This window comes from Bombus terrestris, chromosome 14 (assembly GCF_910591885.1).
Source record: "Bombus terrestris chromosome 14, iyBomTerr1.2, whole genome shotgun sequence".
Classification (NCBI taxonomy): Eukaryota; Metazoa; Arthropoda; class Insecta; order Hymenoptera; family Apidae; genus Bombus; species Bombus terrestris.
This window is the reverse complement of record NC_063282.1, coordinates 5,175,638-5,297,533: the sequence shown is the minus strand read 5'-3', so window position 1 is coordinate 5,297,533 and position 121,896 is coordinate 5,175,638. Positions and strand designations below refer to the sequence as shown.

The 121,896-nt window shown below is 37.2% G+C and overlaps 4 protein-coding genes and 3 long non-coding RNA genes across 15 annotated transcripts in view; 4 read left to right on the top strand and 3 right to left on the bottom strand.

Annotated features, from left to right (window-relative positions):
• Nucleotides 1-851: 851 nt before the first annotated feature.
• On the bottom strand, nt 852-28,733 carry LOC100644619. 4 transcript variants are annotated; one of them, XM_012316151.3, is made up of 9 exons: nt 27,945-28,731; nt 18,258-18,482; nt 16,913-17,490; nt 8,888-9,068; nt 7,592-7,726; nt 5,557-5,565; nt 5,082-5,475; nt 4,330-4,585; nt 852-2,872 (listed from the first exon to the last, which is right to left on the bottom strand). In XM_012316151.3, the coding sequence occupies exons 2-9, from the start codon at nt 18,478-18,480 to the stop codon at nt 2,522-2,524; spliced, it is 2,127 nt and encodes a 708-aa protein (XP_012171541.1). In that variant the 5' UTR covers nt 18,481-18,482; nt 27,945-28,731; the 3' UTR covers nt 852-2,521. The 4 variants fall into 4 exon arrangements, with proteins under 4 accessions (XP_012171541.1, XP_012171540.1, XP_003400600.1 ...); XM_012316150.3 differs by having other exon boundaries at nt 4,344-4,585; nt 5,082-5,565; nt 27,945-28,733; XM_003400552.4 differs by having other exon boundaries at nt 5,082-5,565.
• LOC125386302 lies at nt 25,390-30,252 on the top strand. The gene is made up of 2 exons (XR_007226323.1): nt 25,390-25,536; nt 29,702-30,252. It is a non-coding gene; the product is annotated as an uncharacterized LOC125386302 (long non-coding RNA).
• On the bottom strand, nt 29,198-33,288 carry LOC100644498 (C-mannosyltransferase dpy-19). The gene is made up of 9 exons (XM_003400551.4): nt 33,127-33,288; nt 32,927-33,039; nt 32,708-32,845; nt 32,236-32,304; nt 31,753-32,088; nt 30,851-31,673; nt 29,901-30,063; nt 29,700-29,828; nt 29,198-29,619 (listed from the first exon to the last, which is right to left on the bottom strand). Exons 1-9 carry the CDS (start codon nt 33,215-33,217, stop codon nt 29,406-29,408), a joined length of 2,076 nt encoding a protein of 691 aa, XP_003400599.1. The 5' UTR covers nt 33,218-33,288; the 3' UTR covers nt 29,198-29,405.
• Nucleotides 33,289-33,652: 364 nt separating this feature from the next.
• Nucleotides 33,653-54,755, top strand: LOC100644378 (brefeldin A-inhibited guanine nucleotide-exchange protein 3). Of its 3 annotated transcripts, none has more exons than XM_012316148.3 (22): nt 33,653-33,792; nt 34,045-34,178; nt 34,670-34,804; nt 35,257-35,422; nt 35,978-36,107; nt 36,170-36,439; nt 36,850-37,083; nt 37,157-37,384; nt 37,773-38,149; nt 38,854-39,038; nt 39,121-39,283; nt 39,634-39,942; nt 40,100-40,322; nt 40,452-40,625; nt 40,703-41,111; nt 41,358-41,570; nt 42,326-43,196; nt 43,519-43,651; nt 45,441-45,669; nt 48,977-49,203; nt 49,735-51,304; nt 52,019-54,755. In XM_012316148.3, exons 1-22 carry the CDS (start codon nt 33,708-33,710, stop codon nt 52,160-52,162), a joined length of 6,609 nt encoding a protein of 2,202 aa, XP_012171538.2. In that variant the 5' UTR covers nt 33,653-33,707; the 3' UTR covers nt 52,163-54,755. The 3 variants fall into 3 exon arrangements, with proteins under 3 accessions (XP_012171538.2, XP_012171537.2, XP_003400598.2); XM_012316147.3 differs by having other exon boundaries at nt 36,155-36,439; nt 38,866-39,038; XM_003400550.4 differs by having other exon boundaries at nt 36,155-36,439.
• A 2,164-nt stretch (nt 54,756-56,919) lies between these two features.
• LOC100644268 (protein lozenge) lies at nt 56,920-96,145 on the bottom strand. 2 transcript variants are annotated; one of them, XM_048411952.1, is made up of 7 exons: nt 95,110-96,145; nt 94,036-94,266; nt 88,401-88,514; nt 83,574-83,684; nt 80,970-81,269; nt 59,058-59,228; nt 56,920-57,841 (listed from the first exon to the last, which is right to left on the bottom strand). In XM_048411952.1, the coding sequence occupies exons 1-7, from the start codon at nt 95,363-95,365 to the stop codon at nt 57,372-57,374; spliced, it is 1,653 nt and encodes a 550-aa protein (XP_048267909.1). In that variant the 5' UTR covers nt 95,366-96,145; the 3' UTR covers nt 56,920-57,371. The 2 variants fall into 2 exon arrangements, with proteins under 2 accessions (XP_048267909.1, XP_003400597.1); XM_003400549.4 differs by lacking the exon at nt 83,574-83,684 and having other exon boundaries at nt 95,110-96,142.
• Nucleotides 96,146-96,274: 129 nt separating this feature from the next.
• Nucleotides 96,275-99,647, top strand: LOC110119862. Of its 3 annotated transcripts, none has more exons than XR_007226321.1 (4): nt 96,275-96,539; nt 97,755-97,892; nt 97,993-98,308; nt 98,896-99,647. It is a non-coding gene; the product is annotated as an uncharacterized LOC110119862 (long non-coding RNA). The 3 variants fall into 3 exon arrangements; XR_007226322.1 differs by lacking the exon at nt 96,275-96,539 and adding an exon at nt 96,574-97,197; XR_002308381.2 differs by lacking the exon at nt 96,275-96,539 and adding an exon at nt 97,467-97,593.
• A 5,828-nt stretch (nt 99,648-105,475) lies between these two features.
• The window catches only part of LOC125386272, a 336,686-nt gene continuing 320,265 nt past the window's right edge, over nt 105,476-121,896 (top strand). The window contains exon 1 of the long non-coding RNA XR_007226269.1: nt 105,476-106,177. This is a non-coding gene — a long non-coding RNA (uncharacterized LOC125386272). The remainder of the gene's footprint in view (nt 106,178-121,896) is intronic.

Genomic DNA, 121,896 nt, shown 5'->3' with positions numbered 1-121,896 from the left:
CAGGGAAAAACAACTATACTGGGTACACACGTGCCGCGTAATTGCAGTCAGATTGCTGTGAGAAGATTTCACGATCGCCTACGATTCTAATCACTAGTTAAAGCTGAGGAAGATATTTCTCTACTCGAAGATTGAGACTCTATCGTGATTTTGTAAACTTTCGTAATTTTTTTTTCATTTTTCTGTATTTTTTATAAGAATTCTATCATAGAAATAAATTCTTTCCTTTATAAAGAATTATAAGGGTAAATTATGAAATCTTCCATTTATTATGTTCTATACTACACATGGTTTTTCTTTCATCTTTTGTTATTTCTTATACGACAAGTTTTACGAACTTCAAAGTTATTTCAATGCTGCGTTTTTTTGGATTATTTAAATCCAATTGTGTTTTTTTATTGTTATTAACGAACATCCTAACTTTGAAGAAGTTTATTGGAGCATAAAGTTTCAAGAGTTGTCAACAAAACTAGGTCGAAATACTTTAATATTTTCTTATAAAGAATAAAATAAATGTATCGATTGGTTTATGACAAAACATCTAGTCCCTTCCAAGAAGACATCTAGAATATTGAAAACTTGAAGCCAATGACTTCATGGTAAAAGATCATGAATTACACTATTCTTCATTTTCATTCAACTTTGAAAGATTTTCTTTATATCGATAAAGGTAACCAAGATATATAGTGATCCAAGATAAACGAGATTCTCTCTCTCCATTCTAGTTATTTTTTTTTATCAATTTATTATTATTCTTTATTCTCTGTTATGCCTGTTATGATCGTTAATTATTCTTTGTATCGGCCAGAGCTGGGAATTAAACAGGACAAACACACCTGCGAACACACGTGTTGCCACGTACACATATATGTATATTTAATGAATTAAATAATACCGTACAAAATGTACAAGATATATACAAAACGATCTTTATACAATAATCGAAGGCGTTGAACATGTTGTTTTCAAAAACATCTCGCGTTACGTAAATGGCCGATACGGGATTGTGGGAACAACGGGAGCACATATTTTACACATATTTTATACCATTCCTGTTTAGACATCGTTTCGTATCTATACGGATCGTAACTCAGCCTCGTTGCAATTTCGATTCCAGACCCATAAGTTATTACGTCGGTCGGTCGTGATTTATGGACAGATGACGCACCGCAATGTATCGTTCTATTAAAACGCAGAATCACCGTTTCAAATCAGTTTTTTCGAATTTTCCTTTCCATTTGTTTCCTCGTATCGCGTACACGCTTTCATACGATTTTTTAATCGAGTTTTAATCTATCGTCGTTGAAATATTATTCAGGCAATTACACGAAAACCTGCAAAGGTTTAGAGGAATCTTCCTGCACTCTGTTTATATTGAGCTTTGGAAAATCGATAGTTATCGAGCAGAAAATAGTAAACTCACAATTGAATTAATTTTTCTTTCCATTTGTATCTCTATATAGCGCACACACTCTCATACGATTTTTAAATCGAACTTCGATCTATCCTCGTTCAAATATCGGTAATTAGCTGTTGGAAACATTTAAATGCGTCCTGATCGTATTTATTCGAACCTTGAAAAGCCAATAATTATCGAACGAGAAAACAAGAACCTGACAATTGGATTAATTATCTTCTTTAACCGGGCTGGCTACATTCTTGTAAACTTTCCAATCCGGCTACTTCCGTGTGGTTGTTATATAATTTTCTAGATCTTAGGCGTAGAGGAACTGCGGGAGATTACCTCGCGATTTCTACTTAGGCACGACCCTCGCTTTCGTAAAAGAGCAAATTTTTCTACAGCCTTAACGATCTTCTTGTATAAAGAAAAATTCTGTACATTTTACAAAATCGATTCTATATATAAGATTTCTAATGCAAGATCAGTCCTAATTTTTCTAAAAAAAGAACACGTCTCTTTGTGAAAGAATACTTTGTACAGTCTTTCCATTCCTCTCGTGCCAAAGTCTTACGTTTTTCTTCAGAAATGACTCGCCATTGTTTTGTACAAGATATACCTTAGCTTCTTAAAAGAAATTAATTATAATATTGGCTTATATTACAATGAACACTTTGTACAATCCTCCTTATCCTCCTCTTTCACTCTATTGTTACTTCATCCAAGATCTTCTCCAACCTACTTTACTAAGATCATTGGCTATCATGCTATCATTGCTTTTAATCATTGACTTCACCTCAGAGCACTGTAAATTTTCCATTAACTCCTGTATGCTTTGATAGCGTATTTGTATAGTAGACCTGAAGAAGTTAGTTTCAAGCGTAACAATTAGACTATCCTGATTATGATGTAATCAGTGCTAAATTTAGGCTAAAGATGTCACCCTAAATTTAAAATTGGTATCCTTTTTAATTCTACTGATCAAATTCTATCAAGAAAAAAAAAAAAAAAAAAACAAACAGAAAAGAAAAAAGACGAAAAATGGATCAGAAAATTAGAGTGCACTAAAACGCAGATCGTTCTCTCCAAAGAAATTTCCACAAATTCCGTCCTCCAGAATTTTCATATAAATTCAGTAACGAAGATTTTCTTGAAATCAGGTGCAGATCCGCCAATGTCGTGCCTGCAGATGTCCCCATTGTCCAGGTAGCTGACGTCCGAGTTTTTTAGGGTGCTCTTCAAGCTCTCGATCGAAAGATTCGGCATCTTCCGATCGACTGTGAGCTTGTCGAGATCGTTCATCGAGTAGCCGGGACCTATTCTCGTTTTCTTCAAATGATACGACTGTATGCTCGGCTTCGTGTCTATCAGATTGTTCCTCCTCTCTTCCGTCCCGTTCTCGATGATCCTCGGCGTGAAAGATCGCATGTTGACCTTTACCTCGCTGGCTCTCTTCGAGGGCAGCAGCTCCACCTGCAAAACAGCACGTTCTCACGATCCTCCATTATGCAATCGATGAAAGGCCAATCATGTTCTCGATGAAGTAATTCCAATGGTCCTCGCACTTTTCGTCGACAATGTGCATGGGTAAAATGGAGATCGTTTTGTTGGTTTGTTCGCGATGGATTTTTCAACGATGTTTCGTGTAGACTTTTAGGTGATAATTGGAAACCTGGTGGTAATGTGCGATGTAGCAGATTATGTCAGTTTGGTGTAAGTCTAATGCGTTCGTTGCTAAGTTGCTCCGCTTTTGGAATTGTATATTTTTTAATGTAAAAAATGTCTGTATCTTAGGTCTGGATGATAATGTTGGTGTCGGCAAATTTTCATTGCCAAGTATGTTTAAGCGTGATTTGCTTGGAATTCCAGATGATAAACGGAAAGTTGGTGATTATGTGCGATGAAGAAGACTGTGACAATTTGATTGTAAATTTAACGCGTTCATTGCGCTATTAAAGTGTTAGGAACTCTACTTTTTGGAGTATACATTTTTTTGTCATATATCAAAAATATATCATCATGGGGTTTATTTTAAGCTAGTGTTTGTTTCGGCACGTTTTCGCTGTGAGGTATGATTCAACGTGGTTTGCGTGGAATTTCAGGTGATAAATGGAAAGCTGGTGGTGATGTGCAATGGAGAAGACTATAGCAATCTGGTGTATGTTTAACGAATTCATTGCGCGCTGCTAGAATGCAGCTACTTTGCTTTTGGAATTGCATATTTTTTCCATTAGAAATGGCTTTATTTCAAGCGATGGTATTGTATTTGTTTCAGCACATTTTCGTTGCCGACTTTGGCGTGATAAATGGAAAGCCGTGGCGGTGGTGTGAGATGGAAAAAATCATGGGAATTCGGTACAAGTTTCACATTTACGGCTACTAAAATATAATATACGAGCATAGTTTTCACTTCAGGAATTGCACCTTTTCTTCCATTAGAAGTGTTGAATTGAGTTTGAGTTTAACCGATGATGTTCCTTTTAACACATTGTTCGTTACTTTTGCTATGAAATTTTGTTAAAGCAGATGTACTAATTAAATTAACAGTTCAAATGACGTATGTGTAAATTGCAGCGAAAACGTTACATGCACTTTGGCAACTACGACTTCGAATTCAACCCTTTGCACTTCAACAAAATATACAACAAAACTCTTTGAAACTAAAAGTTACGTTTTGAAAAGAAGAGAGCTATTGTACCAGTATAAATACTAAATCTAAATTGTAAAGATTGTTATACGTTTCTTTTATTCAATTTCCTAACTTATATCAATGAAAATAAAACGAGGTAAAAATTAAAAAGAGAAAAAGGAATAATGTTTCCAAAAAAAATGTAAAAATAGAGTATAAGCTTGTAAATTTCTCAAATTTTCCTTTATGAAAATTGTAAAACGCTTTAGGAAGTATGAAACGGTGCTGTTGGAAATGTTACCTTAGTTCCCTTACGTTGAAAGTATTCGAAATCGTCGTTGGCCACGGTGGTAACGGAGCAACAGCTTCTGCTTCGACTCCTGCAAGAGCTCATGGTATCGAAATCTCCATTCTCCAGATCGCAACTCTCATCATCGGAAGTCTCATAACCATCACCTTCTTCCTGAGTCTCCTCTCTCTGAATATTCTGCTGTTCTTTCTTCTGATCTTGCTTCTTTAAGTCGTACGTCCTCGAGTCCAACGCCGGTCGATGGTACCTGAAACATTTTCCATAAAAAGTATTTATGCTATTCTTATACAGATCCTCTTGCACGATAATTTAGAAAATGATAATATTAGCGAATTAATAATTTGCAAGTTGTTGCACGATTTTACAATATTTGAATGTAGATAACAAGTGATTTTATAAAATTTATTTATAGAAATTTACTCGCGTTATTATCAAATAAAATTCATTATTAGTACTGATGATAGCTCGTAGCTAGATGACTTGTAAACTTTTACTAACAATGCTAGGCCAATTAAATTATAGGAAGCTTTTCAAACTTTTAACATTTATACCAAACAATCTTTAAAATAATTTGTAAATAGTCTTATGAAATTTCGATTATTCCATTACTAAACTTGTCATTAGAGCTTAAGAATTGTTTAATATTGGTAACTTGTAAGTTGTAAACTTTCGCTAATAATATTACTTGAACGGTGCAAGAGAGTCTCGATAATACAATTTCCAAAGAAATCAATAATGTTTACGATTGGCATCTAGCATGATCGAAGCTCTGATTTCTCCTCAGAGCGATTCTAGGGCAACGTGGCTCTTCCTGCAGATTGTTATCTAAGCCAATGATCAAATTTTCCAAGCCAAGCGCGCTCCTTGCGTGCCTTCTCGGAGGTTCTTCTCGAATCTCATCTAGACTCTTCGTAAACTTCCTTTTGCTACAAGGATCATCCAGCTGGACTAGGTTTTCCATATTCTGACCAAAGACGTCGGTACTACCAATTTTTCGACGACTGCCGGGTAGCTCCTGGAAAATCTCATTTGGTCTTGGACGTTTGTTCTGCTGGTCCACGGTGCTCTTTCTCGTTGTTTCCACGACGTTTGCTTCTTGGCGTGGCTCGAAGGTCGAGCTGGCGTAGGAAGAGAGTTCTGCGGGGAGAGAAGCGTAATTATTGTCCTCGTTGAGAGATTGTATTCTTGGGTAGTGCTGTATCCCCATCGTTATCGTACCAGTTTTGCCTGCAACATCATTTCCATTGTCTTTTTTTACCCTTCCAGGGCATTCGTCGGCGAATTTTGTTATTTAGGAATTCTTTGCGGGCTACACGAAAAGTTTTATTTTATCAATTATTAGTCTCTTGGCTAGAAAATAAATTTCTCTCTCTTTGAAATAAAATTTTGTCGCTCTTTGAAAAAAATTTCTATAATAATAAAATTGAAAATTATTGAAAACACGACAATTTCAGATAGATTGACTTTGATTCTTCCGATATAACTGTGTTACGTATTATCTTATAGTCTGGCCTTCGGTGGTTCTTCAATTAAGATCATTATACAGTCAGGATGGAAGGATTAAAAAATTGGGAAAGTGTGAAAGACTTGACGCATTATCTCACTAATTGGTCTTTACTGACTCTTAAGTTAAAGTCAGTATAGAGTTAGGATAAAAGAATTCAACGACTGGCTCGCTCACTGACCCTATTAATCAACTCCATAAATTGAAAATTACAGAAAAATAATGATTCTTTACCATTTAGTTTACCATTATTTATGTCATCTGCTTACGAGTTCGTTTCATCGAATAAATCGTTCTTAAGAACTGGATATTCGTGTGCTTATGCAATGAAAAATATATTAATAATAATAATAATTATAAAACTAGTAGAAAAGATGGAGTTAATTAGTTTGTTTTCAGAAAGACTCGGTTGAAAAAGTGCGAGAGAATTGATTCTCAAGGGCAGGAGAAAAGTGTACCGTCAGAAATTCTAGAAAACGTGACCGAGAATATCGATTTCCTACTTGCACAGTGGCCCATAATTCAAGGTATTTGTGCTATCGTTCGCGAGGAAACGGCACTTTCTATCGGCGATGGATTATCGTCCTACGAAATTCCTAACGCGTGTTAACCGGGTCGTGCGATGGTTCCCGATCAAAAATTCAGAGCATGTTCCGAGAGATAGTTGCCTATCGGCAGCTATTTGTCCCTGGTATCCAATAAAATGGCCCCTTCGGAGAATTCGTGATTCTTTAAAGATTTTCCGAAGTACAGATAATGCGCAAGAAACCATTGTCGGAGGATTCAGGAATTTTTAATAAATATTCAGCGTTGCAACAGCACCGGCATTGTTCGCCAGATCAATATGGCTGTGAAACCTTCGCACATTTCTATAAATAGGAGTGGAATCCTTTGGTGGAAGTTGCTTCGAAATAATGAATATTCATCGGAATGAATGAATTTTTTAAATCGTTTCGGAAAATGATTTTGGAAATGTATGTAAATAAGGAGACTACATAAGTGGAGTACTCTGGCAGAATATTAGAATTTGGACTTACGCGGAATACATCCACGTAAAGATAATTTTTTAAAAATTAACCAACAATTATCGTTGTTATCATTTGTAAAAGAAATGATTAATTTCGTAATAATAATACGATATTTTAAAAATTATTCGAATAAATAATAATGAAACGCTCGAATAAATAGAAAGCAGAATTTTAACGAATAACGAACGACTTTTATCCGGAAAAGATTATTCTGCCCGGAAAGAATTTGATAATTATTTCGACTAAATATTTATTCCAAAAGGATCGAAATAATGTTCTAATTAAAAGTTGTACTCTTAACGCTTCGTAAATTAATTTAATCGTGATTAGTTTGATACACAAACCGTATCCTCGTTTCAACAATAATTAAAAAATATATTCTTTGCTTTTGAAATTATACTACGAACCATATAAAGTGCATTGTGGTCACGAAAGTATTCGAACACTTGTACCCACTTTTTATAAACATATGTGTGTCATACTTCCATATTTCGTATTAACTGTAGTTTTTATAACATATAATAAATCGCGATAGCCGGACATAGAGCGTGTCAATGGGCAACAAGCGTAAATGTCAGCACTAAAGAAATCCTACATAAGCTAGCTACCGCTAAAAACAACGAGAGGGAGAGAGAGAAAGAGAAAGAGAGAGAGAGAGAGAGAGAAGAGGCAATAACAGAAGGAGCAAAGGAAGCGTGTCGAAAAATTAGTGTACACTCGCCTCTGTTCTGATGATTGTGCAACCGGCCGTAGAGGCTTCCGTTAGTCAAGGGGAACTTGAGTCCGTGGTTCAGGTTCAACTGCAGCTTATACTCGGCGTCCTGCTCGAAGTGACGAAACTTCCCATCAATGCCGCCTGGAAGCGTAACAGAAATTTTTTCGTGAAATCGTCTAGAAACGGGCCGTCAATTTCTCTTCTGTTGTGGCTGTTGCGCAAAATTCGCTCACCTCGCGATCTATATTAGCGGAGCCGCAAAAATGAAACACATAGTGAAATAAAGCGTCGTGGCTCGACGTTGGCCGGCTATAAATCATTTTGCAGACAGAAATATCGGGACGATCGAGAAACGTTCGTATCGAGCATTATTTTATAGGAAACGAGAGGCAAAAAAAAAAAAAAAAGGAGGAAGAACGAATAAATGGCGCGAGTAAAAGAGAAATTAACCGCGCGATACGCGGTTACCAGGATTGCGAGATGACGGGCTGTCGCGTAACTGATATTTCTCCTTGACGATTACGCGTTCGATGCAGCTCGTTCCCACGCGTGTACTCTGGGTCAACACGTTGCATTTTTCATCCTGCAATCGATACCATCCTCGCAAGAAAATATCGTAAAATCGAGCTATTGTGTCTTGATGCAAGATTTCTTGTAAGCATCAGATGTACCATAAGTCGGATATTCTATTCTATTCGAACACTCGCTGATCTCGTACAAAATATGATAATTGGAATGCCGATATTTACGTAGATTTATATATTCTTATTTATATAATTAAGGATTAGAAAGATAATTGCTTTACTTACTAAACATTATAACGCTATATTATCAGTCACGCTATAAGCATTAGGATATCCACGTACTTGTTATATTTATTCAATTCCAAATTTCACTTTATTTAGTATTCTATTATGAGATGCATACGATAATAGAATAGAATTATAGCAATAATATAATAATAATTAATAATAATAATTAACAACAATAATAATTATTAGCAATAATAGAATTATAATAAAATAATTAGAAACTAATGACAATGAAAAGCATTCAATTTATATCTGCTAGACGTCAATAATATTTGTGATCGAAGATGTACCATCGCATATTCTGTGCATTTTAGCACATTCAAGTCCCCATAAACGCATAAAAGTGCACAGTCTAACAATTAAATTAATTTAATTTATCAAAGAAACGACTAGTCGATTAAAATGTTACATCCGTGCATGATCGTGATCCAATAAGCTTGCAGAAAATCTCACCTTTATTCAATTTATATTAGAACAGAGAATCACGTACCGTGAGATAATCTCCTCGCGTGATCCTGTTTCGTGTAGACCTTCGCCACGTAGCGACAGAACATTTTGTCGAACAGTGCCAGAAATACCGGCAGCAGGGTGTCCTTTACCAGAGGCAACCAAGTCGCCAGATTCTGGGTTGTGCAGAAATCCCTTAGCAGACCTGGCTTGATAGATATCACCTGGTAGGAGAAAGAAGATTGTTCTATGTTATTACCACGGTCCATTGTCTCCAGTGTCTCCTACATTCCTTTTTCTTCCAATCTCCCTCTCTCTTCAACACGCGATCTTTTATTTCTGACTTTTGCTCAAACCTAGAATTTTCTTACTCGTATCCTTCACTGGTTATCCCAGCAAACGAATAAGCGTAAATATTCAAACCTTTGAAAGTGTTCATATCGTGCTCTCATCGTAATCATCGTACATCGAGATCGTGCTCATGTACTGTTATCATAAATCGACTCGAGTGTCTTACGTTATATTTTTATTCTTAAATAAAGCTTCAAAGCTTCAATTCTTCTCACGTATAACCATAATACATACCAGTATCGTTTGGAAAAATAGGAAAAACACTCCACACACGTATTTCACCCTGTCGCATTTTCCTCCACTACGAATCTCATCTAAGAAACTTAAATTCTTCTTTGAAACTTCCATTTCGTCGTGCGATCGCGAGAAATATATTTCCAGGATTTCTCCAGGATTTTCCTAAGCCATGAAGGGATAGTTTATTCTCTCGATCGATGAGATTTCGCCAAGAAATCGTGTCAGGAACGCTACATCGTGGCTTTCGCCGAGCGAAATATGCAGTGGAATGCAATTGGAATCGCGCGCGGCTAATTACTCGGCTCGTCTGCCCTCGACGCGTCGATAAACAAGCGACGCGCACGCTTCTGTAATTTCGCGGCCATGCTAATGCAGCCGCGGAAAGAGCGAGGAACCGAGAAAAGGGTGCGATGGAAAAAGAGGGAACGAGGGAAACGTCGAAACGCGTCCTTATATGGCCGGTGTGTTACTTTCGATTTTAGCCAGCCGCGTGCGGGAAATCTCGCAGTGAAAATTGCGTTCGGTCGCGCTTTCAGAAGCGCGTTTTTTTTCTTCATTGCGTGGCTGGCGCGCAAATAAGTATACCTTGTATACCTTTGATACCTTCTCCGCGTAATAGCGCGTGAAGGAGAGACAGGGTTGCGTTGCAGTGGAACTCTTTGTTGAAACAAGATTCTAAACCTACTGCGATCCTTGAATTTTTATATTTCAATTTCGCTCTCGTTTCAGCAAACAGACAGTATTTGTAACGTTCGAAGAATATTCCATACAAGACTGAAGCGAGAAATCATGCACACTGACAAGAGTTTACAAGGTCTTCACGTTTTATTCAAGCCGCGTGGAAATATTTTTCGACATTAGGAAAATACAATTGGATTAAAAATAAGCGGAAATGTGATATATTATTCTAAACGATCAGACTAACGTTCCTATTTTTCTGGATCGCGTGACTAGGTTGTATAATTATCAAATAATCTGAGAATCAACCCGTATCGTGTATAATGATAAACATTTTTAATGCGGCAAAGGAAATACATAAAAAATAGGCATTTCAAAAGATAATTCTAGCTTAACGTTTTAACATCTTTAACACGCTTAATATAATCTCGGTAATTTTCCAGAAAATATTTTACGATTTCCTTGCATCGTTTCTCGTTTCGCATTTTGACTTTTATATCCACTTCCTATTTTCCTATCGGACAAATAAAATTCTGTTGTATCTATTATTTATCTTGACACGCAACTGCAGAGAATACAGAGCTTCTGCAAAGATGCCGAGATCTCCTGGAAGACTGATGTCCGCTATTTTCCAACCTTACAGTAGCGACCTTACATTTCCACCAAACGGTTCCAATACGTAGCTCGCGTTAACAAACGCAGCACTCGTTGCAAAAATGAGAATGGTCGAGCGACTCATGAATATTCACCGAGCTTCGTTCCGCGTTAACATTCGAGTCGAATAGTTCGCGACTGGATAAAACAAGATATACGAGTGCGACCCTTCGTACGTTCGACAAGAATATAACCGCGAACAGCTGTGGAAAAAGCGGCAAGAAATCGTGGCCGATTACGCAACAATGAAAGTTCATAGTCGTATTTCGTATCTCTCGGCCAGTGCAGAAGTTAATGACAGGATCGACGTAAGAAAAGGTTTCTAGTCGCTTGGGAAATCGCGCCGCGATTCTAGACTGGATTTACATGGAATTATATGTGCGATATGAATTGCACGTGGCCACTCGTGCATACTGGCTAATTTCATGAAATTACACGGATAAAATAAAAATAACAGAAATATCGAAAACGTTCCAAAAATGATTCCGAATTAGTAAAATTCTTCCAAGACACATTTCAATGCTCAAGGGCTTCACCAGATCATTAAAAATGCCCGGTTTCAAAATTTAATTTAACACTCACTCATTGTTATTTCTTTCGTTCGTTTAACTCTATGCAAATTCTCGTATTATCTGGTTAATCAATTTCTCAATTTTCGTTAATCTAAATTTATTATTATATTAAATCATTTTTGTTACTATATACGGACATATTTGTATCGTCGTTTCCTTGTAAATATACAAGGGAAATAAAATAATTTTGAACGATCTATCGAAAATATCGGTCGATAAATTTGCTCACTTAGATTATTGAATTTGGCGACGCGGCGAGAGAGTGGCTCTAGCGATTTGAATTCTGCGCGTCTATTACGCGCGCGATAGCTGATATGAAATCGAAACTAGTATACCTTAATTAGATAGAGGGGAAACGTGCGTAGCGTTGGGCGCACCGAAAGCGACTCTCCCGTGGAAAGGGAAACCTCGAAATATCGTTCTATTAACACAGTGAAACCGTTTCATGGACGATATAATTGAATTTCGAATTTCACCCGGGAAACTAAGATTTCCTTCGCGTGATTCTGTCAAGAGGAAAGAAAATAAAGAAAATAAATCGCGTTGCTTTTTATGATACTTTCAGGGTTACGAACATCCTTATTTGGTTTATTGTTCTTACGTTCAGACTTTCTATCGGACCATTTATGAATCTAGTTATTCCTGTACGATAATTCGATAATTAATGATTATCATATGTATATTTCCATTGGCTGGAAAAACCAATAACTCAAAACCAATAAATCAAAAACTCATCGTTTCAACGAATTTATCTTCTAGTTTTAGCGCTGAAGCTAATATGTAAAATTTATCATATTTTTTTAGGAAATATTCTAAATCTCTTCTAGAGTTTCTCTTTATCAGAAGATAAAAGCAAAGCTCCAACAGAAAGACGATCGAAAACTGGTTTCCCATTAGCAGGATTAATCCCAAGTTAATATTGCTATCTAATAATTATCATCTGCATGTTCCCAGTAACTGAAGAAACAAAAAAATCAAAAACTCGTCGTTCCAACTTTAGTCGTTTTAATGTTAAAGCTATCAAGAATAGAACAGGTTATGTCTAGATTCAGAAAGGCCACACGAAGATCATCGACTTGTACATATTATCAAAAAATCCATCTCCAACGACTGTGACCAGACAATTACAGTGGAATATCCTCTCCTATACTGTTCGACATACAGAAACCATCGTACCTCAAAATCAACAATACTTTAGCAAGCTATAATATAACAATAACAAAGATAAATTGTCTGATAAACTGACAAACTGGATAACTGAGTAGTTATTATAGTCGCTAATGACCAACGTAGTTGATGCGACTATAAGCAACCCAATTAACCAGTTAACTGCATTTGACGAGTATATTCGTCGTCGCTTGCATTTATTAACGCACCCCATGACCTAACCCAATGAGAGATTTTTAAAACTAAATTCCATAGTTGACTAGTTAAGAGAAAGAAATTGAAATTTGCGTATTATTTCCGGAATATTAGTGGTATTGTATAGGATGCTTTTCACTATGCCAATAACGATCATTTGATCTAGAATATTTGCTGTTCTTGTGAAATAGAATCCTGTTTTCTAAAATTATGATAAAATTATAATAAAATAACCTTATAAACCTTTTTCCCTCTTTCGCCGCAATATCCAACATTTACCATATTTCTTGTAAAGTATTCTAAACCGTTTCTCTACAATTTCTCTCTGTCGCAAAATAAAAAAGAAAGCTTCGGTAGAAAGACGATCGAAAGCTCGTTGCCCATAATTCGATCACGCCCCTGCTCTTCAACCTTCATTACCCGACAATTACAATACCCACGCAATCTCGAGCAACAGATTTTCTGCTCCGAATCTTTCGAAGAATACTCGTTGGCGTACTTTCGGCTTGTGGCGTATATTTAACACGTAACTAGCGTCGTTGCACGCGTGCTGCACAAGCGAATCGCCCCGGTTCGCGCGATTCCACAATGAGGGGCGCGTCGTATACTTCTCTCTCTCTTCTTCCTTTTATCTCGCAACCATTATCTTGTCTCTGTACATGAGCAACGCGAGTTTCTCCAATCAATTTCAACGGCGATTCGCGTTGAATCCTGAACGAGCCTTCCAAGCATTTTACGCTATCGCTCAAGAGTCTAGATGCCTGCTTGCTTTTGACAAGACACACTTTAATTATAAAATCACGAACGAATCATATTACAACGATTTATCCTTTATAATCAGCATAGCTACAGTAACGCACAAAAATATTCCGACACTTGTAGAAATCTTTTATGAATACGTGTATTCATTAGTATGTTCATTAATATATTCATTAATATGTTCATGTATATATCATACGGAGCATTCTGTAGTATCATTAACACCGTAACAAGACTACAGTTTGGATAATAAGTTCATTCACGTTTTCTTAAAAGAGTACATGGACATGTTATTACATTCATACAAATAATCTAACTATATAATCTATCGATATAATCAAGGAGTAATTCATTTATGCCATTCCTCTACAGATATGTGTTTCATAATATATTTCACAGAAATCTCGTATCTTTAAATCTTTTTAGATAATTTTTATAACATCCTTGGAAATGATGAACTGTTCCAGTGTTCAAATACACTTTCGCGAATCGCTATATGTATGTAGTAGTAGATATACATACATACCAGTATATAGTAAATAATAAAACATATTGTTGCTATCTTTCTAACAGGTAATTTAGATTTAAAGCCATAATAAATACCATAAAACATAATAAGTATTAATTCATCGTTAATTTGTACACTCTGATAAAATTCATATATTATTACTACGAATCGACCAAAGTGGCTGGATATTTATGAGTAATAGTGTAGCTTGCCTTTTAATTGTTCGACGAATAACGCGGGAGAGTCACGGTGCTCGACTCGCGTAGAATTCGAGCGAATATATCTCTGGCTTTCTCGTTGATCGAGGTCGGTTCGGTTGACAGCGATTTGCTTCGCGCGGGGTGTTTGAAAGGAAAGTGCAACGCGAGTAAAAAGACCGAAGGTCTGAAAGTCGAGTTTATTCTGTGCCAGTGTCGCCTGGTAATCGCTTATGCTTCCTAGTCATCGTGAAACCGAATATTTCCTGATCGATGCGCTTAGAATTCTTTTCACGTTCGTTTTGGAGAGCGTGTTGAATTCTGACATGGAAATAATATACTTGTAACACTTATTTTATAACAGATTACAGTGACGAGTACATTAATAGATCATGGTAAATTTAATGTAATTTAGTTTATGACTATTAATTAATAATTCCTCACAATAATCCAGTAATTATTATTGAAAATATTGGTTTAGAAGCTGATCTATATTAAATATAGATTTTATCAAATATTGTAATATAATTCTATTGTAAAGGTTTGTAATAATATCTTATTGTATTGTAAATATAAAGATTAATGAACTTTAAAACATAACGTGAAATTTATTATATAAAGCAAAAAGAAAATAATAGTGCTTCAAAAGTATGAGAAATGTATTTTTAATACGCTGTTACAGAGAAAGAAATAGAAGTAAAACTTACAATATAATTAGTTGAATAATTAGTATACGTGTAAGCGTTTCCTATTTATGTACTGGCCACTAAATATCGTGGATGCGTTTATGTAACGCACTACATTGAAACGTTCAAGTATTTATATAAAATCATTCGGAGAGATACGATCGTAAAAGTTAATGAGAAAAGTAAAATCGGAACAACATAAATATTCGTCGACAGCAATAAATTGTTACGAATTAACATATTAACGTTATTAGTAGCAGTCAGACTTCGAAAATGAAATTATGGAAGATTTTTAACGAGAAATTAATATAACAAATTTTTTTATACCTCATAAATATATTTTAAAAATCTTATCGGTTTTTATGAAAAATAGAATGAAACGATTTTTTTCTGGACGAAAGAGACAGAGAGGCATGGAGGAGATTTTAATGCGTGGATCGAAGCAACCTATTTCACTGTTGGTCGCTGCCATAATCAACGAGATACGTCACACGAGCGATTATAAATATTAATGAGTAAGGTCAGGAGAAGTTTCTCTAGCGACAAGCTTGCCATCCAACGAATCATAATCGAGTCTGATATCGAGGTCGTAATCCATATTAAGCTCGCACTTTCGAATATACTTGTACATTATCGGTCGTGTGTAATGATACTAGTTTTTTCCGTTGCTCCTCCTCGCGTTCCTGTACCGCTTTTTTAACGCTGGAATTTCCTTATTGATATGATTTTACACGGTTTCTTTTATGTCTAGTGAAACTACTTCTTTAATATCCTTAACATCATTCTTTTTACTGTCTCTTTTTCTTGGTGACCTTGTTCTGCTTAAAATTTTTTTATCGTTATGAAATATTCCTCCTTAGTCTTCCTGCACTATTCTCTTTTTTACTGCTGAAATTCTTCTCCTTGCACCATTAACGCTGATTTTTATTATTACTATCTCCTTTTCCCTCTCTTTGCATTGCTTTTCCACTACCAGAATTTATAGTTTTGAAGTCTCCAATGTTCTTCCTCTCATTGTCGCTTTTTATGTTTCGATACTTCTGTATGGTGCACTTTTATTGCTGGAATTTCCTTTTCAAAAAAACTAAATATTCCGCCTTTTTCCTATTTCTTTCGAGTGCCGTGAAATATAATTTTGTATCTAATTTAATAAAAACTCATACATGCATTCGATACGAAAGGAAAGTCTCGGTCATTTGTCTCCCTTTCTGAAGTGCTAACTTTCTCAATGATGAACGGAATTCCGGTGTGAGAGGAAGAGAATAATACCGGAGACTCGTTCACTTCCGGAGGAAGGGAATTCGAGCTAAGTTCCGGTTTTCAAGGGTACCCTTTCCTTTTTATAATCCATTTGAATATAAAGAAAACATATTTTTTGAAGTATTTAAAATAATCTAATAATTTTAATGCTCCTGGCTCAATCATGTTAATAAATTCAATAATAACTAGAAATTAAAGATATGTTTAAATGTCATCGAACAAGTAGATCATTATAAAACGACCTCTATAATCGAATACCAATTTACCAGGCTGATTTAATGAGCGAATTAAACCAACGATCTGCTCGTGTAATCGCAAGTAGTTTTTTTAATAACGCGTGACAAATAACATAATCTGAAATAAGTCAAATCATGCCCATTACGAAATCATGCCCGTTACAGTCAATAATTCAACTCACGCTACTAATCGGTCGATAAAAAGATAAATTGAAAAATATCATTTATCAAATCAGACAGAACTTTCTATAATTTTTAATTTCCTAATTCTACTGCAATTCTTGAATTTCTATATTTCAATCTTACTCTTATTTTAGAAAATTGCTTTCCTTGTCAGTAATAATAAACGTTCAATAAATAATATTTTTGCAAGCTTCCAAATAGTTTCTCGCCTTCTCTGAAAACCATTTTTGAGTTGCGTCACTTTTGAAATACGTGTGCCATATTTTCTAACGTTAAAAAAGTTACAATTAGGTTTAAAATAACTAAAGGTACGCAGCGAAGTTAACCCGAGTCTACACAAATGAAAAAAAGAAGAAGATAAAATGTAAAGTAAAAGAATATTTACCAAAATTGGAAGATATTGGAAGACGTAGCAAACGAAGAGAATGCTGTAAATCGTTGATCTTCCGCTAGCTTCGTCTATCTGGACTCTCTTCTTTCGTAAACAGGCTCTGCTGTTAGTGGATCCACTGGTGCACGATCCACTCGAGGGATCCCAATGTTGAGGATGGCATTCGAAGGCTCCTGAAGAATTCTTCGAACTCGTTTCCGATAGGTCTGACACTGATTTTAGCAACTCGGCTTTCGGTGTACGACAGATGTTCCTGACCAAAGCCATCAACAGGCTGATCACAGTTGTCATTGCCAACAGACACCGTAGTGAATTCATGAAAATTCCATATTTCAGAGAGATCTCCTGCGCTAGAAAAACGCAGAGATCTGGTTCGAAGTTGAGGACCCCAGTGACACCAACGCAAGCGCTGATCACGCTTAAACTGACCAGATGATACTTAAGATGATTTTTCGTAAGATTTAATGCTTCGTCGCCCATGCTTATCGCGGTGAAAATTGCGATTGAGGTCAGTGTCAGTTCTTGAAGGATACTAGACGAGTTTAGCATCCAGACTAGGGTCGAGCAGAATTCTGTGAAATAAAATAATAATTATGTACTTTATTAATATCTCAGCTTTAAGAGCCAAGGAATGAAAACTCTGTTTACATTAAATTTTATCTATTTTCACTTATGCTTCCACTTTTACCACGCGTACATACTTACACGTGTTATATTTAAATCCTCTCTCATTTTTGCTTCATCCTATTTACACCTTCTCCTCAATCCCTTACTTTATTTAATTTGCTTTCTACTGCCCGTAGCCAATTAACTACCAACTCATTCTCGCTTCATCCTAACGCCTTTCCTAGTGTTCAAGTGACACTGGTAATTATGAAACCTTACGAAATTGTTTTATCGTGTAGAAAGCACAGGCAACGTTTAAAAAATCATACAAATTGTACTTTCTCGTTGTGCATTTTTACATAAATCGTGTATTTAATCTATTTTGTGTAAGTATTTACAGTTCAATTAATCGTACAATGTATAAGTAAAGTTTCCTAATGTAATAATTTCAATAAAAAGTTTCCTTTGCCCCACGCTTCTAAATAAAAGATTCCTGCACAAAAGAATACTAAGAGATTAGAACGAGTTTTGGAATTATTTTGCCGAGTTTCCAACGCATCAATTACCTGTTTCCAAAGCTTTTATTATATTTAGAAAGAATGCATTTAAGGGATAAGATTGCCCCTGTCTATTCTCAAGCCTCTTTCAATCGCTTTCTCTTCAGACACTCCTATCATTTTCTCTTCCTACAATAATGATAGAGCAACAGATGCGTAACTTCTTGTTTCATTACCTCCAAAGTGATTAGTTGGCCGAATGAGAGTAAGAATGGCGTACAGCAGCAATCCAAGCTGGTGAACCAAACTCTGCGAGAGAATGGCTACCGTGAACACGTCGATCTTCCGTTTCGCCGAGGATGGCTGGTTCTGATAAATCAGAAGCGACCAAGATAACAGCAGGATGCATATCGGAGAACCTACACAGGTGGGCAGCCATTCTCCTACCTCGCTTCGCATCTCTGAAATCAAAACACAACCTCTCTTTTAATACCTATGCGAAAAGGAAAGAGAAAAATTAGCGTGCCTTTTTAACAGAAGATATAAATAATTCACATTTTAATAAGATGAAAGGAAAGTGAGGTGGAACGCCTATTCTCTCTGTCAAGGTTCTTTTCATTGACCCACGGGGAAAGTATAGAATTTATTGCCAGACTTAAAAGAGGCTTTTGAATCCTTTCAGGTTTGAATTTCTTGTAGTTTCTAAGAAAAATTATTTCTTTTTATTAGCTGTTAGTAGAATGCGGATATTTGATTATATGAATTATAAATATACAGTGGCGAATAAAAGAAAGCTGAATTGATACTGACACTATAAATTTTAGTAACCTTTTGTATCAACAATCTTTTATCATATTGATGATAATCACCTATTGCGTAGTACCATTATATTTATTCGCTCTTTAATTAAATGTAGATCTGCTTTGTAAAATGATAGATACCATCTCTACATGTATTATACTTTTCATACTTTTTATTTTATAAACTTTCTCTTGTCTGCCATTTTAATTAAAGACATGGGATCCAAGTGGACGAATTGCGTTACTTATATTTTTGTGCTTACGTATCTTATGTACGCTCTCTACATTTTTGCACTTTCAAATTTTTCAGAAATCGATAATAACTGGTGATTTCTCAATTTACTAATATTATCGATAAATTAGTAGACAAGATATACACATGCGTAAACGGATATTTAACCAAAGATACGTGTACATATATAGAATCTACATTCGAATAAGATGAAAGGAAAGTGAGATGGAACGTCTATTCTCTGTTAAGATACTTTTCATTAATCCACGGGGAAAGTATAGAATTTTCTATACGAGGCTTCTGCCAGGCGAAAGAAGATCGAACGAGCCGAAAAAAGAATCACTTCAATTCATCCAATTAAGTCTTTCACGCGAGGTAATTTCGCGCTAATCGTCCGTCTCGATCTCTACTCCCAGGAGAAGGCTCGAAACGGAACGAACTTTACAACCGGTAAAATGAAACGAGCAAACTATTCATTAAAATGCACTGGATCTGTCCCAGTTTACCAGAGGTGGAGAGATGATCTCGGATATTCGTGTGATTTTAAATTCGAAAATAGTGCCATAAAAGGCACAGGAAACATAAATTTAACAATCGAGGAAGATTAAAGATCGCATCATCTACTTTTCTCAATTCTCTCACTTTTCAATAATTTGGAAACCAAATTTATCGATGAAGAACCAACTATCTAGGTCGTCTAATAATTTTCTATTATTTCGATGCTTTCCAATCCAACAAGTATCCTGCATGAAACCAATAAAATCATCATAACTAATTTTACGACGCTCAGTATTTTCCAAATATTCAGGAATACGTATTTAATCCTGAAATCAGATAAAACAAAATTTACTTAACGATGTATTGAATTTTAAAATCGCTTCTCTGCGCAAGACTTATCATGTTTCTTTTTTTATTTTTCATTTATTTATTTGATTCTTGCTTCTCGACTTTGAATGGTACGCTATACACCAATAATATTTTTCTTTCATGCTATGACATATATCTCTCTAGTTTTTAATACTAGCTTAGAACCTGTTAATTATCCTATTATATCATGTTTCATCTTCCCTGCAAACGAAGCTAGAACAGTTAGCTCCCAAGAATTTGGCTGAGAGATGACGACGGAATAATTGGAAAATGCCACAAGAATCGACGGATAGATAGAGACAGAGAGAGGAAATAAAAAAAAAAGGAAAAAAAGGAAAACGCAATGGAAATTACAGGTAGAAGAAAAGGCTGGTTTCCTCGGCTCGTTTCAGAGGCAAGGTTCTCGTCAGTGAGAGTGGCAATGCCTTAATCTCGATGAAAGCTCTCGCAATTAGCGTCGTACGCGTCGAATTATTACATCCTCGTGCTCGAGGAAGAATGGCGGGAATGATCGTTAATCAACGAAGTTATTATCGCGAGAAGAAGGAAGTTCTTGATTGGTTTCACGTAAAATGTCAACGATGGTAAGAGAGAAGGATGACGTGAAGAGACACCGAGCAGATCATGATTTTTCTTCCTTGTTTCAAGTTCCAAGTATTCAGCCACGGACTCTGCTTCTTCTTTCGTCTCAACTCGGCTCCGCTTTGCAACTTTCTATTCCGCGTGTGGCTGTGGTCTAATTTATTATTGGAAACGAGTCGAATTTTAAAGGATTCGTCCAACATTTCCACCGAAATCGTTCACATCGCTGAACATTTTCCAGTCCGTGAAATTTATCTTATTTCGATCAATTCTAAACAATTCAGTAACGTAAATCATCGATGATCATCGTGTTGAAAATCATGTTCACTAATTAACTAGTCAACGTGTTAAGGGAGTGTACGAACAATTTGAAGATACGAGCCAGTAAAAAATAACTTTAAAAATATTTTAAACAGCGTGGAGAGCAATATTCCCAAGTTGAGTAACTGTCTCTTTAAAAACGATGAAGTGTTCAACGATTAGTTGCATAAATTCCCAAGTTTTGCGCAAGTCGTACTATTATCTTTTTTATCGTCGATATCACGTAAACTTCATAATTTTACCGGGTTTTCACCAAGTCAGAGATTTTCAACGATTGTTACGCGACGAGGAAATTTCACTTTGGAGCTGTCAGTCAAGCTGAGGCCTCTTCGAGGTAATTTCTTGACGGAAAGACTTTACCGGGATCGCGCAGGTTTCCAAGAAAAGAAAGAAAAGAAAGAATCCCAGCGAGAATCAAGTCGAAACACGCGAATATGAAGCGAATGGCTCGTGAAATCTTTCCACACCCTCGGTTACTTTCTCGTGGCCCTTATCTCGTTGATCAAAAATTGTAAATATGTATCTTCCATCTCCTGTACCTCCGAGTGACCGGCTAAATACCTTTTCCTCCACATTAGTAGATTGGTACACTGAAAATGGCAGGAAGGAAATAGCTGGAGTAAGGAAACATGAATGTTTCCCCCGACTGACGACCACTACCACCCCTTCCACTGCTCAAGCCTTCCATCACTTGTCTTGCTAGCTATCACCCTTTCTGCTTCTCCTCCTAACCCCAATCTTTTCTGCCAAAGATTTGTATAAATTTTTATTCGTTTACCCTTCAAGATACCCGCTCCTCCCTCTTGTCTTTTGTAGGTTGCACAGAGAAGAATTTTGAATAGTATATGAGAATAGTTAGTAAAATTGGTACACTAAAAAATGCAGCAAGGGAATAGCGGGAGTAAGGGAGTAAGAAATTTGGAAGAAAAGAATGCGTTCAAAATTCTTATGTATTCAAAATAGCGCGAGTCAGATTAGAGAGGTTCTTGTAAGCTTATGAGTCTCAAATGTTCGTAGAGTAGGTCTTACGTTTTCATACTGAAAATTTACGAGACCGTTAACATCATATTAATGCAACGTGCGATATTATAAGGCGGAAAATTTCGGTTATCCTTGCAAGAAATCGCTAAGGAGAACCGATGCAATAATCTTAATGCGTTAGTTGCGTAAGTAAACGAAGAAAATAATTAGCGAGGTGAAAATTTCAAGGAAATCTGGCTACTGGGCAGTTTAGAAAAATATTTGTATCAAGCTTGATACAGAATATTTAATAATTCTTTCAAAGTATTTAAATGTTGTAATATTTTAATATCGCAACACTTAATGATCGTCTTTGATACGTATGCCTAAATATCTTGTATATAATTAATTTATAATTAAAGTTATATAACGATGATAAGTATCTCTATGTAACCATGCCTTTCTATTAATGAAAATAAATATCAATATTAACAAAAACACTCGTTTAGAATCAAACCAGTTAACGTTATGCAAAAAAATTTATTATTATTGTTAGTTGTAAAATTATTGTTACTTGTAAAATTTCGTCAGTAATAATGTAGTACGATTATGCAAGAAAAAAAATTACGTCTCTTTTATAAGGCCACTTTAAAAAATGCGTTTCTATTACTAATAACTTGCAAAGAAGTAACTTTTAATAATAAAAACAAAAAGAATCCGATACCAGCAATTTTAATTACTTTTATGGTTGTAACGTTTTAAGTGGCGCTTGGACGAAGTGAAATTAGATTCAAAGTAGAAAAAGTCACGGAAACCAGGTTAATTTTCCTTCTACTGATAACAATGTCGTTCGAAGGAACCAGTCTGAAGATCTTGTCTCCATTATACTCGGTTCTTTAGCTCGATGTGAACGTCATTCTTCCTGCTGTTTCTGCCGGAAGTAGGTTACGCCGAAGAAAGTCCGCAGAATCGCGCGCGTCTGTATGGTAATGCCATAAAAAGGATTTACTTTCGCAGGAATTTGGATAGATATCTCGAGATTTTCGTTTAGTTTTTTTTAGAGAAGAAACAGGTATTTCTTATTCTATTTTCTCCGTCCTTTCACAACTGAGTCCTTTTTAGTCTGCAATAAAGACCGTTCTTTTATTATTCGTTAATAGCATAGTTCCTTATAAAAAGAAGACATCGTGTGTATTAAAATTTGAAAATTTGATTGTGTTATAGAATTATATTAATATTATGGCAGAAATCTTACAAATCGTAAATTTCCAGTTACTAACAGTAATAACAAAAACATTTGGCATTTATGCATTTATAATGTTATGGAATTCAACATCATGAAAATACATATAATATACAAAAACATATAAAATATCCAAAGTATATTTTTGTTATAATATTACTTATGTTCCATTTCTTTGACTATATTCGCAAAATACATCACATATATACAAATTTGAATAAATATCTGTAGTATCATAATAAAACTTTCTCGTATAATAGTAACAGGTTTAGTACTAAAACTGGTGAAATTCTACAAATTTATGAATCATAAATCACTTGATTATTGTATTTCACTGATTAAAATTCTGAACGAGAAGTCTATACGCTATACATTACAACTAACAACTAATGGTTACTCTATTCACTTTTATTATTATCAACAAATTATTCGTTAATAAATTACTGTTCAAGAGAGTCAATTTTACCGAAAAGAAATAGATCTATAGTTTAGCTAATAAATGACTTACTAAAGTGCAGTGTTGCATGTACGCAAGTACAATGAAGCGTGATAGGATTAAAATTCTATTTTCAGGGAAGCGAAACTTTTAAAGAACTTTAAACTTTTAAAGGAAACCTTAGAATTCTATTTTCGTAGAAAATTAAGTTTTCCATAGATTATCTAAAGAAAATGTAAAAAATTCCATTTCCGTAGAAGAAAGTTAAATTTTCAAAGGATTTAAAAAATAGACAAAAAAAGAAAAGAACGAAAGTCCAAAGCACTCAGGATTCGAATTCTTTCGTTAAAACGATAAAGCACCTAAAAAAAATACCTCGAGATTCATCAAGACCAGTTTATAGCCTAGGATTCCTCCTGAAGAGTTCAAATGTTCCTCTCGAAATGTTAAAAAAGAAAACATTCATCGAAGAAGCAGTACAAGTTTAAAAGCCACCGCTTCCTAATCACGTGGATCGCAGCACACACAGATAGAGGAACACGTTTATGACCGGCATGCCGGTCCATGGACTACGAGAAGCAGCGGCGAGAGGTGTGTCGTTCGATTAGACTGGAATGCTGGGAGGTGTGTAGCATCGAGCAAGGTCAGAAAAAACGCTCGTCGTCACGAAGCCACATGAGATCATCGAGGAAGACGTTAATATCTGCTAAGCTTGACCCTATTCTAACTGAGAGTCAACCGGTACTAACAAAATAAAATTCTATTCAGAGATCTATAACTATTCTAATAAAATATCAAAACGCGAAAGAGGAACATTCCAGAGAGTGGACATTTGTTAGGCTCTTTACTGTTATTTTAAAGCTTGGCTACGAAAGGTGCGATGAATCTGAATCACGCGATCTCTGTCAATTTCTCCTGGTCGCGAAAGGCATCATTGGATAGCTTAGAAGTACATAGCTAACACTCGAATGCCATAAACGCGTATTAAATTTTTAGCAGCAATATCCTCCAAGCTAAAGATATCTTTGGTATACGAGTTGGTGCAGCTTTTTATAGTAAATAGAAAGATGTGTCTGAATATTTAAATACTTTCTATAATTTCTATATGTAGAATAACGAGCGTTGAAAATAATTGTATAATCATAGTGTTCCAGAGTACAGGAAGTGTACTTTTAAATTTAAATTAAAGGATAGTACAAAAAGAATTTAATATAATAAAGTAATTGAATTTTCGCATATATTACAGGAAACGTATACGTACACTTCTTCTAAGAAAATAATTAGACTACCAACTAAAGACTTAATCGTAATTTAATCTATATCAAAACCACTCTGCATTTCCTGCTAATCCTGTTACTCATTCGAAACTACTATTACATCAATAGTAATTTCCCCTATTTTTATAGGTTTTACATAGATGAAAAATTTTTGTTAAAGTACTAAAATTCTAAACCTAATATTTTTTAAATTCCTGACACCCACGAAGCACGTAATAATTCTAAGCTCGTTTCACCTTCTCCGGAAAAGTATTAGCCTGAACTTCGCAATCAAAAATAATTTTCATTTCAATCCATCTTTATCTTCCCCCGCGTCGAATATCATCGAAGAACTTGGTCGACCAATTTAACTTCCTGAAACTCCAATAGACGTTCCTGAATAGCGCAATTTATCGGTAGCCGTTCGAGATTCAATTCGAAGTATCACACGCAGCATTCGCGAAGCCAAGGGAACGGCAATTCCCGCAATTACCTCTAGTAGGATGAAATTACGTTTCATGATTGTGACCTCTGGCCAATTAGGTCTTCTCTGTCGAGCAATCAACCAGCCTACGTGAAAACGATATTTAGTGTCACGAGTATCATGCCCCCGGCAAAACTGGATGCTCTAACTCGGTCATGTGAAACTCTGTCACCCACTCTTTCACGGTGTCTCCCGTTCCTCTATGCTTCTTTATCTCGCGTAAGGAATGCTCCCTGTCTCTTCTGGGGCTTGAAAAGGACTCTGGCCTCCACCTTGAAACCGTTTCTCACGATGGTTATGCGCGATCCACCCAACAGGAATTTTGTTTTGCCAGGTAAGACGAGAAGAGGTAAACGTATGGCTTGATCCATGTACGTACACGCATACGTTTCTGAATTTGGTGGTTCAGGTGGAAACTGGTTCCCAGAGAATTTCTCTGTCGATTGGATGAATTAATATATCGACAAAGAGTCGACTTGTTTTCAAAGGAATCTTGGTTTCGATGAACTCTTCGGACTTTCCGAAGAAAAATAAAAATACAGCTGAATCGGAGGATCGTGTACTAATTTCTAAAATCGCAAGCAGATAAAGTATGCAGCTGGCGCGATGCGTTCAAAGATAATTCCAGCGAATTAAACAATTAATTCTCAGAAAAATTTCTCCGCCGATTGGATGATTTGATGCATCGATGAAGAGCCGCCGTTGTTTTAAAGAAATCTTGATTTCGACGAACTCTTCGGAATTTGCAAAGAGAAATGAAAATGTACGGTATAATCGCCGACTGAAAGCTTGTCTCTTTGAAGAAGTTTTCATCTCGATAAATTCCTTTGGAAATTTGGAGGAAATGACTCTAGCGAATTGTGAACCTGGTTTCAAAAATATTTCTCTGCCTGTCGAATGCATTTATCGAGTCAACTTCTCATCAAAGGGTTTTTATCTCGATCAAGTTCTCTCTTCAAGATTACCTACCAGAAGGAACACAAAAATACAAACGAAGATCCGAGGATCACGTATCAACTTCCAAAATTATAAGCAGACTAAGCTGAATGCTTAGAGACTGCGACATCAGCTCCAAGATAATTCTAGCGAATTAGAACCCTTCTAATTCGAGTTGTTGGCACCGGCACATGGGGTGACTGCATCGTGGTCGAAAAGTAGGTTACGAATACCGGCGAGAAAGTAACCGAGAACCGATCTGTCGTATCGTCGAGAAAGATTAGGCGCGGCCGGTTTGCATCGGCGATCACATTATCGGTTGAACCTGGCTTTGGCCACTTCGTTGGCCGTCTCCGAAGATTCAGGACGGCCTCTGTACGGCTTCGAGTGCCTTGATGCATCGATACTTTTTGTAGCTCGAGCCACCGTCAAGTACGTGCGTGCCAAATTCCATTCGGCCAAACGCAACCGCACTGTCTATGTTCCGCGTTGTTTCGAGGTCAGGGAAAAACGGCTATTTCGCGAACTAGGAATCTTCTCCACACATTATCGAATTTCTTCGGATACTTCTTGTGCAATTCCGTTAATATTATTAGCGAAATTTTACAAGTCACAACCTACAAATTAGAAATAAAATGAGAAAACTATGATAATCAGTTTTTGTAGACCTTTCCAATTTGAAAAGGAGGACTTAATACAACGTGGTTGAAAAAGAAAATAATAGCTGAGCTGAATTGAAAATATAAAGAATTGAAAAATAGCGGATAACTCACGAGGGTGTGTAATCAAAGACCCTTAGGATTTTTAAAAAAATATATCATCTCACCTCCTATTTTTCTGTTTAAGCGTGCACATAAAATTATTTTACTACCTTAGAGTAGCTATTCTACGGTAGAAGTCGTAGACTATAGAATCTTCGTTTAGAAAACAAAATTAACATTTGCTGGAATAAGATTTTATTAGAATTGGATAATCAGGTGATTTACAGTTCTTGAAATTTAGATTTGTAAACTATAACGAGTAAATTATGTATATGTGTTATATGAGGAAATTTATTGACACAGGTAATTCAATTGTGTAAGACAGCTCTACTATACACGTTAATGCATGGATTGTCAAAATACTATGAAAAACGTAGCTAATATTAAAAAGCTAGAACTAAAATTTCCAAGACAATTTATTCAATTTGCCATTACAAATTCCTTTTACCAGAAAGCTCTTCAATTGACGGTTTCTAATTGTAAGTAATAGTAGAATAGTGGAAAAATTGTCCGTATGAATATTTTACGAGGTTGATTCGCTATTTACGTGGGACTGTACCGTAAGAAAAACTTGTTTCTGTCTCGTAATAGGAGCTAACAGGAATATCTGATTACTTCCTTGTTATACTCTTTGCGAACTACACGCGATTATTTTTAAAGTTTCGCAAATCTAAACTACAAACCCTACGAGCCAAGCAATTTAAAATCTGACCGAGATAAAAGGCTAAAGGAGTAATATCCTGCGAATCAGAATTCCGGAATACGACCGAATTAGAATTTCATCGCGGAACGAGCATAATTTCGAAATTATAGTACTAGGGTCGGCGTATCCGATTGAGGACTGCATTTACATTGTTATGCTCATTGAGCGAATTAATGCACCGTCCATAAGCTGACGCAAGGACGCGAGGCAGAGATGTCCTTGATATTTTACAAATCATTTCCGCCGTTAGCCAGAAATAATCGAAAACTAGGAAAGAAAAAAAATATCGGAAAAGAAAGGTATAGAATAAATAAAAATAAAAGAAAATAATTTGGTACTCACTGCAGAGTGTCAGTGATTATGCGGAACTATCGTTGCCGTGGAATGCAACCGCATCGCTATTCAGAGCCTGCGGATGCGCGCGATCTCGATCAATCGGATCCTCGTGGCCGGTGCGACGCGATTTCTACGTTTTTGTTTCCGCCTCAGGCATCCTCAGCCTCCTCTGTTCTGGTCCAAGTACCGCGTGTTACGACTATATCAAAGATCGTACAAAGTATCTACAGCTCGATGATCACTTCTAATCCAGGAAATGATACTTCTCTCTGTCACACTTTCTCTGATTAAACTTTACACTAGAACAAAAATACTCGAGTGCCCAATTTAAAGAATTGTAAAAAAGAGCAAGAGAGTAATAATTTTTTGAAAGAATAATTCCCGCCAAAACGCGAACAAATCGGTTTATGCACACCGATTGTCGGCTCTTGATGTCAACGCGGAGTACGAACACTGCGGAACATTTTTCCAAAAAACAAACTATCCAAAACAGTCACCGTATTTGTTTCGCGTATATCAATCGATTGGAAACTTTCACTGTTTGGGGTACCTTTAAAATTTCACTGGACCATCAGATTTTCGCTGCAATATGGGCACCGACCGTTAAATTAAATTTTCAATTAAATCGCCGATCTTTGTCTCGTGATCGACGACTGACCATTGACACGCATGAATGACAAGTGAAATTGTTTGAGCTGTCGTTAAACGTGGTATGTAAAGAACGGGCGCGTCTATACGATACCAGCTGTCGAGCGAGCAATATTGCCGCGAAGAAGCCCGGACCGGGACTGACTGGCCATAGGATTCATTTGGGTCAGCAGCACAACGTAGTATAGCGAAGGCAGGGCTCCGACTATACTATCTGTTACACGGCGAAGTGAAGGTGCAGTGCCGTGTGTTACTATAACGGAGCTATCCTCGCGGCGCGGTTCGATTCTTCTTGCGATCCCGCGATTCGACGCTCGCCCGTTTCTCGCGCTAATAACTATCACGTGAAATTCGACCAACTTTCATTAAAAGAAGAAGAAGAAAATAGAGAAACAAAGAAGAAGAAAGATTCTACTATATTTTAGACGATTTCGTCATGTTACGAGAACCGCAGCGTTTATTCACCACGGTTCTGTATTTGTTAAAATAAAGTTACATAAAACGAACAGTTTTTGTCTTACGTAAAGGTAGAACTTTGACTCAGACTCCTTTCAGATGTGCGAAGACGTAGGATGATACAGGAACGACGCAGGAAAACGAAGACATGGAGCTGACAGGAACGTAGTTAACATTTTATTTGTATTTTACTTCTAACTGTTTAACAAACTTGCTTTGGCTCACTTCAACGAGTCATTATTTTTTAAAAGAAAAATATATATGTATATCATATCATAACTGCCTCTCCCTTGGAAAAAATAATCTCTGCAGTCTCGCGAGGTATTTTCGATTTGTCACATTTGATCAGTCGATCGAACACATTTAGGATTGGTAGTTAAGGGAAGACTTCGGTTTCAGCTCGACGTAATAGGAATAATCGAGCTGCAAAACAACGTAACGATTATTTACAAAGGCTCTTTTAAAGGGGTAAGCGTTTCCTCGATATAGGATTGGACATAGGGGTTGTTTCCCAGCTGCCTTCGCGGTTCCATTGTCTACTAGATCCCATAGATCGATCATCTGACACTGTGCTTGCCTGAAACACAAAATTTTTATTTGTAACATCAAAAAGAACATGCTTATTAATTTCATCGAGTTTCAAAGTTATTTCATTACAGGTTTGCGAAACCGAAGCACAGCGATTCCTCCAACACGACGTATCCAACGTGAAGATTCCTCAGAGTGAAGTACACGGATGTGACATCTTTTCTGCTGAAGATCTCGTAAACTTTCATCGTCCGATCTCTAGAACATAAAACCGGTGATAATAAATACCAAGACAGATGTAACGATCCAGGGAATGGCAAGCTTATGCACCTCATCTCTTTGCTCTCGTAGTAAGGATTATTGACTATAGGTCTTCCCGTCGAGAGCATTAAGTTTGCCATCAAAGACATCTTGCCGGCGAACACTGCGTGTTCAGGCGTGTTCTTCTTGATCCACTCGAACAGTTCCTCTTGCTCGATATCGCTGTACTCGCCTTATTACATATATCATATTTTTATACGATGAAAGATTAGGTAATAAAGAGCTTGTTTATTAACTTTCGGAGGCTGGGCCAATTTTGACTCACGCGAATAATTCACATTTATTACTTTTCATAAAAATTATACTTATATATCGTTATTATTCTGTTAAATTATATGAAAATATACGTTTACATTATTTATTTCCTATATATTATTTTATATGTTTTCTCTTGTCATAACTTTTAATAGGTAAAATAAATCTCTATATAAGTTCTATTTAATTGTGCTCATAAAAATATAAATTTGTATTAAAAAACTGCAGTCTAGTTACCACATGCAGGCAAGAATCTTTTTTTAGTGGGTATTTCGTTTTTTTTCGTTAGGAAATAAAATATATATTTAAGTGGTGAAATAGTCTGTAAAAGTTGCGAAAGTCGACAACATTAACAATCACAGTTTAGTTGTAATTTCCTTCTAACCAGTTTACGTTATTAAATTCTATTGAGTTCACGTTGTAATTATGAAAAGGAATTTCAAAAAATCCTCTTTTATCTAGATCTTACAATATTATCCAATTTGAAGAAATTCAGGCATCACAGATAACCATGTTCTTTTCAATTAAAGGAATATTGTCCGTACCTAACGAGTTTCTACAATATATCTGTTATATCAATATATTTTTTGTAATTTGAAAAAATAGTCCTGTTTTATTTATATTTTTGAATAATGCTCTTATACATTTTTACACACTATTTCATTGCTTGATCGTTAATTGTTCCGTTCGAGCCTGATAATTACCTATGATACTTCGTTCTTCCTGCAGTCTCTCTAAACCATGATAAGACATCGCGGATATCAATAGAAGAGTAAGAGCAGTCTTAGTCATCTCGTTCTTCAAACCAAGCTTTTCCAAGTATCTATTCGCGCAAACAGTGCCGGCTATTATACAGAGATGGGGATTCATGAACAGCTTGAGTCTCATGATGAAAACTGCCATGATGATGAAAGCTCCGGTCTGCAGGCCGTTGTAAGCCATATCCGCCTCTATACATTTAGGGTATCCTTTGATTTTGTAATTCCTATACCAGAAATAGACTGCCAGCATTCCAGCCAATATAGCAGACGGCAGAAGCAACGTTTTTGTGATCGCTTCGAAGCTTCTGTATTGGAGGAAATCGAATTCGGGCGAGCACGTGTACAGCATCGTGTGGAAGTCTTTGTAACTCGTCAGTTTCGCTTTGAGTAAGTCGAACACGTGCGCGTTGTCCTGGGATAACGAGGCGGAAAACGATTCTAAGTACAACGTGCATATAATTGTGAGAACGATCTCGAGAATCGTTTGGAGCTTTATGCCCATGAAACGAGTCAGCTTCTCCGTTAAGCTTACAACGTTACTGATGAGTAAAAGATTGAAGTACAGAGAATACAGCAAGGGGAAACCATCTGTGATTCCGGTTGCTAATAAAATTGACCAACCATGAACTTTAAAAATACATCTGTAAAGGTCGTTTGGGATTATTTTCATCCATTTTAATATCAATAGAGCAACGACCTGCGTGGTGAGTACAAAATGTGAAAATTGCCAGCAACATAAGCTAATTACCGTCGCTATACCCATTTTCTGAAAGAAATAAATTGTTTGTTACTTCATACAGAATATTTCAGTCCTGTGAGTGTTTGATTAATATTTCTCAACACACCTGAAGTAAATCTTTGGGCACTTTCTGAGAATCTTGCAAAGTGCCCTCTCTAATAATCAGAGTCAACCTATACATTTGAGAGAGTAATACAGGGTATGCAAAACTTTCTCTCAGTGGTGGAGTCCATTGGACACGAGTACATTCATTATGATTATAAAAGAATAGAAGCACTGCTATGATTCCACTACTCAAACTATTACCAAGGAAGGCAGCATAGTAGAACAGTACAGCTGCCGTAAATATAGTAAAGATCCAAACGATTTGTAAGTAAAAATAAACTGGAACACCAAGACCCTCGCAACTAGTCACTGGTGGCAAACCTTCTCCTCTTTCTATCTGAAAGTGATTCTTTTCTAGTTCTTCCGTAGGAAGTAACACTCACATTGAATTTCTCAATGCATACAGAGTCTGTGTACCAAATATTCTTTATGTATTATTATAGTATTTGACTCTGTATACAGTTCTAACAAACATGAATCTCACTTGCCAACACTGCTCTATGGATATAATCCCCACATTCTTGGCACAATGATAAAGATATCCAGCTACCAACTGTAAATTATCAATTCTGTCTTATACAAGTTGATCTTTTTAACCCTGCTACGACCTTAAAATTTTTATTTTCCTATCTTACTTATATTTCAATAAACAACAAGATTTTTAATGTTTTGAAATAAACTTTAACATAAACATGGTATAAGACATTTTATATTTTTTAACCATAGAAAGACACAATTATGACCCTCTTGTACAATTAAACTAATATTATATGATTATAAAAATATGTTAGATTAATTAAACCAAGAGTGGATAACCAATTATATATTGGTACAATAAAATGATTCAAGAATTATTGTACAAGAGAGTCTAGATAAGAAAATAACTGGAAGGACGCAGCAAAGTTAATCTAACCAAAAAAATAATTCATCGTCGAATACCGAATAGAGAATAATACCTCTGGCAGCAAGCTATACTTTCTAGCTGCATTAATAATGTTTCCATATTCCGAGATATTATCATGGCTGATTTTTCTAAGTCCATCCATGAACGTTTTCGATTCCGCGATAGTTTTGTAATATGAGTAATACATCCCCTGAACAGAAACAAAAACAAAACATACCTGTTATCTTCATGAATAATTTGTAAGTTTCTCGAAATCGTTCGAATCTCGTACCATTTCCGTGCGGAAGGACATTTCTCTCTCGATTTCGGACAGATGCGAGAAATGCCGGTCATTTTCGAATAGCGTCGACACATGCCACCAATGGAAAAAGCCAAATGCCAAACCTGTCACGGCACACGAGATGATTTTATGATAACGCTGACCAGGAAACCACACCAATTAGCCTTTTTCCTTCGCAAGGAGGCCTGTACCTATCAAATCCACCGCTAACTCGTACAAATTCACTGGTTTACGACGTAATTTCTCGCCGCTTTTACGCTTCCTGTCACTTTCCGTCGCCATCTTTAAGATCCGACTAAATTCTGTCACGTGACTGCATGGAATTATCAACGCGCCATCGATCGGAAATTTTAAAATGCCTGTCGATCGGTCAAAAATTAGTTTGACTTTAATCGATTTTCTAATAAAGAAGGTTACAAGGAGGATGTCAACTTTAATTTCAATCTCTTAATAAAGTTATAAAATGACTATGGTAGGTGTTTATGTACGTGCGGCGTGTATATTAAATGTAGAATATTTCAATAATAGTGGTAGAAATTTATACGTAACTAGCTGTGGTTTGTTATTAAGAAAATTAATTTACTATATATTTATATTGTTAAATTAGTGTTGCATGGTGAGATATTGAGGATTTTGAGGGTTATTTAATTTTCTAAAACGAAAATGAATTTTCCTTGTGCGAGGCAGTTTCTACGGCCCTGGGTGCGCGCGTACAGCCAAGCGTGCATTGGCACTCCCGTTATCGATCAGTCGCGTGTTAGTCCACCGTGACATGGAGGATCTTCTGCTGCAGATCGTCCGAGAATCAAGCAATGCAAAATTACAAAATTTGCGGAAGTCTGCGCAAGAAGCGTATGGTGAGTAGATTTAAAAGATTCGTTTTATATATTACTTATGATAAGATGATCACCCTTGCTCCATAAATTTAAAGCTGATCGATACTTGTGATAATTATACTCGCCCTACAGTACCTTATCCACCATTGACTTGTCAATTATAATTCTTATATTGATAAAAAGCTCTTTTTTATCAATTTATGATAAGTAGGATTCTGAAACAAACGATATATTTTACTTTATTTGTTTAATTAATTTAACATGTTTGTGTAGACTTCTTGGACAAACAGCAGGGATTACTACGCGATCCACCCCACGAATTACGAGCAAAATGTCTACATACCTTTCAGCTAGCACTAGAAACGAAGAGGAGCAAATTCGTTGCATTTGGTCTGTCCGGATTACATGTGAGTATTTCATTGAATTTCTCTTTCTTCTTTTTGTCCATATTGTGCCAGTTTAGTATCGTATACATGTAAATGACGTATTCGCCCGCGGGAAGGAACTCTGCGATAAAGGGTACGATATCAGTGACCAGCTGTAACATGATATTTCTTTACTGTTCTTCGTTTTAATCCGAGACACACAACTGTGTGTTACTTCACGGTGCTGTTTTTTAATAGACGATGGATATAAGTCTAAAGTCAATTAGAATTTTTTATTCAAATCTCCTCATAATTGGACTGCGGATTTTTATGCATTTATACAAAATTTAGATTGAAATAAAATATACAAAAGTACATAAAACACTCCAAATATATTACTCGTAATATTTAGCGAGTGAAATAAATCTCCACTTAGATGTCTTCCTTTCATTCATAAAATACACATTTGCATAAACATCCGCAATCTACTCAAAGTCAATAATCTGTAATTAATATAAACGTTTTGAATTCAGAAAATGTTAAGGGATGATAGATTCCAATCACCGTACGAGCCAGAGGATGATTCTCTTTGGCTACCCGCGCAAATGTTGCACGCAATGAGTTCCATGTTATCCCAATCTGACGACACGCAGACGGACATGCTAAAAGTGAGCCTAAATTTAACCCTTTTTTAACCCTGCTGCGTTCTTTGCGTTATTTTTGACGCATTTTTCTATCGGTAATAAATTTCTTAAATCCGAGGAAAAAATAAAATCTTTGATTGATCTAATCTTTCACAATCTTTTAACCAAAGATTTTGTTGAAACATTAAATCTATTTTTGTTTATTAAAACGGGAGCGTGGCATTCAGACATAAAAATTCAAGGACTCCAGCAGGTCTAACACTCAACTGGTATCGTTACTGAATCGTTTAAGACATTTAATTTTATTTTTTATTTTACACTCTACGTGATAATGGCAATCAATGATCTTTGTCGACTAAAGTGCAAAATAGAAATTAAAATTAAGTAAGTTGCGATGGTCAGCCACGATTCTGGTCGAGGATTAAAATTCATCGAAACTAATTAAGAAATATTCCACGACATATTAATTTGTATAGGTTCTGTTACAAGTTGCCTGTTCCTCTTACTGGACAATGAACGGTCGTTTAATAATCGCCATTCTCACTACTTGCTGCGAGGCTTTTGAAAATGGGAATCAAGCGGTGAGGACCGCGGCTCAAGCTGCAACCAGTCAAACGTTACGGTCTTTTTGCCTATTCCTAGGTAATTTCATTCAATGCTATTATCCATAGTACGTTCTAGAATTTCGTGATTGTCCTTGTGATTATTTCTGGAATTTATCAGATACTCCATCGTGAAGTTCAACGAAAGTTTGATCAATAAATCTCTGCTCGCGTGACTAGTGAAACGTTCTTTGCGAATTCCGTGATTGATAAGCTGTTTCCTTTGAAACATTTTCGAGGATTTTTTCTTGAACGTTAGTAGAATTCATTAATAGGATGTTTGCTTATGTGAATTTGTATTTTTACGAATGTGGCTAAAATAAATCAAACTTGAGCAAAGCATTTGAATATTTTCGATATTTAGATATTTCAAATACTTTGAATATTTGTATATCTTATACTTGGATATTACTACACTATATCTACACATACTTTGGATATTTGCTTGTATTTATGTTGATATTGAACATTCTATATATTTTATATCATTTTTTATATTTATAATTTGAAAATTTTTAATTTAAACGTATAAAGATCTATTTAATACGCTATTAATCTTCGCTACTAATTAGTAAAAATATCTTACTTTTCACAGACGAGGAATGTCAAGAAATGGACGAGAATGCAAAGAAGAATAAGAATTTATGGGAAAGAGGTGTCTCCTGTTTCAACGAAGCTCTGCCAATTCTTCAATACATCTGTAGCAAATTGGACGAAGCTCAGAAGTAAGGGGAAAAAATATTAATTTTATACGAATACACATCAATTTTAGGAAACCTTATTACAGTAATGGAAGAAATGGAAACACCGTGGTGTTTCTTTTGGAATGTCTGCATACCTTGATATCCTCCTTGCCGCAGAAAATTCATACGAACGCACATTTTACCACCTTCCTTTGGCAGAAATTCTGTCCTGCACTGATAGCTTTCCTAGGTACCCCGAGGGTCGACAAGACGTTCACGTCTAGGGAAGGAAAAGAGAACGAAATTGGAAGAGGATCTGGATACTTGGCCACTTCTTTGAGCTTCGATAGTCACCAGGCTAAAACTGTTTATAGGTACATAATTTTAGATACAGTAGTTGTAAAATTTAATATTATTATTAGACGGATATTTATACAATGTTACACTTCTATTACAATGCTAGAATATTTATTATGTCATTAATATTGGAATACATTAGTTGGAAAATCTGTTTCACAAGAAATCATTGAATAATTTAAAGAATGTAAAAACGCATATATAATACTATATTAACGATTTTTGACAAAAGAACAAAAGCTTTAAAATAGTAAGATAAGTAAGTTATTTAATTCATTTGCAAAGGACAGTAGAATAAAAATGTACTCACTGTATATCTTTAAACTTCCTATAAATGTATAAATATTCGCAGTTTAATTATGATGCATAAAAAATTTGATGTTTAAAGTAATTTGAAAGTGAAATTTGACAATTTTTATACTTATAGCATTGGAACAGAATTAGTTCGATTAGTAGGCTGCGTGGGACCCCTTCGTCCAGTTTTAGAATCAGTATTTCACAGAATGTTACTGTATCCTCCACCTCAGCAACGCTTAGAATCTTTGAAAGCTTTGAAAGAGCTATTACGAAGTCCTAGTCGAATCGTTGATTTTGCTGGTCCATTATTGGTGGAAGAAGATAAATCTAGTCATATTCAGAGCGACATGGCCTTGATGAGATTGTGAGTCACTATACTAAAGTCCTTCATCTAAAATAAAAGGAGATTATTAATTTGATAATAATTAAAAATATAGAGCAATGGATTCCATCGAAGAATCAACAACTGGTGGTTTAAGTACATTGCACGCTAGTGTGTCGTGCGTGGTTGCAATGCTCTCCGCTCTTCAGGAATTATGCGAGGGGAAAGCTATTAATCACACCTACACGTGCACGATCAATAGCTTGTACGAAGACTTGGAATCCTGCGACTACAAAGGACCTTTGACTTATCAGTGCATGGCACGGTTGCCGAAAACATACAGGTGAATTTTAATACTGTAAAATATTGTAAGGAACACTGTGTGATTTAAAGGAACACTATCTTTTTCGTAAATTCTTTGTCGAATAATTACTCTGTGAAACGTTATAAAGTACAAATATTGATAAATAGATGCGTTCAGTGGTGATACCTAATGTTCTTCAATGATAACCAACAAGTAATCATAAATTTTTCTCTCATAAATTTCAATTACGCGATTAATTTTACAATTTTACATTTCTTCATAGAATTACTAGACAGACAGATGTTACTACATTTCGTAAGTGCAGAGGACTAAATTAACATTGAATAGGTTGATGAAGTGCTTCGTAGATGTATTGTTAAAAAATGTAATTAGAAAGCCCATAAAAAGCTCTTTGATTTGCTTTCAGAGAGCAATTGGAGCTCATGAAGAAGGGAATAGGCTCCGATTCTGACTCCTCGGGGCACGGTCCATCGGAAGATGGTGATTCCACGGACACAGAAGGTCCTCAGAACGAATCTGACGAGGTTCAAGAAGAAAATAGCTTGGAAGACAACGACTACGCGATAGAGAACGAAAGGGAGAGATTGAGATTAGAAAAATTACCAAAGTGTCTTCACGTGGGTCGTCAGGTGGCTGATGAATGCAACGTGGATATGGAAAGGCATAATGCTAGAAAGTTCGTCAGGACATTGAAAAGTGACTTGATCCCTATGGTTTTGAGTCTCAGAAGCAATATAGAAGTCGACGAAGCTCTGCAGAATTTTGCTTCGGAATATTGTCAAGGTATGATAATAGCATACACGAGAAATTGATTCTTGCCCAGAATAATGTTGATTTTATCGTGTTTACTGACGGATAATGTATTGTCTGTTGCTTCCCGAGACCATGTCCCAACTTTTTGGTAATTCTCGAATTCTGAATTGTGCTTTCTTAGAAAATTATTAGGATTTTGATGCGAAATATTTGGTTACTGCTTTGACAGTTTTCATTAGGCTAAATTTTCTATTCTTTATAAAATTTTGTAGCGACTATGTTAAATGAAAATTCGTCCGTGTTAAGTCTAGAAAATAGAGTGGATGTCGCAATAATTTTTTATGTTCCTTTATTTTATCTAACGTTGTTTTTCCAATATTCCGTTTCGTCTTTAGTAAATTGTGGACGTTTACGCATTTATGAGAAATTTCAAGATATAAAGACGCACAAAATGCATCAATGTATTAAAATATATGAAATATTCAAAGTACAATATGTAATGTTACAAATTCTTATAATATTTAATGACGAATGAAAGAAATTTCCATTTGAACATTTTATTCCTTTAATACTAATAATTCTATTCGTAAAAATATAAATTTGCATGAACATCCACAATCTTATTATATGTGCTATTTATAATTCTTCTAGTTGCTACTTATAAGCTTCGTCAGTTATTTAATTCTCCTTTATAAATTCCAAAACCAAAAGATGAAACGACATTGCGTTTACAGGAGTTTTCACAGCACAACAAAAGATGCAGGAACAGACGGACACCAGTACAGATTCATGTGCCTTGATTACGATCATGAACGCCGATGGAATTTACTTGGCCACCTATGCGGCATTATTGTTGAACTTGAAGTTGATTAGGATTAATTACTATCACGAGGATAATCGTCAGGTCCCCATCAGTGAGGTATCAATGACGTCTAACACATCGTTTAAATGGTTTTCTGCAATTCTGATAATTTCTCAAAAACTCCTGTCGCATTCTCTAGGAACAATTTGTGGAAGAAGTACACGGATCTGGAGTTCTAGTCTATCTTTCGGCAACCTGGTTGTCTGAACTTTACCAACAAGTTCTGGCGTGTAATTTACTCGAGAAATGTGGCTATAATCCGCACTACACGGATAACAGTGCTCTGATAAACGTATTAACTGGTAAATCAATTTTCTATGATCTGAAACGAGATTGTCGAGTCTCTGGCCATCGAATTAGGACCATTCAAAATTTCTAACAGAATGAATAAGAATTTTGTAATGATAATTTAAGGACTTTCTAAATAACAATTTCTCGGCTTTTCCCACGAATTCTTATATGTATGGAACAATGTCTTGTATCAAGTATCATTTTGGTAAGTATCAAACTTTTTTCCAACCAAGGATAATTTACTCTTTGCGATATAATACTAAAGTTTGGGGAAGAAAAATAAAATTTTGGTACGTGTCCTTGATTCGATGATCGAAGACTGTAAATTCTGAAAACTAATAGATACATTTACTTTCGTAAGATGTTGATGGGATTCCTGGAAGCCAGAGAGGCGGACAACTTTTGTCTGACTACATACGATTGGAAAAAGCTCAGCTATCTCGAAGCGAACCAACATCGGAAGCAGAAGCAGGAGCGAAGCTTTCGAGAAGAGTATTGACGTGTTGTTGGGGAAGCATGATGACTGTGTTGACGACAGGATTGAATCCTCCTAAGGAACAAAATAACAAGGGAATACTGAGCAGAGACGGTGATAGACGAGGTATCAGGGATACCGTGATCTTGTCATTGGAAGGTCTTCATAAAGCTGCAATTTTGAGCAATGTACTTGGTCAGTATTATTTCTTAATAAATTGCTTAATAAATTACTCTAAATAACTGAGGATATACATACAGATGTTCTCAATACGTATAGGGATTCCAGTTTTTATTTCTTCCGACTTTCATTTCCAATTATTCTTATTGAAATTTATTTTCTCGTTAATTAGGTCTGCAGAATCGTTGTGGTTCCATCTTCGCTCTGCTGGTGAAAGCAGCCTGTACAGAGCAGTCTATTTCGAAAATCACGAGGACGAAGGATGTTCTGCGCCTGAAATTACAAAACAGAGCAACTAATATTCACACATCGCACGCGTTGAGTATGGACGTACTTCTGGGCAAGGGTTTAGAACTTGGAAGTCATGGCAGCGATTGCTGGCCTCATGTTTTCACGTAAGACATCGCTAACGATTGAAATATTTTCCAATTTCTATCCAACCTATCGAATTTATAAAGTACTGGTTAATTTTATTTTATTAAATATTGGTAGCAACTGATTAAGTAGCTTTATACTTTAAAAAGGTGTTGTTTGTACGTGAGCAAATTGGAACATGATTTCTTCGGAAAAAATCAGAATCCATCGCTGCCTAAGACTCAGCAGAAGAAAGACAAGAAAGATAGTTTGAATGGAGATCCAAAGGGAAGCCAAGATAGGCTAAAACTTAATTTCAACATCACCGAGGAAGAAGAAACTTGGTAAAGCGTATAGAAAATTTTGATTCTCGATGAATCGACTAAACTCTTCATTACTAAAAGACAGTTTATTATTTTAGTGTCGATGTCTACAGTTTTCTATCCAGTCCATATACACAAAACTCCAGTACAGACACAATCCCAGAAATAATCCAAGAATCGAACGCGGACAGTCAATTTAATGGAATACTTCCTGCAGACTATGCCGCAAAAATTATCTGCGTTTTATCCCAACAAGTCGACAGGCTATTTGAAAATGCTGCGCTAAAGTTGAACCTTAAAGCGTTATGTCTATTCTTGTCTGCTCTTTGCAGAGCTAGTAAAGCTCAGTTATTCAAAACCACGGATGGTCTCAAAGACAATAAGAGGTTCTGGTGGAGAAGAAGCAAACCCAGAGAAAACGAAATGAATGTGCTGCTCTTGGCTCGATTAGGAGAAGTTATGTTGAAGTGCGTGAAGAGTGGAAGACCTCTGATTCATATAATGAGGGTGAGAGAATCGTTCATTCTTTAAGAGCTGTATTTTTGTGTCATTTTTGACAGAATCGTATTTTCCTACTTGCTAGAAAATTTCTTCAACTTTTAGTTTCGTGATTGTAGAAATGCTACTTAAGAGGTGGTTAATAAGTTAAGTTGAGAAATAGTAAAAAATAAAATATTCAGGAATCTCAGCAGATTCAAGATTTTATAAACGAGATGCGTTTCAAAGTTTCTAAATTGGATATGCGTATTTCAGGTTTGGAGTATCCTAGGGCCGCACTTTATGGAGGCAGCTTGTCACAAGGACCGTGGCATTTCAAAAAAAGCAGTACAATGCATTCACGACTCGATGGCAGCTTTGCTGAACGAGCAAGTGGAATTGCCTCATTTCCATTTCAACGAGGCTCTTTTCAAACCTTTCGAGAACCTATTGTGCCTAGAACTATGCGACAGTGACGTTCAGGATCAAGTGAGTCATTGTTTGTCTTTAACCTTATCATAGTGTAGCTCGAGTGAAACCTCAATATATAGCAACAAAGTATTATTATATACATTCAAGTACATTGCTATAAATTTCAAATCTTAAATGTCATCATTAGACTGCGAATATTCATGCAAATTAATATTTTTATAAACATCATTAAAGAAATGGAACCTAAGCAGGTTTGTTTTATTTATTAAGTATTATAATGACTACACTATTTTACATATTTCATACATTTTTGCTATTCTATATGCATTTTGTGCATTTTCGTATCTTTAAATTCCTCACAAATGGATAAAAATCCACAGTCTGATCATCGTACCCAATATTAATATACATCTTCTATAAAAAGTGGGAAAATTACATATTTTTTGTATTTGACACCAGAAATGCAAAGGGTGGGTCTTTGACAATAAAGAAATAATTATTTTCTAAATATACTGAATTCTCCGTTATTTTACATTATTATAGAATCAAAATGAAAGCGTTATAGATTTAAAAAAATCGGTGAAAGCAATTTATTAGAGAATAATTATTTCTTAGATAGTTCATTTTCAATACTTGATTACTTTAATGTATTACCAAAGCGTTAAGTCGATAAAAAAGCAATATAAAATCCAAAAGCTCTTCGCGATAAAGAAGCGTAACTGTTTTCTAAATTCTTCGCACTGAATTCCCCCCCATTTTGTTAAATCAGCGAAGGCTCAAATCGACGAAAAAGAATTATAAATTCCTTCCAGATCGTCAGTTGCATCTGTGAGTTCGTCGAGACCAACAGAACCGAGATTCGATCAGGCTGGCGACCTCTTTTCGGAGCGCTACGCGTAGCTTCAGTTGGTAATTCAGATTCTGTCGAATCTGCGCCACTCCTGGAGGTCTTCAGGGTATTCCTATCCACGGACAACACGCTTGTATTCGCCAATGCGGCGCTAGATTGCATTCTATGTCTGCTGAAGCACGTTCGTGGAATCGGTGACACGGAGGGTCACCAGGATGATCAGGATCAGATCGACGTTGCAGAATCCAGAAGAATGAGACTCTGCGTCGAAAGTCTGAAATATCTTCTCAGCTGTTCTGATATTCTTGCATCGATGTATGGTATGCCAGCTTGCCCGATTTTCCACTCAGCTCAAAGAATCCAAGTTTCGACCATTCCTCAATACGTCGATCCTACGATACCCAATTCCGAGCTGATCAGATTCGATAAACACGCTGAATCGATGCAGGAGACTATACCTGAAAGGCCACACGACGTATTAATGGATAACGTTCATACAATTACAACTCTGCAAAGTATGGACAAGCCAAGTGGCATTCTGAGAGTCTGGTATATTTTGATCGAAGGCCTAGCAAGCGCTACCATGATTTGCCCTAAACGTTATCAACCTCACGCGTTGGAAACCTTGTTCCATTTACTGAGAGACACGTTGAATGTTCCTGGGCCAACGTTTGGTTTATACTGTGTCAATCACCTGCTTCTGCCTATGGTGCAGAACTGGTTGAGGAGGACGTCGAAGATCTTCAGAGGATGGGACAATTTCGCGCCTAATTTTAAACAATGCTGTGGACTGACTACGGATTTGGTTGTTGATTACTTAACTCATTTACAAGGTAATTAACATATCACCAACCTTGTTACGTTCTCTCGGTCATTTTCTAGCCGATCTTATTTCGCTCTGATCAAAAAGTATCTCGAGTTATCTGAAAGTGTCTTAAAGAATAAAATAGCTGTCGTTGATATGCAGATTTGTAGATTTCTCGTTTAAATTTCACGTTAAATTTTTGTCTTCTTTATTGAAATAAAAGCAAGATTGAAATAGAAGAATTCGATGATTGATTCGATGAGGGTTAATAACACGTGGTGCTTAAGGCAGAGAGAAGAGACAATTTCGACGAGATAAATTTATAATTCGCGTTTGCAAATGGATTTTAGGACCCGAGGTACTTAGAAACAACGCCTATTTATCAGCTACGACGTTGATGTTGAAGCAATTGTTGCTAGTAATGGCGGAATGCGTGGTCCAACCCACGGAGAGTATAGCTCGTCTAGGTTGCGCCTGTATTAGGTAAGTATCTTTTGATCGAAACCTAGGACTATAAAAATTATTTAAAAGTTTGAAACCTCTGCGAGCTGGGACATATGTACGCGCAATATATTAACACGGATCGAGATCAAAGTCCTCTATTCGTTCCAACGCTTGATGACTCACTATCGAATTAAGATCACCGAGTCGCAAAGAAGGCGCTCCATTCTTCTCACCGTTGAAAACCTAATCTAACTCGAAGAATCGACCTGTTTCGTTAAATCAGAAAATCTATCAATCGTTCATCCATTTCGAGGATCCATTTCCCATTACTGATACACCGATGCTCGTACACTAATTAAGGAAATCGAACGAAAACCGAACGAGGTTCCAAAAACATGGATCAGAATTCAAAGATCGAAGATTCAAGATCTAACTCATTTTAATCATCATTGCGAACTAATCTGTTTTACCAAGTTAAGAAAGAAAAGAAAACGATTAAATGTACGCATTGCTACCAAACTTACACCCATGTTAATTGAAAGAGTCTCCAGTGGAAGGTGGAAGAGCTTGGAGAAGTACGAAGATCGATTGAGATCTCCTATGATGATTGAAAGAATCGAAGGAAAAGAGAAGGTTCGAAGAGGACGAGGATCGATCAGAAGAGAGAAAGGGTGAATCATAACGCGGAGGTTCGTTGGAATGTCCATCGACGGAGGTTAGATATATCGTCGTTACCGGCGTAGCGTGCGTGTAAGATGATAACGAAGCTTGACAGGCTGTCCGGTGGGATAAGGTAGCCACCGACACTCGACACCCCCGGAGCGTCGTGTCAGCGACTCACACAAATCCGACAAGAGGACGTATACAAGAGACAGCCCCCGTCTCTTCCGTCTATCTTGCTCTAACTATGGGCCGGATGGATCCGTTTGTCGTTCGTTTTCTCCATATTAATGCGCGGCACACATGGACACGCGTGTAATTCAATCTTAGCCGGGGTCGATCGCGAAGTATCGATGTACAGGCGTGCGCGGAGTTTAAAAACGGGACAGGTTCGCGGGCAGATAGCTAGCCTGGCACTGAATGACGAACGGGATCCTGATCTGAAATCTTAGAGTCACCCACTCTTGGTAGCAACCTATATCTGCTGTTTGCGAGCGGAGAAATTAACCCTTTCGCGAGTTAGCCATTCGCGTACGATCTATTTTCCCGATTCGTACGAGTCCTACAAATTTGTCGAGTTACACAAAATTGTTAGACACGATCTTTGTATTCAAAGATATTCTCGTTCTTCTCAAAGTGATCTTCAATGATCAATTCGTGTAATTATAGATATAAGAATTAGGAAAAAGATAAAGCAGAAAATATTGAATTGATACGACGATAAGAATTTGGACATCGCAGTGGCCGTGTTGGTTTTTTTAATAAGAAATTTAATAAAGAATATTTCATCCCAGAGGAAAATTTATCAATTTTTTAATTGGAGTTTGTAGCGTGATTTGAGGCGGATGAACTTTGTTTTGCTACCGATCTTTCGAGTAATTATTCGAGCGATTGTTTTAGAAGATATCACGCTTTATAAACTATTATATAAATATGTGTATAACCGAAACAAAATAATTGTAGATTTTTTCTCACGAATTCCAATGACATGATTCTAACCGTTATTTTAACTATCAAATAATAAATCAGCCAGGTTAAGACTTTGGAGGGATCCTGTGCGAAATATCTTGCCTGTTAAAAATTATACTAAGTTTCTGAATACCTGGAAGATTTAATTTTTAGGATTCTTCTATGATTCAATGCGATGATGTCTGCAATGTCTGCGCAGGCACGTTCTAGTGAGCAGCGGGCCGCTACTCACCCCAGAACAATGGGAAGTTTGCGGCGTCGCCTGTTACCGCGCTTGTTCAAATTCCCTGCAAGAGTTGCACCAGCTGACCATGGCTTTCTCGCCGAGATCCGAGTCCTTTTACGGTGACGTTGCACAGGTCAAGGTTGCAGCGCGACGGGATGCGACCATCGAAGAATCAGAAAGGCTGCGACAGCTCGCTGCTCAGGTAAGTTGATTCGTTACGCTTTTTTATTTAAATATTCTTCAATATGGACGAAGATATTATCACTTTTCTGGCTGTTTGACGTTCGTTGTGCTTCTCTGTGTCCTCACAATCGCCACCAAGAGTTGTCAACTGAACGTGTTCGTTCGATAATCGCCAAAACGGTGATCGATGATGGTTAGATAGAGAACCTTTATGACTCGATGTGTTTCCTTCTTTTCTCGCGAATCGAAGGATTTTCCGCGGTACGGAGGCAACTCCTATATATGAAATATATCTGTTGAAAGAGAAAGAAAGGTTTCATATCGAAGAGTACAAGAGCATAAATGTAATGTAGTAGTCTAGTTTGAAAAACTATTAGATCGGCCAATAAGTTCGTGTCACGATTCGCTCATACTCTTTATGAGATATTCTCCTACTCTTTGGAGGATGAAAAACGATAAGATTAGAAGATTAAGCTCACTCTAAAAGAGATACTTGAATGGTAAATCAATGAATATACTATGAGTTTCATAAGGAAAATACAATATCAATTGCTATATACAGTATTTGTTCCCTTTTATCGTTATTTCACAATTATTTTATCATTATAGAAGGATTTAAGAAGTTTCCAAAAATGTTTCAATCTTAAAGATTCAATCTTAAATAAACAAGAACAAAATTTGTGGTCCGTTAGATGAAATAGAAAATTGATCGATGCAGCAGGTGTCTAAAATCTTGAATATTCGACGATCGACTATCCATCGATATTTAAGAAAAACTAGAAATGGAATCGATGCTGAAAGCATCTAAACAATACAGAAATAAAATACGCAAACTTATTGGGCGACCTGAGTGCTTGATTTTTAGTTGGTTTTCGTTGATTTACTCAAATTATTGGAGAGTGGAGGTGTCTCCTTATTGCAGTTACCCTTCGATTGGCTGTTTCTTTTTGTCAACATGTAGATGGTTATTCGTGATTTACTTATTCGGTGAATGAGTGAGAGAGTGTTTCTGTATAACGTAGAGGTTAAAAACGCATATGTCGAGAAAAAAAAGATTGCCTGCGAGAGTGTCACACGTGGTGCCCTCCTGACCTGACTTGCTCTCAGGTGAGCCAGCTGCGCGAGGTATTATCTGCGATCAAGAGACAGAATGCGGCGTCACTGCCGACGACACCTTTCCAGGATTCGATGACCATTGAGACGACACTGATCGACCAGCACACTACCTCCTACTCCGTTGGTTGTAGGCAGCACACGACACCCCTCGATTACACTAACACTACGTCGAACACGGGTCCCCATTGGCTTTAGCCGCCCACGGTAACTCACGTCATGGATTTTAAGAAAAAAAAAAAATCAATGAAAAAATATTTAAAAAATTAAAGGAAAAAAAAGAAAAAAAAAACGATAGGAAAGAGCAAACAGACAAACGAATGTAATCGCATCGATTCTTCTTCTGTCGACCGATGAAACGATGAGAAACAATATTTTAGAGAGTTTTCGATTCGCGACGATTACGATTCATCGCGGTTTTGACCGAGACGAGAAATATACTCGTGACGCGTGGTCGTCGTCGACAGGCCTGCTTTCGAGAGCCACGTTCTTCGCGACTCGAGATTCACTGCAACCGCAGCTTTTCTGCCTTATCTAGTTCCTTACGAGAAACTTTTCTCCTCAAGCGACATTGTGATCGTAAATCTCGTGTACGATTTTGTTTTAGAGCACACCGAGTTTGTAATCTATTTTTTTTTCTTTTTTTTTTTTATAACATATGATAGTTCTCGTCGAGTAAAATCCAAAAATACCAGGTTTCCAGACGCAGAGATGGCCATCTTAGCGGCTCACTCTACTTGAAAAATCTATGATATGTTGTAAAAGGAAAAAAAGTCAGAAATTCAGTGTGCTTTAAAACGAGGTTCAGCCTAAATGTTTATTCTAGACACACAGATTTTTCTATTTTTTTGCATCGACGTGCCTCGTGAATCGTGCGCTTTGCGTGTACTTATGCTGTCATCTGAATGGCTGATGGCAATACGGTGGCGTAGAATTAATAACCATACAAAACCGTTGCTTAAACGGTTCTTTTAAAATAAATAAACGAGAAGATGTATTTTAAACTGTTTTTATCCGAATTCTATGCCATTGTGCAATGCAATTAGATGTTTGTTAAAAAAATGCCAAACTAGACAGAGAGAAAGAGAAAGAGAGAGAGAGAGAGAGAGAGAAAACAATGAGAAAAAGATCTTTGTACTTGAGACTGCGTATTGTCGATACGTTCGTGGTTTTAATGTATTTTTGTACCGCTCGAATGTGTTCGATGCAGAATGTGTCAAATACAGATATGCTTTTATCATTCGCTCTGATGCGTTCTTGTATTGCACCCTTATTCCTTCATCGGCCTGCGCGATGAAAATCGTATGGGAAAACAGAGAAAAGGATGGGAAAGAATCGAAGTAAGCCTGTCGACGCTGATACGACGCGATTGGTCATCAATCATCTCGTTTAGACGTTTGCACTCGCTGGTAGAAGGCACAGGTCAGGCTGCAGAACCTCTTCGACGAGGTCCTTTTCATTACAATTATTCGATCACCACGGTTCCTGAAAAATTTGCCGAATATTTTTATTTCAATAGATTTTTCATCGGGAAGATCTTATATTAGATTTAATACAGATGTATTAAGTTTCTACTTGCACTTACAGACGTATCAATTGCAGATATAGAAGATATAAATAATTATTAGAATAAAGGACCCCGTCGTTGGCCGAGATATCATTTAAATTTAACTTGGCACGGTCTTGCGTATCACCATTAAAATCCATGGCTTGAGTCCATGGCTAGAATTTCACTGTCACATAATATGTACGTGATGAGATATACGACACCTATTCTAGAAGCTGCAGCTTTCGTAGAATGCACACATGTTTACTGACTGACTGAATTAATCGAATCACGTTAGGTTCGAGTTAGAGCCCGCCGTATCTCGATGATCTTTCGATTATTCACGAAAATACGGTGAACATCGCGTCACGATGAACATGAACATCATCTTTAGTCACAAAATCACGACCATCATCTGCAACTGTTTTTCAGACATCACGCACGATTGCTTTTGTAGCTTCTCGAATCGAATACGCATAAGAAAAACGAGAGGAAAGGAAAATTAAAGAGATAAGATCGAGAGATAAAAGTTAAATTAAACGTACGAAGAAAAAAAATTTGCGTTTGACAAAAGACGAAAACTCGTGTCGAGGACCTACGAAGAATCGTGCGATGAAAATTCAATCCTGTTAGGTAGGCATATTGAAGAAAGATCTTGTGCCTTCAGGTGTTCCTCCTGGAGGAACAACGCACCGAAGATACTTCGAGAAGATCTGACGACAGATCCTACGTTTTCCTTCTGTATCCACCCTCGGTGGCTTCCACACTCAATCCCGACCTTTATATCGTTAGAGTTCAGCTCAGAGCCTTGATTGTTGGCCTTTTGGTCCATCAGATGCTTCTTCATTGCATCGCCATTATTCTTTTGCAAGGTCCTGATTCGTCTTTCCCTAGGTATGTATTTTTCAAATAAATAGCAACGAATCTTTCTAATCAATCTTCTTAACACGTTCGCTATCACAGAAAAAGATTATAGATTTACATATCAAATTTTACGATAGCTATTCAAAATTTATGGCAAGGAAATTAAGGCAAAGATAGAAATTTGAAGAATATCTATTTTCAAATATCATAACATTACCACTATATGAATAGTAATTTATTTTTTAAATTAAACTTATTATTAATTTAGAAAAGAACATTTAAAAAAAATAGGTGTCAATGAATGTTATGTGGTAATAATTATCATTAAATTAGCACATTAAATAATTTGAAATATAAACGATTATCCGTACAGCGCATATCGTTACAAGTTCCGATAATCAATGTTTCATCGTTATTAATATACTTCTGTCACGAACAATAACATTCTGAGATTTCTTTTACAGCTTAGAATTGAATCCAAATTAACTTTAAATTTAATTTTAAAAAGCGAACGTGTTGCACATAGTTAAGACACAGTTACAAAGTTCACTTCGATTCCAGTTTGTCTACCGTCGTACCACAATCAACAGCATCGACATCGTCAAAAACAATGATACCAGGTTTCCTGTCTTGTCTAACCAATCACCACATAGACATTTTCCTCTCAGCTTTGGATCTATCTTACGCAACCGCTTTAAAATTTGACTGTCGTCCTGGATTAAAATTCTTGGTCCAAAAGGTGGCTAATCTGCCTCAACCAGCAAATCTTTATCGTCAAGCTGGAGTGGCTTGGACAATCAAGATCGTCACTCTATTCGAGCTCTGTTTACACAAAATAGAAGACACGCAAGCTAGTCTAGAAACCGTGAAAATGATTCTCGCTTCAAACTCAGGCGACAGAGAACCTCTCAAAGAACCGAGTCTTCGAAAACTCTCGAAATATCTAAAACAGTTACGGACTACGTTCGAAGAACTTTGCGAAAGTTACGTGGAAGTGGTTTTGGACGAAGATGGAAGACACACCAGAGTAGATAGCTTTTCTGAAAGGAAGATATTTTTGCTGATAGCTCAACCGGACGATTTTCCAGAGATCACAGGAAAAGAACCGATCAATGACAGAGTTCTGGCTACTCCAGCTCCCATCGAATTGCCCGAAGATCCAGACGATATAAAAGACGGGGAAGATCAAATGGATCAAGAATATCAAGAAGATCAGGAGGATATCGAGAACTATAATCCAAATTTGGACGATGAAAGTGGATTGGAGGAGCTTGGTCCAGAGTGTGAAGACGATCCGAGACCTTTTAGGCTGTCTGACCTAGCGGTGGAGTATTCTACTGATTCTGGTCCCCAGTCTGAACCGGAAACCGATGACTCTAGACCAGTCTCTAGATTAGGATCGGTCACAGAGAAGGCTGTGTACCCTGATAGATCCGGCGGTACTTCCAGCGAAGGATACATAGATGGAAAATACAATTCCACTACACCAGCACCTTCACGATTCATTAATACCAGAGATAATTTGTATTACAAGTTTGATTCTTTAAGAAGAACCGAGTCTGTCGACTCTTTTGGAACTTCTGTGTTGGAAATCAAATCCACGAACACTGGCTTGACGTACGACGAAACTGATTTGTTCAGGAAATCAAAGTTGGAGAGAAGAAGGAGCGATGCCTGTCTGTTGACTCGGAAAAGCTCCTTGAGATTCGTCGAGCCAGTTGAAACCGACGACTCTGAGAAATTCGTGAGGTTCAATCCCAATAATATTCGATGTAGATCGGTGATGGAACTGAGAAAAACAGCTGGGTCCACGGTGTCTGAATCGTCGAACGATCTTGAGATGTCTCCGCGTGTGTCCTCGAAAATTGGAGAAAAGGAAGAGGACGATTTACCTAAAATTTTCGATAATATAGATGAGTTGCTCCGTGATTACGAAAGAAGCAAACGAGGCTTTAGAACTAATCCGTTTTTAAGAAAGGATGGCGGTGATTCTAACGCGGAGACTGAAGAGATAGCAGGTCAGGAATCTGCGTTTCATAAGAAGAGCAATGTATGCAAGGATAGCGAAGCTCACAGGAATGCTTGGGCAGAGATGCTGAGCACAGTTTTGGATTGGACTCTGGCTTTGTCTGTAAGTTGTAAATGTTTTTTGCAACGTTCCCGAATTTTTATAAAAGAGGATTTCAAGTGCCATTCGAGAACAACGCTTATGTATTTTGAAATATTTCAATTAATTTATATGAAATTTAATAAGGTATATATAAAATATCTAGGATAGTTCCATTCAATGAAACACGAATATTTAACGATAAAAAATGTGTCTTTATATAAAACCATCATTTCATAATTGAGAACGAAAAAATTCAAATAATAAACAAAATAAACGTTAAAAAAGTATAAAGTAATATTTTTAATTTTTATTTTACTTAAATGCTAGAATAATTTATTCTAATTTTTAAGATTAGTTTCTTATATAAAAATACTTCCATATAAAATGAAGGCAACAGTCTCTATATAAAATGTCCAAAGCATAGTTACGACAATACCTGCGACAATATTTAACAGCTAAACAAATCTCTACCTGGATTTCACTTTTTAATTATATTCGTAGGAATATGAATTTGCATAGGTATGCACAGTCTACCGATGAGGCTAGCTTCAGTGTTGCTGAAATATCAGAATACATATTGATTTCCGCGTATTTTCCACGGCTCACACCCAGAAGCCTCGATTATAAAAATTCTGTGATATCACAAAGGCCTGAAATCTCTGATTTTAAACTTGTTGTTATTCGAATCGGCGCCTTATCTTATCAAAAGCGTGATGTTAAAAATATTTTTCACAGGATGATCAACTGATTCCGCTGCTTCCTGTTTTCGTCAGCGGTGTAAGAGTGTTGACACGGTACGCGGTCGACCAGGTTCTCAAGCAACGACTGTCCACGCTTTTTCATCGAATTGCAGTGTTATACGGGTTGACGAGCAATTAGGAACAGCTTCAATACATCTGGGAACAGATGTATTTTCACAATTCATTCTGAACTTCTTTGGTGCTAATCGAAGACACTGAATGTCAATCGAGTGTCTGCATGAAATTCGAAAGGATGTTTGAAACTGTTTCTCAGCGTTTACAAAGAATCTATGACTGTTTGAAGAACGTAACTGGTTTCAGTCAATACATTCTCAATAAGTATTAAATCTTCCACTTTACGACGAAGAGGAACGTTAATAGACTGATGACCAGAGTCAATCTACGAGTTTAAGACGACAGATTGTTGTATTTCAGGATGTTTTTCAAGAGGAACACCCAGCGAACGATTTTAACTCTATTTTAAGAAGCTGTATTTTCCACATTCATCCTCTCGCTGAAGTTTTAAGGACCATATCGCATTGTCACGATCATTAATCGACTTTGAGAAAGAGATCGGAAATTTGACGAGGGAGTAAGGTTTAAAGATACTTTCTTCATCCATAATTTTCATCAAGAAGGGAAAAAGAGGTAACAAGGATTGCACGATTCTCGCGAAGATCAAAGATCACTTCGTTACGCGAGTAACGAAGTCGCAAGTTTTCAGCTTCACGAAAAATTGAAGCAACTTCGAGTAGTATAAATAGGAGCATTGCGTCCATAATTCTCTTCAAAAAAGAAAGAGATAGGAAAGATTGCACGATTACCAAGAAGATCAACGACGATTTTCTTACTTGCAGAAAAATACCAATTCTCAGTTTCACAAGGAAGCGAATGATTTTCAATTCGTACAGCGAAATCAGTTACATCGTGCATATATAAACGATAATATAAACGTCGTGCATGCGTAAACGATGAACGATATTGAAAAAGGAGGAAAAACGAGAAAGAGGTTCCACGACATGTTCCATGTCAAGGGATCATCATCTACGTCATCTCTTTGCAAAGTCCCGCGATAAAGAAGATAAAAGATCGTTTCGTTACTTTGCAAACGAATATAAATTCTCAACTCTTCACGAAGAACTGAACGATTTCCAGTTCGAATAGTATAATCAGAAACATCATATACGTAAGAAAAGAACGTAACTTCGATTCATTTTTCAAAGGAAAGAAACGATGTCCCCTTTTCATCGTGGAAGCCTCGCCTATCTCTAGTTTACCGCTGAGACGCGTCGACACGGAGAGACAAGGATTTTATTTACGATCCACTCTGCACGCACATCTTCTCGATTCTCATTTTATGCTCTTTGCGCTTAACTGTAGTTTGCGGTCCAGTCGCAGAGTCGGATGTACCGGGATTTTACATCCATCGGTCGAACACACGCGTCGCGACCAGTTCGATACATTTCGTCAGCTGCCACGGAGTTTACCTACGGGTTTTTCGACATTTTTAACAGAATTCTACGATTGTTCTTTCTTTTTTTTTTTAACGAGGCACTAACAATTTCTAACGAAATTCTATAATTTTTCCAGCTTCTTTTTTTCTTCCTTTTTTTAAAAGAAACTAGCTATTTTTAAAAGAATTATAGGATTTCTTTTCTTACTTTTTCACGGAAAAGGAGGAAATTCGTAAAAAATATCAGAATGATTCTTCCGCCTCAATATATTTAAAAGTAAATCTAGAACTTCCAAGAACAAGGAAGTGCATTACATGTTTCTCTCTAGATTTACTTTTTGAAATATTTCTCGCTCAACTATATTCCGTTTTTTCTGATTCATCCACGAATTGGATACATCAGACAGTTACTGTTACTAGTATAAAAGACAAGAGCGTAATTAGCGAGTTAAGAGTTAAAGATCGATGTTGATTTTGAAAGTTAGAAACAGATTGCCTAGGATAGAAATATTATTTTTCGTGTGAACAAAATGACGAAAGATATTCAGATTGATAGAAAGCTTTCTGATTTTGCCAAAGAATTCTTGAATACATCGTAATTGAAAACAATCGTAGCGAAATGAGACGAAAAATAAGAAGAAGAAGAAAATGAAAATGACGTTATATTTTCCTGTAAATAGTAAGTCTTGCTGCTGGTTCATGGCGACACGATTAAACCAGACGGGCTAGATATTTTTATTGTTAATTTTTACCGTTACGATATTTAGCCGACGACTAGTAAATGATTTTTGGTTTCGTTTGTCGCTTCGATATATATTATACATATATTTTGTATATCGTTTGTATGTTAAAAACGAGAAGAGAAGAATTGACGATTGTTGTATAAATCGATCCATTGCCCCCTCGAATTTTCTAATTCTGTCCTCAGATAATTGCATCGGTGTTGTAAGTATTGTTGAGCGTCAGATCCTTTAAATGATGAAAAAAAAGAATGTGGAGGGGTTACTTATTGATAATAAAACGTGCCTACGTAGAACCCTGTCTTCTTTTGTTTTTTCTTCTTTTAACAAACAACACACACGAAAAAGAGATAAACGAAATTTACTCAAAGCCGAATAATTTTCTCCATGCGAGAAAAAGAACGAAATGCGGACAGTATTGACACATATAGTATTTTTAATCGAGATCAGCGTAACCTGAGCACGATAGACAAGTAAGAGATGTATGAGCGTGAAACGTTCGATTATTTCAAGTTAATAAAATTGTACTACCGAATCTATCGTTCGAAATGAGGGCAACTGGTTGCAGAACGTTACTCATAGAAGATAAAATGAAACGAAACTGCATCCAGTTTTCCTCGAGTTAAAAAATTTCTTTCCCTCTCTTGCATGAACTACCACATCAAATGATTATATTACGTTCTAACTAAAATTTTGAAGAATTTTTGTATAAATGTTCAAGAACTTTGCCCAAAGAACTCTTGTGCAAATTTTAGAAAATTCCTCTGAGAACTCTGGGCACCATAAATACTACAATAAAAATTTTCCTAGAAACTCGTAATTTCCATCCAGTTCCATAACTTGTGTCGACCGAGTTAATAGACGAAAGGACAGTCATACGATTACCTTCCCTTCGAAGCTGGATGTACTTCGAGAAGTATCAAAGGTGTCGACGATTTCCTGCGAGACGAAGTGCATTTTAGTTCGTTTTAACGGGCTTAGGAAAGGGCGGGAGAGTCTTGTCTGCGGTCAAGTCATCCTCGTAAAGAGGGAAGCTTATGAGCGACGGTCGCCTCGGCTTATTCCATGCTTTTATTCCTGTCCCATTCGGCGAGGTAGTAAACATCAGCGAAGAGGAAGCGGGAAAGCGTGCAACCTCCGAAGAAGATGACGAACGCAGAGGAACGCCACGTTTCTTTGGTGAAAGTTCACGCATAGATTCTGTTCCTCCAAAGACTACGCCTTCCATGATTATTCTGTGTCGTGGAATTTTTCAATTCTTTTTATTTAGAATTTTGTATTATGCAATGGCTACAAATAGTATTTGCACACCTCTTTCTTTTCAATGAAACATGTTCTATTAGGTTCTGCTATATCATTTTCATAGCACGTGTTAAATTTTTGTAGTCGTACGAAAGTACCACTAATGTACTCGGATTTAATTAATTAGTATGTAAATGCAATAACAGACACAACGGTGTGCGAATGCTTTTTGTAGTCGCTCTATATCTTGTTCCTTGAAACGAAGGAAACATTATCTTTAATAACTTACCTGTTGCAATCCTCGAATTTTTATTTATGAATCTCACTCTTGCTTTCGAAAAAGTACTTTCAATATTTTAACAAAATTTTTATAAAAATCATCCGAACATTTTTTGTCAAAACCTAGAAAATGCAACAAAAGTAAGGAAACATAATTGCGTCAAATGTGATTCAAAGAATACAATAGAATTAATTGCGAGACGATTGTCCGAGCTTGTAAAATGTTGAGATAATTATTTACGTGGAAATGCAAATACGAAATAGAAAACAATAGAGCGAACAAAGGAAATGTTGGAAAACTCAATTGAAAGAGGAAAATGGTTGTGAATTCCTTCGAATCTGGTCATTATCCACTGATTGTAATCAGGAAAACATCCTATTTGTTCTCTACGCGTAGCTTGGCAGCAGAATCGTTGGATAATCCATTAATTCTTCATTCAGACAGCAATTTCGCTTGGAACTCGACACTTAAGTAACTTTCTAATTCTTCCAATTGTTGTACAATATAACTCCGTTTTAGAATTTCTAAAAACTTGCATTATCGATTCGAAACTCGATTTTTTACCACAATCATCCACTCGATTCGATGAAGTCAATTTTCAAGAAATCTTATCGCTAAATTTTAATTTTCATCTTACACGAGGAAGATATTTAATTTAACTCAAGGAACATTCAGAGCTGAAATATTCTGTTTTACTCCGTAGAAAATCGTACAAACGAGGAATGACGTTTTTTAGTCGGCTCGTAAAACCGATGGAAAAAAGAGTGGAAAACAGGGTGGGCTGGAAGTAAAGGGAGAGAGGATGGAACAGTGACGTAGACCGCAACTATCCATTCGTTCGTCATTTCCAGTATGCTTTAAATATTAAATAGAGCTTGCAGCGCGCTCGTAAAAAGGATTACCCGTGGCCTCTGCGTCCTCTGAAAAAAGGGAGAACCACATACCTCTGTGGGCAGATGTGTGTTTCCATGCCGTATCAAGATCTTTCTACTCGAATTGTGAAGAAGATTAATTCGTTGATCCTACCTTTGTTATATTTTTCCTGCTAATGACAAGAACGAGAAACAACGAACGAAAAATCGTCGATGTTCTCGATGACTCTTTACTAATGCTATGTCTATGTTCGTTCCTACGTATAAGAAGCTTCCTCGTGGTGGATCTAGTGAACGGGGGCATGCAGGAACCTGTTCAGGCAAGATTTTATTTCATGGAAAATATCTGTATTTACAATGTTACATGACTATCTTCCCACTTTGCGGATACACGTACGCGCTGGCTCAATTTACAGCCGCGTATCGAGCCCTGATCCCTCTACGCGCTCCTCCAGCGATGCTTTTTCTAAACGATCGAGTTAGAGACGCTCTTAGAGTCGAGATCCTTTCCTAACACCTCGAGACTTTCTCACGATGACGGCGTATCTACACATTCGTGTTCCAGTTCTCAGTCACCGTCGATACCAATCACACTTCGTGTGACCGCGAAAAATCGACCATTTCCTCGAGCACTACCACTACATCACCAAGTTCCTAACACCTTCGCTCGACCCTTCTCTCAACTCCCTATTGCAAACATTATCGTTTCATCGATATCACATTTATAACATTTAAAGTCACAGAATCGTTTACAAATCTCTTCAGTAAGGTCTCCATACATCGTTCCTTTGCTCGTTCTCTTCGCCCATGACTCCGATCTCCAGCCTGTTGCTGCTGATCGTCAGATTGCTGCCGGCGATTGTGACCTGTTCCTCGCTCAAATCACCATGCAGATGCAGATGAATCTGGTTCTGGTTCACCGTGCTGTACAACTGTGGGTAAAGAACCATTGGCGCTGGACTGATGTAATTTTGGCTTGGATTATTATAGTAGCCTTGGTAGTTTGGATTGTAATTGTGTGAGGCGACCGGAACCGGCGTGGCTGGTCCAGAGGTCCAGGAACCGTAGTGGTAACCTGGACTTCCGCTGCCTGTCCCACCGCCCGCGAAGATGTCTGGATCGCTGGTCTTGCTGGGTACCAATGGCAACGAGGTCGACGAGGTTCCGTGACTTGGATACATGGAGACGCAGTTCGGCGTGTACGTGTCCTGTTGACTGTCTGATGGAAGAACTGCAAGATTTGAGACAGACTGTGCAGTTGTTGTTAGATACGTAAGTTTCTGCTGAAGGAATGGATACTTGGAGGCTGTGGCTGAGGTTGAAGCGTGGTTGAAGCGAGTAAGTTAGTCGAGTGGTATTTATACAGAGGATATTTCAGATATTTCGAGAAAAAAGCATAGACGTCTCTGCTCGTAAATCTGCACAACCGGTGATCTCGAATAGAACGTGTTAATTGATCCAGATCGTTAGAGAAATAATTAATTAGTTAGAATTTTGTATTGTACGAGATAAAGATCCAAGATACACGGATCCAGAGAAGAGTTGCGAATACTATCTGCAATAATTTTAGAGGAAAATAATGGATTAATAACCATACATATTGGTACTTCTAGAATTTTCTAGCGCGACACTCGTTGAATTAAATAGCATGAAATCTAAGTCCGACTTAGTAGCTAGTGTGTGCATAGTATGTACGATGTAACATATAGAGTATAATAGACAGAAAATGAAATATGTAATAGAAGGTACAGTTGAAGAGGAAATGCAGATATTATCAAAAACGTATTAATATGAATATTCGTTATGCAAGTATAATTGATGAGATTTTCCTCACGATGTTGAATATGTGAGTTGTTTACTCATATCAATCTAAGGTTTCAAATATGGAGGTTTAATAGTTTCCTTATGGTTTTTCAGATTTATCTAGTTTTCCTGTACCTGAGTGTCTTTGTATCAATGAGCGGATGCGTAGGTTTATGTATATGTAGAACTAGAAGTGTTTGTTAAGAGATTAAAAGTGATCTGTTTGAAGCGATCAAACAGGTGTCAGCAATTTCGCTGTAATAATAATTATGAGCGACGTATCTGGGAATCTGGCAAAAATAACAAGATTATACGAATTATTCGTATTTTACTGGTGTTAACAAGTGGTTACGTCATACAGAAGAGGAAGAACGCCTTCTTGGAAAATATACTGCATCACAACAGCGTAGAGATGGCTACATATCAGAATTTTCCTTTAGATATGAATGCAAATCGCTGCTTTATATTTAATCCTGGTACAGTGTAATAAAGTAATAAAAATGTTCAGAACGAACAATTTGAAAAACAATTATTCCTTTATCTACGATTTTAAATAAGATTTAAAATTGTTATAAAATCGCTATATCTGATGGCTTGGTTTCGTGCTGTACAGTGAAAGGATTGAGAAATATTTTGGTACTAACCAGTGGGTAATGGTACCGGTTCCGTCGTGGGATGATGAGAAAGGGCTTCCCCTGGATACGAAAACGCTCCTCCAGGAATCGGCGAAAACGAGCCACCACTGCTTACTGGTGGAGCTGGATAAGAAGATGCTGCAGATGGGTAAGTCCACTCTGCAGCAGCCGTACTCGTATCTGCAACAAAAATCATTACAATCCATTAGAAAAATTCTTTAATAATCATACTCTGATTATTTACGTGAATTCATATCGTTATGAGAATAATTGAAAGAGTAAATTTGTTATATCTATTATATTTGAATATTTTATATATTTTTGCCAATTATGTGCATTTTATGTATGTTTGTAAATTTAAATTTACCATAAATATCTAAGAGTTATATATTTCACTATATACCTTTATGTATCATACATATGCAATCTATGCATATTCGCATCTTTAAATTTCGCATAATAATTCGCAGTGTATCAACGATATTTCTTAGCATACCGACAATGCGTACAAACGTTGGATACTTTTAACTCATAAGACGGGATTCCAAGGAGAAGACTCATAGGCGATTGACTCGATTCTACGCACTGTTTGTAAAATGGTAACGGTGTTCTGAGTGAGTAACTCCGTCAGATTAATTGAAATGACTCACGGAGTCGAAGTATGCCGGAAGTCTAAATGATTGCTACAAGTGTACGTTAATTGGTCATGGATGTTTATACAAATTCATATTTTCATGAATGCAACTAAAGAATTGGTACTTTGGGAAGCAGAGGCAGGGACTCATTTCGTTCATTAAATATTATAACCAGTCTCGCGATTTTAATAAATTAAAAAATTTTAATTTAAAGGTTTAAATTAAAAAATTTAAATTTAAATTTAAATTTGAAAGTTTAAATTTAAAAGTTTAAATTTAAATTTAAATTTGAAAGTTTAAATTTAAAAGTTTAAATTTAAAAGTTTGTCTAAAAGTTTAAATTTAAAAGTTTAAATTTAAAAATTTAAATTTAAAAGTTTAAATTTAAAAATTCAAATTTAAATTTAAAAGTTCAAATTTAAAAATTTAAAAGTTTAAATTTAAAAGTTTAAATTTAAAAGTTTAAATTTAAAAGTTTAAATTTAAAAGTTTAAATTTAAAAGTTTAAATTTAAAAGTTTAAATTTAAAAGTTTAAATTTTTAAATTAAAAAGTTTAAATTTTTGAATTTAAAAGTTTAAATTTAAAAATTCAAATTTAAATTTAAAAGTTCAAATTTAAAAATTCAAATTTAAATTTAAAAGTACAAATTTAAAAATTTAAATTTAAAAGTTTAAATATAAAAGTTTAAATTTAAAAGTTTAAATTTAAAAAATTCAAATTTAAATTTAAAAGTTCAAATTTAAATTTAAAAATTTAAATTTAAAAATTCAAATTTAAATTTAAAAGTTCAAATTTAAAAATTTAAATTTAAAAGTTTAAATTTAAAAATTTAAATTTAAATTTAAATTTATATTTAAATAAAAATTTAAATTTAAATTTAAATTTTTAAATTTGAACTTTTAAATTTAAATTTGAATTTTTAAATTTGAACTTTTAAATTTAAATTTAAATTTTTAAATTTGAACTTTTAAATTTAAATTTGAATTTTTAAATTTAAACTTTTAAATTTAAATTTGAATTTTTAAATTTGAATTTTTAAATTTAAATTTAAATTTTTAAATTTGAACTTTTAAATTTAAATTTGAATTTTTAAATTTGAACTTTTAAATTTAAATTTGAATTTTTAAATTTGAACTTTTAAATTTAAATTTGAATTTTTAAATTTAAACTTTTAAATTTAAATTTTTAAATTTAAACTTTTAAATTCAAAAATTTAAACTTTTAAATTTAAATTTAAATTTTTAAATTTGAACTTTTAAATTTAAATTTAAATTTTTAAATTTGAACTTTTAAATTTAAATTTAAATTTTTAAATTTGAACTTTTAAATTTAAATTTGAAAGTTAAAGTTAAATTTAAATTTGAATTTAAATTTTTAAATTTAAACTTTCAAATTTAAATTTTTAAATTTTTAAATTTAAACTTTTAAATTTAAATTTTTAAATTTGAACTTTTAAATTTAAATTTGAATTTTTAAATTTGAACTTTTAAATTTAAATTTGAATTTTTAAATTTGAACTTTTAAATTTAAATTTGAATTTTTAAATTTAAACTTTTAAATTTAAACTTTTAAATTTAAATTTTTAAATTTAAACTTTTAAATTCAAAAATTTAAACTTTTAAATTTAAATTTAAATTTTTAAATTTGAACTTTTAAATTTAAATTTAAATTTAAAAGTTTAAATTCAAAAGTTTAAATTTAAAAGTTTAAATCTAAAAGTTTAAATTTAAAAATTTAAATTCAAATTTAAATTTAAAAGTTCAAATTTAAAAATTCAAATTTAAATTTAAAAGTTCAAATTTAAAAATTTAAATTTAAAAGTTTAAATTTAAAAGTTCAAATTTAAAAATTCAAATTTAAATTTAAAAGTTCAAATTTAAAAATTTAAATTTAAAAGTTCAAATTTAAAAATTTAAATTTAAAAGTTTAAATTTGAACTTTTAAATTTAAATTTGAATTTAAAAGTTTAAATCTAAAAATTTAAATTTAAAAGTTTAAATCTAATAGTTTAAATTTAAAAGTTTAAATCTAAAAGTTTAAATTTAAAAATTTAAATCTAAAAGTTTAAATTTAAAGATTTAAATTTAAAAGTTTGTTTAAAAGTTGAAATTTAAAAATTTAAATTTAAATTTAAATTTAAAAGCTTAAATTTAAAAATTTAAATTTAAAAATTTAAAATAATATCTAAAATATATTTGTTGCTGAACTGAATTGTGAGAAACAATCGAGGTTATTATTATCGAAATTTTATAAAATTCAAAAAGGAAACATCGCTGATTATTGATTAATTACAGATAATTTTTCATTTTCATGTAACATACAAAAGACAAGTGCATTACTCATGAACTTAGCTACTCGATTTATAATTTAACACTCCATACTCTGGATATTTTACGTAGATACACATCTTTTCATATTATCTTCATTTTTGCAATTTAAATTTCTCAAAAGATGCAAAAACATCTGAAATCTATCCATACTAATGGACATTTAAAAAGTACGTGACTTTTCGCAGGTCCAGCGTAAGAATCACAAGGTCTACGTCATTTATACCAAGTAATTATCCGATATTAATTATCATCTCTTGAAATATTTATCGCAGAGTTCGCGACTTCCGTCGGACGTGAAATGAATTTCCAACTACCTACCTCCGCGGTAATGACGAGACGAGCAACCGGTAAAAGTTACGGAAATACAGAGAGGAAAATATCGCACGCTGAGTCAACGATGATTCGGCAAAATTATTACTCGCCATTATTCCGTCGAAGCTGAACGCTGCTGACTTGTGATTATGAAATACGTATTCTCCAGAGATCGGGAATAAAGTTTCACGAAAAGAACCAACATCGACACACAATATTTCACTCCCCCCTTTTTTTTATTCGTCCTCTCAATTGGCCGTTTCAGCTTTCATTCGACATCTGTAACACTATAGTCTGCTTCCTGTTGGCCTTCGAGTATTTATTCAATGATTTGATCATTTCTATTGGTCGTTCTATTTTATTGAAAAAAAAAAAAAGAAAAAAAGAAGGAAAAGATTATAAAACGTTATTGTATCACGTGCGATACGAGGAAACGTTTAGGAAGTCAATCAAAGAGTTCAAGGAACTTGTGTTCACAGGTTTGTCTCATGTTTGCAGAGGTGCATACGTGATGACTACAATATGAGAGTCGTTCACTAGCGGGAAGACTCGGTGGAAAGCCCGGGCATTGATGATTCTCGGCGGATAGTCGTCGGCCCGATGACAAAACACGCTTTCTCAAGGGCGCGTTCGTCGCCCAGCCACTTCCAAGAACTATTACGAGGAAGTAGTTTCGAAAACCGGGGATTCTTTATCGTCAAAAATTTTCTCCTTCTGCGTTTTGTTCACAGAGTCATTTCCTACGTTATTATTAATTGGATTACTATTATTAGCGAAATTTTACAAGTCACAAGTTGCAATTTAGAATTTAGATTAATCATATAAATATATACATATCCATTCAACTATAGTGTTAGAAATATGTCAAAGTAGATATTAAGCAAATTTGCAACTAACGGAAAATAGTTAATTTCCACTATACCTGATTTCCAATAAAAATGAAAATACGACGAAGTTACGCCTATTGTGCATTATCGTAAATACAAGGAAAGATCTTCGAGTCAGAGTCAGATTTCATCAGTTCAGTCAGCTTGGCAAACTGTGTTTTATCTAAACGTAAAAAAAATATGGTTCTTACGAAATTAGGTATTCCACTCTACCAGATATACCACAAGCTTTTCCTGTTTGAGTGAAAACGGCTGATTCGGCCGAGCAGATCGCGTAGCTGCAGAGTAAAGTCGAATTTTACAGAGATTTGACTCCGATTTCCCGCGGCAAATCGATAGATCCGTTTTACTCGGTCGACAACAAGCGAGAAACTTACATTTTACAGTCCGAATGGAAAGCAGGAGAACCTTTCGGGTCAAGGCGGGGAAGTCGCCGAGAGAATTGATTAGAAAACCGTCGATTTTAATAGGCGATAAATCACGGGTTTCGCCGTTGACTTGAACTGCACGCTTCGTAATCTCGTGTTGGATTATGAGGGGCTGCTGGCCGCGCAAGAAACAGACGGCGGTTTTGTAATTAACGGTTGCTAATTCCCTCGTAAACCTACGGACAGGCCTTTACACTCCGCGAGCCTTCCAAGTCAAATTATTTAACCTGTCGAGGCTGAACTCAATGGCAGCAGTCTCTTTAAAACGTTTCCTGTATTTTACTTTGTTGCATTAGAGTGTCATTTATCGAGAAGTCTCGACGTTTATGGCTTCCGTGAAGGATTAAGCGAATCTCACGTTTTCGAGCTGATCGCTTCGGCACTCGAATATTGTCAGTCTATAAATTATACGACTTATATGACGTACTTTGAAACGCCTGGGACATATTAGAATTAACACGCTGGAATTTGTGAATTTTCGTAGCGGAGCTGAACGTGTTAGTGTTCTCGAATATTCCCACAGTCAATGAATTATACGAGCTATATAGCGATCAATGTTCAGTTGTGCCATCACTAGCACACACACTTCCAACGAGCTATATAAATTCGCAAATTCTTAACTTTAACAATTGCGACAGAATTGAATTTCTACGAACTTGTCAGAGGACAATTGGCAACTAAAAATACACTTCGATAAATGATAGTTCAGATAAACGGCTTTTACTCAAACAGAGTTCTATTGTAATCGCGAATCGACTAAAATCTTATTCCAATAAAAAAAAAAGCGTTCTACTGGATTGCGATAAACACGAGCTCGATGAAATATTATAAAAATCTCGGAAGCTAAGCCACTTCCTTACCGAAGAATTTCCTTGTCAGCTACGCTTTGATTCTCGAGGAAGGCGTTCGAACCGCCACGCCGTGAGATCAGGTCGAGGTCGCGGGTGGAAGATCCGCTAGCAAAACTGTCGTTACGCCTACCGACCAGAGAAGGTCGAGGTCGTTTCGGAATTCTCAAAAGGGACCGCGCACCGTGGGGATGGGGGCGTGCGGGTGATTACCGAAAATGGCCGTGTATTTGCCGCAATTACCGGAACAACGGTAACAAAACAAAGCACACCAGCATGGGTCGACCATCTGTTGGATAATAGTCCATTTCGAGCCTCTTCAGGGAACAGGCTAGTTCTATGAATCATGAAAAAGAGGAGATCGAACTTGCCTTGAGATCCGACCAACGAAGATATCAGGTGGATATTTGATCATTTTTCATCCTTATTCACACATTGTCGATCTCTTGAAAAAATTTCATTTACATACTGAACCACGGTACCTGAGATGAATCGTTAAAGGAAAAGTTTCTATGAATTACGGAAAAAAGAAAAGGAGATCGAACTTGTCTCGAGATTCGATCAAGAAAGACATCAAATGTGATATCCAATCAATTTGTATTCACTTTTATCCGCAACATTGTCGGTCTCCTGCAAGAATTGAGTCATACACTGAACCACCTTGGCAGATAAAATTAATCGTCAAAGAGTAGGTTTCCATAAATCAGAGGAACAAAGAACAAAGTTGTCTGAAAACCTCTCCAAGGATAACATCGAATGAAATATTCATTTCATTGGAAACATCATTCCCTATTCGCTCCTGTTTCCGAGCTTTGCATTGTTTCTAAAAATACAGTCGTACACCGAGACATCCTCTCCAAGATCAAGTAGATCAACGAATAATAAATTAAGAAGCGGAGACAGATCACTGGTATGAGATGAAATCGTATTATTCTCGACACTCGGGATTTCATAGTTTCATCGTCTCAACCGCAGACACCAGAGATTTGCAATGTTGAGTGAGGACAACTTTGCGGATCGAACTTTCCCATAGACCATTTCCATTTATCGGTGATCTCGATATCGTTACAGGGTTGGTCACCGCGCTCGATCGACAAGCAGGCGACTCTTTGAAGAAATCATAAGGTGTAACATCGGTGTCGATCCTGACCAAAGGAACGCACGAGTCCTGACCAAAGGAACTCCGAGTTGTTTACTACTTCCTTCTCTTCGTGTCTCTCTTCCTCCTTCCCTGGATCTCTGTCCGTAGCTCTGCGGGTGTGAAACCACAGTGAGGTGGTTTTGGTGCTTAGTCTCTCGACCAGCCATCTACTTAACGAACCGTCCATCGACCGCCGTCATTTCGTCGTTTCTCGGTTTCTCTCCCACCTAACTCTCCACCCCACACCGAGCTTCATGCTACCGCTAGCCCGTTCCTTCGATCGGCTTCATCTTCTTCTTCTTCTTCTTTCAACGATCGAGTGGTCTGCCGATCATCTATTCCACAAAGAAAGTGGCAACACGATAGCAGATACTTTGGATCGTTTCCATTGTTGGTAACTAACAAGCTGCATAGAGTAGGATATAGTAAGGGTTATTTTAGTCGCCTAATCTCCGACATCTGAACCGTCTCTAGACTAATAGTACGCTGCGTCCTAAGATAGCTTTTACAGGGATCATCGAAAATTTGAATCTCTCTAGCATCGTCGAAGCCTGTCGCAAAGTAGGATTCTATAGCGAGTGACACTACGAGATTATAATTAAAAAGCTGCTAAAGTTATATCGTTCGTTGCTTTGTCAGTTCTTATATAATTCCTCCTTGCTGACTCGAATAACTCTATCTTACCCTCCCAGAGAAGTTGGGACACTTTTGGAGTTTCAAAGTCTAGAATACCAGAGACAGGAGACAAAATATGCAAGGAAATTGTCCTTGACACGTTTTAGGCTGCTGCTTTGTGCACCCTAACCTTTGGCCTGCGCCAAGAATTTCAACCAAGCGAACTCTCTAGTACCAAAGTACAGAAGTATGAACGTCCATGTCTTAGCCTGAAAACACTTAAGCTTCGAACGTATTTAGAACATGGAACATTTTGAAAGCGGAATTTTAAATTGCAAATAGATGCAGACTTGCTAGAGTCTGGGAGTTTTTAGTCAGTGTAGAAAAGAAGGTTTGGGATCGAACAGAGAATATTTTCATACGAGAACTTGGAAGTGGAAATAAACGCTGCCTTGTCAGAACTTGGAATTCTTTAGTCAGTGGACACGTTGTGAGAAGGAGTTTCGGAATCGAAAAGAGAACGAACGTTACGAACAACGTCGAACAGACGAAGCCGTGGGGCTTCGTTTCCCACCGAGATAGATGCTCGTTTGGTCGTGTAACGTAAGTCGATATTGCGTCGTCTCGATATTCCTGCTCGACACGAATGTCGACACACGCTAACCGTACGTGTATGACACATATCAAGAGGCCGCCAGTACACTGGTAAACCCTGCATAATGTCCATAGAGGAGAGAGAGAAGTCTTACGCATACGAGCGGCCAGGAAACTCTTGTTGCCTTGCGTATCGCTTACCATCAGCGATTTCTTCTTATACACCGAGTATCCTGTCCCGAGGATAGTGTTTCCCCTCGATGACTTCGGGATCGCGAGCAACCGACTACCAGCACGATCGCTATTTGACGTCCTTGCTAACTCAATAATCTACGAGGAAAATCATTCTTTCCATTCCTCTCCTAATCTTCTGACCTTACAACTTGGAATCGGAACTACAGATCGATGTATGCAGCCTATACTCTTGTGCCACGATCTATTTTAAAAAAGAATCAAGAGTTTCAAATTTAGAACTAGAGATCGATGTAGTATATCGTATGTGTGTCCTGTATGACGCGATGTACCTCAATAACTTTTTTCTAGATTTACCACGTAAAAATCGACCTATTTCACGAAATTCAGGCTGTTCGTTCCAAATGTTGCTTAAAAGTGAAGTATCGAAAACCGTGTCAAATTAGTAACTCGCATCGATCAACTTGTGCGACGCGAGATTAGATTCAATCTTTGGATACAATAGAAAAGAAAGCTGATCAAAAGGATACCGATCGATCAGTCTTAAATGACGTGTAAGAAGAGTCTTCGTTTTACCACGTGAAGATCGTTGACTTGAAGAGAGAATTTTTAGAAAATCCTATCGAAAAGAGTATTATTGTGAGTATTCCTAAATGCGTATCGTTGTATCTCTGAATATCCTTTAAACGCGTAGAAATCCGAACGTGTGCGCAAAAAAGGATAACGAATCCACGATTGATACAACAATATTCGGTATTATTCCCACACGATGTACGACGATTGAAGTTGCAACACACGAAACGTGAGAAAGTAACAACGAATATGGAAGAAACGCGAAACGAATGGCGAAGTTGCCGGTAATTTGCAGAAGGACCATCCACGGTTCGTCAATCTCTCAAAAGTAGGCGGCTTTCGACGACGGTTTCAATGCCCATCCACTGCTAATTTCGTTCATCCTGCTTGCGTTTTCGCGCTGTACTCTCCGTTCTTCGTTATTTTCCATTCATCTCTCCATTCATCTCCTCGAATCGTTCTGAAAGAAGAAAATCTGTTTAACAGGGCGTCGGCCGCAGAAGAGGCGAGTTTTGCACGCACGCATCGCTGCAATTTGCTCCTGAAAACGAACAATAGCGGCACAAGGAGTCTCCGGCGCGTTCGACTGCGGAGAAAAAGATCTCGGGACTCTGTTCCACCTTTTCTCTTTTTTCTTCGTTCCGCAGCCGCTCCTTCTGTTTTTCCCCTTTGTCCCGTCACCTTTCAGGAGACGCCTTTCGCAACTTTCATTCGAGCCTCTTCCACACGCGCCGCGTAATTTCGAGGGTGAATGAAGAGCATGAATGGAGAGGCCCCATCACCGGTGTGCCCGGAAATTCACGGGCCCCGTACTCCATTTCGACCGATTATCATCGGTAGACACGCGAATTTCCTAGCTTCTCCTTCTTCTCATCCTCTTTGGATCTTCGCGTCGATGCTTTATTTCTCGCGTTATAGTTGTATGTTAAACGCACAAATAAAGTAATTTACGTCTAGTTTTCTCAAAGTGTTTTATGCCTATATGTATTATGTATGCTAAAACTTTTACGAGCGCGATGTAAGAAAGTAAAACTTTCTGAAATTTCCTTCGCATTACGGTGGAACGCCACTATTATGATTGCATCGATATTTGACAATAATTGAAAATCTTGTGAAAGTTTGGCAGAGATCGACAAAGTATTTAAACAATAATTCATTCCATTAATAATCCATAATATTCATTGGTGTCGTTACTAGCACCAAGTATATGTTTCACTCATCTAAGTATACTATATACGTATTAATGTTTTAGGAAATATTTTAAAACTTTTAAGTATTTTAGTTTCGAACTGGTTTCAAATTTTACTCTTACGACAAAGTAAATAAAATTTTCAAAAGTTTCGTACAAGACACGTAATATATTGTTTATATTTCAATTATTATGTATAACATATCCTCTTTGACTATGGAACCATAGAATTTGATTGTTAAACCCTGAGACACTCTGAATAATCATGATTATTTTTAGTTCGACGTTATATCGAAGGCCTGTACGACTCAAAAATATAAGAGTCGTCAATTACCTTGAAAAATTTCAAAGAAGATGTTCGCGTGCAAGCAGAATACTTTGCGGGTTCGAGCCACCATTCAATTTGGTCGCATGTAGAACCGAAAGGAGCCTTCCAAATCTCCATCAGATATATTACATTTCTGCGCAAAATAAACAGATTTACCTAAAGGAACAAGAAAGTATGTACCTTTTATGTTGCTGCAAGCTACAAAGGAAACGCGAGATCGCGAGATTTCAAGGAAAGCGTCGTCGATCGGTGGTAATCAATTGATCACGGGTCGATCGGATAGTTGATTGGCGTTCAATTAAGGTTCGACTGGAAAAAAAGCAGGTCGAGGTAAAGACTCCTCTGGACATCTCCGATACTCCACTTAGTTACCATTTGTCGTGGCGAGCTCAAACGAATCGCTTCTTCGCATCGTCTGTCCTCCAATACGATTTTTCAGGAACCAACGACGCTCTTAGAAAACTGTTTTCCAACTTTGTTAAAAATTAATCGACGCCCGTGCTGGATTTCCGATCGACAGTTTGCTGAACTCGTTTCTACGCTATCTCGTTCTTCACCGAGATAATTATTATTATATCAGGATTAATGTTTTTGTTCGAGACGCCGAACATGTTACAGGTCGATGAATTCATCGTAGAATCGGCTAAATGATAACAGATAGATTCATTTAAAGATACAAAGGATACGTTGAAATCTGAGAGGTACGACAATATAGATGAGATTTCTTACTGTTATAGGATGTTCTTCGCGCAAGAAATTAAGTGTTGCTTGAAAAACTTGCTGGAATAACGAGTAGTTCGGGAGATAATTGCACGCAAAGCTTCAGATAGATCACCTTATATATAAGACACCGAGATTGAAAAGTGGACTAAGCCAACGCTGAATAATCTGAAAAGAAATACTATACGATTGACGATGGAATCATATAGATCCTTTAACATAAATGAAAAAAGTACCATAAAACCCTTAGAAATATTTGAGAAAAAGTAACGTGCGGTAAGTGATGTAGGAGCTAAAGATGTGGAGCTAATACGTTAAGTAACGTGTATAGTAATCTAAAACGTAATAAACTGCACGAGTCAAAATTGGCCCGCCTTCGCCGCCTTATGATACGCTTTATTGGAATGAATTAATGCTATATAAACCGTTGTTCAGAAAAAGCGTGACTTAATGGATTTTGCTCTCAATGTGAGTACATACATACTTGTGTATCGAAGAAAATGAATAAAATTCACGGCCAGGAGGTTCCTTGCGGCGAAGACTGTATGGTTCGATCGCGTTAAAGAATCCTCACCCTGATGTTACAGTTCACGCCCGCCGGCGTAATTCAATTTGGCCCCGTATTGTTCGACATCTAACGAAGGAGAGGAAAAACGAAGAAAAGACGGAGAACTGATAGACGACCAAAATCGTCTGCAGGTAAAATGAGAGGATCTCTCGAGATCGGGACGAAGATCCGTGCCCTCTCGAGCGTGGATCACGTAACTGCCTCCACCTCTTCTTCCTCTTCTTCTCCCTCGACTTATTCTTGCCTTGCTTAGTCTTCTCCTTCTCCTATTTTTTTCTCTTCTGCTTGCTCTCCTTCTTTCTCCGGACACGATCCAGCCAATGTACCTGAGATGTTACGAGTACAGGAATTTTGTGTAACGAAAAAAAAGTTGGCCAGTATGGGCTTCCTTTCGATCCTAATTCGTCTACCTTACCGGTACTTCCGTTCACCATCTCGGCGTTTCTTCTCGTGCTTTTCTTTCCCTTTCTCTTTCCTTCAAATTCGTTTCGCTTTCCAATTCTCTCAATACGTACGTCTCTTTGCTCTTTTCGTAACGTCGTGTTTTATTTTTCGAATTGTTGCAGATATGGTGACAAATTAATTTCATCTAAATGCTGGTTGAAAAGCTCCGTGGAAAGAGGAACATAAAACAAAATTGCATGTTTGAGTAACGTGATACTTGAAAAACTTTGTTTTATGCCTACAAAATACAGGGCATTCTGTACTTTTCCATATTTATAAAATAAACGAATCGAATAATTATTTAATCGTCTGAATACAAAGTATACTAGATATTGTACTCTATATATGTACCGTAAATCTATTTAATAAACTTAAGAATTTTATAATTTAATATAATATTACTTGAAACAAAAACTTTTTAGCCATTTTACACAGATAGTATAGTATGTCCCATGTTATAAAACCTTCCATAACGTAATTAGTTGAATTTAAAACCAACCATTTCACCATTTTATACGCTTGTTAAGCTTTATTGTAAGTTAATAAACGTAAATATGCGTTTGTTAGCGATGACCCTGCGAGATTAAGATTTTTGCATGAGAGTCGGGCAAGTCACCGAGATTAATAGCGACATTAGCATCCCTGGAATTTCCGGGCTTCGAAATCGCGTCGACTATGTAAAGTCGGTCTTGAAAGTGTCGTGGGTGGTCTTAGAGCGGAGACTTAGTCACAAAAGCGGTTGGATTTTAACGAGATCTAACAAGAACATCAAGAAGAAGAATCATCTTGTTAAAATCATACGGAAACAATTTCCTTAGCTATGTTTTCGCGCAATAAAATCATAAATTTTTTAAATAACACGTAGCTTTATAATTTCATCTTATTTAAAATGATCAGAATCAAAAATTTGATGGCAAGGTCGTGATTAGAATCAAGAATGAATACCAGACAGCTGCGACCGGTTGAGAAATAGTATGGTAATTCGTTGTGAGGATTTCTGCGAACGGCAGGACATTACGAGAAACGTGGTGGGACCTTTAAATCCTTTTGCAGAAGCCAACATCATTTACGGTTTGGCCAAGTAACGGGGAGGAGCGCGAGACGAATGGAGAATGAGGCGAGGAACTCATTATTAAATAGAAGCTTCTGCTTCGTGCGAGCGTATCTGATCTCTTACTGTAGGATACAAAAGCTCTTCCCTTTTTAAACGCTGACACTTCTCTGTTTCTAATGTTTTGTTATTTTTAGATTTATCAAAATAAATATACAATAGAATATTAACTGTTGGAACATCGATTACTGCAACGTCGATTAATGAAAAATCTGAGAGTGGTTTCTTGCGAGCAAGGTTGGAAAGCAGAACAGAAACTGAGGAAAATTGGTATATTATTATGTTGATTATCTTTTTCTCCTATTTAATATTGTCTAATATTTAGAAAGTAACGCGTGAAATATGAAAATCAAACTATTCAACTCTTGCCAATTGGTCAATTTTATTGTCCAAATGTATAATTAGTATGGAATGCCTAAAAAAATATATATGTAGTCATAAATTCCAGGGTGTATTTTAAAAATAATTTTTCGAGCGCTCAAACTTCTGTATTTGAAAAAACTCGATATCAAAACAAATAACAGTTGTAAAAGTGCAGCGTGTGAAAATTTGCAATTTTCTTCTAGGACGCGATGCACCAAGAATTCCTCAAAAAACGATCGAAACACTCGATTCAATGAGATAATCCTGGAACAGTCTCGATGCTTTTTATCTCATGATGAAAGAAACTGTTCCAAATAAATGACTGTTAATGGTAAAACGCGAGATGAACGTGGTCGGAAGTGCAGTTTTCCGTTTCTTCAGTCGACTAAGCGCTTATTATTGCAACAAGCCTAGCCGTCTTTTTATATCCAAGATTTTCGAGAGTTTTTGCTCCGATGTTTCGGTAGGATGACGATCTCGGGAAGCGGGATCCTCTGGATCGTGAACTGCTTTCTCGCTTCGCTCGTCCGGCTCAATTCTTTCTACGTTTCGAGCCGGCGGATCGACCTCGATCGATTTGCACGAGATTGTCCCTCGATCATCTCTCAGATCGATTCGAACGAGTATCCTGATGATTGCCGGACGCCTCGATTTTCGGCCAGTTCATCCATCAGCCAGCCAATCGATCCACTTCAGAAATTTTTATCCACGCTGACTTTCGCAATTCGTTTACAAAGCGTGCCATTATTTAGAGAATATTGTTTCTTGGAAGTTATCTTTTCTATCGATTTAATAGTTTAACAGTGGATTAAAACGATGGCGTGCCGCAATAATTTTGCTGTAAAACTTGAGCCTTCCAGAGCTGAATTTTCTTGAGCTGTGAAACACAAATTCTTCTTATCTTTCGTACATATCCATATTCATACGTAATATCCGTATATTTTCTGATATTTCTTCTTTTACAAAAATTCTATTTTCACTAAACGTCCCTAGAAATCAGCTACATTCTTAAAATAGCCACAAACGAATTTTTCAGTGGTAAGCAGCCGGGGACAGCGTACGTCGAACGAGCAGAGAGCGTCGTGGGAAAAGCGTGGATGCGTTCGGGGCGAAGGGTTCGATTCAATCCACCCTCCTCCCAAGAGTAGCCCTCGTGCCAAAACTCGTCTATCTCATCCTAGATTTTCAACTCTCTCTCTCTCTCCCTGCACAATCAAATAAATTGTAGCAACTCTCTCTAACAGAGAATAAGAAAAAGGAAAGAAAAGTAGAAAACGTGATCTTCCGATCTTGAACAACGAGGATCTTAGATAATAAAGACAAAATAGAGACATCAAATAGTAAAAAGTGATTACGCTCTGTCGCTTATTTGAGTCAGTTTATCGTCTACTGGATGTTTATCTATTGAATGGAGCGATCAAACGCGATCAAATCATGAGGCAACGAGAAACCTACTTCCGGCTATCTCCGGAAAGCACCTCGGTTGGATCCTGAGCATTTGAAAGGGGGAATACATGGAAACGAAACGTTCCATTCGTCCCGGTTATTATCGCGGTCTTGGTCTAGCGGTCACCACGGGTTTCCTTGAGTCGTCCGCCAAGTACGCGCCTGATTGGACGGACACGAAGGATGTCGTGTCACCAGGATACGCGATAAACCGACAGGCGATAAAGTTCACCGAGCACCGCAGCCCAGGGATTTCTGAAATTCCATTTTGCGGAAGCCGAGGATCTCGTCCAGTTCTCCTTCCATGATCCCGAATGTACTTATAATGGCTCGCGAATGTATATCAACACTTATAGAAAGCTCTTACGAACATATATTACGTGTATTACGTAAAACATTAAAAAATTTCATTAGCACTGTAATAAGGCACGACTACTATGGTTGTGTATCGGTGAAATTTGAAACCAATTCGAAGATGTACGTAGAGGTTTTAAAATATTTATCGCCAGCACGTACTTTGTAAAGATCGCTGAAGCATTTGAACAAGTATTCGATTATTCGCTGTATTAACGAGCCACATATTCAGTGAGACCATCCTTAGCAATAATCATAATAATACTGCGTTTAAAAGTAGTATTCGTATTATATGCTAATTCTTTACTAACCGTATGCTTGCTGTGAATGTCTTGCAACCTGTACACATTTTCACGTTTCAGTTTCAGGTTTCAAGTTAAACTCTGTAATATATGTACAAAGTTTTCTATGCTAAGCGTTGAAATAGCTTTTGTGAGACACTGAAAACCGAAAAGTACTTGAATCTTTCCCCAAAGCTGCTTGATACTTGGGAAAGAAACCCGTTGAAACTTCACATTCTAGGGATCATTTTTTCTTAACGAAAGGGAGGATTCCATTCAGAAATTGTGATGTCCTGTTGCAACGTACGAAGGGTGCGTTTACATGAATTCAAAATAGAGTTCAGCGATTGGTCGACTGCGAGCAGGGAAATAAGTAGCAAGGCGCAACAACGGTCGTGGCTGTCTGGGACGACGGTGGCGACGGATTTACGAGTTTAATTAAGTTCTGCGGTCGCGTTCGTCATTTCGGTGAGCATCGAAGCCTCGTTTGCGACCAAGTTTCCTTACCTACACGCGTCCTGACTTATAGTAAGCGAAAGGAGCGTTAAAATTCCCACAAATATGTGCAAAGTATACGAAGGAACTTTTTCAACTCTTACGAGGCTAATGGTACGATATGTGTCAAGGTAACTTCTAGAAGATTATTGGGTTGCTATAATTTTTCTCACGCAGTTCACCTAATGGAACCCAGAACCCAGTATCTTCAACGAACCACCATATTTCAATATTAATTACAGCTAAAAAGGTCCTAACTTTACGAATGTCTGTGCACAATACGTAAAAGCGATTATATTAATGTTGAAAGAAAAATTCGTCTCTAAAAAGCGAAGAAAATGAAGCCAAGAATGCTTGATGCATTAAAATCTCCACAAATTTGTATATACCAGGAAACATGTTTTCTGAGAAATAAGACCAAGGACGTCGATATTTTCTTGAATCATTATGAAAATAAGAGCAAGCCGACTTTCATAGTTAATGATGTACTTAAAGAGGGTGTTGATTGCACGTTTCCTAATGTGTCACGGATCCTTTAGAGTTCCCGCGGCAAGTTTAAGCTTGTACGTTAATAACCTGCTGATAGAGCATGATAGGGGTTGGCGTGTTGCGAGGGAGACTCGCGAAAGGAGTGTGTGTGACACTTTCCTAATTGCCTGGCAACTTCTCTCCCTCGTACCCCTTTAAGAAAGGTAACCCTTTCCCCCGGCAGACCTCAGACGCTTCGAAGGCGCCGACGTGACGAAGAAATTTAATCAACCACACGTGATACCAGCCGCGAGAATTAAAAAGAAGTACCGCGTTCGAGAGAATGGCAACTGACTTTCCAGATGAAATTCTATGCGAATCCGGCCGCAGCTTGACATTAAACGACAAAGGCCTCTCTTCCTTCTCTTTCTCTCTATCTTATTATAGCAGCAGAGTACCGTTTAACTAAAATTCCCAACCATCCCAAGGAGGAATAATGATTCCGTACAAGCACGCACTAGCCTTCCATTAAGCCCCGTCGGACAAAATCTTCGTTCACGAGTAAGAAACACGACAATCATCAGTAGGTGGAGAAAAAGGCAGAGAAACGAGCAGAGAGGTAGCCGTGTTCTCTGGCACGAGTGGAGGCACGTGGGAATCGCGAGATTCGAAAATCTTTGCCTCCTTCGTTTCCCCTTCGCTTCTTCAACTTTTCTATCCAATTACTGGTAAATAGATACACAAATATATTTATGCAATCTTTATAATCGAAGTTTCCGGATATGAGTTGCGTTTTTGAAGAAAATAAAAGCCACAAATGTAAAATATCGCGAGTGACGTTTCCTGTCTGATAAATTCTACAGCGAAACTATCTCTGCATCTAATCGTTAGTAATTTAAATACACGTTTCTGTCACCTTCTGGAATATTTAGGAAATATTATTGGCATTAATCGCGAGGGCTGAATTAATTATGTTAAATCAACGTAACAACTAAACCAATGCTATTTGTCCCTTGCAGAATATCGTAGATTTATCACCTAATATATTTTCAATATGTTGCAATCTATCAGATTACTCCAACCATTTTTTCCAATCATTTCATTCTGAAACTCTTCTGTTTAGTTATCGAATGAAATAAAAATCCGAAAGTTAATTATCTATCGTATCGTAAAATTAAGAAACTTGCAAAAATGACACTTGCACTCTTGAAATAACTTGATGCGACGACAAACTGTTCCTCTCCTTTTTTATGCATCTTGCCTCAAAAGAATCTTGACTAGTTTCGACACTAAACGGTAGAAGACATCGTCTAACATAATTTAACATAATTCCTTGCTGTTGCCCGTTCCTACGTTTTCTACAACGCGACGTCTCGAAGAAAGCAGCCGAGCGAGCAAGCAAGACAGATCCAGCGCTTTCGGGTTGCGACTACGAGTAAACGTCGAGGCAGACAGAAGAAGTCAGCGGAGAATATACAATCAGCGTGATTGTTTGACACCCCATAATCAGCATCCTTACCCCTACTACGTCAACAGCATCTTTGTCTCTCCTGTCCTCTTTATTTTCTCTTCTCGCCCCTCTCGTTTCGACCAACAGCCAAGAGGACTTGCAACCTTCTTCCTTCGATTCTCTGCACCAGCTCTTCAGGTACTCGGCCCGCTTGCCACTGGCGGAGCCTTATTACCCCGATCACGACTCGAGATGAGACTCCAGGGAAGAAGACGAGAAACGGACACGGTTATATTATAAGAGACAGGAATAACGCTCGCTTCCCTTTTTTCTTCACCTGCAGAAACCTTCTAGCCAAGATTGTTGCTGTATGAGCTTGTTTCTGGTGTGTTTATGACGAATAGAAACGTGTACTGTGTTCGAGATTGGAAAGAAGGTTGGCGAACGGAATGTTACTCTGATTGGTACACTGGCTCTTGAAAGTATTCCAATACTTATCATAGGAAATTTTTATGCCCATATCGTATGTGTTATATTCTGGAATTTAATTAACACTGTGATGAGAAACAACTGTCATGATTTTAGTGGTAAAAACATAAATGATTCCATTCCTTTCAATTACCTACTTAATTTATCTAAAATCTTGTCAGTGAAGTTCCAATCGAATTATTATAGTCGTCAATATACTATTGTTAATCCATTATTTTCCTATAATCCTTGCAAACGATCGCCGAAAACTTTTTCTTTATATTCTGAATCGTTACCTTGCATACAAAAATTTCACCGATTAATCGCTTGTCTGCGGTGGTAATCTATGATAATTCATACGAATTATCATATTTTCTATGAAACCAACAGGTGTTCCAATAGTTGTAGACAATGATACAAGTCTCTTGTCCTTGTGCCATCCTAATGGCCACAATCTTCCTAGCCACAAATAGTTTGCATCTCGTTGTGATACTTCATACAGTAGAAAGTATGTACTAGCATGTTACTCGTTTGTCGAAAACAAATACAGAAATTTTATCTAACCTAATAGCTAGAATGCGTGTTTTGATTTATAGAAAGTTTAAATGCGCAAACATGGATGGGACGCGCACAATACTTGCAAAAGTATGCGAAATATCCAAAGTGTTATCCTCTTTGTAATATTCAGTGGATGGGACAAATCTTTCCCTGGGCCCTGGCTCTTTAACTGCGTTCATAGAAATTTAAATTTGCATAAATACACGCAGTCTACTAATAGCGCTGAAAGTTCCTCGTCGAGTCAGGCACGGCAGTTTGATTCATAGTCCGTAAACGTGGCCGGCCGAGTCACGATCGACAGTGATCATGTAGGTGAGATTTAGAGAGCAATCACGCGAAGGAGAGACCGGTGGCGGTGCAGAAAGAGAGACGAAATGGCGAAGAAGAAGAAGATTACGAAGAAGATGGGGAGCAAGAGGGAGGAATAGAGGTTCGATTCAACAACGTCTGGCATCGCAAGCGAACCGAGCCCGAAACAAAAGGAGGAGTTCGTGCCAGCAGCGAACGGCAAAAACAACATGGATCCAGCTCTCGATCGATCGATCGCTTCTCGATCGATCCCTGGTATTACGCAGACGTGCACGTGAGTCGTACGTGAGTGCACGGGCCTGTCTTGTAGGTTGTACCGACTGTAAATTCAGTGGGGATCACTGAATCGGTGGCCTGCCTCGAAAACACCGAAGAACAGAGAGACTCGGCTACGATGGAAGGAGACGATGAGGAGGAGGAAGAAAATTGCATCCACCGACGCTCATTTCGCACTCTGAGCTCATTCGTACGTGTGCCGGCCCTTGCATCTGCTCATTAGGCGTGAAGGAAGAGAAGAGCAAGAGAAGAGAGATGAATGAGTGACTGGTAAAGCAAGCATTTCGCCTGAGATTTCCATTCATGTGATAGGCGTGAAAATACTTATATTACGGGCGAACGATCTCGATCGTGACTCGAAAAATAAACTATTTTCCAAATCCTTTAAGGGATCGCCAAAGTAACTTCTTCGTGATTTTATTGCTTGTAAAGCATTGGCAAAGAAAAGTCGTAGCACATAGTCTTATTTTTCAACGAAGGATTCTTTTTCGAAGAGTTCCTTTAATTCTATCAAATTTTTCTAGTCAGATTCGGTAGTCTCGATATTGTAATATTACGAGTAAAGTTTGTAAAATTGTTAAGAGTATGAAAAAATACATGTTTCGTGTCAGAACTAAACACAGAAACAAGTCCGATAATATGATATTAATTGACAAAGTGCTAAATCTCAAAACCGTTTCCCTGCGAAAGATAGGAAATGCGATCTATCCTGTACTTCCTCTGTAATCTTCATATAACATGGTTTGGTCACAAACGGTGGGTTAAAGAAAAGATGCAAACCACTGTCTTCCATGAACCAAAGAAGAATGGCGAGGGAAAGTTCGCTTCCCCAGATGAGGTAATTACAATGGTGGCCGATCCAGGAAGGTGACACGGGTGCAGCAAAGTTGGCCCGGAAGGTAGCACGATCGACGGAGAAGGTAGCGGAGGTCGAAGAGGAGGAGGAGATTAGGGCAAAGAGAAACCGCAACGTAGCTTCAAAGAGGTCTTGCCAGCTAGGGGCGCGTCTACTTAACTTTGATCAGGTCGAGACCGCTGATGCGAGACGAGCCATGCAGAAATAAACTGGCTGCCGAGTTTCCCGCCTTTTTGCATCTTGAATTATCGACTCTTTCGATACCTTCACTGGCCTCGAAATATTTCTTAAAAAGTTAACCTTGTCAGATCAATTTAAACCATTGCCAGAAATTTTCGAGAATTTTTTCCATCTAGAGGCTATGATTCATGGTAAATGATGAGAAAACGAATCAAACGGTGGATAAATCTGTTTACCGAGCACAACGAGAATGTAACAATGCGAGGACAGGACACTTTTGCCTCGTGGTAGAGAGATCCAACGGTGAATCGTGGCGGAGATCAGCGAGAGAAGAGATGGAAACGGCAGGTTGAACAGGTCGTTATTACGTTGAATTAGAGGGTGCAGAGCCGGAACGAGGTATGAAACTATTACCTCGCGAAACGGCAGACCTCCCCTCCTCTTGATCCCTCGCCATCGCCTCTCCTCCTCCCCATTTTGATAGAGGAGAAGGGGTTGGGTGGGGTTTGTGCGTAGTTTCGAGTCGCTCCACGAGCCACGAGGATGCTGGTCGTAAGCGAAAGATGATGATGCCCGAAGAGTATCCGCTATCGAAACGAAAGGAGCAAACAGACCGGAAGACACGACCTCTATCTTCTCGCACTTACTCGATCGAACTAGCGTTAGAATCTAAAAAATGCGAAAGAAAACTGAAGAAAATTCACAAGTCACAAGTTAACGAATTTCGTTGCATGGCTGAAAAGAGTTTTACGTGACTCGTAAGATCTCATTAAAAATATTACTACAATCGTGCAAGTAGCTCTGATAATTAATTAGCCACGTAGCTTGGATATTCTGTTTCTAACTGATCCGTTTCGTCTATATTTGTAATCTACCGTATCGAAAAATCGGAGAAAACTGTCTCACATCTGTATCTCGATTAAACTAATCATAATTTAGAAAACAAATTATTACCAGAATGCCAGAATGATTCGTGAAATTCACGACCGTTCAAAGCTTAACACTGTGTTACACTAGCGTCAGGTGTGTGTTAATTCCTAGTGCACGATATTGTGTATCTCTTTACTTATTTATTAGCTCTACCTTCCCACTTCAAATATTTTGGGATATTAAATTGTCCAACAGACACGACCTAAACCATACTTTATTAATTATTGACCTGAAAGTTACGCTATATCGAGCTATACCAGCTATATCGAAGCACCAAGTATAAATTTCTCACCGCTTCTATTTTCCAATTATTTTAACAGAAATTTGTCATTTTATTCGCATTATGCAGTCAAATTCCATGTATGTAATATACACATATATGCAAAATTCGCATCTTGCGATATAAGATACCAAATAAAGTAAAATCTATCAGAATCTTCCAATAAACGTAACATCACATAGACGTCCTAAAACTTATGAACAACGCTATATGTTGGAAATTAGCCTGCTGTTACAGCGTTAAAGTCGACAAAGAGGCAGGAAAGCTATAGTGAAAGGTGTGAGACTCACCACCATGCTGAGGACTGTGCTTGTAGCAATCTTGATGAGCCGAGGAGCCACTATTAGCCCCGAGGTGTGTACTGGAAGCAGGCGATGCGGTCGGATCGGTGTTGTTGGGGTTGGTACAGGCACCACTAACCGAATTCGCGGTGACGTTGTTGCCGACGTGATGCTTATTCCTCCTGTACGGCTCTGGTTCCCGTAGGTAGGGAGTGAACGGGCTTGGTGCGTCGGGAAAGGTCCCTCGTGCCAGTCCAGGAACTCGGGACAATGCGGGAACTCGCGCCAATCCAGGAATGTGTGTCTGCCCTGAAAGATAAATAACACGTTTCTCTCCAGTTCTACTCCAATTTTAGAGTTTTATGCGTCAATGAATTTATTTATATTCTAAACGAAACCGAAGGCAATTATAATCTTATTGCATTCTTTCAGTCTTTTTCGATCCAAACTTGCAAATTTTTCTAATTGTAAGATTAAGACATTTTGGGTTGGTACATATGAATTGTTGTTCCCTAAAATCTGCTATGAGTCACATATATTCAATGTTAAGAAGATGTAATTTGAAAAATTATCGTGAAGTTTCAGGAAATATGAATTTATGTACTATTTATGAAATGTGAAAAGTTAAAAGCATTTTCTGCTCTATTTCAAGTATTTGTTAATATATAAATTACTAGAAGGAAAACTGTAACAGCTACGTTCCAAGAAACTTTAAACCGGAGAACTGGTCATTCTTATAAACTCGCCATAACTAAACTAATTAGTAAACACTCATATGGTAATTTCTCCAATTAAAAATATAATGTTTGACTGCGCATTTCACGTGCATCAACGAGCATTTATGCAAATTCTTCCTTTTGAGTGAAATGAGAGAATGATTGAAATATAAAAATACGATGCCAATAGAATCAGGTACGATACTTTGAATTAACGATTCAAAGTGTAAACATCGAGAGATATGAAGAAGCGCGCAAAGACGCAAGGAAGATTGGATAATCTTGCTATTCAAAGCAGGGATGTTCAGCATCCTGGACGAAGAGGGACAAGGAACACATATGTTTGTGCAATTAGCCCAATAGAGAGGGATAATTAAGAAATTCGAGTGGCTCGCGTCTCGATCGACTTCAATAGCATTCCTCGCACATTCCAACCACCGCCGGTGAATTGATGGAGCTCTGGCAGAGCCAAGTATCGCGTTGCCTGCATAGTATACACAGCGAACATGGCGATTCTCTATTGGGGCGGATTGCAATATGCACGCAGTCCGTGTGTATCGTTATACGGCGATGCACATTATGCGCCACGTGCATAGGCTCGAGTGCTTACGTAATCACTGAACAGGACATTCAGTGGCAAAATCACTAGGCTATATAACCTCTGGCATTTTATTCGCGAAATATCGATCGTTATAGGAAGCTCTGGATAATTTTTCCCCTTTACGTTTCCTTGAAAAAAGATCTTCTCGTTCCACTTTTCGCTCGAAGAGCACACGGTTGCAGAGGATCGGCGTTGATCGAGAGATGTAGAGCACGTTCCCCTTTCCTCTCGGAATCAGAAGAGGAAGCCCAGAATGGGAGCTCGCGAGGCGCAAATTGTTATTCTTCCAGTGAGAGAAGGAACGAAAAGGAAGACGAGAATAGTAGTTGAAAGAGGAAAGAAAACACGGTCGGCTGTGAGAGGGAGAGAGAAACTTCGGCCACGAGGGCGAACGACAAATAAAGTTCGACCGCAAACTGCACGAAATTGTCGGTGAGCCCAGATGGTCAGCTCCGGTGCGCCAACCGATGCCTACAAGATTATTCCTCGCTACCGACTACCACGATCGCCGGGCCAGGAGAAACAAGGGAGCTCTGTGTTCAGCTCCTCGACCGGATCCCACGACTTCTCACGTACCGGACGCTCGTAATGCTCCAAACGTACCGGCCGACACTCTTTTTGGATGGCTCGCCGAGGTGTTTCCATTCAAGAGGAGCAAAGTAGAATGGGATGTAGCACGGCGGCGGATAATTCAGAATGGATCACGGATTGCGACGGAGGAGAGCAAGGCAGCGCGCTTTCGTCCTTTCTACGAAGCAGAGGTTTCAATTACACCTTTCAAGAGATTTTCCCTCTGAACTCTTCTCTAAGAGATTCTTTTCGATTTCTCGCTGTGTCTTCTAATGTTTGATGTTTCTATTAAAAAGAAATAAAATCGAGAATATGATTATCGAATATATTACAGGAAGAAGTGTCTTGATGCGACAATATGTATTTGCTCAAGTTCTCATAACTACTTTTCTCAAGATTCTTTTCTTACAATCTCTTTTGCTTTCTTCGATGTTTCTATTAAATAATGTTTCTATTAAAGAAGAATGAAGAAAGGAGCGTAACGATCGTAGAATATATCAAGAGCCAAAGAAGCGACTTGCTACGACGATAAGTTTTATAAATATTAAATTTCCACAACTTTTCTTCGGATTTCTATGTCTGTCAACAATAGTGAAGAAAATGAAACGACTAGAATCAGGATCGTCGAATATACTAAACAAAGACGAAAGAAGTGAGCTGATACACGAGCCACGGTATTTAATTAGTTTCACGCTTTTCACAACTACGTAAGGGGATCTAACACACCTGAACGAGGATTGTTCTTCGACCGATCCAACATCAGAGCACCAAGGATCTCTTCGAATGTTAGATCATCAAGGCCTGACTTCGCTATCGCGTCGTGCCTGTTCGGGATATCTGAAAACGTACCTGCTATCCGAATCTAGAAGCGGAAAGGCGGTTAATTACAATAAACAAGAACGATCGTGATATAACACCTTCACCGATTGCCCCTTCGCCTGTTCGTTGAACATGGTGAAGCAGAGAGACAGAGAGAGAGAGAGAGGGAGAGAGAACAATAATTCCAATCTCCGCAGCACGAGTGGTGGGCTTATCTAATCAAAGTGTGGCAGCCCCAGAGGACGGAAATAGCGCGGCTTTTTCCTCCTCTCTAATAACGGGCCCCTCCCTCCGCTCGTCTTACGTCCTCCTTCACGTCGTGGTCTGCCAGCATTTCGAGAATTTTACACGAATCTTTCCTCTTTTTTCCGCTTTGCTTTCGTACAAAACTATTTTTCTCTCTATTTGCTAGATTTTCCTCCTTCGTAAAAATTTATCGCAGAAAAGGACCTCTTCTTGGAAGGAACGATAAAGAAAATTCCTATTCCTCGATGATATAGGAAACAGGTCAGCCTAGACTCTAGACTCTACAGAAATCGAATATTTCCTTTTTTTTTCTTTTCATTCTTGTAAGAAGATACTCCTCTCTCTCTCCTTCTCTCTCTCTATTTGCTAGATTTTTCTCCTTCGTGAAAATTTATGGTAAAAATATTCCTTTCTCAGAAAGAAGGACAAAGCAAGGTTCTGCTCTTCAATGATGCCAATCAGCTCGGAGCAGTCGAGCCCCGTTACTTGAAATAATTTCGTTATTTACCTGATCTGACAGTACTTTGTACGATTTATATTTCCGTACTAGCAAGCTTTATGATAAATTGACACGGCAATAATGTAAATGTAAGAATCGATTTGGAAAGGTATTGTTAGAAAAGATGCAAAGCTTATCGAGTAGGACCTTGATGATTCGCGAATGAACATCGAAACACACCATTTATCGCTGATCCACTACGGATAGGTATCATCAAACTGTTTCTAAGCTAACTGTACTTTAATGATGATTTTCAGTTCTTTTTGCGCTTTAGAATTCTAACCTACTGTCAATGAATTGGTAGATACAAACAACGACGATACTTGGACGAATCGGTGGATACAAACAAGGAATTCATCGAGACAAGTGATCCAGTATCTCGATCTAAGGATTCTTTCCAATCATCCGGTAATATCTTTCAATTGCGATCTCTGTATAGTTTCAATGGACGGCTACTGGGAGTAATATCGTTCGATAACGCGCGATTTCTCTCGATCCATCTGGATGAACCTGCTTCCGATTCGCTCTAAAATTCACCATCTCCCCGAGACGTGCTTTTCCAATCCATGATCGTACCGATTTTGATATTTATAAGCTGTAATACACCGCTGCAACCGCGTTTTAGTCTAGTTGTTTAAAAATTCAAATGGATTTTTTGATATTTTGAATCACGCTTGCAACACTTAAGCTTGGAACGAACGTGTATGTTTCTGGAAAGGGTTTTTTACGAGGGCAAGGGAAAATGATTTCGAGAGAGACGAACGCGTCGTGTATTCCTGTCTAATCGAAATTCCAAACGCGGAGCAATTACTGGACAAGCAAATTCAATTTCAACCTTTGACTGACAGCGGCCGATCCATCGATATTGTTTTGCCGGGAACGTTTCGATGATTTTCGGCCACGGTGACGGCTACCCGGTAGCCACTTTGTTTCGTTCCCTTTTCTCCGGTCGTTCCACCCGATTCATGGCTACCTTTTCCATTCGTTTTCGTTTCCAGGCATGATCGAGAAATTGGTTGAACGTTTTCCACAGTCGGCGAGGAATCAGAATGAGAAACTAGTCTAATGATACTTTACATTGTCATCGACGTAAGTTCTCTTACTATCAGCCTGTATGGTATATCGATAGGAGAGTAATACAGCTCTAAGCATCGATACTCGAATAGAAATTGTTAGGGAAGATACGAAGGTTGTGTATCTAACGACTATTTGCTTTCCTTACTCCAGATTTACAAGAATTATTACTCTTAGAACTGAGCGATTGTTAGAATGAAGCTGTCACAGTTCGTCGTTCGTAATTTCTTTGAAAATAACGTACACATTAAGAAATTGCCTAGGTTGAACAAGAGGAAATTTGTAATCTTCTCCTAAGCGAGTACGGTGGTAAAATTCTTGCCAACTTCCTTTCTCAAAGTTCCTAATGCGTTCAAACGGTTCTGGTCAGGCTGTCGCAGCCTTGGAAGTCCGTTAATCCGGTTACGTGTCGTTCCAGGCCACGGTAGCCGCGTTTGCAGTATTTACACGCGCTGACGGGCCGGCGAATTACAGAAATTGCACGATTACCAGCGAAACAGCCGGTCGAGGCGAGACGGGAAAAAGAGGGACCAAAGCCGAAAAACGGGGCGGGCAGGGGTGGTGATTTTCGATAACAAAAAGCTCACGATTATCCACGCAATAATGATAGCCGGCAGGTGTCTGCGGAGCGGCGCGCTTCGCATCGTTGCGAGGACAATGAAAGCGCCGGTTGTTTTGCCCGACGGCGCTCGTACGCTGGTTGTTACATAGATTGTCCCTGGTGCGTGCCAGGGCCAGGAGGAGCCACGCCATCGCTGCCCAAAACTCGTGTATGCAATATGTCGTGATGCGTGTCCTGTCTCGAAGCCGATTCCTTTCATCCGCCACGGAGTCCGACCGGCGATTGCCGTCTGGAATAGTTTTCACGCGTCGCGCGTCTGTCTGTTCTCTGGATGATGCTATTCAAACAGTCGATTAAGCGCTTCAGCCGAGGAAGCTCGGATCTCTGAGAACTAAAGAAGAGATTGATGGTTTCAGAATTGTCAAATTGTTTCTGTCTTGTCCAATTATCCACTTGGATCTCTAAAAGCTCCAGCAGAAATCGATGATCTTTAAGCAGGTATTTAATTGTTTTACTCTTCGGCGAACGATTTCTGATATCGAAGCAGTTTGTTTGCCATAGAAGTCGATTATCTTCTTAAACTGAAGAAGCTTGGATTTATAAAGACTAGAGAAAAAAGTTGACAATCGCTCGTATATTAAACTGTCTAATTGGTCTTAAAAATTAAACAGATTATCTATGATAGAATCTATTTGAGAAATTAAGCTCGAATATCTACGTATAATTTACATTTTTTGCTACCATAAATGATTTTTTGATATTCCGTTGATTTCCATAGGTTACTCGTTAAAACAACGAAAAAAAAACATCAATTTGCTTGTTTTGACTTTTCCCGACCGAAATACATGCGATCAAACATGTCGAGCGCGTACAGAAAACTGTCAGTTTTTATATATTAACGGATAAATAGTTGAAAATTCTATCCTGTTTTCGAATCTGATGAAAGTCAAATCCTAAATAACTTGTGATTGTGAAAATTGTATGCCTCTGTAGAAAATTCCACGAGTATTATAGATTTCGACGCTTAGTGTTATATCGATTGCCCGGCAGAACGTGAACGAGCTATAAAAACGTTAGAAAAATCAATCACGCTGGACCATTTCGAAAAACAACAGCGGTGAAAAAAAAATCTGCGAGACCGACGGGCACGCATCGTCCTACGCCTATCAATACTTTATACAACAAATGCGAAACGTCCGCAAAAAGCTGCCGTATTCGTGGTCGACTCCGCAGCGGCTATTAATCTGATATCGAAATAACAGGCATTTTTTTCTACGGATGGAAGCCTGAAATTGGTGGCACTCGCTTAAGCTGGAACAATCGTTCTGTATTTTTTGAATTTCTCTCTCTCTCTTTCTCTCTCTCTCTCCGCCCGTCGACGAGAGCATCATCGAAAAATATTTATGGAAATAAATTTACATTTTGTGGAACCATTATGTGAAACCGATAATGGATAATCAAAAACTGCTGAAGTTTGAATATTTCCAGATTCAACGAAATTATTTTCAAATAATTGCAGGAATAATCATTGTCTTCCTGTTTTTCACCTTTCCAGTTGTCTCCGTGGTTTCCGAATATTCAATATGTGTACGTACACGTTTCTCTGCTCTGCAGATGTCAAAGTAAGAGAAACGCATCAGGAACTTTTCAATTAATGTTCGCTCGATTAACGTAATTTTTTATATCTGTAGAATATCTGAAAAGATTTCCCACTAATTTTCAAACTTAAAGAGGCACATGATTTTCCTTTGGAGGATTTCATAGTGTTTCTTAAAACCTACCAATGTTCCCTGCATTCCCTCAGACTAAACGAAAATGCATCAACTCGTGAATTAATCTTCGCTCGATTAAGACAAGTTTCATAAAGGACATCTGGAAAAATATCAAGCTAGCCCTTTTTCTTTCCAAATTCTAAAAAGGCTATGAATACAGCGTATTGAACGATGGTTTCAGTTATTTGTATATCAAGCCGGTATCGCAAATACGCATCATACGACACCGTTATTAAGCATGGTCAAGCATCGATAATTAACGGATATTTTTCGAGGTTTTCATAGTATATTACGGTAAGTGGATTACTTTTCACGCGGCAGTGTGCTGGTAAAAGCATTGTCTATGTAGTACAGCTTGGTGAATAGCTAACCCAAAACACGCATACGCGCGGTACGCACGTCGACCACTGCATCATCGCGCACCATCTGCTCGGTAATGACTTCCCATTACCGCGTATAGGGACTTTCGTTGAATTATCGGTACATTTTCAGGGAATCCACGGATAGTAGCAGCCGGTGGCCGCGGATAGATCTCGCGATCCACGGCCTACCAGAGAATGGAAAGTGTTTGATCTACTCACTCGTTTTGGAGCGCGGTTCTCTGGGTCCATCGACGGTCACCTTGATGGCTCTCGTATACGTGGCCACTTGGGGTGGTGTCGTTGATACAGTAATTGTGATGCTGAAACTTTTTCCTAAAACAGAAAAATCGAATATGATAAAAGAACGATATGTATATGTACCTCCCTTAGTTAAAGTAAAGTATCAAGTTAAACACTACTCCTTCGTAAAGATATATTGTTATTACATATATAGCTAGGATCCTGTCCAGTTTAGGTGCAAATATAATAACTGCCCCAAGATTTTTAACGGTGTATGTCGAAATGCTTAAAGTTCCCCTTTTTACCTTTTAAGTGAAATTATGTTTTACAGGCTGTTGCTAAATATTTTTAATTGAATGGAGCAAAGTAAAGATGACACAAGGAAAGTAATAAAACCTCGGTTTCGAAATGGCAGACAGGATATTTTCAATAGAAGAGAATGATTCTTTATATAAAAGAAGCAATAAAATATCTATCTAGAAGAGAAATTTATCACCAACCGAATTTCACAGTTAAAGAAATCTTAAAGATAAGAAGATATTGAATGAATCCTTTTGTATTCTATAAAAGATGCCTGGTTAGAAGAACAATCTATTATCGATCGAAATGTAAATTTACTGAAACGTTCGAATAATATTTCTCATATTCTAACGAATTAAATTTTGTATAATATACACTCTGTAATAAGAAGTAATAACATTTCTAGTTAGAAGAGGAATTTATTACCTATCGAGTTGCAAACAAATTCGCGACAGACCTATATTCTGTGGTCAGTGGTGCCACGAGCGAATCTCGATCTAAATACTTTACGATTTCGTACCGCAATTACATCCACGTCCATTAGGTTTCGAGAGACCGCGAGTTTCTTAGAGCGCGCAGACTCTAAAGCGGGAGAGAAAAGGACGTTCCGGGGGTGGAGCACCGGTGTGCATATATCACCGACGAAGGTCTCGAAGTTGAAGGTCCGGTATATTAATTCCCTCTCCATAAACGTCCGTCGCAGAGATTGACTACACTTTCTTAAACGGCCCATCGCACGCTAATATGCATTTGGTAATTCGCTGCCTGTTCCAACGAAACAACCCCTTGTCTCTTTCGGATGCTAAAGTCAACTGGATTATAGCCGTGGTTCTTCTCGAGTTACTTTGTGTCGGCACGGTCCACTTAAAAATAGATTGCCTTTATAGGATGGAGGTGTTGATCGTCTTGTTGCAATTCATTCAGTCTGGGATAAAAAATAAAGGTGATAAGAGAAGAAGCCCATTATTGGTTGATTTTCCGATTTTAATGTTACTTTTATCACTAAAAATATAAATTTTAATACGATAAACAGTGGCTCGCGAACGTATTTGAACAATTAATACAGCCAATGTTCACGTGTAATATCATGTATGTTATATAAAATATTTGGAAATTTCATTGATACTGGAATGAGACACGGCTGTCATGATCAAAGGTACCTGTAACTGTTGATATTTTTCAATCTTTTGATATTGATGAAAAGTAAGGAGATAATTTTTAAGACATGCGATGGATCGACATACAACGTATTGAAATTTAGACCTACTCTCCCGTAAAAAAATTAAGAACATGACTTAACATCAACGTTTTCTTTCCGTAGAAATTCGAGGTTTCAAGAAAAGAATTCTGCGATCTACCAAACCATCGACATCTAAATGGAACTGGAAGAAAATCTGGGGCATGAAATTCGACAAACACCCGAGAATATACGAAGAAGGCCCTTCGTTTGCGTTAAAGAGAGGATATCTAACGTGTCGCGGACATATAGTCGTTTGTGTTGGCGTAAACGTCAACGATTTGTAATTGTCTCCCCTTGGTGCACCCTGGTCCACCTCGCTGTGTCTGTCAACATGATAACCGGCATCAAACACCCCCAACCCCGCCACCCCCGGGAGCTGCAACTGACTGCAGAGAGGCACGGCGTTATATCCTAGTTATAGCATGCCCTCTCCCCCGCGTGCAGCCGCTCACCCTCCACCCCTTTTGCCCCCATTGCAGCCCCTGAGCCCGCGATGCTGTCGCTCTCGCGCCCGTCATTGCATCCTTGTTATCGTCATCGTTTCGGTCCAGCGCAAAGTGGCTCGTTTCAGAACACCAAAAATCGCGCGTGTCGCGGTTCCTCTTTCTGGCTTTCGCTTTAAAATCGATTAGCCGCATCGATCGCATTCGCGCGCCGTTACGTCTGTCTTTTCGCTCTTACCGCGGCCTGCATGACAACGTTCGTCGTTGATGGATCGGACAGGAAATACAATTTTTTCGACGGTTGTAAATGTAGCAACTTTGTCTAGACAGTAAAGCGCTCGCTGTTATGCTGGACGCTACAGAAAGTTTCGACGTTCCTACGATTTTGTATTCAAGGATACGCCTTGCGCTCGAAGAACGCCATTTAATTTCAATGTATAATTTACAGAATCCAGATGGTTGCAAAAGGATGTCATTATAAGAAAGTAAAAGAGGGTTGAACATAAAAGGGTGAAAAAAAAGCGTGAAAAGTATCGGAAGCTGACCGAAGCGATATCGTAAGCGATGATAGGAAGGGAATCCGCGCACGACACCCGAATGCCCCTTTCCCTCCATCGTCCGAGTCCATCGCATTTGGGGCTAATAATGCCGCACGGCCGATTTCCCCCACCGATGGCCGGACCTGCGGTTAATACTCGATGATGGGAACGGTCATCTGCAGAGACAGGACACCCAGGCTGTGCATTCGCGAACGACGGACGGACAGACCGACAGACAAAACCGGGCCACGCGTATGTGCCACCTATATAACGTGCACCACATCGCCGGTTATCCAGCGCGACTCCGGCTCGCTTCGATGTGTCGGTGCGTTTCCAACGGTGCCGAGGATGAGATGAACGCCATCCCAAACCGCCCACACAACCATCCGAAACCACTCGAAACCGTCCGTTAATACTCGTGGCACCGAGGTGGAGGGAGGAGGAAGGGAGAGCAGAGGGACGAGGTCTCTCTCGCGTAGGGCTAGGTAGCCACTCTCTCTCCAAGTGGGAGAGCCAGGAGCTGGGATGGAAAAGCGAAGGGTTCGGTGGAACGGGGACGAAGGTCCCGAGTCTCGCAACAGGATGTCTCTGCAATTGTCAAATAATTACTATCGGTGGTAATTTCAGCCGTGTCGATATAGACTGCGGTATATTACTAATTATAGGCACGGGGCTGCCTCGGTCCCGACGATGATGGAACGCCTGTTTCAACCTCTGTAGCCCCTCTCTTTGATCCGGCGCTACCAGCCACCTCTCTTTCTTTTCGTTTACGATCCGCTGAAGAAATATCGTGCCTTCACGGAAGGTGATAATTGCGAACATCTTACTAGTCTCTTGCTTCCTTTAACTCTTTCAACAACGTTAATCTTGTATATTTCATGTTTCTTTTAGATAAGATTTGTTGTAGTTACCTCGTTTTGTTGTTAGAATATATTATTAGTCGATCTAGTCTGACCAGACCACGGTGGTCACGTTTGGTTCGGTTTGATGAATTCTTAATATTCATGTACGAGAAAATTTCAAGCTCGACGCTTCCGAATTTTCCGTCGAATTTCTTGGACGAATCGGCAATATCGAGAGGGGAGATCGGAGCGGTGCGGTAGGATTCAATCAAATTAATAAGTCGCGGAAACAAAACCTCGATGATAGGAGGGTAGGTAGACTGGCCGGTCGCGGCCGGTACGAGGGTGGTTTGGTCAATCGTCGAAATTGAGTATTACGGATTATCGAGGAGAGATAGTGAAAAAAAAATACCAAAAACTAGACAAAGGGATCGAAGGATTCCGGCGAGGGACGTGTCCCTTTCGCTAATTGATTTCGGGGATAGCGTGTCCGGTGTCAGGAGGTGGATGGAACCTCGCTGACCCTGCACTTCATGATGAAATCGAATGAAACATAGATGATGCTATCGACGGGCGTACAGCTCGAGCGCGAGCAGTCCGGCTCGTTAATTCATAAATGCATCGTACGGTGCGTGGGGTGCAAAATGCATTTGTAGAACCCGATGAGTTTACCTGCTGGCCCGTAGATAATCGTCGCTCGATCTACGTACACGCGCGTCCCTGAAATCTGCGACTTAATCGGCGTAAAAACGGATTATTTAAAAAGCTACCGGACGATCAATTCGTTCGACAATCATTTATTAAAAGCTCGGTTCCCGTGATACGTGTAACTTTGTTCGCGGCTGACACGATTTAATTTCCGCATTGAAGCTTAATCTATACCTTTTAAAGCAGTTTAACAACTGCGGTTTTCCGAACAGCGAATTAACTAACGTAAAGGGCAAACGGTGAAGAAGATATTTAACATTTCTAATTAACTCTCAGACTATTCGTTTCTGTCTGTCTTAATCGAGGCGCTTTTCAGAAAAGAGATCCGAAGATAAAATTATTAACCGAGTAGATTGCATCGAAAGCTTTAGTTTTACTTTTTTAATGTTAACAACGCTTCGATTGATACTGTAACGCTTCTTAAGGAATGCTCTTTATGCTTACGAAATATGTATATAAAAATTTTATAATAAATCTACTATATGATTAGAAAATACATTAGATATCTAAAGTTATGTGGAAAAGTTTCCGGGTAGGTTTTTCACTTTGTACAAAAACGATACTTAAAGGAATCTGAAGTAATGTTAGGTGTAAAGGTCTGACAAGTAAAAGAAAACAGTACGGCAAATAAATATTGCCATATAACTGTATAATATTAATTACAATCTTTCTTAATATTGCTTTTGAAATAGAAACTTTTGCATCATAAACCCATACATCCGTTTCAGAAAGATTTGCGATTAACTTTTGAAGCATATTAACTACAGAAACTAAGCGTAATGTAAATTAGTAATATAAATAAACTTAAAACTAAAAAATAAAGAAATTGATATTTGTGTTTTACAGAAACAAGGTAGGAACATTGATCGGATTTGCTTGATTTTCGAGACTTAGCCTCTTTCTCTCTGGCCGACGGACGATGATTTCTGATTAACGGCCAGTTGTTTCGGATGCTAGGTCGGGGCTACCGGCGGACATCGAGTAATGACTCTGGGGGCAGCGGGATGCGAGGGAACTCGCGGATGCGGAGGGTTTAAAAGCGAGAGACGAATCAAGCGGGGTTGAGGCCAGTTGATGACGATGATGATTACAATAACCGTGCTTTTAGGGGGTTCGAAATCACGGTACATGCCTCTCTCGTGCAGATAATTTACTGGCTGCTTTTTCAACGACTTACAAAGCAAACTGCCACTGACGATGACACTCGAAACCTCAAAACTAACTCTCTCTATTGGCTCGTTTAATCAGTTGCTTCGAGCTTTGATCATTTATCTTCAATCATTGATCTATATCTTCAAATCTAACCATTGTGTTTTTTAACGTAGAAGCTTAAAAAATGTTTACATTTACACATATAAGATTTTAGTTTAGATATTTCAGGTATAACATTATAATATCAGCAGTTTACATTTAGAGATATGAGATATTAATTTCATTTTTATGTCACTATGAAATCTAATGGCGTGATAAAGGTTAGGTTATGTCTCATGTATGTATTTGAAAAAAAGGATGAGAACCAAGAAAATTGTTTAAGAGACTCACCCCTGCCGCTTCTCCCGACGAACCTCAAGTCATTGAACTTGGCGACTTGGTTCTTCATCAAGGTAGTGGAATTCCTTAGTTCGGCGCAACAGTTCTCATCGTTACCCGCTCGCACTGTCACTAGAGTTCCATCGACGACTTCGCCCAGGGCGACAACTTTGAACGCCACCGGAAGCGTCTTGTTGGACCGCCAGTGAGTTGGCAGTTGACTACATAGAAAATACGGTGATCCTGCAAAAAATTATAAAAGCAATTAGTGTCCTTGCTGTAGAAACAGGCGGAATAGAATTGGTTCTGTTCCTTCGGATGCAATTAAATTTTTGTAAGAAGTATTACTTTATGTACATTTTTAATAAATATTCTAAATTAATATTTGGGAAAAATGATATTTTACAATTATATAAAGATTTTTACGTTCTTAAATTTAATTTATCTAACTCTATTCTCGGTCGCCATATTTAACTGTATACTTGTACAAACATTATTCTTGTCTTCTTCTAAAATATGATTAATATGACTAAGAATCTACATAGAAACATTATAATTTTTTTACTAACCTGATATTTCACCAACTGCATATAGAAAATTTTGCAATAAAACTATCCGTGCCCGAAAATTCAACGAAAAGTTTCGCAATAAAATTTCCGTTACGTGTACTGTTTTCCCGCTCCTTCGAATAGAAGACAACGTCAAACTTTTTAACCAATCAATGATCGTTTCTTGGAAGCCATATTAAGATTAGAACTTTCACCGAGTAAACTATAAAACTTGTACCGCAAAGGACTCGAAAGTGCAGAAAGGAAGGAACAACAGAAACCTTTATCCATATACTTTACAAACAAATCATTTAACTCTTCAAAAACACATTGCAAATTAATGTATATCTATACAAACGAACCAGACAATTTTATTAACCTAGTAATTCTAGTTTACAAACAATATGAATATTCATATCCATCCATATATCCTCACAAACAAATTACTTGAGTCACTAGAGATATATCGTAATAAATTTACAAAGTTTCTATAAACGATTAAAGACAGACTAATTTCAATGTTAGAAATATTACAAACCTGTTCGAACTAATTCGCCAGGGTGTTCAGCCTGTGCCTCGCCGACGAGTCTCTCGGTCCACCACAGCTCGCCGACGGCGGCACCCTCGCTCATCTCGCCACCTCCTCCCCCGGCGTCGGCGTCGTCGGCCTGCTGGTACCTGGTGTTCACCCCCTGGAGAGGCGCCAGTGAGGGGCCGCACGGGCCGGCGCCTTCGTGGGATCCAACGGTGGCGTAATTCTCCCCGCAGCCCACGGAACCCACCGGTAGATGCATCCCATCGGCCAGTAGCCGCCCCTCGTCGCCCAAGCACGCACCCTCCGGGCAAGACGTCGTGACTTCACTTGCCTCCTCGATCTATACACTCCACCGGAGCCTGCTATCTACTTCCTGGCTGCTACCAGTAACTCCTCCTCCAGCAGCTGCTTCTCCGCTTCTGGTCCACACGATGGATATCCAGGATACTTACCGACACATTCATCGTATCTTATAACACGTACGAAGTATTGTCGGCGTTCTCGAAATTTCTCCGAGTTCCATAACGACAGCTCTTAAACTTACTCGTTTCCCGCCAACGCCATGACAATATTTATCGAATAACAACGTAACACCTCCAATCAGAAACTGTTTCTCCCCTCTATTGCACTTTTAGTCCGCGAGGTGTCACTACAGAGATCGATGCACGATCTATCAAGGATTTATTATTAAACTATACGATCACTTATTGATGATGTAACACGTTTTTACCCGGATTGGAGGCTCCTACAGGTTGCTGGACGCGAGGTACGCCGAGGTTTCCGAACCTCTGACACCAGTTGGTCTAATGACAGCTTAAATGAGAAGCTTTCACTTTTGTTTCGCGAGAAAGATTCGATACTGTGCGCAGACACGATTGTTGACGAGGCTCGTTTGTAGATTCGAGAAAACACAGTACATCGAAATAGAGGTTGCAAATGAAACACAATTACAGGAACGTCAGTCGCGGTCGACGGTGCGCGACGTAATGCCGGCGGCGCGGCTTCAGCCGCGTGTTCCGCGTAAGCGGCCCGGGACGGCCTAAGCCTTGCAATTCCAAAGCTCCCCACCGTCGACATCATCCTCCCGCCGCGCCTCCTCTCTTCCATATCCCCACTGTTAGATCGCCCGCCCTCTGATCGAGTGCACTCGTTTTCTGGCCAGTGTTCGCGTTTTCATATTTCTCGGCTTATTTATACGCAGTCTATTCTCTCACGCGAAGAGTTTTTCACCAGTTTTCGGCGAATATGTTGCATTGTTCGACTATTGGGAAATTGTGTTAGTCATAGCAAATGATCAAATCAATTAGTGATCGATTGATCAAATAGTTTTAATGTACTCAGTATCTTAATATGCTTAATGTGCTCGATTCTCTAGGAACAAATGATTTACTTTCTCTCGTTGTAAGATGACATGAATAATGGTATATTCCAAGGTAAATTTAAAAACACCATAACTTTTTAATATATGTACACATAAAGTTATTCAATGTAATTGCTAAACGTAGTATGTGTATTTAATTTTGTATATTTAATCAAATTGAATAAGGGCGTGCAAATTAGGTTAAGTGGCGCCACGCACTAAGGAAATAGCATTTCGATCTATAGGCTGTTCGATAGGAACTGCTTGCGATTCTCGAAAGCGTTAGTGGCGTTGGTACAATTTAGTCAGCACAAGTAAGTGGCTTTGAGAGAAAAATTACAGAAATCATTTAATATAAAGGAGTGCTGAATATTACATAGTAAATGTTATCACTGTGAGCTTTAGGTTAGCTCGAAATGAAGTTAAATCGTAAAGTGCACGTTAAGATGGCGTTACAAAGTGATCATTTGTTTTCTTTAACCTTTCGCATAAACCTTTTAGGTATGATCATAGAATATTAAGCATTACTAGTATCTACGGTATCCACATTCAGTTTAACAATGCAGTAATTAGGTTAGTTTGAAGTAAAATTGAATCATAAAGAATTGAAAACAGTATCCCTTCGCTCACTTTTAGGTACCTCAGTATGTGTAAAAATCCAGAGATACAGTATATTAATCAGCTGTATAGGAGAAAAAGATACATTGAAGGTCATTTCGATATCGTGAAAGGTAAATCCAACCTGTTTCATGGCTACAGCGAATTTACGGAAAATCCCATGTGTCATCGTAGTTGCTATCTATAATTGTATCCATTTATAAATATATTTGCATATGCTAGTGTGCCCGATTTTGCAACTGATCGACCAATTCGACCAATCACGTAGTACCAATATATTTAAAATATATAGATGTCGTTGATGTAATATTTGACGTGGTCGAACTAATTCATGCTAATTAGTCACTTCTCTACATAATCTTTTGGCTAGTTGTAACACCGATAAGGAGGAAGTATCATCAAAACTCCGTGTGTTATCGTGTTCTTTTTCAAAGCGGGCCAAGCTTTCAACACCCGCGATTTCATAATCTTGCTGAATGGCTTTAAACGTTCCTTTTCTGAAATAATTGGTAATCAAATAGTCGGGGATTCTAATAATTCCTAGTATATAACAGGATAATATCCGCATGCACTATCAGGAAAGTTATGCAATTTTCTGAGAAGCGAGGGAAATTCAAATGTTTTTCATCATGGCTTGCTTTCCACCTAACCTTTATTCTGATGTTTCCAGATTAAACAGAATCCTATAAAACCTCAATGGCGAAAGTAAACGAAGTAATAGAGTACATATTTTGATATTTATAAATTGGGGAATACATTAAAAACTGATGATAATTAATCATAGGAAAAAAGTGGCTTTTCTAAATTAGTGAGTTGCATTTCTAACACGTATTTCAATATATCGTAGAGTTGTATAAATCCCAAGTGACGAAAACGAACAGAATAATAAAAAATCTTTATTTTTGTAGCTTGAAACTTGGACAAAAGTCGCTTATAGGGGTTGAAAAGAGTTACTTCTCCAGGTTACAAGATCCAACCCAGTGTATCAGCAAGGCGTAACAAGTGTCTGTGTGACGTCACGCGGCTTTCTGGAGGCGGAGCCTGTGATCGCGGGAGCAGGTGGGGGTGGGACTCTCCCGCATCGTGGATCGTTTGCCCCACCCTCGGGATTTTGTTCCTTCGTACCACCGCCACCTTCAACCTCCTCCTTTTCTCCCCCGTCGTCTCTTTTACTCTCTTTTGAACTTTGTTCGGTGACCCCCCACCTGTCTCTACTCTACCAAGGTAGGAAGCTGTTACCTCTGATATCCATTGCAAGATTCAACCCACCAGGAACTTTGTAGAATTGTATCTTTGGTCAGATATCTATCTTCTACACAGACGCCAAACATTATTACTAGACATACAAGTTGTCTGGTAATGATAATTGATAGGGTTTTGGTTTGGACGAGTTCTCTTCAGATATTCCTCCTTGCTTCAATTTGAAAATCACTGGTTGTCCTTTTAAATTGTTTAAAATCATGATAATAGTTTGATGATCTTTGTATATCTTGAAAATTCTTCAAAGTGTTTCTAGTAAATTCAAGTCTAGAAATTTAGATTCGTCATCCGTAGGTAGGTACTCCAATTTAAAAAGCAATGGTAGTTCTAGCTAGAATAATGTATCATAATAGATTACAGTAATAGTTTGATAACTTTTACATATTTTGAAAATTCTTTATGATTCTACTATTACATCTTCTAAAGAAAATCAGCTATCAAATTACTATCTATGTGTCTTGTATACAGCTTTTACAGTTCAATGAAGTACTTAAATTTCTCCCATGTCGTTTCAACATCCTATAATCTGACCAATCCTTTTCAATTTCCAGTTGCAAGAACACCGAACTGCCACAAAATACTCGAGTAAACTGTAATCAAATAACCGTTGACCCTTTGAAGTTAACCGGTGAAGTCAAGCGATCCAGCCCGACGACGCACCGATATTACTTGATACGTAGCTTCGTTGAAGTTGGAAAGAATTTTCCCGGAATACATACGCGAAAAGATGGTGTAAGGCGCTTTAAAGGTCTCCGGTCGGCGTGTTCCCGCAACGCTACCGTTTATTGCACTGTGGTCTGCTAAAGTGCAATCGAGGAAGCAAAATGCGGTTTCACTCGTTCGTGCGGGGCTCGCAAGAATGTAATTAACCCCTCGGAAGTGGCACGGTGCTTCGACCCGTGGCCGATTTTACCTGCGTTTTCTTATCTCTCTGTCTTTAAAAGTGAGAAGCGCGGACGAGGGACACCTCGCCGATCGGTTTTGTCGGTTCACACCGATCTACCGCAAAAATCGGGTCTGCGTGTCGTGAAACCGCAATTACTTACGCGAAAGACGCCGGCCAGATCTATCGCAGTTGTCACGTGTGTTTATGGTTGTTCGGCCATGATGTAATCCCATTGTTTTTTTACTTGATTTTTCTAGTCTGTATGTTGAGACTTTTTCTTTTAATTGCATAGTTTGCTTCCTTTAATAAGAAAATGTACAAACAATGTGGTAATTCAATTCGTGGTTAGGAATGCTTAATATATAGAATAGTTAACCATTGTTATTTGTCTTGCGAATTAATGATCAATTAAGATAAGATCTCTTGTAATAACTTTTCTTTGGTAGCATCGTGTTGTAGTTAGTACATTTCTTTTAACAGAAAATTGTACAAATCGTGTGGTTATAGATATGTAACAGATAGCAATTGTCACTTATCCTATGAATTAGCGATTAATTCGATTTTTTGAAATGAAATATAGGAATTGTGCGATATTTTCGAAGTAACGTTGGATTGTAAAGCTCGTTATGAGGTGAGCCAGATAACAGATTAATGGGCGGAGGGAAAACAGAAACATTTTTTACGCTTTTTATCAGGATGGCGACATCGCTTGGAAACGATACCGGTGGCCAGCGCCACCGGAAGGGCTTCGTAAGACACACTTATCGACAACTCGATTCTCAGAAAATAGTGTCTCGTGAAAAGGGCTTTCCCCTGATAACTTTTGTAATCGAAGAATTCTTAATGCGATATATTCGAACTCATTAATCATGTACATGTCGAAATAATCTTCCGAAGATTTGTCCACGAAAATCTGCTTCCTTTAACTGTGGAATTTTGTTTCAATGGAAAATGGATAGAAAGAGATCGTAAGCAGAGGTTTCCTAAATTCGGCAGAATCTTGTTAACTGGATAGAAACTTTAAATTTTATTATGAAAGATAGCGAAGAGAATTTTATTAATATTGTGTAAAGATCTTTTTACGGGTTTAAATTTTGTCTGAGAAAAGGGATCGTACAACCGGACGTAAGTTAATCTGCCTTTTGCGTAAAAGCCGAGCTAATGAACTATAAATAAGGGAGGAATACTTACGGCAAGTGGACAGCCGCACTTACTGACCCTTCGTAATTAAAATCCCGCCCTAAATCAGGACTAGGGACGCGATTAGACGACCTCTCTTCCTCTCTTCTGTAAAACCCAAATCTGCGACCCTTAGCTCCTTCGACCCGTTCTCCCTTCGTTCTTACGTTCACGCACTCTCGCATCGTCTGAATAGGTACCATCGTTTGTTTTATTCCTAGGTGTTAGGCATGTAGGTATATTTTATTCGATGCATCTTTCATTTGGAGAATCTAATAAATTCAGCTTTAATTCTACTAGATTGGTTGATTTCACTTGTGTATTTACAACTATATTTTACAGATTCTCATAAATACCAGCTAATTGAATACGTATACATATATACATATTTTAATGATTAAAATATAAAGCTCGCAAAAAATCGATTAGCATTGCTTGAAAAGCTATCAGCCGTTGGAAATTTTATGAATAAACTGTTTCATCATAAAACATATCTTAGATGCTCTAGATTGTTTGAGTTAAAAATTGAGTTGAGATAACAAAATTAACAGAGGTAGCTTTCGCAGCTTCACTTAAGTAAGTTAGTAATTTGTTTATATCTCTGTAAAACCTTTTCGCAAGAAAAATAATTTGAATTAGATTGTAGAAGTATTGAAAGAATATTCTAGTAACAATTTACAACAATGAATATTATGTTGGATATTATATTGTAAACTAGGCAACAGCAATTTCAATAAAAAAACATTGATTTCGTTCTTTTCAAAGAACAGAAACCTAATAACAGATAAGTTTGGAAATACATAATCGTTTTTACAAACTTTATGAAGAGGAGGAAGATACTGTTAATGTTGCATTTAATAAAGTTTAATATTATCGTGATCCGACGATAATTGTCTCATGGTACTGGCAAGTATTTCGATTAGATGAAACAAGCAAAAGTGGTAGGCCTTCGTGACTATGTGGAACAATTCATGCCGTTTCCGTTTCCGTCGATGCAATTCCGCTTCCGTTAATCCAATTGCAAAGCGTGCAGCTAATAATACTCGCTAGGGTGGCCACGCGATTATAGGAAGGGGATGCAGTCAAAGAATATAACAGGCCTATGAAAGAGGGTGGTCGATTTAGAAGGCAAATGACTGCATGATTATCATTATCGTAATATTTTTAATTCCACCGACAGCTGTTCTTTTTCGTAGTTATCGTGTTCGTGATTCTCTTGCATACTACTTCACATAAAGTTCTAAGAAGAGTATGGAGCGTATAAAGTAAAGATATCTGTATCCTTATAATAATGAATATATGTATTATACCTACAATGGAAAATTTAAGCAGTCAATTTTCGAATTTTCCGCTTTAAATATCGTTACTCTTCTGGCATACATTCTCTTTTGCAGTATAATTAGTCCAAATTCGTGAGTCGATTTAAACGTAAATTGAACTAAATTTGATATTTGGAGGAAGGCAGTGAGAAGGTGGAAATTAAATAGACGAAGAGGAAATAACGCAAAGGGGAATGATAATTATAGGTATGACAAGCCGAAATCTCGACTTCTGTCGTATGAAACGAATGAGAGGATAGGGCACACACACGTACGTACTATTATCTCCCACCCTTGCACCCCTTCTGGCTAGCCATACTTTCCACGACCACCGACGTAGATATGTACATCCACCCTTGTATAGTCCGTTAATAAGCTTAATAAACCCCCTGTGCGACTACCTCTCTCTAGTGTCCACTGTATTCTAGATTCCGAGGATACAGGGATGGCTCTTGATTCTCGGTCTTCGGTAAATTGTGTTTGGTATTCCGACCATCCATCCTATACAACGGCCTTGCAGAAAGTACCTTCGAGCCGAATTTTCATCAACAATTTTGCTTTATCCTGTTAAAAAGTAGAATCTATCTTATGGACACTTTTTGTAATATATAGAAATATTTTCATTGACTGTTATACCTCATCTTCTTATATTCTTTGCGTTCATCATATATATAAATTTTTCATTTGTTTTATGCGAGAAAAGGCTGATACTATTGACAAAATCTAGAATTTGAGAGAATTATAGATAAAGTTAAATTTTAATAGACAATTTCATACGCTTTCAAACGTTACAAAACATTATCGTACATGTATTGCTAAAGATTTAGAAAGTGTATCGAAAGATTCTTTGTTTGAATAGGAATCTTATGTATTTCTTCTTATAGTCATTCTGCTTTTGGAAAAGCGAAATTGCAAGAGTTTTTTTGTTGAATTCCTCATATATGGATGTTTTTTAAACATTTCTCTTATCTAGAAAATAGAAACCACTATTATTTTTTAATTTAAATGTCTACATCTCAAATTTCGGAAATGGAAAAGAATTGAATTCAAAGAAATGTTAAAAATTCTCCTGAAACTTTAAAGTACACCATAAGATGAGCTACAAATAAGAATGCCATTACCTTTTTATTTCGATATCTTTATTATAAGCTTCACAGAATAGAAATAAGTTGGATCTAAGATTTGTTCAGACCTTCATAAGAAACTTCTGAGTTTTAAATTAAAACTCGGGATATATGCGCTAGAATATAGGATGATACTATTATTCTTCCATTTGGATATTCTCATTCTAAACTTCACGATGTGGAAACAAGTAGAATTTAAAAACTTAAAATAGAATAAAGTGAAATATAGCTGATGAATGAAGATGCAAATATGTTATACTGAAGTATAGTAATTTAATCGTAGAAGACAGTACATGATGGAACTAGACCGTAGAAAATCGTTTGTGCCTCCCTGCGCTTACCAGAACGGCAGTGTAAGCCTGGTGCGGTCCAGCTTTGAGGAGGACATCAAAAGGATAACAATACAGATGTGAGACATACCCTGCGCTTCATCCTGTTTGGGGAAACGAGCTTTAAAGCATGAGCTTTACCACTCGTTTCGACGAAGGGATTGGAAAGCGTAAATTAAGAACATCGAACAGTGCATTAAACGAATTTGGCTTGACTTGGAACTGAATCGTATGCGTATTAAGTACAATCAGTATGTATTAACTAGATCTCGAGTTCATAAACAGTTTTTCTTTGGTATGAGGAAGGAATTGACGATTTGGAATACTCTTTGATATTCTCTAAAACGATTACATATATTTGTAGTATTTTAATACTGTTTAAAGTAAGAATTACAATTATTTGTTAATATAGACTGATTAGATTAGGGTTGAAATTTGATCTAGACTTGTTATTTTGTCGAAGAGCTTCGATTTATTGCGTATCGACGTGTTGAGATCAATGATAGTGTCAGATGGTATAGATGGTTCGTTTTTTATCAGTTACGTCGATAATAAGAAGCGTAGCTTTGTGGGTAAATTGTACATATAAATTGTCCGAAATTCAGAAAGCCCTTATTAATAATGGTTAATAGGCCTTTCAAATAAATTCCACACCCAGTGTAGTTTTGTGATATATACATATATATGATTCAAGAACTCTAACTGTTAGTTTCTTAATATTTTTATATCAAAATTGGTAAAACCACTAGAAGTAAAGCAATAATATGTTAACACAATTTAATGATGTGTCATATTATTTCTTTATAAACGGATATCGAAATACACGTAAATCCGAATAGGATCCAGGTACTGTTAGAATATGATACGGTCCTACACCAACATCGCCCTAGTGGCAGCTGTACGAACTAAAATATTAAGTTACATCATTTTACGCGCTGTCATATCGGAAATTGGAAGGAACTGGGAGCAGCGTCAAACAATTATGAATAATAACAGCAAGTATAATTAATATACATACAATTGATGAAAGTTGTTATACGTATGAAATATAAATAAAACAAATAATAAATATGTATATATAGGCTCTTCTGTATACATATGTATGTACAAGATATAAGTTAATCACAATTCCTTCGGCCCAGATATTATTTTATTTTGAATTAAAAATTATCTTTCTTCAGCTTCCTATCTACTAATCAGTTCAGTGTTCAATCTAATATATTATTTTCTTTTTTTTTCTTTTGAGACATAATATGCTTATTGTTGAAAACATATACTTGAGCATAGGTTTTTCAGTAATTTGATGAATCCTATTCGTGCATACGCATTTAACTAGCGACCTCCCCCCTCCCCTACTCCTTGCCGCCCGAAATTTGCAGGATAAATCGCGGTACGAGAGTCAGTTAAGCATGGAAAATCAGAGAGATTAGACGTACATTTATTCGTGTCACTTCGTGACAAATATCTTTGGTACTTTTATAGACATTTTTTACCTTCATATTCACGTTATCGTTATTTTCACTTAATTGTACGTTTTTCTTTAATACTTTATTATAATCTATTATTTAGTTATCTTCTCTTTTTTATCGTTTTTTTGGTTGCTCCATTTGCCGGTAGCTCGTCTAATGAGTTTTCGGAAGACAATTAGACTTTGATCATTGTTTCATTTTCAAATAATTTGCTCTTTTTATACATTTGTATTAACATTTTGTTCTTTTTTTGTGCAGATTGCAATTATTTGATTCCGAAGGAAGCTTGAAAATATTAGAGAGATGCTGCGAAATTCGAAAGGACGGGATGAAAGTCAAAAGGACGCCATGGTGATTAACAATAAATTTAATAACTTTTCGTCGAAATGAGGTAATATTTCATTTATTTTAAGGAAGGCGAACGTATTTATATGTTTGTTTCCCTTTTGTAGTTAGGTGATTGGTAATATTTATTCACTATGCGATTAACTCCATTTATTATAAATATTTTGTGATATTAACTTAATTAATATCTAATATAACAAATTCTAAATTTACGGTTTATTAAGAATACCAAGATGAAAAATGCAAGATTAAGGAAATTACTTTTTTCTTTCGAATATATTAAATTATGTTTCCGAAGAAATTCAAAAGATTATTTAACATAAATTTGACATAGATTTGTTTCATTTGAGTAAGAAAACCAAATAACTTTTTCATTTTGTTTCATTATTCGTAAATTGTCTGTAATATAATATTGGTTATTAATTTCGTCATTTTCAATAACTCCTATTACATTCGAGAAAGTACGCTATCACAGGCAGGTTTGAACAGGTTCTGCGCATCGCGTTTTTTTCGTATTGCGCAGCTTTGTTTAACGGTCAGAAAAAGTATACCATGTTGCATTAGAAGGAAGTCACGTAATGCATAAAGTGTTTGAAGCTGTAATGGCGGACATTCAATTTGGCGGGTAATTTTTACAAATCAATCGTATCATAAAATATTCATACATATACACATTTGACAATAATAAAAAATACTTTGAAAAATATTTTAAATAAACTAACGATACATTCTCTTTCGTATTCTTGGTATGATATTTCTATGCATATTTTCGTTCTCTTGATATGATATATGGTTCTACCTATTGTAATCATAATTAATTCGTAGTTTTAACAAAGCAGTATTTTCGTAAACAAACACACGACTCCCTATCCCTTACCTCTTATAAAGTTTTTCTTTCAGAATATTTTTGTGACCGTGCGCAATGCGGTTGGTAAAGTCAGTGTTTGCTGCGTTAAATCACATTTAATATTGACTTAGTACATAACAATCTTCATTAGATTTAGTTATAATAATCAGACGCGAAATTAGAGTCAGTGTGTTCGCCGATTGTCATTTGACTTAAACGGACGCGGAATAGTCTATTATTTTTTTTTTTTTTTGTTGTTGTTGTTAAACATTCGTTTTCGGTAGTAGAATCGCAGGTCTCGCAAGAGGATAAAGCCTTTCCTGGAGCTCAAGAATGTAAGCTTTTCGTACACTGCATTTTGATTTATTTATGGAACTAAAATCTTAAAATTTTGCTATTGAAATACACAATACAAATGTTTGATATCGTTCAGAAATTGGTAGAGCCTGAATTTCTAAGTCTGTCATTATTGTGTTAAAGTTCCACTTTTTATATAATAATTAAACTTTAGTAGAATTTCAAATCTTTTTATTATTGAAATTTCACGTTCGAATAGAGTTTTATTTTTCATTGTTTTAAGTTTTCTAACAATCACAAGTACGTTTTCAAGAACAACTTATAATATTTAACATGTTTTGTTACAGGTTTTTCATAACTTTCATCTTTTTCCCCCTTCTTTTGGAAGGATGTAGCGGTGTTTTAAATTTATACATGTAAGAATCTTTGCACATTGTATTTTATTAATTTTATTCCTTGTATTTCGCTGTAATTATTATTAATCAAAAACAAAAATCTAGTTTTAAACTTTTATATTAGAATTGTGACTTTTATTCTAATTATAGTTTATTAGAATTTTAATCTCTTTTGCTATTAAAATTAAGTCTTCATAGAGTCTCATATTTTATTATGTTAAATGTTTTAATCAACCATCGCTGTATTTCTCAAAATAAATGATAATAATTCATATTTTGTTAAAGGTATACCACTTTTTCCCCTTCTTCCTGTTTCCTGGAAAATACCTAGTGGTATTTCAAAAGCCAAAAATGTAAGTAACTATCTATTTCGTATTTTATTTAAGCCGATTTCTTATATTTTATGATAATTATTATTAATTAAAAAATAAAATTTGATTGATAATTTGACAACTTGTAAATTTTTCATTCCTAAATTAAATAGTAATAGAAAAAAATGTTTATTTAGTAAAAATTAGTTTTTCATCATTTCAAACTTTTCAAGTAATTAACACCGTTATTACGAATAAATTAAAATATTCTATGCTTAGTTACAGTTTTCTTCCATTGAATTCGACGATTCCAATTTGATGATGACTTGATGACGAACGCCCTTGGATCAGAACAACATCGAAAACAATATTCTTCAAATCTAATCGTGAGTCGCATGTATTTGTGTTCCTCCGGTCATTCAATCATGTCGAAGGATGAAAGGTCCGAATTGACACGGGTGATTGGTTGTATACGTAGAATTTTTGACGAGCATAGTGACCGCGGGTATTTATACCCGTGAGTAGTAACATTTTTTGTCTATATTTTATTTATTAGTTCAGGATAGGTTTTCTTGCACACCGCGTTTTTAAATGTTGATGGTAATATATATAGTATATATAAGTATGATATTTACATATTGCAATATAAAGTATTTTGTATAAGTAATATAATGTTGATAATAATATAATAATATATTATATTATGAGATATAATTAGTATATATATGCATATGATTGAAAATTTCACAATATATTCATTATAATTATTTATAAAATCAAAGTATTTTGTAGTGAAGAAGTCTGATGCCCTCAGACTTCGTTAATATGAAAATTCAATTATGATTAAAGTTATTATAATGCTAATAAAGACTATAAATGATATTTATTTTAATCTTTTACTTTACAATTGTATGGAGCAGTTTTATTATTTGAGTATACACAGTATAATTTCAGTAAAATTCGGAATATGAAATATGAAAGTATATGTTAAAGTATAACTTTGTCTGGCCGTCATGACGGATGTTATCAAATTTCACGCGCAAGAAAACACTTCGCGGCAGGCTGATATCAGAATCAAAACAAGTTTTGAACGTTTCTTTGTGTTTTCAAAGATGTGTTTTGATAAAGATATCGCCTGAGGATATTTCGAATAATACAGTTCATTTAGAGTCCATTGTAATTCATTGATATTAATATTACTTGCATTGAATCTTAGTTTATATTTAATAAATATCTGTATTCTTCATTAATTTCTTTCATTCTAGCTTAATAGTTTAATTGTTCATTAAAATAATAAAGTAAAATACAATATAGAATTATTAAAATTTGAAATGAAACTAGATTGCAAAATCAAAGAATATTAGCCCGTTAGACAGAAAATATAATAGATAGGCTAATCATATTTTTAGCATAGGATTTTCAGGTTTAACCCCTTCCATGTTCATTGTCAGAATCTCATTCACGTGCCCAGGTGCTTCTTGGGTGGGAGGAAGGCAATGAGCATGATGAGTAGTCTATAAACTTAACAATTTTTTCAGCGACTGACGTTGCGTTAGCGAATCGTGCACGATGTATTTTCCACTGTGTGTGTATGTGGTTAGGCTGTGGAATTGCGTCGTTTTTGCTATTTATTATAATGTTGAAACAGTTATGGATTCGGAAATATGAATCCAATTATCATTGAAAATAACAGTGTTAATAAATAAGTATCGTGGATTATAAATAGTAATAATACTAATCTCAGTATTAAACTGCAATGATAATTACATTGATTACAATACAACAATCTATTCTAGTCAAATAATTTCTTTATATGATATACATATACATGATTATATACTACGATTGTGGGTATTTAATTAATATTGAAATTTAAATATATTTGGATAATCAAAGTTGAAATATATAGAATATTTTTACGCAATGGTCGCTAGCCATCGTCAGTCGATTTCAGGAAAATGGTACGTACTTTAGAGTGTGAAAGTTGTATGCCAAACTCGGGTGTCGGAGGCGTCCCGGGACGTCTCTCTAGTGTAGGCCTTTGCGCCCGGGTTATGTGTGAGAACCGTGGAGTGAATGTGTTGGTATGCTTGTTTTGCCATTTTTTTCAGTTTTAAATAAAGGTTTCCGGGTAGGATAGGTAGCATATTTTCTGGTATGAATGTTAACTATAAGTAGGTAGGGCCGGGCAGGTTGGCACAGTCTTTCGTCGGGTAGGCGCGTTTTCGCGTGTCCAACCTGTTTCAGGAAATTTGATTTGAAAAATTGACGGTGAAGCTGGCATCACGAATGGAGCATACCATTTGTCTTGAGCCTTGCCTATCGATTTTTCGAATATCGCGGTCGTGGTCGCGAGTGGGTTCCGAAACGAACGTTTATTGCTCGAGCTTGCACATGCGAACGGACAGCGGTCGCTATGATCGTTGGTCGTCCATGTGCGCTGGGAGTAGCATCCGCGATTTATCTTTTTATTTTACCTTTATAAATTATTTTTTATTTTTGCGATTAGAAAGACTCGAGCCTAGATTTAAGTTTCAGCGGGCATTGCGCCCGAAGTAAGAAGAGGCTATGAGCCGAAGAGGCCCGGCAAACTGCTGTTCAAGAGGGCAACTACCAATGGCTCTCCATCCTCTGGATCATCCAGAGCATGGAAAGTCATTCTCGTTACTACTTTGTCACTATGCTCGCTTTTAGTATTTGTAGTAGTAGTAGTAATAGTTCTTTTTTTTCCGTTTTGGCCGATGTATATGTCGGGCCATCGTCACATTGGGTAAATCGCGGTTTTTCTTATTAGTGTCGCGAGAGATTAATTACGGGTTGAATTAGAGTTGCGAAATAATAACGTGCCTTTTTATTAATGTCGCGAGAGAATGATTACGGTTTGAATTAGAGTCGCGATAAAATGATAATCGCGTCCGTTTTAGAGTTGCGAATTACGACATCGCGATTGTCTTTTGCAATTTTTATTATGAACTTTTAGAACTTCCTAGAGAATTATACGTATCAAAATTTATCTTTTTCTATTGTTTAAAATTAGATTATAGAAATATTAGTTTTTAATTAATTGTATAGTATTGTAAGTTGCAATACCAAAATATGCGAAGTAGCTTTTCATATAGTAAATAGTAATTTTCACTGAATTCACTTTAAGAGTTAGCGTTGCGATAATATTCCATCGCGATTTCTAATTATTTTTCCTTTTAGCGTTACGATAATGAATAGTCGCGTTTTGTTAAATAGAGTTGCGTTTACAAAATACCCAAAACCCTTCGACTGCATTTGTGGAAGACCTGAATCACTCGATACAACTACAAGAGTTGTACGATTGTGATCGTTCATCAGCAACCTCCTAAATGGTTGCACTGGTATATGTCAGCCTTGCACTACATTGGGCAAATCGCGATTTTTTTTATTAGTGTCACGAGAGAATGATTACGGTTTGAATTAAAGTTGCGATAAAATGATAATCGTGTTTGCTTTAGAGTCGCGAATTATGATATCGCGATTTTCTTTTGCAATTTTGATTATGAATTTCCAGAATTTCCAAGAGAGTAATACATATTAGTTTTCTTGTGTCCTTTAAAATTTTTCCTTCATTTAAGATTAGATTTAAAATTATTAACGTTTCATCAATTTTATAATATTGCAGTTTGTACTAGTATAGCATAATATTTAAACTAACTTTTTCTTCATATAGTGAATTAGTGAATAGTGAATTAGTTAATATTGCAAATATGATGAAGCACTTATCGCGATTTGATTTTGAGAATTTTCTATTTTATAATTACATATAGTAAATTAAAGTTTGCGGAATAGAATGAATATTCCACTCACAGTTTGTTTCCGGGGATTGTATTGAGTGGATACTTTGATGGCCCTTCTGGCTTTTAGAGTCATTTCTTTTTCAGCTCCTTTTATTACTAAAGTGTTTGTGATTGAAAATACTGCTAAGATACGTTTTCTTAATAATAATGAATATTTTTTCCGAGGAATACTATTATTCTTGAATGATATTATTATATTATATATAAAGTGAAATAGATATACTGAAATATTTGAATATCATTTCCGTACACTATTGGATTATTAACTTATTTAAAAAACATATATAACTCCAGTTTATCTTTCTAAAATTAATAACAGTGAATATCTGTTATTATAGTCTTATTTCATAACAACTGATATGAATTGATTAGTTTGGTGAAAAAGTTATTGTTGTCTTGATTAAATGAAAGGTCATTTGATGGTTTAGAAGTAAATCATATGGCTTTAATTGCGTTTTTTTAATCTTGGTATTTCAATTCAATCTGTTCAATTTTTTAAATTCAAATTTAAATTCAAATTTTTAAGTTCATATTGAGGTTTTGATGATTTGATATTTCCTTGTGTCTAATGTGTCCGTCTTTCAGCTTTTTTTTAAAAGTACTAATTCAATAATTAAGTATGTTCCAGATGTATTTACTCGTGGAAAGTGTAAATTATATATATGGAATTTTGATCACTATTGAGAGATACATATGAGCAAACGATCCAAATATGGAATAATAGGTATTAAAAGAGAAGAAACAAATATGAAGAAATGTTTAATCATTGGTAGTTAATTACATATATCTCATAAAATGGAAATAATTTTTTTTTGGTTTGTTTCTGTTTCAGGATACATCGTGAGATCGACTGAAGAATAATTTATCATGTATCCTATACAATGCTCCAAACAATTTCCCGTTCCTTCCCTTTATTGCATTTAAATTTTTGTTTAGATAGGTTTCTTTTATATGGGATCCCTATAAATAGGCTTCTAAATTTTTCAAGTTAGGACTCGTAGAAGAACAGTTGAGAATTCTGATAATTAGGATAAATTAAAGGACCTCTAGATTTCTGATGAGTAGGATTTAAAGAGATCTCTAGGTTCGTAGTAGGAAGGTTTCTACATATAAAGACCCGTTTAGACGCTCATAGGTAGAGCTAATACAAAATTTTTTATTTTATTTTAATTGATTTAAATTTAAGTTTGTTTCAGAAATATCTATAGAAACAGAGTATTTCAAGATACAAATATACGACACACTTTGGAGGAATCATTTCATAAAATACCCCTACTCCCAGTCCCTTTATTATATTAAAATATTTGTGTAGTTAGAACTCATGAGAACTTTGGCTTTTTACTAGGCAGATTAAATTAAATTGTCAATTAAGTAGGGGTTTTCTTAGAATTAGCAAATAGGATGCTTTCAAGTTGCTTGCAATGCCTTTAAGCTGCTTTCAATGCTTTCAGTGCTGGCGATTAGTTTTGGGTTAAATGCATGCATAAAGTATTATTTAGTAATAGTAGTAATAGCAATAGTAGTAGTAGTAGTAGTAGTAATAGTATTTAAGTTTTATATTTTTTACTGTCAGATTTAGTTGTTCGCGTCGGTTTTTTAAACGTTTCTTTTGATGTTCCTTTTGCACAACGATCAAAGGTTTGAATGTTTTGCAAACACACATCAAAAGAAGAATTTCCTTAAACTTTTTAATGCAACATTAATCAATGTTTTCGTAAAAGGAAGGGTGGATGGGATCGTGGATAGGGAGGGTCTCCACTCGCAGCAACCTCCACGCGGTGAGACCCGGGTAATCGTCATTATTTCATATATAATTACTAATCGCATTACTATACGTGATACAATTATTAATTATATAACAAATAATACGAGCTGATTGGCTGCGATCGCGATTGTAGTTTCAGTCATCGGGTGGGTTGATTCGATTCTCGGCTGTAGCATATCACAGATGTCGCAAGAAACAATCTGATTGTTTCCCAGGTCGGTATTTCAGAACCTGAAATACAACGTTCTATTTAGTGTCGTCATTGGAATCTCGTCTCGTCAATGACCACAATTTTATTTAATTGAGTACCAATTAAAGTTTTGTTTAAATAAATATGATGCTCTAAGTATACGGTTCAAATGGACTTCTAATTACAATCGTCGCGTCGCGATGTTATAAATAGTACAGGACGTAAAAAAGACACTGATTTTTGCTTAGGTTCGTATTTTAGAACGTAAGACACGGAATCCCATCTAATGTTACATGTATCCTGTTCTTAGTCAGTACATCAATGATGTTTGTAATCCTATCGGTAATATAGGAAAGAGCTGAAATGAGAAATCTTTTATTTCCCTGCAAACAGTTTTCTGTCAGAATTACTGTCGGTATAGCAGTTGATTATCTTATCTCTGAACGATGCGCTACCAATGGAAATTGCATTGAATTATGCAATTTTCGTTCCACTTTACGATGTCGCTAGGGCTTTTATCCGGTCCATCAAATACACTGGTAACTAATTTCGAACACTCAATCTACCAATATTTCACAGTTTCAATATTCTTATTTCCTAACTACAATAATTCATCAGTTTTTATTCCGACATATAAAATAATTCTACATTCGTCAATTTGCATCAGTTGCAACCCATTAATAATGGTCATTCTTCATATTCCGAGTAAACTAATATTACACAACCCTCTCGCCAGAAATTTCATCCCATACCATATCACACAGATTGTACCAGGATAAAAAAAAAAGAGATCCACGTCCGGTTTAGTACACTCCAGTGTCCCCAACAACAATAATAGATTTGCTGGAGGACACACCTACTCCAACTAGCGAGCGAAGTTTTTCCTTTCTGTGGAGAGAGGAGCACACTAAATCGCCGGATCTCCCTGTCCTGTCCTCCCTCTGTTTCCTTCGCCGGGGGCATAAGCCACATTATACGATATCCGAGAAAATCGAGAGCACATCCTGGCCAAGGAATGCGTCGCTGAGCCCCAGGGCTAACAATGGGAGCCAGGTTTTGCGCCATTATGTCGCTGGGGGATCGCATTACCGACCGATACGATCGCGCGCTTTCAGCAGCTTTCAGATCCTATCTTCGGGTATCTTTTTCTCTCTCGGTGAACGCAGAGGCTGGCCGGAACCACTGAATTTCGCAACGGTCTTGAAATCGAGGGTAATTACGCAGATTTACCCTCCTCGTTCCTTTTTTCCGCAGCTTCTTTTCGAATTCAACTTCTCCGCCGTCTCTTTTCATTCGTCCTTACCGATGTTTTTCACTAGGGTGAAGTATCAGCTGCAATCGTTGGTTCATGTTAAAGGTGGGGTTGTAAATTAGAGATGTTGAACCAGGCATTTGTCCGCGAGTGTTGTACAACAGAATGTTTCGTATCGTACATTGTTCATATCCAATTTTCAAGATGTGAGTTAATCGAGACGTGCTTGGATTTTTTTCTATCATTTTTTAAAGCAGTGTCGTGTTCTCTTTATTGGGGAGTTGAATTGAACAGGTTGAGTTAGTTTCTGTTTGCTAGTAACGAATTCCCGAAACGATCTTTCTGAAGGAGTAAGTCATTCTAAAAGAATACTGAACAGGAACTATGAAGTAAAACTACAATGGAATTAACATTACGAGTCAAATTATTCTTAATGAAATTTCGAAATATTCTGTATGCTATGTATAACATATTCATCAAATGTTTGTACAAGTATCGAGAAATTTACCTTAGAAAATGTTTATGTATATATCGTATATACTACGCAAAACATTTCGAAGTTTAATTATCAGCGGACGCTGTCGCAATTATATTGATCAAATTTGAAATTAATCTGAAAATGCGTATAGGAACTGCAAGATATTTATCGCAAGCATATATTTAGTAAGAAAGTAGTATACAGAGACGTATAAGTCGTCTTAAGCACATGATAAGTATTAAATATAACCTATTGAAAATTGAGATTTATTAATATAATGGATAATTGACTGAATACTTTTGTGATTTCTTCCGTGGTTTCTGTTTCTCAATACACGTATATGCATACTTGTACTAAATCTGTATCTTGTAATTTCCACACATATCTTCGGATTTATCTTGAACTTTGCCAATATTATCATGATAATGGGATCTCGTAACAATGGCAATAAAATTTCAAAATATTTCGTATGACATATATGATTTGAATCTATTACAAGCGATGATAGATTACGAAGAGTATACTTATAGAAAGTTTGCACGGTTGTTCGAATTTGGCAGATCTTCGCGTGTATAAGCATTCGCTGTGTTTCAGTTTCTTTTGATATTGTCGGATCGTCAAATAACTGTGAAGTCGGCTTAAATGCGCCTCTGTATTTTGCCGCTGGGGAAACGACATTATTGGGCGATGCGATCGCGCGCGCTTTTAGCAGCTTTCAGATTTTATCGGTGTTATGCATGAATAGTCGATTTTTTTCGGCTCGCAAAACCATAGAGCAATTGGTTCGCAACCAGAGCGAAATACCGGAGAGCATGCCGATCGGTCAGCCCGTCTGTGTTTCCTCTGTTTTCCACCGTTTCAATATCGACACGGCCTCCTCTTTCTCTCTTGTTCAACGTTCGATCTCGCTCTGATCTTTCGAAGGACTCGATAATCGCGCCAGAACGAAAGAGGAACTTTTTCCGGGGCAATTTTTCGTTTTCGATGGATCATCCTTCTTCGATCGTCCGACACGCGTTTCCACAGTTTCATTTTCTCCCTTTTTCGAATTTTTTAGCATTTTTGTAACCACGTCCAGATGAGAAGAGAGGAGGTTAATCCGTTAACTAGGTCCCTTTGCGCAATAATTTAGCGGCGAATAATGTTGTCAGCCGTAGACCTTTTTTTTACTATTTTGCAATTTTTTAACAAAAAATCTTATTATCAAACTCGTTATACAAGAGAATTTGTTGTTTATCGCTAGAACTACCGATCTTCGATATTTATTTCAATATGTTGTACGTAGTTGCACGGAATTAATGCAATGTGATGAAAATAAATTTTTGTTTCTGCGAAAATAAATATTAATATCGTAATGCGCTTGCAACTTTTTAATAATTGCAAAGGTAAAAGCCTGGCACCTTGTTGATTTGTTTCGTTCGTTAATAATAACCGGACCTTGAGTAAACTTTCGTTCAATTAAGTAGAATGCATATAAGTGAAGCTTAACCGTACGTATATAATTGGCAATTCAATCAACGAATTACCCCGTGTTATCCACATTACAGGTTAAAAAATCTCCTTCTACTGCCAACTTTTTATCTTTATTTTTTTAGTACGAAAACCATAAGCCTTACTAATTTATCGATAGTTTGGTCGGTCTGTGGTCAAAAAGCATCGATAATTACTAGTTATGCAGGATGTCCAGCAAGAAATCACGACATCAGAGTTCATTATGACAGTTTTTGCGCGAATCTCATTCAGCCGTGAGTTTTTCCACGACTTTTTCCACGAGTTTTTCCGTGAACTTTTCGTTACCTTCGCGCGTGTCGGCGATCCTAAGGTCTGGTCCGGTGCTCTTCGAGAAGAGAAAAAAATTCTCTCCAGCCGCAGGGACTTTACGATCCCAATAAAACAGCCGCAGCGGTGGCTGGCCGGCGAAGAAGGAAAATCGCCGACGTGTACGCACCTTTTTAACTCGAAGAATCCCATAAAAATTAAAAGCATCGTCGGTACACCGAGGCCCATTGTCCTGCGGCTATGTTCGTTTCTCTTTGCAGCTTCTAGTATTTTCTTCTTCCTTGCGGAATCTTTTTTTCCGAGTCCGCAGCGCGCAAAAAAAAAAAAAAAAAGAAAAAGGGAAAAACGAAAAATCTTCACAGGAGGAAGCGTATGCAAGTGTATACGCGGAAAAAGAAGCCGAGACGTAGCAAAATAACACGTTGCTTGTCTGACGACGAGTAGTACGTAGCAAAAAAAATGGTGGAGAAAAAGCAGACAGATTGAGAGAAGCAAGAAAAAAACGCGAAGGAAGGAAAGGAGAGTGGCGAGCAAAAAAAAAAAAAAACCAAGAAGAACGAGTTGTCTTTTTCCGGACTGTAAAAACGAAGCAATCGTCGTCGCTGTAACTCCGTAAATCGTCGCTCGGGTCGTATATCACCCAGTTGAAAAATAATATCCGCGCTACCCCCCCGCCCTCTTTTTCGCTACTCTTTCTTTTTTCTTTTTTTTTTGCTATTCTCGCTTTTTCATTCTATCTTTTTTCGTTCGTTCTTCTTGTACTTTTTTTTCGATTGTTTGTTTTTTACTCTCTTTCGTATCGTTTGCACGTTGCCAACGAACACGTCGATTTCCTTTTTCTTCTAAAGCGCCGCAATCGCCCCTTGGTTCCAGCGCGCGACACTTGAAATTCTAATTCATGCAAATTCACCGTCTAACGGAGTAGAAATGTTTCCCTTGTATTTTAATGAAAATTTACCGCCCTTTTCCCTCGACCCCTTTTTCTCCTGCAATCTCGAGCCCCGTGGCCACTCTCTTCGACGAATATGAAACGACACCGCGCGCGTGCCGGCTCTCTCGCGATCCACTGCCACCGTATACTTGAATCAATTTTCGCGTTCCGAAGGGAAAGTTCGCGCGAATACACCTCTACCACGCGACACGGCAATTCCAATTTTTTTACCAGCGAATCCGTGACTATGTAGTTTTCCTAGCTTCTCTCCTTGTCTTCGAATTGCAATAAAATGTAGTATTCTACCTTTGTTGCCTGGCGAATTTTGAAGCTTCCATTATGTTCGAAGTCAGAACACACTGTGTAGATCTTTTTGCTTATTTTCTTTTTGCCTGTGAATTGTAATATAAAATGTTGCCTTTTACCTCTTCCTATTTCTCCCTCTTTCTCTTTACTGGAATGAATTTTTTAGAAAAGAGCAATTTTGATATTTCTATTATGTTCAAACTCAGAACCGTAATGCTGTACCGTATTACGAACCATAAGCTTGTCATTTTGTTTACGATCGCAAACGATGGATTTTGGATCTTTCAACGTCTTCAGGATTAAAAGATACGAATTTTGAACTGTTCAGCTAATGAATTTTGAGCCTCTCATTTCGAATATTTCATCTTATCCAGGTTCAAAAATATCAATTATCGTATAATTGGTTGGTAATTTGTTCAAGTGAAATATCGTTTGGACTCAAATGGTCGTGATAAGAACCACCATTTTTCTATCCAGCAATTTTGGAAATATTGAAAATCTGAGAATGTTGTTTGGTCTTCGAGAAATAGAATTATAAACGCTGCTGTGCTGTACAATCGATGAAATTTATGAATCTTTCTGCTAGATCTGAATCTATTCGTACACTGATTTCTGCGTTTCATATGTATGAAAATGACTTTGCTCGAAGGAAGCTCGAGAGGAAAAAACCAAAATGATTTGGTAATGCTACCAGTGACAATAAATATTTTTTCGCGACTCGTCTTTGTAATTTGAAAAGGGGCCAACCCTTTCTCCATGCTTCTGTTTCTTTTACTTTGAAAGGAATCATGATAACATCTGAACTCTCGACATTTGTTACACGACAACATCGTGTCTCCTTACATTATTACTCTTTCGAGCTACCTTCTAAGAAACAAAAAAAGAAGAAAAAAAAAGAAAAGAAAAAAAGATCAAGCAAACAATTCTCGAGATAATCGTGTTTTCTGATCGGCAGAATCAACAAAATCAGCATATCTTTCGAACGAAATCAGTGTGCATTTTTTCGCCAGAGCTAGACATGCAAATGGCTTTTGACCGAAACGAAGTAAGGCGGGATGAATTCAATTCCCTTGGATGAAGAGATACGCTTTTTATGGGTGTCACGTATGCTCTGGAAAAGTTCTAATCGATCGACAGCTCTATTTCAAACTGTCCATGTGTGAACGTGTGTACACGTGTACGTACACGTATTCCACACGTACCATAGATACGTATATATAGAGTTGTTGGACGGTACGTATCCGCGGGATCGTGTTTAGAACCAGTACGAAGAGGAATCGAGTGATCTACTGCTTTTAGGTTGTGTTTACGCGACGATCAGCGCCGCCAATTTCCCCCGGAGTTTCCACGGAGAAAGCTTTCGAAATGGACGTGCAACAGCTGTTACCGTCACTCCTGATGGAAACTGGCACGCGTTACTCGTCTGTATAACGTTCACGAGCACGTACGACTTATGCCTGCTACGAACGACAGTTATTGATTGTTGCACGGCCGTCCCTGGCCTTGCACCAGTCTTGCTTCGACTTTGTTACAACTCTTCGTAACTATTTCTTTTTTTTTTCTCTCTTTATCGTGCTTCATCCATCGTTCCAGCTGTTTCTTCTCTTTTCCATGATTGGAACATACGGCCGGTGATGCTTTGAACTCGCAAATAGTTTTCATTTCACTTGCAATCGCGCGTTCTTATTGGTGAATAGTTTGTTCTTTAAATGAATACTTTGGAGTTAGATCAATTTGAAATGCGCACCTTTTTTTATAAATTCTTGATTTTACATTACATTATGATTAAAGTAAATCACTGATGTCAGCTTTTAACGAATTTCTAACAATATCTTACAGTGTTCTTTAGTTAAGTTCCACGGAATTTTAGTCGATCTTAAAAGAATTTTGAGATTCCTCTTACATAAAGCGTGGTATTCTGCGATATTTCTTCGTGTTGAAAATTTAATGGTCAGAGTTGCAAGATATTTTAGTGAACAGATGACGAAGGAGTCTTTGGTATCACCGAAACCTGTCGAAACGTTAAAAAGGACCAGAGTTGTGAGACGTATCCGCAGCGGTTAGCCTAAACGAACGACAACGAATCGAGAAACCGGATGCTGTCGGCGACCCTCGTTGACGATTCGCAGACACTTTCGAGAACAGTGAATGGCCAACTGTTCACGACAGTTGCGACAACAGAGGCACGCGCGTCTTGCCGAAAGGAGACCCCCCTAGGACTCTTATGTCGCTCGGCATCTCGACTTTGGACCAATTAACTTTGCCATTAACTAACTTTAACTATTCTCGATTAATTTTCTGAAAAAGTGAGGGGAAATGTTAATATATATTATAATAACAATTTATTTGACTGTACGATGATTCGAGATCAAAGTATGTTTCTTTTAACTCCGATTTTCGCTATCTCCTCTTCCATAAAATGTTTCTATTCTTGCCTCGTGTAGTCAAGTCTTGACATATATTCTTCGAGTCCTTTTCACTCGTTACCAATAACCTAATTCTAGTATAAAGATTTATTCGATTTTTATTCGTTTCGACGATATATCGGAAATAGAATTTTTATAATTGATTCAACGGAAGTCGCGTCTTGCCGACCCTAAAATGAATTCCAAAATTTCGACAGTGTTTCAGCTAGCTTTTTCGGATAATCAATGGATTTGAATTCGATTCGGTAATCAAAATTCTTTAAATAGCGAAAGCCTCAATCTCTAATACATTGAAAGTAAGTAAAATCATCGACACAAGCCAAACTGCAATATCTTTCAGAATATCGTCCAGTGTCGGTTAAAAAAGCCATCGTTCCAAAAACCTAGAAAGAAACGTTTGAAAACGCGGCGGTCGCTTTCTTCGTGATTCGATTCGATGGTTTTACGATGACTGGGTTTGGTAAACAGGTAACGCGAAAGGATCGTCCATTGTCCTGGCAGTGAGTAGCGATCAGGACGCGGTGTTTGTAGACAGGGCCCAGTGTCAGGCCCCCCCATCTATGCTTTTTTTCTCCACCCTTGGTCCCTTTCACATCTCACTCTCACGAGTTAGGCTCCGGTAGCCGCGGCGTTGACACGCAGGGTGACAACATAAATATAATGTCACGCTTCTGCGCTCGCCAATGGCCAACTTCTCGGGGATCTTCTTGTTCGGAGACCAGGTTCGACTGGAAAGGTTTGGGGGATCTCATTCATCGGGGAATACATGGAAGACGATTTTTATGGGCCACATGAAAAATGAGGTTAGCCGTTTATTGCGTCGGATCTTTCTGCGTCTTCCTTGGTGCGTGTCCTGGAGAAACTAGACGAAGTGCCTCTCAATATTTTGGCACTCCATAGGTTGAGGTTCTGATCTATATGTTCAACGTTTCTCATGGTGCATTCTAGGAAGGGAAGGTTTTGGATTGAATTTTAGACTTAGGAGATGGTACAAAGTAAAGGAGGAAAGGATTCTCTTGAAGTATGTAAATATTATAATTGTGATACCTATAGATATCATTTGATGGTTATCGTATTAGATTATATTTTGTTGTGTTGATGAATATTATACATCACTGCATTATACAGCTTGATAAGAGTTGGTAATTTGCGATTGCATAATATGACGAAAATGTTCTTTACTTTCCAACGTGATTAAAGTTTCACAATGATTCTCTGGCCATAAACTTCTGTGAAAATAATTTGTGCAGTGCGAAAATCATTACAGATCACACGAACATTTGTAGGAAATTTAGAAGTTGGAAAACTTCAGAGGATACGTATGCTATACAAAGATATGGAAAATATTCGAAATTGATCAGATCGCATTAATTGTATTCAGAAAAACATGAATTTTCATAAATCACATTTACATATATCCGTTATACAAGATCCGATAGTTACCATAATATCTCTTTCATAAAAGTTCGAGCGTGAAATGGGTATTGCAAAGAAATATGCAATAATTACAATTATGATTATAATTTATGGAAATGTAATCGTATAATGTAATTGTAAGAATAATTAAAATTATAACGACGACAGTTTTGTAGGATTTTTTTTACAAGGCAATTGTAACGATTATCTCCAAAAAACTGCAATCTTGATTCGATAAAGCATAGTACTTTTGTATCTTCCACAGTGCTAGTACCTCTTCTATGAATCCTCGAAGACTGGTGCCAAGAGATTCCAGCAGTCACGCGAGTCTTTGTCCTCTGCCCCTTTTCCATCATACGAGCACTCGATGGGCATTATGGGGGGTACCGCGGGATGAAATCTCGTGAATGGTCCGGGGCCCAATTATATATCCGGCCTATTTAAACTCGACTCGGTGAAAGGTCGGAGTTTCTCTTTCGATTCCACGGGGGATCAGTTCTGCTGAGAGCACAATGACGTCCGTGACATCATTTACGCGTACCCCCCGTGGTTTGCCACGGGACCAATAGGCCCCATGCCGCAAGGAAGACAGCCGTAGCGTGACATCTTCATTACCCTGTGGCCATGAGACCCACTTTGCTTGTCTCGTTAAGGGGAGAATGAAAGTTTGGTTATTAAATATTA

Coding starts and splice junctions, on each gene's coding strand:
- LOC100644619 (XM_003400552.4), bottom strand. CDS start 18,480: ATGCGAAGCGAGGTAGGAGAATGGCTGCCCACCTGTGTAGGTTCTCCG. Junction 17,491..18,257: donor GCCAACTAATCACTTTGGAG/GTAATGAAACAA, acceptor TTTATTTCACAG/AATTCTGCTCGACCCTAGTC. Junction 2,873..4,329: donor TTCAACGTAAGGGAACTAAG/GTAACATTTCCA, acceptor GCTGTTTTGCAG/GTGGAGCTGCTGCCCTCGAA.
- LOC100644498 (XM_003400551.4), bottom strand. CDS start 33,217: ATGGCGACGGAAAGTGACAGGAAGCGTAAAAGCGGCGAGAAATTACGT. Junction 32,089..32,235: donor CCATAGAGCAGTGTTGGCAA/GTGAGATTCATG, acceptor AATCACTTTCAG/ATAGAAAGAGGAGAAGGTTT. Junction 31,674..31,752: donor TGCCCAAAGATTTACTTCAG/GTGTGTTGAGAA, acceptor TATTTCTTTCAG/AAAATGGGTATAGCGACGGT.
- LOC100644378 (XM_003400550.4), top strand. CDS start 33,708: ATGGAGGATCTTCTGCTGCAGATCGTCCGAGAATCAAGCAATGCAAAA. Junction 41,571..42,325: donor ACAGTGACGTTCAGGATCAA/GTGAGTCATTGT, acceptor AATTCCTTCCAG/ATCGTCAGTTGCATCTGTGA. Junction 43,652..45,440: donor CTAGGTTGCGCCTGTATTAG/GTAAGTATCTTT, acceptor ATGTCTGCGCAG/GCACGTTCTAGTGAGCAGCG.
- LOC100644268 (XM_048411952.1), bottom strand. CDS start 95,365: ATGCATCTACCGGTGGGTTCCGTGGGCTGCGGGGAGAATTACGCCACC. Junction 88,515..94,035: donor CGTCGGGAGAAGCGGCAGGG/GTGAGTCTCTTA, acceptor TTTCTGTTTTAG/GAAAAAGTTTCAGCATCACA. Junction 59,229..80,969: donor GCACAGTCCTCAGCATGGTG/GTGAGTCTCACA, acceptor TTTTTGTTGCAG/ATACGAGTACGGCTGCTGCA.